Here is a 115,667-nt window from a genome sequence, read left to right as displayed (position 1 = left end):
TCAGTGACCTCGTGATCCGTTAGCTGCAGCTAAATCCAGGATTAGTGATTCAAGAAGATGAGAGTCCTCTCTAAAGAAAAGTTATCAGATTTCCGTTAGCTGCAGCTAAATCCAGGATTAGTGATTCAAGAAGATGAGAGTCCTCTCTAAAGAAAAGTTATCAGATTTCAGAATTAACGATTTGACTTAACTGACAAACTCACAGGATTCTTCTGAAAGCTAAGCATGAAAAGCTTCCTCAGGTAGATGCAGCCCTTGCCATCATTACGGAGGAAAGGGGACCCATTTGGTGGGAAGCTTGACATCATGGGAGGAAAGCAAGGGAATCATCACAGGGTGAAGTGAATGCCAGTCCTTTCATTGCCCGTGCCGTCCTTGAAAGAATCCAGGCATGCGACCCTGTAATATGGGATTGAGATTTTAGGGAAAAAGGAGTCTGTTCTGGCTCTCAGACACAGTCCCCATGAAATGATCTTTTCGATCGTGTTGATGCCTTTAGAGTTTAGACGCACTCCCATCTGCCCTTGTGCTGGCATAGGGTCACGCTCTTGAATAAAAAACTCTCCCATAAGATTTAAGGGAAAAAGAACATTGCTTGGTCACATCTCCTATGTCACACACGAGCATGACAAATTATTTTTCAACCTCTCTTGAAATTAAAATCCCATCTATGTTGCTGCTTTTGTGTATGCTCTCATTAGCTGCCGCGTTAGCGTAAGATTACATAGCCAAGCATCGATCTCCAGCCCAAGATTTTGTTACTTTCAAAAATTTAGGTAAGAAAAGCAGCATTCTTTCTATGTATATATAGGGAAAATTTCTCACTCCCTTATACTTACTCAAGTTTGGATCCTTCCCAACTACGGTTTCTTTATGCCACGTGTGTCTATTCATGGAGAAAAAAACTTCGTTACTTCAATGATTTACTCTTTTTCCAATTTTTTTTTCTTTTTGCCTCTCTCTCTCGCTATTTTATAGGAATATATATATTTTTTGGGTAGAATTATAAGAATACAAATGCAATGAGATTGAAGGGATTTCTATACGGATATGTTTGGAAGCTAAAAAAAGAAAAAATATAATAAGACGAAAAATATGATGATACAATCATTGGTTTATGTGTCTCTCTCCTCAAATTCAATTTTTTTGGGAAAATTTTCTTTGGGAAATTTACACATACCACCCCTGAGGTTTGACGAAAGAATATTTTTACCCCCCAATTTTGGAAAATTCTGCATACCCCCCTGAGGTTTGCAAATAGTAACAAATGAGCTCATTCCGTCAGTTCATGACTAACACTGTTAAAAATTAGACTTGAATTGACAGAACTGCCCTTCTAAGAAGAACCCAAAAAAAAAGAAGGTGAATGGACAAAATTACCCTACAAAGGGAAAAAAAAATAAAAAATCTACAACTCATCTTCCCCAATCGAATTGGGGAAGATGAGTTGCAGGTTTCAAAACCATCAACTTGGATTCATACTTCACACCTTGTCGGGTAGGACAACCCTAATCGATCAATTAATGGCACCAAAATCATAAAACGTTGAAGGTAAAAGCTGGTCTCATCCTCTCTTTTTCTCTCCGTCCGCTCAATTTAGAAAGTGTTTTTGAATTTCAAGTTTTTGAATTGATCCGTCCATGAATATTTCCTTACAAATGCTTTGTTTCCTTGTAAAATTTCAGGTATTGTACTTAATTTTGTAAATGAGGTAATGTTTCTGAATTTTCAGGTTTGTTGGAAAGAAAGAAAGAAAGAGTCGGTCATGAAAACCCTAACCCCAATTCCTCTTCCATCTTCTTCTTCCCCATTAGCCTCTTCTTTCTTCCCAACAAATCCTAACCCCAATACCTAACCACTCTCTTACATCTCGAGGAACTCTGAAAAGGAGACTGGTGACATCCGCTTCTCCATGGAGTTCCAGTATCAAAGACAAACCGGCCTCTTGCGTCTTGTAGGAGCATGCCCAAATCCACCCTACCAGAGTCTGAAACATCCAATACAGAAAGAATCCTCTCATTCATTGCTTTAACAGAAGAAGGTGTGAAGTATGAATCAGGGCTTTCCAGAGGCTCACCACGTTGAATCGTTGTGATGTTGATCTTCTGAAGAAGGAAATGAATGAAATAGAAGTTCCAATGTCCTATTTTGGTAACGGTATTCCTGAGAAATCAATCCGCAAGGCTACCTTGGTGGTATGTGTAAAATCAAAGATGAGTTGGACAGAAGAAGCTCTAATAAGGGTTTCTCCCAAACCGCGTCGATTTGTTCAGGTGGGAAAAAAAATGGAAAAAAGAAAATTAATTCATAGGAGAAATCAAAGCAAGTGAAGAAACAAAAACAAAATTAATGTTTTCCGGTTTCTTCTTATAATTTTAAAGTTTTGTTGCAATCTATTCTGTATATGACCTTTTATCAACTGAGATTGCAAATTTGTTCTTTTTTTGCCCTCTTTGTTTGTTTGGTTTTGTTTACGAGATTGCAATCTATTTTGAAAATTGATAAGTCTCTAATGAGGAAACGATGGCTTAATTATGACCATTTCTCTGCTGAGATTGCAGGTTTTTCATTTTCCTTTTTGGAAACGATGGCTTAAGCGGCTCTTGGGATCTTCAAGGTCACAGAAACAGACAACCCTCATCTTTCCCAATTTCCCCAAAACTTGAAACCCTAAACCCTAAACCCCTTTCGTTTTTTTTTTCCTTCCTTTGTAAGGGTCATTTTGTCCATTCATCTCTTTTTTTTTCTGGGTTCTTCTTAGAAGGGCAATTCTGTCAATTCAAGTCTAATTTTTAACAGTGTTAGTCATGAACTAACGGAATGGGCTTATTTGTTACCATTTGCAACCTCAGGGGGGGTACGCAGAATTTTCCAAAGTTGGGGGGTGAATATCTTTTCGTCAAACCTCAAGGGTGGTATGTGTAAATTTCCCATTTTCTTTTCTTTTCTTTTCTTGGCTTCCAAACATAACTAAGAGAGAGAGAGATGGGTCAGAATATCGATAAGGTATAAGATCTTTTGGATCAACTTGGTTGGGGAGCAAAACAAAATCTCGAAGCCTGGGAGAGAAAATCAAATATGTTGATTATGCCTGTAGACCAAACTAGGCAAAAGAAATGCATCATGAGGGTGTTTTAGTCTGTTACTTGGTGAAAGGATGTTTTAGTTACAAGCACTACTAAATAAACTAAAGTTTTTCTTCAAGCAGCCATGAGTGGGATTGTTGATGTCCTCATCCCACTCATGTTTTCGGTTTTCCTGTCTTCACATTCTAGACACAAAAGAAAATGTTCATTGCCATTTGCTTAGGCTCTCATTTCTAGCTCAACAGCACTAGTGTTGGGGTAAATGAACAAAACAAAAAAAAACATACACACAAAGAGACATGAGAGGACTTGGCTCTCCTCCAACCATGGCGGGAGATGGAGGATCCAGCCCAGTAAAAACAAGGGGTTTGGTCATTTCACAGGGAGACCCACTTATTAAATGATCCAAACACCCCTTAATTTTCCACCACTGCTGCAGGAGAGCCAGATTGGATTTACGTGGTTTGATAATATCAGCTACATTCATCGAGTGAAATCCCATTTTTCATTAAGATAAAGAGAAGAAATATAGTACAATCTTTGGGATTTAATTTTCAGATTGGAACACTCTCTTTTACACTATTCTCTTTCCTCTCATTCTCTCTCTTTTTGTTTCAGACTACTTAATCCTTGGAAGATTCCACTTTTGAAAAACTCCACCATCTTGGAAGATTCCACTCAATCACTATTAGAAAACCCTAATAGACAATCCATTGAGAGCATTGACTCAAATCCATCCAACATTAAAGATAAAAGACACAAACCCAACAAGTAGAACACTTTGAATACACAAATGAAAGATTGACTGATTAGCCTAGAGGCTGAATGCCTCAAAATCTTATTGCACAATTGGTAGTATGGACAGTCGTTAAGAAGAATAGCTTCCTCTGCCCTTTCTCTCAAGCAGCCTGGTTCGGCTGCCCCCTCTCTGTTAGATTGCCAAATAGCTCTTCTCTAAAGCTTTCGGACTGGATCCAACATTGGGCTTCTCTCTACAAGAACAACAAATCTGATGGTCGCAACCGAGAGTGCCTAGCGAGCTTTATGGTTCTTACATTTGAGGAAGGAGAAGCAATTGCCATCAGGGATGGGCTTTTGGAGGGTATTGGTCTAGCTGTGGACCAACTGATGGTGGAATCTGATAGCAGCACTGTTATATCCTATCTCCAAGCCAAACCGAAGCTGCCTCCTTTATCTTTGGAGCCTATCATTGAGGATATCAAATATCTGAGCACTTGTGTCTTAGATTGTAGATTCTCTTTTATTCCTAGGAAAGTCAATTTAGTGGTTGACACCTTAGCACGGAAGGCTCTGTCAATGCCGTGTACGACAATATGACCAAATTCCACGCCGTAGTTGATTGAAAACTACAGTTCCTCCAACACGTGTACTGCCCAAACTTATCAATAGATGTCCTTTTACCCCAAAAAAAAAATGAAAAAGAAGAATAGCTTCCCCGGTCATCAATCCAAGCTTAGCAACCCATGGGTATGAGAGAAACTTGGACATCAGACCATAAGCTAAAAACATCAGAGAGCAATCCTGGTTCACAACATTAATTGTCTTAAAATGAGCACACATAGATTTAATTTCCAACAAAAAGGAAAATGGTTCGCATGGCCATTGTTCCAAGTCATGATGTAGAAGCTTTACCATCTCCATACTTGTCAGTCCAAATGGTGAGGTTAGTGAGATTTAACTACCAAGCTTTTTGCAAACCTTTGAGTATACCTCTTGCTTTTGGTAGTTCCTCGTTCTCTGAAAAACCAAAGTTTAAAGTTACACATTGAAAAGTTCTATTAACAACGCATATGAACACTCACTCAACCTCACCAGAATTAAGATCTACATTTCCAGCACACATGAGAATACAAGTATTAGGTGGGAAAAGACCTCGGTGCTTAGTCCAGCTAAAATGCCCTAGATCCAAAACAATCGAAGAAGTTTTTTTTTTTTCAAATATTTTAACCAACCGTTAATATTCTTTACGATGTTTTGTGAGTTAGGAGAGGACACAAACCATATACTTCGGTTTCTTTCAATCCACAAAAAGTAGCAAGTAATGGCAAATATGGTAAGGAAATTAAAACAACGAGTTTTAGATATTAAGAGTGATTTTATAAAATTCCTTACAACATCAAGGATGGAAGATCCATGGAGGTACTCAATTTTTAATTCCAGCCACACAGCTACCCAAATACGTTTTAGAGAAGTCATATGAAAGAAAGATATAAAGTTTTATGTGTTAATCCCAGATGTCATCCTTTATTTGTTTGGTCAATTTCAGCTTAATGCTATTTTCTCATTTGTAGATATGACGTTATATATTATTTTGTTGTAAATTCAACTTTGACAACTTTATATTTGACAGTTAAATTCAATTGAGATAAATCGCTCTTTTATATAGAGGATACTTATTTTGGAATCGAATAAAATTTGTTGAAACCCTATTTCACAAAATTTGGGAGTACCTCGGGGATTTTACTACAAGAGGTAAGTTTCATTAATTTTTTGCTATTTTAATTAAAAAAGAAAATTAATGAACAAATATTAAAATCAAGGGAGAATGTTCTTTGTGCCGCAACGGGGAGCAGACTACGCTGCAGCACAGAAAACATCGCCCCTAAAATCAAACATGATTTGCCGTCAATTCAAAAGATTTGTTAAAAAAAAATCAATCTAGATTCGAAATCAAGCACAGCTGATTCTAATTTGAATTGGAAGATTCACCAAAGCATATGAAGAACAAAACCGTCCAAAAAAATTGGAAAAAAGAGAGATGTAAGAAAATTCAAAAAAGGAGGGAGGGTAATGTGGAGGGGATTGGTAATGCCGTTTTGAATTCTAAAGCAAAAAACCCAAATACCCATTGGCCATAAAGTAGTGACTAGTTAGAGTGAGTTGGTCCATTCCCAAGAATCTAACAAATAATAAATCGAGGAAGCGAAGGAAATCAATCTCTCACATTTTCTATTTTCTATTTCCGCTGTTTCCAACTTTTTTTGTTTCAACAGGGGTTGAAGTTTCGTTTTTTTTTTCTTTCCCTCTTTCAGATCTAGGGCCAAATCCGCTTCCCTCGACTAGCCGTTAAACCCAACCTCCCATTACCTTCCCTGCTCTTCACCTCCTTCTTGGTTCCAGTAGTTAGTTTATCGGATTGATTCCTTTTTTTTTGTGGGTTTTCTTAGTTCTCACTGACCAGAGATGTCGGCTGTGGAAACGGATAAAAAGCCGGAGGAGGAAAAAACGACGGTGAAGGTGGGTGGAGAGTTGTTGTTCTGTGGAGCAACCAACTGGGATTCTATCGGCCGTCGAGGAGCTCCGGTTGAATCAAACTTGGTCTCCCCAACTCGCTTGCGTCCACTCGTTGGCATCGACATTTGTTTCGTTGCTTCGGGTTGCAGTAAGTTCATTCATTTGCTTGAACTACTACTGGTTTGATCAGTTGGATAGTTGCTTATGCCACTAAACTGTTCTAGTCATTAGCTTACACGGCTACTAATGATCATCGAAATGTATTGAGGTTCAATAGTGCTTTTCCATGTATTTTGTCTACGTTCATTTCCTTGCAAGAGGTCCTAATAGAGTTCTTGTGTATGGTTTTCTCTGTCAATGCCCATGTAGCTTCTTGTCATTGTGTGGCGTTAGATGTTGAAGGTCGCTGCTATACTTGGGGTCGGAATGAGGTATAACAATACGTACACTTTTTTTGTTTTGTTTTTAAAGTGATATAATCTTGTACTAATGACTTAAGGGTTTGCAGAAGGGACAGCTGGGACATGGAGATTACCTTCAGCGCGATAGGCCTACAGTCGTGTCGGACCTATTGAAGTAATTTGCATTTCTCTTGGTTCAAGCATTGTATTTTAAACATAAATTAACGAACTTGAACTATTATTCCCAAGCTCTAGTAAGCCAGATCATATGCAATGCCCATGTAGTTGTGTTGGATGCATTTATTCACAATTGCATCATTTTGTGTTGGACTATTATGCCAGACAAACTTGAACTAGTATTCCCAAGCTCTAATAACCCAGCATCATTTTGTGTTGGATGCAATTTATTAACAATTTTATATCTGATTAGGAATAAGTTGTTGAACATTTTGTCTCTTAAGAATCATATGTCAAGTTAGATAGGGAACTTGCATTTACTTTATATTAAGCTGCAACTTGATCATTTTTGTTTCCTAGTTGGCTTCTTCTGATTCCATGTGAAGGTATACAGTTAACTAATTGCCTGGTTGATTTATGCTAGTGAAAATCTGAATTATATGATGCTGTTCGGTGTAGACACAAAATCATTAGAGCAGGTGCTGGTAGGGGCCATGTCGTGGTTGTAACTGAAGATGGCAACTCCTTCTCTTTTGGATGGAACAAGCATGGGCAGTTGGGTTCTGGTTCAGTAAAGAATGGTAAGTCATCTTTTGGAGTTTTCATCAGTGTTTCCTTATATGACCATTGACTCCTGCAATTTCTTAGGCATGCATTCTGGATGAGAGCATTGGTGATCGTGGCTAGGTAGGACAAAATGTCTGTTATTTGCTAATGTTATGTCTATGTTTGCTTGTTATTGTCTTTCTCTGCTTGGAAGAAACATGCATGAGACCTGTGATGTAGATATGCAGGTGGCAAATAACCCTTCTTTCTCTATTTATTTTGAATAAATGAGGGCAAGTTTGATTTTGGACCTGCTTCCATTCATTGGTTCTCTTAAAGAATTCATCTTAAATCAACAAGTGACAATTAAATTGTAGGACAGTAGATTAAATTTTTGGGGACTGAGGTTGTGAGGTTGCAGATGTTACAGTTTCTATTTTGGTTTTGAGGTTGTAGATCAAATTGTATTTGCATATCTATGTTCACTGTTTTCATTTCTGTATTTGATGTAACCTTTTTCGTTACAAGGACATTGTATTCAACATCATTCCTATTTTGTGCAAGCTTGCTATCAATTGCCTTTGAGTCTCCTCTCTGGAAGCATTATGCTTGAGGTTCATTTTGTCGGACCACTATTGTCTTGAATGTTCTTCGTTTACTTGTCACTTCATACTCGTTGTAACCTTTTTCATCACATGTACATTATATGTGGCTAAGAATTCCTTGTGTTTTGCATTTACCTGAGGAATTGGTCTGTTCTAGTGTCTTTTTACAATTTTTTCTTAAATCTCTAATTTATAATTTACATCTCCATTTCAAGGACTTCAACATTTCTCATCTTTCTATCATTTCTATGATTTTAAAGTGAACTGGTTTATGCCAGATCCTAACCCTGAGAAGATGTAAACCTGTCATCTCAGTTTAAGTGGATTCTGACAATTCTTTAAACAAATATTGCGAAGTGACTGGAGGATGCGTTTTTTATTGTTTCAGTTGTTCTTGCTGAACATCTATTTCTGTAGAATTTCGTAACCATGGTAAATTTATTTGCATGGGAACATTCTTCGGGTAATTTAATAACATCTTCATTCAAATTTCTGTAGAATTTGAGCTATCCCCAGTCCGCTGTCTGGTTTCTGATGTCACAAATGCTGTTTGTGGGGCTGACTTTACTGTGTGGCTATCTTCTGTTGAAGGATCGTCGATATTGTATGGTTTGCAGATTTGCTATTTTCATATTTCCTTAATTCTGAATGTGTTGATTACTTTGCATCTTTGTGGTGGCCTAGATGGCTGCCTTATGCCTCTTCATATTGTCTGTCTCTTGCTGATGTATCTGCTATTCTGCTTGTTGGTTATCAGAACTGCTGGTCTTCCACAATATGGTCAACTTGGACATGGAACAGACAATGAGGTATTTTCTAGAAAGGTTTGATCCTTTTTACTTGAATGCTGGATTTTGCCTAGAATCTTGAAAGAATGTTGGATACCTTGCAGTACAATACTAAAGAAAGTTCAGTGAGACTTGCTTATGAGCCCCAGCCTCGCCCGAAAGCTATAGCTTCGCTTGCTGGAGACACTATTGTAAAAGTTGCATGTGGCACAAATCATACAGGTTAACTGGAACATCTTCCCTTCCTATGTTCTGTTATGGCTTCTTGCTGTACATGGTTTGTTTTTTTCATACTGTTATAGTATTGATACCTATAATTTGCCATTTCCAGTTGCTGTGGACTCAAAAGGCTTCGTTTATACGTATGTACTTCTTCTGTTGCTGTAATATTATTTCATCTTTTTTCTAGTGAAAGGTTTCCCAGAAGATATATTTTGTATTATTGTATGACGTAAGCCTCTTTCTTGTTCTGATGCATATTCAGGTGGGGATTTGGTGGCTATGGAAGGTTGGAATGTCAGCAACTGCTGTTTTGTATGTCACTTTTTATGCATGTTATTTTGGCCCCCCTCCTACCCCTCAAGAAGAAAATGCCAGATAAAGGAGGGAAGTTAAAAAATATGGTTTCCTTCCAATTAACTGTTTGAATTTGTTCATGGTTGTGCTGATGTTCTGTTTGCAACTGCTTGCGTTGGCCATATAGGCTTGGACATAGAGAGCAGAAGGATGAATGGGTTCCTCGTCGCGTTGAAGTCTTTTCAAGAAACAATGTTCTACCTCCTAATGCCTTGGTTTCAGCTGGTTCTGTTAATTCTGCATGCACTGCTGGTATTTGTTGGTCCACTATATTGCATTCAATGCGAAGGCTTTATGATGAAAATTTCTTGATATATGTTTCTTTTATTTTGTTTGGGTTTGGTCTTTAGGGATCTTTTTCTTTGCTACTTCTGACCAACTTCTTGTTTTCTTTGACTCTTCTGAAATAATGGGGAAAGAGGGGAAGGAGAACAATCTGTCCTCGTTTTCTTTAAGTGCCAGTTCAGATGTTTTTAAAATCTGGGGACTAGGGACAAGCCTAAAGATAGTGGGAAAGAAACCCTAAACTTACTTTTAGACTTTTAGCGGATTAGCGGGCAGTACAGCCTCTTGTATGGTTTATTGAAGTTAAAAAAAATCTGGCTTATCAAGCATTGTAAATTTGATGACATTACTTGCTATCCACTTCTTCTATCTCCCCCCTCCCACACACGCAAAAAATAAAAGAAAAGTCTTAGTTTCCATGTCTTCCTATCTTTGAAATTACTTCTATTTCAATCCTGTGGGTTTGCTGGCATTTTAGTCAGTTGAAGCATCTAATGTTTTTCTTTAAAACAAGAACTTACTGAGTTAAGATATAAAATATCCTCCCTTTTAAAATTCGAACTAGAGGTTAGGAATAAAGATAGAAGGGTAACCTCATAGTTTTTCTTGCGTCTGCTGAGGAACGTATAATTTATATACAAGCTGTTGCCTTATCCATAAATGGGTTTGTTATCAGTAATATGTATCATGTCCTAAGTAATCGCGAAGAACCATAATGGTAAGAAATATCACTGGAAATTATAACTAGGTTTTTTAAGCTTTGGGTGAAGGACATTTTAGTTAAATGATCTATGGCAGGAACTTAATAAGCGTTGGAGTTCTTATAAGGGGTTATGAATCCTATTGTAATGATCAGTGAAACTCATTGAAATCTTTTTTATGATCTGAATGATCTGTAGTGCTTCATTTGAAATTTTAAATATTGGTAAACTGATGAAAGTAATGAAATTATCATTTTGTATCAAGAGTGTCTCGGCTGTTTTATTGTAACTAGATGTTATGGAGTTGTGTCACACAATTGTGGGAACAAAATATAACATTCAAAATGCCAAGAGGTTTACGGATATTTCTTGTTTTGTGGAATGTCCGGGCTTGGAGATTTTTGCACATGATCAGACAAGTTCATGCTGTTGCCTCTTCCTTACATCTCATTGGAATGGAAATGCAAATTGCTTACACCCTTGAAAGACTTGGAATGTAAAGCATGATGATTTTTTGCATTTGGGTTGAGTCTTCCATTTTAGGGAGGGGCAATTTTTCATATTTTTTTGCTTCTGGCTTTTTATCTGCTTTTCCTTTACTGCGTTTAAACTCTTGTGTTTTGTTTTGGTGTTCCGTTTTAACAAATTGATTGTTATCCTTTTGAAAAGGTGTTTATATTTAGGGAGAGGGATAGGCACACCGCCCGTGTGTGGTAAACTAGCGGGCAGTACCAATTGGGTGCGGGATGGGGTATCATACAGGAGGGGTAAGGGAGCCATTTTAAAGGCCGGAAGAGAGAGATAGACACAGTGGGTGCTAGCTTACAGTACACCAGCGGTTTGCCTAGCCTTTTCCCTTATGTTATAAATGAAAAGGAAAATAATTAAGTCTCCATTTATGTGTGTGTGTGTGTATGTGTGAAAGAGTAGGTTTCCAGCCTGACTGGTGATGTTTCTTATTTTTGTTTTCTTTTCCAGGTGGAGGGCAGTTGTATATGTGGGGCAAGATAAAGACTACAGGCGATGATTGGATGTATCCAAAGCCTCTAATGGATTTAAGGTTGTGCCTTACAGACATACTTTACCTTCTTGCTAATGATTGCCGTCTTCTATCCTTGATTAGTTATTCTTTTTGTTGGTTACAAATGAACACAAACTGGTAAACAGGCATGTTAGTTGCAGATTTAGTGCATTTTCTGAGGATTGACATTGCAGTTAAACAGTACCAACCTCCCCCCCCCCCCCCCCAACAAATAAAAAAAACCCAAAAAAAGGGAAAAACATTGCAGTTAAATGAAAACAAAAACATATTAAGTGCAGGAAAACCAGTAATGTTTTGACATACTCTTGAAGATTCTGTTCGACTTAATCCCTCTTTCATGGCTGCGTATCTTTCTGGCTGAGGAATGGGAAATCTTTCTCCTGTTACATGAATCAAATGTTTGCAGCTAAATGAAAACAAAGACATAATAAGTGGAAGATAACCAGTAATATTTGATAAACTCCTGAAAAAATTTATCTTTAAAAAAAAATCTCAGGAGAAAGAGAGAGTTTCTGATAGCCACCTATATTTCCAGTACTTATAAAAGACTGGTTGATGCCAAGTCCTGTGTTCCATTTGTCAGATACTATATAAAGTTGAACACTTGTAATAATGTTCAAAGAAAAGATAACTGTATTCATATTGTTGCTCACTTATTTTCTGAATAATTTGTCACCAGTGGCTGGAATATACGTTGCATTGATTCAGGCTCCATGCACCATTTCTGTGGTGCTGACGATTCATGTATAAGTTGGGGACATGCTGTGTATGGTGAGCTTGGATATGGCCCTGATGGACAAAAGTACGTGTCCCCCCTCTTTTGATGTCAACAATGATTCCTTGCTCCTTTTTACTAAGAAGTATCTGTCCTTTTCCTTCTAGTATTTTTTTTAACCATCACTGATGTGAGTCATCTTCCATGATAGGTCTTCTTCGATTCCCAAAAAGGTTGATATATTAGAGGGTATGCATGTTATCAGGTGTGTAATTGAGTGGCTTATTCTCCCTGGAGGTATTCAATGCTTGCTGTGGTGACACTGATTTAGTTATTTAATTTCCTGTAGTGTCGCTTGTGGTTTGGGCCTTTCTATGATTGTTGTTGATAGGACAAATGTTGGTGACCGACTTGACCAGGTAAAATCTGAGTGTATGTTGGTTTTTTACTTCAAACAATTTTCCCTTTTTTTCTACAGTTCACTTTTTGAACGGGTATGAAATCTATGGTTGGTGGTAATGCAGTACCTACTTGGGTAAAACAAGACTGGCATATCTAGTCATGGAGGAGGCAGGGGGGTTGCCACCTTCATTGATGCTTTTCGTAAAGGGCTTTTAAGAGGCTTTTGTGAAGTTCTCTTATATGAAAAGGTGAAGCTATGGTTGTCAAGGCCTCCCTAGGCTTCACCTAGGCCCCAAGGCCCTTCAAAATGGGATAGTTTCACCTGGTTTTTTACAAGTTGGCCATCACCTAAGAGTCTCCTTGGCCTGGTTTTGACCTAGTCGAGCATCATTTTAGGGTTTTTCCCCCTTTAACTCATGTGTATGGTTGTATGCTTTTATGATGCACCTTGTTGCATTATCATTTCTTTAAGGGTTTAAATTGGAAAAATGATTATAACTTAGCGTAAAATTAATTTAATTGGAAAATAAATATTTAACTGATCATTTTTGCTTGTTTTAGTGAATGTTGAATGATCCTTGATTCATTGGTGAATGCTTCATTCCCCTCTTTAGTTTATAGTTTATATCACTTCTAAGTGGACTAAATATTGACATTTTGTTCTGGATATTAGTAAACAGTAAGTCCTAACATAGCCTGGAAGGTCCTAAACTAAACCTGTTTTATGCACGTCTTGACAAATAAAGCCTCACTTAGACCTCAAGGCTCCTAGCCAGCGCATTGCCTCACCTTGCGCCTCAACAACTATGGGGGGAAGCTCAGGAATGCCAAAGTCCACTCAACCCAAAGCCTATCCCAACCAGCAGCTTAGGCAAAGGTTTTTTGTTTGCATGATGGGTTCTAGTCTGGTCCAACAAGTAGCCTTTATCTGGGCTTGGGATTGCCACTGGAAAGTTCCATGTTTCAGTAATTTTATGTTTCTGAAATACGTTAACCGTTGTTACTGTCTGCATTCAGCCGTTCATGGTCTTTCACTCAGAAGATGAGAAATGGAGTCCTTTTTGAATACTGAATACACGATATTTTTTTATTAGGGACATGTGGTCAGGGTGTTTTTTTTTTTAAATCTTTTTCTCCTATTATCTTTTTAGCTTTTCCAGTGCCTTGTGCCTGTGGATATCCCCAATGATGTCTTGGCAAGTAGGCATGCAATGGTCTCCTTCTGTCATTTAGAGCAAGAAACATTCATTTCTCGAATATACTCTTGGATCGGACATTGTGTTTACATACATACCTTGCTGAGCCAGTCTATTCCAATACTTTGCATGGAAACTGGAAGCAAGTTTTTAAAACCTAGATTAGGCATTAGATCTGTTCATCTGTATCCATCTATTCTGATTCGAATCCAGCCTTAATTGGTCAAGACTCGGTCAGACTTGGTACAAACACCATTTTCAGAATTGGGTGAAATCAAGATCAGGTTTGGCCGATTGCAAATCAAATTGGTGGTTTGCCCGATCTGAATTTGATTTTTGAAACTGGAAGTGCCATTACAATTGTTCATTTGAAAAAATTCAATGATTTATCATGTTAAAAAAGAAAAATGTAGGGATGGTTTTTATGTAATTCCCATACTTGCCTATTTCAATATCACTGTATTTTATCTATTTCTTTGTTGCTGCTAGCTTAATTTCTGCTAATAATATGCATCTGATTCTCCCTGTTTTTGGCAGCTCAATATTTATGATGGCAAAGCTTCTGCTGAAGGTACGCTAAAATTTTTAAATTGCTATACAAATTTTCTAGAATGGCATGGAAGTTATATATGTCTGCATAAGATTAGATTGACCTGGACAAATCAATTCTAATAATATGAAGTTACCTTAGTACTTTTACCTTGGTAATAATTGCCAAATTTTAACCCATATCACATGACAAACATTGGTTCATGCAATAATTCATCAAATTCCAATTAATTTGAGCATAATAAGAGGGCTAAAAATGCATCCAAATTTGTGGAAAATTATGAAGATGCCAATAACCTCCAATATTACATATTAAAGTTCAGTGGCATTTCCACGATCTGGTAAAACTTGAGTGATGAGAGATGGGTGTCAGATCCTCCATAAGAAGGACCCCCCACCTGTCCACCAAAATACTCATCACATAGCAGCTGTGAACTTCAGTAACCTTTCGTATGTTCATCTCCCGGGATGGTGGTGGTGAGGGAAGAAGAACCTTGTCTAATGTTCAAAATATCTTAGTTATTTGTTGCAATTGGTTGGTACTTTTAATGGTCATATTATTTGCAACAATAGCAAAGAACATTATAATAGATCAAGATCTGTCGAAAGGTTGGTCAACATTGTTGAAGAAATCCAGCAGAAACACTAATTTGCTCCATGATTGCAAGAGACTGGCCAGCTTGATTAAGAATGCGAAGAATTCTCAAAATAACAGTGAAGAACTTGTCACAGATGAATAAAATTAACTCTATGTTCCCTTGCAGAATAGAGGAACAAAATTAGGCAAAACCATCAAATGCTTGTGTGTATTGGTATGTTTCCTTTGTTACCCAGCCATTCATGGCATTGCTTTTGGAATCTATGATACTGAACTGGACTCCAGCAATTTTTAAGTGTAGGATCAATATGGTCCTACACCACTGATCTGGAAACTGAAGTAGGAAAGTTAACAGATATGTATCTACAGTTGATACCCAGCAATATTCTGAAATTTTCATCATTCCATTGTATCTTTTTATTACCTTGGATAGATCCAATATCAATATGCATTGTGCTGTGGGCTTATACTTTGAATTATGCGCCTAGTCGATTGGCTATATATATATATATATTTGGGGGGGGGGGGGGGGGAGGGGTCATGTGGCCAAATCAGTTCTTGAGAATTGTGGGTTTGCATTCGCAAGTTCAGTAATGAGGCTTAGCAATTTAAGATGCGACATGTTCTTGACTCGACACGTTGTGTCATTTCCAGATGTTATATAATTCAGATCTTGGATTTCTTCGTAGTAAAATTAAATTTCTCCTTTAACAGTTGGTGAAGAACCTGAGAGCAAAAATTCTGCAGTCAAGAGAACTGGGGTAAGGAATGCTGCTAAGGAGTCTGCTAACTCAAAGAAAAAGAAGAAGCCTTTGGAATCTGACTCCGAAGACGAAGAGAAACATGGTGATGAAGATGAAGATGAAGATGATGATGATGATGATGATAGTGAAGAGGATGCTAATGGCCAGCAAGAAGACAAGAAGCAACGCGGTGGTAAATCATCTGGTAGAGGTCGAGGTAGGGGTGCAAAAAAACTTCCAATAGAGGAGAAGAAAAAGTCAGGGCGTGGTCGGGGGAGGGGAAAAGCAGGAAAGAGAGGAAGACCCAGCAAGTGATAGGTTTCTTCTAATATCCCAACCAGAATTTTGTTCAGAAAACTGTATTATTTTTCATTGCTACTATTTGATTGCTGGTTTCCTTTCAATGAGTCTAATTTTATTGTGTTTGTCATTGACAATACTATTGAACTAACAATTGGGATTTAACCCAATTCCGATGGAAGAATGGATGGAGCAAAAGCTCTCACAGATGTAACCTTATACCTATTTCTCAATATCATTGGCCATTTTTCTCATTCTATCTTTCTGTCTTTCTGTCTGTGGTTTTCGCCTTAATGAGTTGTCCTTGATTTTCAATGCAGTCAGGTTCAACTTGAAGAGAATTTTAACATCAAATTTGGCCAAAATTCCCGAGTTTTTGCTGTGGCTGTGTCATACTGACTCTTCCTCCAGAATCAAGGGTGATCTGTGGAGGGGCCTAGTTATGAACCTCCAAATCCAATTAATGGATCCTAACTTGGAGAGGTGTGTGCCCTAAACCTTGTCTGGAGTGACCTCTGGCCTGGGAAGTCATTCTGCTTGAAAATTGTGGACACTGATAGTTTCAGGTTCTTTGTTTCAATATATTTTGTTTGTCTTTTCAGCAAAACAATTTCAAGTAGCCTGTTAACAACCATGTGGTCTAGAGATGAGAATCTTGGTAACCCAGATCCGTTTTGTATTGTTGTGTGACATAGACAACTTGCATTGCACGTTGAGGTCCTCCATAAACAGTTAAATAATAACCTTAACATGCTTGCCTGTTAAGGAGAAGGTGAGGAGGTCCCATCACCCATGGGGTCAGTAATGTACTCATACTACGTGCCCCCTACTAAGGAATAAGGAGAGAGAGTTGCCCGATCTAACTCTTGCCAAGGAGGATGGAATGTCTCACAATCTCTGGTAGTCTGTGTTGATGATAACAAATCTTGCACAATTGCACACTCTCTGTCATTCCACCAGATGGTGTGGCAGACCATTACCATCATATGCTGTTCTCTAAGGAAGAATTGGTTATTGCTGATGAGAGATCATTGCCATGAACTTTGAAAAGTAACCAAGGTTCTACCCTTGCTAGCTTTCCCTTTGTATGTGGTCCCTAGACCTAGAATTCATCTTTACTAGGGCAAAAGGATCAAGTTGTCCTTCACCAGTGGAGAAGGAAGAAGAAAATCAATAAGAAAGGAATGTATTTCTAGGTAACTTAGGAGGGTGGGCTTTGGTGCAATGGTTAAGATTGTTCCATTGTGATCAAGAGATCACAGGTTTGAGTCTGGAAACAGTCTCTTTGCTGAAAGCAGGGGTAAGATTGCGTATATTATGACCCTCTCTAGACCCCGTGTGGCGGGAGCCTCATGCAGTGGATACACCCTTTTTATGCACGTAGATTCCGTTTGGTTGCAAGGGAAATTGAAGGGAACGGAAGTGAAAATTTCAAAACTAATAAAGGAACTTTACACCACATGGTTATGTCTCTTACTCTTAATCATTCCATTTTTTATAATTATTTTGCATCTAAATTCTTTGGATTTGGAAAGTAAAATAAAAAAGGGAGGTGGTTCTCTGTCCGAGCTCCTTGTGTCTATATCTTTCTCCCCAAAACAAGAGGTAGAGATGTCTTTTTACAAGGGGAGGAGAGAGATAGACACATGGGAGCATTGATGAAGCCTATGCTCTCGGACAGAGTTCTTTTTTCCAACAAAAAATTACATCTAAAAAATATTATTACTAAATATGATAAGAAATTAAATAATTTATACAATCATGTTAGTTAATAATTACAAGAATTTCCTTTTTAGGTTTGAAAATTTTCACTTCTTTTTCCTTCAATTTCCGTTGCAATCAAACGGAACATAAGAAAGAATGATGTTAAATGGAGAAATGGACTTAGAGAGCTTGAAGATCAAGGACTAGATTAAAAATTAATCTACAAAGAATTGGTAGGAAAAAACATTGATGGCAGGGTTAAGAATAAGTATGATTTTAAATAGAGTTAAATGAATAAAATATGATTTTAAAAGATTCTCAACTCGGAATCCAACAGTGCTCTACATAGACATACACATGTTAGAGAGAAAATTTAGGGTTGACTCTTCTTTTAAAAAAAATGGTGCAAGGAATGACCTGGTTTACATTAGATATATCACTGTTCTAGCATTACCATCTTCAAACCAACATTACAAAATCCAATTTGAACTCTCTCCCCTTTCCCACCAAGAAAAGAAAAAGGAAAAAAAAAAATCTAACATTTTAATATGCTCATATGATAGTTACCCATTTTCTAGTTTTCTAGACTTCGCATGGTATCGGAACGGTTATTGGTAATACGAAAAACCAATACGATATTGATACGGTATCGATCTGGATCGGTCAAAATTATCCATTGATTTCCTTAAAAATGAGTTTTCGGATCATTTTACCCCTTATCCGTATCACACTATCGATACGGTATCGGCACAGTATCGATATCGATGACTAACAAAACCGATACATATCACCCGATATAGGTGATACGATACCGATACTTAGAACCATGATCTGTACCATGATAGATTTCACCAAGAAAATTTTCCCCTTCTCCTGAAAGGGCACTTTGCTTGGGTTATACTTGTAAATAAATTGAGAAACAAGAAAATGGACAGTAAAACCTAAAAATCAAACCATACCCAATACAGTTTGATTTGCTCCCTTATAGCATTTTGAACAGTATACGGAGGAATTTTTATCCTATGCTGTAACTGCACGGTGTTGTACTACATCGTGCGGCGACTGCAGAGGCCATATGCATCATGTGGGATCCACTGTGTCACATGGCCTCTGCTGCATCGCACGATGCAATACAGCACCATGCTGTAACAGGAGAGGATAACGATTCGTATAAGGAATGATAGGGATTGAAAAACTATTCTTTTGGGTAGAAAGTTAAGAAGCATAAAAAAGGGGGGAGGAAAAAAGTCTAATATTGTGGTTTCCAAAACCTGGCCATGGAGTCTGTTCAAGGCTTTCTCCTTTGTCCATGGGCAGTTGCTTTTAGGAAAAAATTTTAGTACATGGCATTTAATAACTCAACCACATTTTTTAAGATAAACAAAAAGGTTTCTTTGTTTGATAAAACTAGTGAGTAATAAATTTTGCCACGTGGAAAGGTCATACGACAATTTTAATCATATGGATGTTATGAAATGGTCTAGATTGATTACATGTTAAATTTTTTATCCAAACTCGAAATATGAGATGTGTGATGGAGAGAGAGAGAGAGAGGGTGAACTTACTATTTTAGCCATCATATTCAAAGTCCATTAAAAGCTATTGGAAGAGGTGATTGACACATAGGATATCTGAATCCCAGATTAACCATAAGTAGGTTTTATACTTACAAATTTTAAATCCCAAAGCAGTCCATAAAATCGGTTTTAATTACCAACAGCATCATTGAGTTGACTCGGCCATCTCAATGCAAGTCAAGTAATAAATGATTTCAACTAATGAAGACCAATTCTTAATAGAAACAAACCAGATACAGTTACATCCAAATCTACTCTAATTAAGTTGAATTTCAATTGGTTTGGTATCATGATCAAATCCATTGAAATCTCATATGTGGAAGCAAGCATCTGTGATTACCTTCTAATTTAACTTTTAGCATGTGAGATGGGTTCCACAGGAACAGGAGTAAGAGAAAGTAGTAAAAAAGGAAGAAGACACATCACAAAGCAAGTTTTTATGGATTTTTCCTTGTGATACTGACCTCTCCTATCACTCCCACTCAAGCTTCAATTCCCATAATGAGAGCTTTATACTGAGAAAGAAAGTTTTGTTCTACTGAAAATGATTTCCAAGTCTTCAGTTGGTAATGGTGGGTAGCATCTGTTTTTATACACTCCACCTTGGGAACAAAAAAAAAAAGAAAAGATGAAAAGGAAAAGCTCAAAGGAAGAGGAAGCCAATGAAGTTGTTGAGCATCTTGACCCATTAATGAAGGTTAAAGAATGTAAACTTTAAGATCCTATAACTTTGGTCATGACTCAGTGATTTGCCGGGTCAAATTGAGTTGATGACTCATTTCTCTCCCCCATACGGCCCACCTCCACATGGCCCACATCCCTCAAAGAATCCCACTTGCCGGTGATATCACAATACACATATAATATCATCAAATGCGAATCTTTATCCCTTGCAATTCCCTGTCTGGTATAGTTTATACGATTTCCTAACAAAGGGGATGCAATGACCATTCCACTCCTTATCGAACACTCTACCCAGATGGGATCCACCCTCTCTTATTAGAGACATTAGGGGAACTATACCGATCAAAATGCAGGAGATATTTTTCCCATCACATGCTGTGCGTGATACGAAAGAAAGGACCATCTATTTATGACAATATGTTGTAACGGTATATAATAAATGTTACTGAAAACAATGGGTATGGCTTGCCTTGGATCCATAGTTTTGTTTGGTACAGAATGCTAACAAAGAAAGAGAGATACTTCTTGTCAAATTAGTGGGGTTTTTTTGGTAATATTGTCAAGAATTAGATTTGGTGACAATGGTATTTGTATTTGTTGGAGGGATCTCATACTCTATTCCTCTCAAATTAGTGGTTAGAGTTAGATTTGGTGACAATGGTATTTGTATTTGTATTTGTTGAAGGGTTCCCATCCCACATCTCTCTCTCTCTCTCTAGATTTGGTGACAATTGTATTTGTATTTGTTGAAGGGAGTTTCCATCCCAGATCTCTCTCTCTCTCTCTCTCTCTTTCTCTCAAGCTTTTTATAATCTTATCTTATCTTATCATCTAATAAATAATTAAACAAGTAACATCATTTGTGAAGACAGCATATTCCTAGTGATAATCTTGATGAGCTTGCTTTGTAGTGGTGCTGACCTCGTAATGTTAAAATTAAATCAGGGTTGAAAGCTAAAAACACCATACTTAAGCCAAAAAGTCAAATCAATATTGATAACAATACCGATATATATGATCTTTATCTACTCAAGTGTGGAGCAATTTCCAATGCACCTCACTTGTGCATCCGACGGTGCACTGGTGTGACGTGAGAAATTTCCCCCACACTGGTGTCATGGGAAACCCTCTCTTTACTGATAATTACAAAATTTTCACAATGTACTTACAAAAATATTATGTTATAAAGGAGTAGGAATCCCAATGCCTTAGAAACAGAGGATATCTAATCTCAAATCTGAATTAGTCAAAGAGTGGCCCATGGTCTGCAAATTATTAGAGAGCACTAGATCTCTCTTGATGTGTGATTTAATTAATTATCTATCACATGACCTTGGCCAATTTTTTTTTTAAGGGAAAGACAGAAAAGGAAAAATAATATATTACAGCACTATAGCCCATCTAACTCTCATTTTTCTGCTAAAGTAGGTTCACCTACCAAATGACCATTCAACATATCCTATAGCCTCTTAATTCACAATGGATCAGGATTTAGAACCTAACTCAATAAAAATTTATCATTTATTACCATAATCCCTCTTGGATTTACAATTGTCTAATATTTTATTAGAATGTTAATTAGTATTAGAATTTAAAAAATTTATGTGGCAGTTTTCTATAGCTCATCCTTCTGTAATGTATAATATCAAAATATTTTCTTAAAAACTAGTTAGTTGGGGATAGTTAGTTAAGTTCCATTATTTAATCAAAATTATGGAGTTAGTTGTTATATTTGGAGTTTTATATCCTATTTTCTGGGAAATATAACAGAGATTCCATGTCATTTTCCATAAAATTATTTGAAGTAGAAGCTGCTAGTTTCTAGATTTTATATTTTCCATAAAATTGATTAATTATTTTCAGTTATATATAAGAACATGAATAGACTTCATAGTATAAAAAATTTCTTTAAAAATGAAATAAGAGGCTTTTTTTGCTAGTGTTTGTACCTCTACCATTGCCAGCTATTTTTATTGCCACCTCTCTATTTTGCCTCTTCTTTTTCTCTTATTAGGATTTTGTAGAGCCATTTTAACCACTAAATTAAGGTCAAGATATTATATTAATTCAATAATATATTTTAGGGAGAATGTTCTCTGTGTCGGGGGCACAGGCTGTGCCCAGACACATGGAGGTGGGTGCAATGACCATCCTGCCCCCTTGAGTGGTAGGCCTATGTGTCTGAGCAGAGCCTGCGCTGTGGCACAGAGAACATGAACCCTATATTTTATAGATTATTATCTTACAGTCTCTTTTAAAATGATTAGGAGTAGGAAAAGAAATGATCTATGTTTAGTAAAAAAAAAATTTTCTCTTTGGTGGGTAAGGGGGAATGTTTCAAGTAAGAAAATATAATTTTTTTGTTGCATTTCAAATGAGACTTTTCTTCACCTCTCTTGCTTCCTTCCCTCACCCTAATCTCTCTTTCAATTATTTATTTGAAGTGGCAGTTCTGTGGTCCAAATATGGGTGTTTGTCTGTAGAATAAGATAGGGAACCATCCACTGCATTGTTTTTCTTATATCAATTAATACATTTACAGTTAGGTTAGGTGATATACAAATATAGAAAAAAGAAGCCCAAGACGCTAGTGTGTAGATTTTTGCACAAACCTTTTCATATTTCACCCATATGACCTGTGGACCCCAAATTCTCTCTCTTCATTAAATGCTTCTCATACTTTATTGGTGGGAAAATGTACTCGGGTGCCGTATCGATCCTTCTCCTTGCAAATATAATGAAACTTTAATTTTTTTTTTTGGGGTAATGAATATAATGAAACTTTATTATGAGTGCTTTATTCCATCCTTGTATGAGGTCTCTCAATAGTCCGGCCTAGATAAGCTTATCAAGGCAGTCCATCTCATTATGCTACATCGTATAATAATGCGATAATAATGATCACCGAGTAGCTAGTATATACTTTGGATAAGCTAATTTTTAAATTTCATATTCTAATTCAATCAAGGAAAAAAGGTTCTCTGAGCTTTTGAGGCAAGGTGTGCTCTTTCATTAGTGCGCTCCTCTATGCCACTTGCTCTAAGAATCCTTGCCTCCAATCATAGCATGCATCCCTATTACCCCATATATGCCACGCATGTTTACGGTACTCTGATCACTACTGTGTACTTTCCCATAGTCCTAATTTTCAATTCTATATTTTGGGTACTTAGTAAATCTTGTTTGGGATGAATTTTACATGTGGATAGAGGATCCTATGGTCTATCTATCCACAAAATTTGGACATCGTTAAATCTACCATGTGGCAAATATGCAGATCATTTTGATAAGCTTATCAAGGTTGATTGCCGTTTTGATAAATTTGGCCATATTCTATGTGACAATTTTTGTTTATTCGTATAAGAAACTTATTATATAATTTCTATTATCAAATTTTCAGAGGTGTAATAGTAAGATTAGATTGTCAATGAGTTGATATTAAACCTAAGTTGAATTAGCCACGTCAGCACTCCATATGACAAAAACACTGGTTATTTACTTGAAGCTTTCGCTCTTTAGTGTTTGGAAGTCCTTATTTATGTTAATTTTTTTTTTGGTAAATTATTTATGTTAATGAAAAACTCATTTAAGCGGTTCAACCTTGGTGGTGAGCTTTGTCAAGATGACTCCTTTCATTGGGTCTTGTGGATCCATTCAATTCCAACCTCATTTTCGAGATGCTCGTGAGATTTTGAATTAGCATGAAACTCCGTGACCTAAATCGACGGTTGACATCACTTGTTTGATATGATAAGATTTTCATGGGGTAAATTCAAGTTGGATGGCCCACCACCTTAGGGTTTTTAATGCTTTAGATTCTTGACCAATGTTTGATTTGATAAGTTGTGATTTCGTTCTCCAAAAAAAAAACAAAGATTTTAAGGGCAGACCTTCGTCACTGCATAATTTCTTGGGACCACTTGCCTGAGATTCATTAGGACTCAGAAGCTCTCGAGTTGTGCATGACGCGGAGATCATGTACAAGCTCAAGGGGGATTTAATCGACCAAAAATCGAATGCCCCTCCTATCTCCCAAAAAAAAATTTTAAGGGCAAAGACTTGAAATTGGAAACGAATCATTTATCAAACGGCTCTAATATCTCAAAGCGAAATGAGTTAATAAACAGCTCTGGCTAAATTATTTGGGTTAAATATTATTATTAGTTTCAGTTTCGATTTGCAAGTCCAATAAAGAAATGTTGATGCTACTGGGCTTGAATCACCGCATCTAGGTCGAAATTATAAGTTTAAGAAATAAAAATATAATTTATAGGGTGTAAATCCATTACAACACATTAGAGAGTGTATCTAATATGTGAGGGCTAACCATTTTTTTTAATTGATGCTCTAATCAGTTTCACGTCTTAAAATCAAAATTCAACTATTCAATAAATTGTTTCAATTATTAAAACCAATGTTGAATTGTTTACTCGATTTCGGTAAACAGTTTATGTTTGAAATACACCTTCTCTTACTCTTGGATTTAAGAGGGATGAAATATTGAATTGGATCACTTGTGGGGTTGATTCGGATCCCGATTATGGGTTTTTAAACCCGGATCGATGAGACCTTGACGACCTGAGTCAGATTCCTCACCCTCACATGCTTAGCCTTTCGATATTTGCCACATGTCCAATTCAAACTAATTTGCCGGACACATCACGAGACCATTGAAATTTCTTGCAAAATCTTGTGAGTAACTTACTGACTGACATCCATGGTTTTAGTAATCAATATCGGATCGGCTGAATTAGCCGATTTGTATCAATATTGAGGCAGACCAATACCGATCTAATACCATTTTTATCATTTTTATTATTATTTTAATCCTTATTGATATCATTAGCCATGTGTCACTATGTTATTGGTTGTATCATAGATCCAGATCGGTATCAGGCTAATGGGCGGCCAGATAAGGTTTATTAATTTTAAAAGGACAAGAGTTCTTTATGGGGGAGCATGGCCCCTATGCATGTGTAGGGGCCAATGGGAGCACACACGATGACATCAATAGGACGGTCATTACCACCTTTCATGGGGACTGGAGTGCACAGGAGCCAATGGGAACACACGCGACGACATCAATAGGATGGTCATTACCACTTTCCATGGGGACGGGGCAGTCTCCCCCCCTCTCTAAATCCTCTCTATGTCTACACAGTGTACACACTGTTGGATTTTCATCCTCTCAAGTGTGGTGGAAATGTGTACTGTCCAATGCACCATACTTAAAGAATACGACTATAAAAACATGGGCAGTGGTGTCTTTCATCTTCTCGAGTGTTGGATGAACTTTTTTTTAACATTTGGGTGGACGGTTGGATTGTTAAGTATGATGCACTAGCAGTGCATTGAGAAGATAAATTTCCGAGCAATTTCCATAGTAAACTTTCTCCCTTTTTTTTTTATTTTTTTTATGAGAACTTTCTCCCATTTTAAAAATACAGTTTGTTACCTTATAAAATAAAATAAAGAGTTTCTAATTTTTTCTTTTAAAAAAAATTAAGAAATAAAAAAGGAAAAACATGTCCGAAGACTCCGAACGGAACCTGAAAACTTTATTTATTGGTATTTTTGTTTCTTCTCTTTTTCTCAACGACAGCGAACGAGATTGCAGTAATGGCTAATGCAGAGAAGAGGGACGGAAAACGAAACTGCTAAATGGCGGACTTCAACTCCATATTAAGCTGTATTTAGGAATGTGTTTAAGGTCCGCCACTCCTAAGACCTGTCAAAGCTCTCTCTCTCTCTCTGATTCCGACTTCCAACATATAGGGGTAAAAGTAAAGTTCTTTGTGAGCTTCTCTGAGCAAGGTTTCTCTGTCTCTCTCTCTCGCTCAGTGTAGTCTTGTGAGATAGAGAAGGAAAAGATGGTGAGATCCTCGAGCTCCTGTTTCAAGGTCCTTGCATGCGGCAGGGATTCTGTTGACATAGATGACTTTGACACAACGGAGGTATTTGTTTTTTCTTTTATGGATTCTGAAGCATTTTAGTTTCAGATATTTCAGTTTCTTTTGGAAATTTGAAAGCTTTGATCCGAACAAGCAAGCTTCATTTTCATCTACTTTCTGCTCTATTTATTTGGTAAATGCACTCTCTTCTCTTCAACTGCTTGTATGGATCGGTGTGACTTTGATGATTGATGAGGGATTACTGTTGCTGTTTACGCTTGATTTGTTTTGTTTATAATCATTCTTTTCCTTGCTAAGTAAGATTTTCAAATCTTTATCGAGTTTCAGACTTAGATATATTGAGCAGTAGAGTGACTTACTCGCTGTTTTGGTCGACTGCAATAGATTTCGCGAGCATTGGTTTTATCGTTTTCGTTTTCCTTCCTGATATGATCAAACCTTTTCCAAACTTGAATTCTGTGGTCGGATTGGAAGTGTACATGCTTAAATTTTTTTGATCTGGAAGTTGCTCTGAGCTACCTTCGAAGGACAAAACATTTGAACTCATTGGGCTTTACCTTCAAAACCGTCCTTGGTAGAATTGAATGTACATTATCTGGATCTCTTTTTCTTTTCACTGTGAATACCATGACACCTATAAGGAAGGTCGGTTTTGTACAAAAAGTCTTAACCGCTGAATCTTCTTGCTGACAAAGTGTTGTTCAAACAGACAGGTGCTGGCCATGGCTTTGATGTTCTGCTTTGACACTGCCATTCATTTCTCGTGTTCTCACATTTTTCAGTTTCGAGTTTTGAGAAAGAAATCATACAGATATAATAATTCTGCTGATGTTTTTCATATTCTACACTATTTTCAGTTTTATCTATAACACTATATTCTGCTTATTTCTCATTGATTATCATGTTTATTAAGTTGCAGATGTCTCTGATCTTTCGATTTATGATGGAGCTCCTTTCTTTTCTTTTCGTTTTCTGTTAACTGCTGTTGATTGATTCAACATGATCTAGATGCACACTATTAATTGGGCAGGTTACTATAGATGCTACTCTTTTATATGGATTGGTTTACTGATTATCCCACATTTCTAATAAAGGGATGGTAGAGGCCTTTTGATCCACTTAATGAATTTGGCATGTGTTGTAAATGATAGGTTTGGGGAAAGAGTTGGCCAGAGTCAATTCTTCCATCCCTAAAAACTATGGTCTTGTTTTATTATAGTTAATTGTTTATTTAATCCTCCTTCCAGAGCAAAGAATCAACAGATAAACGTGGATGGAGTTTCAGAAAGAGATCTGGCAGACATAGAGTGCTAAGCAACACGGTTATCTCAGAAACCCCATCAACTGAGAATAAGGAGAGCTCAGTATCAACTATAATCACCTCCATTCCACAACCTAACTTAACTGTTCCTGAGAAAGTATCTATAAGACCATCGGCAAATGAGAAACCTGAATTGTCAACTGCACTACACTCGAGAGAAACTGATCCATCAATTGCCACAGAGAGTGCATGTAAAATTGATCCCAACCTAGAAGAATCTGTTGCTGTTGTCATCCAGGCTGCTATCAGAGGATACTTGGTAATTTCTCTTCACTGCATTTTGTATTTCTGAAACACATTCCTAGCTACTTTTTATTCACTTCTTTGTGCATGTCTCTGTTGTCCCATCAAATTTTCCATTTTCCAGGCACAGAGAACTCTCTTGAAGCTAAAGAATGTTGTTAAGTTGCAAGCTGCTGTACGCGGGCATTTGGTCCGTAGGCAGGCGGTGGGAACTCTACGTTGTGTTCAAGCAATTGTCAAGATGCAGGCTCTTGTGCGTGCTCGCCGTGCTCGTTTGTTAGTAGGGTCGGTTAATGAGAAAACCGAACAGACTGTGAAGCCCTTGGTAATACTTTTCTTCATCAAACTTTGTTGGAAGTATGTCTCAATCATAACAAGAAAATTGTGATTTACAATCGTTTGTTAAAATTTATAATTTGGCATTGGTAAGTTAAGTTAAATGTTTCACAAGTTTCCAAAACTTTACATAGCCTTTATTGACCAGGTGCATGTCCTTAACCAATTTTCTGTGGGGCAGACTTGCCAAAGGCGTATCTTAATTATGACTAGGTCCAGCTAAGGTCTAGGTTAGGTTTCTGTTCTTGATTAATCTATTTTGTGGCTTGCTGTGTTACAATAATACGTAGATGAGTTTTGGCTGGTACAACCAATCTATTGTCCACTTCTAATAAACGTGATTGACCCAATTCTGGATCATCTTCTGGAATCGTGTAACTGTCAAAATTGTTTTACTCCCGGTATATTGAGTACATATTAATAAATCTGCTTTTCATTTCAAGAATTTCTGCTTTCACTTTTTACTTTTGTAGACAATAACCTCTATGGTTGGTGCAGTAGAAAACCTCATGCTTTTTCTGGGTTCAGGGGAAGGAAGATTTAGGAACCAAGCCAATTCAATCCAACTCTTCCACTAAGAAACTTCTTAGCAATGGTTTTACTCGTCAGGTATTGTCATTTTCTTTGTGTACTTTGACCTGCAACTTCATATTGGATTGTTTATATCTGGAAGCATTTGATCTAACTGAAATCAATAATTTCTTTTTGCATCAAAAGCTTTGGGAATCAGCACCAAAGACAAAACCGATACTCATCAAATGTGATACTTCAAAATCTAATTCAGCTTGGAATTGGTTGGAGAGATGGATGTCTGCATCACCATCAGAACTTCCACACTCGGACAAACCAGAAGGTCCAGAGAGTCAAGAACAAGGAGAGAATATCAAAGCAACTGCTGCTGAAGCAGGAGCTGCACCACCAGCTGAAGTCATCTCTGTGATAGCAGATTTAAAATCTAATAGCACAGAAACAGTGGTGGCAGTTGATAATGAAAAGAGCTTGATCACTTATGATGCAGATGACTTCGATTTTCAAACGGGGCATCCAAACTGTCCATCAAAAAGAGATGATCTTGATCAGCCTCACATAGAGGATGTAGATTTGGGCAAATCTCAAAATGCCGATAACTTGGGCTTTCAGGGTAGTCATTCAAACTGTTCATCAATAAAAGATAACCATGATCAGCCTAGGGTTGAGGATATGGGTTTAGGCAAATTGCAAGAAGCTTCTTCTAGGATAGATTTGCTTCCAAATCAAACAGAGAATCAGTCTTGTGTGACTTCTCAGACGGTGCTCAATTCTGTTTCTGAGAAGGCTGAGTTGAACAGTGAACAACCAAAATGTACTGCTGAAAGAGTAGCATCTGAACAGCTAGAGACTGAGAATAAGAAAATTGTTTTTGGATCAATGAAGGTTTCTAATCCTGCATTTATTGCAGTAAAGTCAAAATTCGAAGAGCTGAGTTCATCGGAAGCATCATGTAGGTCAATCAGTTCAATTAATCAAGACCTTGGAACAGAATCGAAGTTGGACAACCGTCCTTGTCCTGAAGATTCTGTGACAAAGACCAAGGAGTCGAGCCTAACAGAAAATTCAATTTCTCACGATTCGAAGGTTCAGGTTTGGAGCTCAGAATATGGAACCAAACTTTCTTTTTCCTCCACTCTTGACTCCCCCAATATATCTGAAGTTGGAGGTGGAGAACTTGAACATGAAGCCAAGGTTGCAGAAAAAGGGGATGATGATGTAAACAGTGCTGCTGGAAATGTGCATAAACTTGGAACTCCAGGTCTGGAGGCCAAGATTTTTTCGACCATGATCCCGACTTATATGTCCCAGGATGCCTCTGGTCTGCCAGGCAAGGCTGAAGATGTTAATGGAGAATCCAATGATCCAGTTGTAGCTATAGACTCACCTGGGTTAGAGCAGCAACCAGACAGAAGTGTGTCAGATGTACAGGTTCAAATGGACAGCATCATGGATCAGCAAGCCTCCAAGTCATCTCCAGAGGGATCTCCGAGAAGCCATATGACTGCCTCTGAATCACATGGAACCCCTTCGAGTCAGGTGTCAATCAAAGCTAAGAGGGACAAATTGGATAGGAGTGGGTCCAACCATCGGATGTCCCAGAAAACAAGCAAGAGGTCCCCTTCAAATCAGAATGACTCAGGTGTTAGTAGTACAGAGCAATTGTCCAAGGACTCCAAAAATGGGAAGCGGCACAATGCATTTGGTTCAGCAAGATCTGATCCCATTGACCAGGAGAGAAGAGACAGTAGCAGTAGCAACTCCCTCCCCAGTTACATGCAAGCAACGGAATCTGCTAGGGCCAAGGCCCAACAGGCCCACAATTCTCCGAGGTCAAGTCCAGATGTCCAAGACAAGGATATCTACATCAAGAAGCGACATTCCCTACCCAGTTCAAATGGAAAGCAGGGGTCCCCTCGTATGCAGCGATCAACATCACAACAGGGTGTGAAGGGAAATGGAACACAGTCTCCTCATGGTAACTTAGTCTAGACTTCTATATCTTGTTGTCTTGTTCTATTTTCACTTGGTTAATTTAGGTTATAGAAAATGTTACAGGGATATATGTCCATTAACTAACTTGCTTGAACTGGCATTTTCTAATATAATTGTGTTAGTTGCAGAAAATGCCACTGCATATACATCTATGTAAGACCCTTATTCGCTACACCCATTGTTTCTGAGAGATAACCATTGTTTCTTGTACTCGGGTCCACTGCACCGCTTATCTGCTGCAATGGTTCTATATTTAATGCATGAGAGGGGTATTTCTCTTTGTGAATGCTTCTCTCTCTGTGCACTTGACCAAACTGTTTAGGCATTGTGATTGTTTGTCATATAGGATCTATTCTATGTTACTTGCTATGTTGAAGACATTTCAGACTCATTATACTGTGTGACAGATATAGGGGGAATATAGTAGTATCCCTAGACGAATCATCTTTACTATTATTACTGATGATTTTTTCTTCTAACAAATTGAAATTTGCTTGTTTCAGATAGAAAATGGCAAAGATGAGAACATCTCTGAAAGGCCTCGAATACAGGGGTGTTGAAGACATTTGATCAGCCTTTTCTCATGAGCATCTACAGTAGAGACTGATGTTGAGCTTGATTACAGCTTGGTATTTTCAGTATCTTGTTCTGTTTGCACATTAGGTTGCCCGGTTTGAGCCTTTGAGGTGTGTGTGGAATGGGCAGGGGAGGGAGATGGAGGGACACAGGATTGAAGATTTAATATTTTTATGTACAGTAGTTGTGTCTTAAAATTCCTGCCCCGAAGTTTGCTTATATTTGTTGTCTTGTATCACCTTTATATATCCAGAGTTTGGCATTATATGTATGTAAGATGAATCGAGTTTCAGAGGATCTTGGAGTTATTGAAATAAGATGAAATATTCCTTTTGCTTCAGTCTCGCCTTCCATCGAGTGATATTAAATACTAGCATATGCTCTTGCCAGGGTTCACATGGTAATTTAACAATTACAGATTGTAAGAAATATTGCAGAAATGAGATCAGTAATGAGTAATCATTGTCCAACCTCATTTCATCTTCCTTGAATCCACGGCTCTACTGTGTATTAAAAATATAGGAAAGCAGAGATCCTAAGCACAGATGAACAGAACCAATTACACCACAAAGCATAGCAATTCTAGAATTTAATTAATCAGATCAAACAAGATGAGTAAAGGGGAAAAAAAATGAATTACATTATAAATTAAAAAAAAATCAGAAAAAGGGAATACTCATTTCCCTAATTACGAATTTCTGATATCATTCTAAAATAACCTCTAAAGAAGAAATGATAAAGAACAAAATGAAACACACAAGGAAATCAAATCTCATCAGATCCAATTATGGCTGTTGCTGTGCATCCATATAACCAGCATCGACAAGTACTTTCTCCCTCTTGGCCAACTCAATATCCTCATCAACCATCATCTTCACCAATTTCTCAAATCCAACCTTGGGTTTCCATCCAAGTTCCTTCCTCGCCTTACTCGAATCCCCCTTCAAGTTATCGACCTCAGCGGGCCTGAAATATCGTTTATCGATGACCACATGATCTCTCCAATTCAAGCCGACATACCCAAATGCAACCCCCAAGAATTCCTCAACGGAGTGAGACTCTTCGGTAGCGACCACATAATCATCTGGTTTGTCCTGCTGAAGTATCATCCACATGGCCTCTACGTAATCCCCAGCAAAACCCCAGTCCCTCGAAGCCTGCAGATTGCCTAGGAAAAGTTTGTTCTGAAGACCGACCTTGATCCGACCGACGGCACGGGTGATCTTGCGGGTGACAAAATTCTCTCCGCGACGAGGGGATTCGTGGTTGAAGAGGATCCCATTGCAGGCGAAGATGCCGTACGCCTCGCGGTAGTTGACGGTGTACCAATGGGCGGCGCACTTGGAGACGGCGTAGGGGGAACGCGGGTGGAAAGGGGATGATTCAGACTGTGGAGGAGGGCTAGAGCCGTACATCTCAGAGGAACCGGCCTGGTAATATCGGATGTGAGATCGGCCGGTGGCGGCGATATGGGAACGTACGGCCTCGAGGAGGCGGAGAGCACCAGTAGCGACGACGTCGGCGGTGTAGTCAGGGATCTCAAAGGAAACGGCGACGTGGGACTGGGCAGCGAGATTGTAGACCTCGTCGGGGAGTATAATATCGAGCCAGCGGCGGAGGGAGGAGGCGTCAGTGAGATCGGCGTAATGGAGTTTCATGCGTGCCTTCTGGGAGTTGTGAGGGTCGATGTAGATGTGGTTGATCCGCTGCGTGTTGAAGTTGGAAGACCTCCGGATCAGCCCGTGCACCTCGTAACCCTTTTCCAACAAGAACTCCGTAAGGTACGACCCGTCCTGTCCTGTTATTCCCGTTATCAGAGCGATCTTCCGACTCTCTGCTGTCTCCATCGGAGCCGGAGATGGAGACTGAGACTTCTCCCCGTTCGCTTCAGCGATGGTGGATCCAGATCTGGCACCCTCGCTGATCTCAGATGCCATTGTGAATTGTTTTCTACTCTCTTGCTTTCAAGGGCTTGAATCTTCGTGTTTCTCTCTCCCTATGCGCAAGCTAGCGAGCAAGATCTACTCTTGAAGATCGACGAGACCAAAGGGAATAAAAGAAACAGGATCAGAGAGGAAGACGAGGGAGGTGACAGTGGCTCGTTTTAATTGGTGGGGGCCTACTGTACCCTTCCATATATATAGTAGTGTCTGTATCTTCCCATGGTGGGAGATGGGATTACATTCCATGTCTCTCCAATGTGCATGGCACTTTGGTGCATCTGTATTTGACCATTGCGTGTGCAGGGTAGGGCCCATGCCTTGTTAGAGATTGTTTCATTACAAAGTTACAAAGTGTCAGGTACTTGACTGATACGCAAAAAACTTCAAAGAAAGTATTAAATCAAACTCTTTAACTTGTCCCATATTATGTTGGCCCAATCTAATGTCTATACGCTAGAGTGGGCCTCGTTATGCACATAACAGGACCACTATACTTATGCAGTCGACATTCTCGACGGCTCACACTGTAAGCAAATCTCACTCTGATGATAGGTAGTTCTTTTCAAGCAGTTCCACTCCACTCTAGGGTTTTTGTCCGACGACAAAAGCTCTTTCTTGATCGTTTTCACTCTACTCTAAGTATTCTTTCTCTTAAGTAGCTTTTCGAGACTCGAACCCGTGATACTTAACTGATACGCCAAAAATTTTAGAGCTGATAGAACATGTTAAATCAAATTGTTTAATCTATCCCATTACTACGTTGGCCTAATCTAACGCACATACACTAGAATGAACCCTATTAGACAAATAACACAAAAATACTAGTAATAACTATAAAAGAAGAGAAGCAATCAAATTTTACTGTATAGATGTTCATCTCAAACCTAGCATTCTGCATCTAATTCACCTTCTAAAATATTCACACTACCATTTTATATCAAATTTACCTTCAATTACACAAATCATGGCTTTAAAAATGGATCCAATTTGGTGGAACCAACTAACTTTGATCTCTGGCTAATTCTAATTCAGAAACAATTTTTGGAATCGACCATAAATCTATTATATGATTGAGACATTGAGTGATTATCTTGGTTGGACAATTGATAATGGGAAATCTTTTAATTCTTAACCCCATCAAAGGACCTTTTTTTTTTGTTGTAATAGCCCAGAATGACATAGTAACTACATATATCGACTGTGCAAGAATTGAAAACGATTCATATCTCGACTATCTCGGCTACCGTAGATATGGTCACCCAATACGCAATTTGTTGGCTTTCAATATTTACCAAGATTTCATCACAATAGTGCCCCACATAGATTCAAATTTCTGATCTACCACAACAGTATAGGGATTAGTAGGGAGCGAATGAGTACCGGAAATACAAGCAATGCATTGCTCTGAAAAATTATCTCCTCCAATTCTCTACCCGCTCCATTTCCTACAATTCTTCTAATAGTGGGGTGGACACCACCTTGGGCAGGGGACAGGGCGTTCATTTCCGTCCACTATTAGAGGAATTGTAGGAAATGGAGCGGGCAGGGAATTGGAGGGGATAACAATTCTGGCACAGATCATGTTCACAATTAGATCAAACACGAGTAATGCAAGCCATTTGACCATAGTGCCTTGCACATTAACAGACAAGCTTTAGCCATTCAACAGTGCAAACTTGGCTGTTACCGTTAGGTGTTGTTGAATTGATTGCCAACCCGACAGCACTGCCACCAGGCTCATATTCTCTTTCTTTTTCTATATCACAGTTGATGCCACACATTTATAACAAAAAACCTAAAACATACTGAACCTGAAACAGATACGGATGCAGCTTAATCAAAAAAAAATAAAAATAAAAGCCAGTTCTTGCATTGTTACCAAAAATAATGATTCGGGAGAAGTCATTTTTTAACTCTAAAATTAGTTCCTTCTTCAGCCTACAAAATTGAAAAAGTATCTAGTCATAGTATCGCTCAGGGATCTGCAATTGTGACCTCAACCTCAACACCAGGTTCTATTGTGATTGACGTGATCTGCTTCACAACCTCGGATGAACTCACAAGATCAATTACTCTCTTGTGGACACGGAGCTCAAATCGATCCCAAGTGTTTGTCCCTGTAACAAATCAGAGAAGCATTGATAAACCGCTACATATGAAAGAGAAAAAATGGGAAGGATAACATAATGAGCAATTAGTGTTTCATTCAAACCATTCCTTGAGAAAAAAGAATAGCACAAGAAGAAAACATGAACTTATAGATTAAAAAACAAAAGGTGAACCCAATGCATGAGGCTCCTGCCACTGTAGGGTCTGGGGAGGGTCATAATGTATGCAGCCTTACCCCCCACTTCGCAGAGAGGCTGTTTCCCAACTCAAACCAACGACTACTAGATCGCAATGAAGTAACCTTACCGCTGCACCGAGGTCCACCCACACAACATGAACTTATAGATAGCTACGTTTTAAATAATAGAATGCTTCATTAGTCTTCTAATCATCAACTGATCAAAGAATCGAAACAAAGATCATTCTACTTGTTCATTTTGATGTACAAGCATAAAGGCAGTTTTCAGATTTTGACCATAACACCAGTGTCTACTAAGAAGAAAGGACGACACAGCTGAAGCTCAGATCCTTACCCCAGCATGATGTATATATACATATATAAGTGAAAGGAACTACACAATGCCAGTGTCTAATTCCCTCTCTCTCTTCTCACTCCCCTCTCATTAAAGTAGGCAAACAATGAGAGATAAAAATCTTCCCAAGGGCGTGTTTCACAAGAACCAAAAGTGATGATGAGACAGACAAGGCATGACGGCAACAAAGGATTTAGCTACAAATACGTTAAAAGAAGGTCATTGCATGCTCAGATTCCTCTCTTTATCTAATCCATTAGAGGAAGTGTTACATTGACTATGCTGAGATCACAGAGGCTGAGGCAAAGCAACAATGGCACAAGGGTCATCACCTCCTCCCAACCCCCAAAGAAAAAGATTGGAAAAAAAAAAAACCAACTCGAGACTAAAGAAGTGTACAAAAAATTACTTGAGATTAAAAAAAAAAAACAAATGAAAATCTTTTCCAAGCCGGGCTTGTTATTTTGCTTTTCCATTTTTACATATTCAGCTACAAGCAACAAGGAAACTGAATCAATTTGATACATAGTGTTTTCAGGAACTCACAAACCCTAATGACTAAATTACTGATCACGTATTTTCTCCAAACACTCAAAACTGATCCATTCAATCCATAGAATTATAGAAAAACTCCCCATGTGTCAGAAAAGAGATGACTTATAGTAAGTCTACGAAAAAATTACATTAAATGGTACCGATGAAGTGAAAAAAGTGATCAGAATGTCCTCGTCTTACAAAAATAACAAGAGGGAGTACAGAGACTTCAAGAACTCAGCACTAGATACACCACTTTTGGAGAAACCAGATAAGATTGGCTATCCTTTGGCAATCAATGGAAAAGAGGTATCATATCTCTATCGCCTTCATTACTTCAATTAGAATATCCCGAGATTATCCTCAAAAACAGGAAAGTCTCCCTCTATCAAACTCCCTTCAAATGTCCCGTACACCATTAAAAAAATGAAAACCTATGGAATCCAAATATCCAGTTTCCTAGGTAAAGCAATGAAAATCTTCTCTTCCCTCCCCAACCCTCAAAATATAACCAGTACATATAATTGGATGTAACCTAAAATATAAGAAGTACAAAACGTGAAAGAAGTTTTCAGAAAATATAACTCAATTTAATATAAGACAATTTAGAAAGTAGGACATTCTCAATACTTGTAAATATCAAACAGTAATTCCACCTGCACCCAGACACGAGCGGGGAAATGACCGCCGAGCCCTCAGGAAATTCCATCTTTCCATTTAGGCTTGGTGATCATTTCACCCACCCCTGTGTCTGGGCGCAGGGGCAGCGCACCACGCGCGCCCATGTAGCGTTCTTTCTCCCTAAATTTTAATTTTATAACAGTTGTAACATATAACAGAAAGAAGTTTCAAGTTAGATATAGCCATGATAGATATTACCAGAAAAGATAGCGTGTAAAAACCAAGTTAAATACTAGAGTCATGAATGCAATTTTCATGGATGATAAACTTCTCAACTTCTGAAGCTGCAGTTATACCATGTGCTAGTTGTACTAATTCTCTTATCTACACAATTCAGGAAAAGGGTGCTGAGCAGGAAAAGACACTGAATTATACAATGCAAACTTCACAGGAAAATAGAGAACCATCCAAGATCATTCACGGGCTACATTACAGGTGTTTCAGGTAATGACACATTTTATTACCAAGGTACACAGCAAGATAAATAATGTATCCTATAAACATCAAGACTATGTTTCCAGACATTTTGCCTTATATTTCCTGGCAGTTCCAGGTCATTCCCTACAAGTTCCTCCCCTTCTGAAACCAATCTCACACATGTTTCCAGCCAAACAGCTAGGAGGATGTCTTTCTCACAGAGGAAGAAACAATCCGATTATCAGAAATTAGACTGGCGTCACAGTTGTTACTTGTTACCACCTAAACAACAAAACTCACAATAGAACATTGAACAGGAAAATTTGCAACATAAGTTGTCAAACTGCTTGCATTCTTCTTTTCTACAACAATAAATGGAAACTAAAATTACTTTGAAAATATTTAAATTCATAAACCTATACGGGTAAGGGAGTGAAGTAGAAATCCTTTAACTTTCAACACTTCCATGCAAGCCGTTTGATAAAACTGAAAAACAGATAGAAAGGCTTACGAGTTTACCTTCTCCACAAGGAGATTTTCTCGTGGTGATGAGCAAAACTTTTGTTGGCATCCGTACTGGACCCTTGACTTTCAGACTTTTGTTCTTTGCACCATTCACAAGATCAGCACAAACTGTTAATAAACCAATGAGATCCATTTATGGCTCGTCCCAAATATTTGGATAGAAATAACTCAAAATTATAAGAGAGTAGGGACGACCTTTCTCGAGATTTTTTACATTCTTGGATGAAAGAGTAATCCTAATCCTATGGAGTTCCTCATGCGGAGCTTCTAGACCAGGCTTCACAGGTTTCATCATCCCCAGCGCCATTGTATCAGAAGTGTAAAATACCCTGCACCGACAAATGAAGAACCAATAACTACAGGGCTGAAAAGTTTAGAGATGCAGGGGAAATCATGAAACGAAATACACTAACACACTCAGCTGGTTTATGGATACAAAAACCTTAACTATCCACAACTCTACAGATATGAGCTAGAATTAAAAGGCGAAAAAAGACAGATCAAACCATATCATTATTACTACATAAATTATGTGCGACATACGCGAAACTGTTTCACTAGCAGGAGACGCATCAAACAACCTCTGTAATACTACTCTGGATCTAGTTCCAATGACTCCATGAATTATCATTTCAATGACAAAGCTGCTTACAACCTTCAAACTCCATGAAACCGCATTAATCGCAACTCATAATCAGATGGAGTTTACAACAAATGCAATCTCAACCTATTATATCCCAGACAAAAGTCTTTTCCCAACTCATACACCACATAACGTATAAAACAACACAATTAAAACCCTATAATGCAAATAAATCAAAAGAATCAAAACCTGTACAAAGTATTCCACGCATGCACTACGAGGGTTAACAACTAACAGCTACCAGGAAAATTTGGCCAGTAAAACCAAGCAAAAAAAGTGAACAACAATGAAAACTGAGACAGAAATGACGTCGAGATCTTACCTTCTAGTGTTCTTCGCAGTCGGAGATTTCAGAGAGCAGTAACCCTAGAAACAAAAACGGCGCGAGTACAGAAAATCGAAACGAAGGCCGATAACCCCTAAAAAGATGGTTCAGCCAGAACTGGCAACCGAAACTGCCTTGGTTTTGAAAATTAAAATTTCATTCGGTTCGGTTCTAAACTAAAAAGTTGGATTGAGTCGAACCCAAATCACTCAATCTCAAGCCAGTTGATCGCTGTGACGAAAGTTTAGTGCGACAGGAGGCCTGATGGCCGTTCTGTTGTCGGGGGATTAGTCGGGCCAATGTGTGCGAATACGAAATACCCATCGTAATTAAATAAATAAAAAAATAAATAAAACTTAACTCATATAAATCGAACTGAACTGAACTTAAACTCTAAATGTCAAAACATGAGTTCTAAGATTTTAGTTTTTACTTCGTCTCTTATTATTGATTCTTCTCATTTGACTGTGTGGTTAAGTATTTCTGCTCATTTCCTAATTTATGTCATGCTTCTTCAAGGTTTGTACAAGAATTCCAAGTCTCATGTGAATCAAATAAGTGAACTTACCAAAATCATATTAGTTAAATTGAATTACCAAGATCGTAAATGAATCAATGAAACCAAATAAACTTCAGAAAACGCGACTTGTTTGAATAACCGGTAACCGGTGACCTATCAATTGTAGAAAGTAGGATTTTTGGCAAGCAATAAACACTTAAATAATACAATTTGAGTGTACCATCTTCTTTCTCATTTCAAGAAATTTGTTCGAGAGGAAAATGAAACAACAGTACATAAAATTGAATGGGAATCAAATAAAACTAAAGCATTTCAGTTTAATCTCGATTGAGATTATGAAAAGTATTTGATTCGATTTTTGTATATAATGTATCTCAAACTGAAAAATAGAACCAAACCGATTAACAGCCTTAAGCCAACCTAGTAGTTTTTTTAATTTTTATTATTAGGGGTGTTGTTTTTTGGGTGGGACGCAGGGGCCACACCGCGTGCGCCAACCAATGAGAACGCACACAATGGCACAAAAGGGGGCAAGATTTCCTCCATACATGGGGGGCATGGTAGTCATTCCGGCCCCTGCGTCCTGCCACCAAGTATAGACCAGTAATCGATCGGCATAATATAAAAGTGTCCATGCCGTAGGCTACGAGGTCCAATTCCTAACCTTAAACTGAAACCAACTAAGCCTGACTAGGAGACACCCCCACGCTAGTATCTCTATGTCTTTCTCTTCCTCATATGAAATGATTTGTTGCCCTTCTATGTTGAATAACATTTTGTTACACCTCATTGGTGCAGTCTCTTGTAGCAATTGCTTAGAGAATCCTCTCCCTTAATTAGCTAAATTCTTATTTGTTTGAAAAGTCAGTATTATTAATCACATGAATCAAAAGGCTTTGGTCTTACCATTCCACAATCCTAGAAATTGGTTAACCTTTTGGGATTGATGTGTTGTTTTAATGATACCACAAAAAACCAAAAAAAAAAAAGAGAGGCTTAGGCCACATATGTGGTTGGAACCAAAAAGCTTGAAGGAAGACCTACCATTTTACTTATTACATTATGGTCTTTAATGTTTTTGAAAAATCGGTTAAGTTTTGATTTATATATTAAACAAGCAAAAGATTTATGTCTCGTGTAACGCTTGCACTAGTGTGGAGCCAATGAGAATGCATGTAGGGGCATCAACATAGATGTAATTTTTGATTTCATGGTGGGGGGTTGGGGGGTTGGGGTGGAGAGAGCAGTACTTTCACATGCTCCTGTGCCTGGGTGTTGGAGCCAAGTGACCAAGTAGTTATTTTTGAATCCGGATCAAGACCAATGACATGTACCGTCCTTGGGACCTGATCCGAACTCATTTGGAATCTTGAGCAAACCTATGGACCCCAATGATTCCAAATGAGCTCGGATCAAGTCCCAAGGATGGTACATGTAGACCTAATCCGAGCTCTTTATTTTTCCTTTATTAAATAAAAAGAAAGAGAACACTACCTGATTGTGTGTGAAGATCAGGATTGTCTCCAGGGGGCAGGGAACGCCTAGGGTGCTGCCAGCCGTTGAGCTGTGCCGCACACATCCCTAGACATGCACCGAGATGTGTGCGGCACAACTCAACCGTTGGATGTCCCTTGACAGCACCTTGGGCGCACGCCTCCCTGAAGACGAGCTAAATTCTTGTGTGTAATGCACAACCTTTACGCCTAGACATAGGACCGCACAACATGACCGCCGCATCCTGAAGGATTTCGTTCTTTAAATACATGATTCGATTTTGGTATGTACCTTTCACACGGTCATACGATGAACCGAACCTTAATTGGTGGAAGGCTATTTTAAGGTAAACGCTCTAAAAGCAAACCCATCCACATGTGATAGCCAATGTAGCCTCGCAAGTTGACGAGTTTGCATTATCCAACTTTCCACCCTCGCCATCCGATTCCATTGTTTACACGCCAAGAGAGACCGATAGGAAGATAAAGTCGTATATATTCAAAGGAAACACATAAATGAAAATAAAAAGGGAAGAGAGGCCAACGTAGGAGCGAAAACCAGAGAGAGAAATCTAGGGTTTCTTCCTCTAATATCCTCTCCGACGTTGGAGATTACTGTATCTCTGAACGTATTCCTTCCCTAATTAATCGAACCTCTGAAAATTAAGATTTTCGCGGTAAGTTATTAAGAAGGTCTGATTACATTCCTAGTTTAGGGTTTCGATGGGTTTCTAAAGATCAGCGTGACTGATATAATAATCTCTGGTTCTCGTGTCCGATCATAAAATCTCTGGTTCTCCTTATTCTAAATTTTTTGACAACTGAAGCGGGAAGAAGTGCGAGATTTTATCTGTTAATATGCGGGGATTGCAGAAATCAAAAAGGGTTTCATGGGCTCCAGATGTAAACCTTTGTCAGGTAAAACGCGATATCTTCATGGAAGTGCGTTTTTCTTCAGCAATAAAAATCCTTAAATCTGTTTGCGTGTTTGATTTACCTTTGATGTTTATTCGGTTTCAGTTTCCATTACCATTGATGCATTAAGAAGTGTTAAATACGAATCCATCGGACTCTTTCGCCTTAGATTCCGTTTTATTAGAAAACCTATCTAACAATCCGATAGGGAATTCTGTGGTTCTCGAAGTACATAATGTGATCGTCAGAAGCATGTTTTAGTATAATTTCTCAATTTATTTTAATGGGTTTCCTTGACCAAATCAGTTTTATTACGCCTTTCCATCCTTGACCAAATCAGTTTTATTAGGCATTTCCATGCATTTCTTACATCAATTCAGGCATTCTTAGATGCGAATCCCTGATTCATTATCCCTTTGTCTGTAAGCTTCTGTTATAAGTTTTTTTATTCCATTCCTCTACCCAGTATTGGCTCCTTTTCGGTATCCTTCCCCTTCTCCTCAGACTTAAGATCATTATTTTATAAGAACGACTGGAAATAAAAAAGGAACATATTGGGAAGAAATTTGGGGGTGTTCTCAAGTTTTTCTCACATCTCTAACAACAATGTCAGGGAAATTCTAAAGAGTGTTAAAAAAGATGCCTTATCGAAACCAATACATTAAGTTCTGATAATAATGAATTGTTGCCCAACCATAATGGGATGCTTTGGACCAAGGCTATCGTTAAACTCATTATATCTGCAATATAAAAAATACTGGCAACCCCAAAAGTACCGCTGAATACTCCCTTGCCAATTGGTGAACTTTGCTACCTGATTAATTGAATGATTGGACCACATGGTGGAGATGGTATTCATATACTTGAAGAGATTGTCAGCATAAAATTTCAATTGCTAATCTGAAATCACAGTATATAGTAAGTATAAACACTGCACCTCTGACCCATTTGGTAGCCACATGGATTGCTGTTGTACCTCACCGATGAACTTGATTTAAGGGCTTCTGTAAGGTAGGTTCTAAAGAATATGTTGGGAAGAGAATGCATTGGATTGAGAAAGGCTAACTATATTTGCCTTGTACTATTTTTAATTAAGCCAAAACAAAGATTGACTATATTTAAAAGAAAGAAAATAAAAAGAATACAAGAAAAGAAACAAATTAAATAAAGAAGAAAATGACCTATGGATTTACAACTGTTGTATAGCTTCATCATGATATGGCTGAGGGAGGAATTTTATTATAAGTGTGTTAAATGAAGAAAAATGGAGAGGAGATGTGGAAAGGGTATGTAGTGTGATGCATTGTCAATACTAGTTTAAATTTGTGTAGAGGTATTGTGACTTTGCCAACCCCCTCAACCTGGTGAAGCAGGATCCCATGACCTCATGGGAACCCTGCTACCTACTGGCAGGGGTACTACCAACTTCGCCAACACTTAACTTCATGATGATATGAAGTACTAGTGCCAAACTCCTCAACCTTCCAGCATGGTGAATTTGTTAGTCTTGTGGATCTCTCTCTTATGCACTTTCATATGGGGTGTTGGAGTATCAAATATTGATGCTGTTTGTTAAAGTATCAAAAAATGATGTTGTAAAAATGTTTTTATCAATCTAGGTAAATTAAGTACCAAATGTTGGCATCATTTATATTTGATATCCATGGGAATTATCAGTTGTCTCCCATTGTGTGGGTTTTACTCGAGCAAAGTTGGATGTTGTTGTGAACAAAAGGACAGTGGCAACTAATAACAGTAAGCAGAAATGGTTCATAAGACTGAAATACTCATGTACAGAGAATGGGAGGAGTTACAGTTGAACTTGGGGAATATTTATTTCACTTCTTATAACTTGTACAATGAGATGTGGCTAAACGAGGCCAAGAAGTCAGAAGCTTTGAGGCATAAATTGGGAGTCCTTTGGGTATGTTTTTTGGGTGATGATGAGATTGGAGAGTGATATGCAAGTACATCTTTTGCTCCCTTTTTGTAAAATATACGTGAAGGGCTATTTTACGATGAAAAAGGGGAGTATTAACAAGTGATAACTTAGATTTACCAATTTCAATTATCTTTTGGTTCATTTAAAACGATGAAGAGATTGAAGACAAATGATTCCAATAACAACAAAGCATGTTGATGAAGCTGAAAGTGCTTTCGAGGTTCTGTTTGATTGCTATGATTTAAATAAACAATTCATACCTAGGAATGAGTTTTAGCTGACTGGGATATTTTATGCCTTAGCTGACTGAGATCTGACCGAGATGTTGGTGCAGATAACTGGAAAGACAGGAAAAGATAGAATCAGTGCATGATTGCACACACAGGAGAAGGTGAGAATATGAAGGAAAATTGACTAAGCCTGTGCCGTCATGTGTGATGGAGCCCATGGCGATATGGTGTTAGTTGAAATCGTTAGGGGACATGATGGGAAAGCAGAAAATGACTTGGACTGAAGTAGTGAGGTGAAACATGATTGCTCATGATTTGATGGAAGATGGTTTCAGATAGCATGGGATGGCAACACAAGATCTGTGTAGCACCCCAAGTAGTTGGGATGAGTTTTTATTGGGTTTATAGTTCATATACATCAATGAAGATGCACATTTCATGATAGATTTATGAAATTATTATGTATATGGCTTTGTTCTTAGATATTCCAGTAACAAGAGTGATGATGAAGAGGATCTTTGCTTTTGGAGACAAGGGATTATGATGTTCAGGTAGGTATTGGGAATCGATTATAATTTATTCTATCTTGGAGTGAGAGCAAGGGATATTGTCTAGGGTGTGGCTGGAAGTGCAATGGGATAGTGGGAGATAATTTTTTCTTTCCTAGAACAGGCTTGCCCATTTGTTTTTTAATTGCGAAGGTGAGGCTAATTTCCTCACTTGGCAATGTAATGAATTTGCTCTTTGTAAAATTAAAGTGGAGGCATATTAGAATGTTCAACAGTTCAAATTTCCACGGTTTCTGTGGTTAACTATGTTATTCTTTTGAAGTATAAATAATGTTTGGGTGGAAGGATACTGCAATGGACCTTGGAGAGAAGTCTTGAATATGAACTAGATGCTGACTGCCAGGGTAGGTAAAGAGGCATGTTCCATTTTGACAAGGTGTGTGAACATGATGGAGGAAAGTTCCAGCACAAGCGTTGAGTCTTGAAGCAAGGGAATGGATGAACTGAGGGAAACCAATAATTCTCTACCTTGAAGGGGAAACCAATCCTGAAACAGACTTCCTTGTAAGGCTTGGGCTGTTGGTGCATTGATGGAACCAACCCCTATGGGTTTAAAATCTTATTACAATTTCAAAGTTGCCCTGCAAGTGTACAAGATAGAGCATGATTTATATAGTTGTGTCATCTCTTCTTTGCTTCTCATTTTCATTTTTATTTTGCAAGACTACTCTTTTACTTTCCAGTGTTGAAGGAAAAGTGGAGCCTTTTTTTGAGGGGTGGGGGCAGGGTTCGCTCTCTTACCTCATTTTTTCTTATTCTTTGAATCAGTACATTGTATATTTTTTTGTAGTTTGTGGCAATTTTCAATCTGTCTTCAGCTTTCTATTTTATTAACTAATTAGATTCAATTTTTGGTTGCCAAAGAAGACAAGACAATCCACCCTGAATACAAGGGTTCTTCTTGGTCTACAACCCCCCAACTTAGATTTCTGTTTTCTTCCTTGTTTACACACTCCAACCTAGATGCAAGTGTTTCTCTTTTGTAGACAGCCCATGACTGGATAAGTATTATACTATTGGTTGTTGGATCAATTGTTAACAAGGTGTGTGCTTGTCAGCCAAAATCCCCTCAGCTTGCAGGTTTTCAACCTGCACCAGTTTAGCCCTTGAGCAGACCCACCGAAGGATCTGTCTTTTTGGGTCAACTGGTACAATTTGTGTTACTTGTGTAGATATCATCACTCACCCATCTGCCTATTTGCACATTCAGCTTGCTAGGTATAGATAATATAGCATTACAAGATTTGAATGCCATGATGGTTTTTAATTTGTCTTGGAGTTGAGATCCTTTTAACCCATCCCCCCCCCCCCCAGTTGTAACTTGATCCATTTATATATTAGAAACATGCTATACTGCTTTAGGTTATCTTTTTGCTCTAACTTTTGTCAGTTATTTAATAGCAGAAATGAGTTGAATTCTAGGTTAAGAAAGTAAGTAGGAGAGGAGGAAGAAGTTGGAGGAGAAAGAAGATGAGAAAGGAGAAAGAATGAGACAAGAGAGAAGAGAGGAGATTAAATTCGGTTGAATGACTTGTGTTGGAGAGAGACCTCCGCACATCTATATTACTTCAATAATATTAAGGAAAGTATTACATCCACCTCCCTAGGGAGGTAAAAGATAAAAAAGGAAATATACATAATAAGGCAACTAGACATAAGACTAGTTCCTAAACTACGTTTATTACATAACTTCTAACACTCCCTCTCAAGCTGGAGAATAAATGTCATGCATTCCCAGCTTGCATAAGAGGGTACTAAACTGAAGGGAGATAAGCCCCTTGGTGAAGATGTCTGCCAGTTGATCACCAGTCTTCATGAAAGGGGTACAAATGTAGCCGGAGTCAATCTTCTCTTTGATAAAGTGTCGATCTACTTCAATATGTTTTGTTCTGTCATGTTGCACTGGATTGTGAGCAATATTGATGGTTGCCTTGTTATCACAGTAGAGTCTCATAGGCCCTTCAGTGTCAAACCTCAATTCTTGAATTAGTCTTTTTAGCCAAATGAGTTCACACACTCCATGGGCCATAGCTCTAAATTCCGCTTCTGCACTGGATCTAGCTACAACATACTGTTTTTTGCTTCTTTATGTAACCAAAATTGCCTCCCACAAAGGTACAATAGCCGGAGGTAGATCTCCTGTATGTGATGGATCCATCTCAATCAGCATCAGTGAAACCTTCCACTCTCAAGTGATCATGCTTGGCATACAACAATCCTTTCCCTAGGGAAGACTTTAGATATCTGAGAATACGATACACAACATCTTTTATTGGCTAGTCTTGGGGGCATGCATAAATTGGCTCACTACTCCCACTGCATAGGAAATATCTGAGCGTGTCATAGAAAGATAGATAAGCTTTCCCACTAGACTCTGATATTTTCATGCATCAACAAGAGAGGGACCACAAGCTTCTCCTAATTTGTGGTTCTACTCAATAGGAGAGCTTGTTGGTTTGCAGCCTAACATCCCTGTCTCTGTCAACAAATCAAGAACAAACTTCTGTTGACATATGTTGATTACCTTCTTGGACCTTGATACTTCAATCCCTAAGAAGTACTTCAAGGGACCCAGATCTTTGATTTCAAACTGTTGAGCCAAGTAGATCTTCAATTTATCTATTTCAGTGTATCATCTCCAGTGACCACAATATCATCAACATAGACAATAAAAGCTGTAATGGTACCATTGCCCTGCTTGGTAAAGAGAGTGTGATCAGCTTGACTCTGAGAATACCCATTCTTTAGAATGGCTTGTTGGAAGCGCTCAAACTATGCCTTTGGTGATTGTTTGAGACCATATAGTGCCTTCTTGAGAAGACACACTGTCCCTTTAGCTGAGGGTATGTTGAAACCTAGTGGAGTTTGCATGTACACTTCCTCTTCCAAGTCACCATGAAGGAAGGCATTCTTAACATCTAACTGATATAATGACCAATCTTTATTGGCAGCCACTGATAAAAGAACTCTTTATAGAGTTGTGCTTAGCCACAGGAGCAAATGTCTCCTAATAGTCAATTCCATAGACTTGACTGTACCCCTTGGCCACTAACCTTGCTTTGTATCTCTCAACAGTGCCATCAGATTTATATTTGATGGTGTAGACCCATCTACATCCAACTGGGACACGTCCCTTAGGAAGATCCACCAATTGCCAAGTACCATTCTTCTCAAGAGCCATCATCTCCTCAGCCATAGTTCGTCTCCACTTTGGGTCAGACATAGCATCAGTAACATTTCTGGGAATAGAAGCAGTAGAGAGAACAACAATAAAGGTAAGACCTGTAGGAGAAAGAGTATCATAGGAAACAAATTGGGCTATAGGATTAGTACAAGCTCTTTTCTCTTTTCTAAGAGCAATAGGAAGGTCTAAATCAGATGGAGGAGAAGGGATGTCACCTGATTGAGGAGAATGAATCTCAGGATGTGGATCTAGATCCAAAGAGGACTCTTGGCAGGTCTTCTTTCCTTTACTCTGCAAGCTTTGACCTTTTTTATACTTAATGTGGTAATCCTTCTCCTTCTCATTACCAGAACCACTTTCAACAACCAATTCTGTATTCACACCTGATTGATCATCAGTATCAACCACATCCACAGTCCTGTGTTTTCCAATGTCAAGCATAAAAGGAGAGATAGAGTGATGAGAATGAAGGAAATCAGCAGCCTGGTCACTTCCACAATTCTTCCCTTGAAGAGGATGCTGAAAAGGGGCAAAGAAAGGGACAGATTCAAGAAAGGTGACATCCTTGGAGAGAAGGCACCGACGAGAAGAAGGATGATAGCACTTGTAGCCTTTGGAAGTAGAAGAGTACCTCAGAAAGAGACACTTGAGAGCTTTGGGATCAAGTTTAGTGCGATGAGGTTTGTTAATATGCACATAACAAACACAACCAAAGACTTTGTTAGAAGTTATGTAATAAGGGTAGTTTAGGGACATGAAGAACTGAAGTAAGAGAGATAGATGATGTAACAGGGATACTGCCCTTACCAAAGATGGAGGAAAGGGAGCCATCAGCCATCCGAACCTTATCCTTACCAGAACAAATGGTATAGGAATCATAATAATGGGACGTACCAGCCATGTGGTCAGTGGCACCAGAGTCAATGACCCAAGACTGGGCTGCAGTAGAAGCTAAGGTGGAGACCTGTAAAGCTGAGGATGAAGAAGAGCTAGCCACTGAGGGTGTAGAAGATGTGCTCACCTGTGACATGACCCTGTGAAACACTGCATTTGCCAGAGTGGAGTTATCTTGGGTAGCATCTGCCTCAGTTATAACAGAGTATGCTCCTCGAGCTCCCCTCTACGGCCACCACGAGCACCACCCCGTGTACCAGGAGGACGGCCGTGAAGAGTTTAACACCTATCCTTGGTATGTCCAGATCTCCCACAATGATCACATTTAAACCTATCTCTGCCACCTCCACTAGTACCACCGGTCTCAACTGCTCTGTCTTCCCCAAGGTTAGGTCCATGGCCTCTATTACCTCCACGGGTGTCCCAGAAAGAACTAGAATTGAGGGCTGACTTCTCAAGAGAAGATACTGGAGCTGATTCCATAGCAACACGCCGAGTCTCCTCACTTTGTAAGTAACTACAAACCTCATCAAGAGATGGAAGAGGGGACCGACCTAAAATCTGGAGCTTGATTGGTTCATAATCAGGGTTCAAACCACCAACCTTTGCTTCATCCTCTGAATTGCTCAATTGAAGATCTTTGTAGTGATCATACTCCTCTAAGAGACTAATATAAGTATTGTAGTACTCAGAAATGGTCCTGTCACCTTGCCTCATTGAATTAATTTTTTGGTGGAGTTGATAGACCTTGGCGGAGTCACCTACCCTGTCAAATGTCTGGAGATGCTGTCCCAAATTGCCTTGGCAGTTTCTTTTCTCATAAACCTTCTCCCAATCTCAGGCTTCATGGAGATGATTAACCATGTCACGACTGTGGAATTTTCTGTCTCCCATTTCTCATAAGTAGGAGAACCAGCCTCTGGGGCTTTAATAGCGCCAGTAATATATCGAAGTTTCCCTTTACTCCTAAGAGATAGCTTCATAGAATGTGACCAATCCAAGAAATTGGTGTTATCAAGCTTCGCAATGGAGATCTGTGGATGAGAGTTCTCATAAACAAATTGAGGGGCTGTTGGAGTGGGCTGTGAATCAGCCGAACTAAGCCCAGAAGTCTCTGAATCAACCATCTTGTAGGGAAAATGGCACTTGAGACCATATACTAGGATACCAATCCAAGTGGGGATTACACACTCAACCCCAAAAGGAACCAAATACAAGAAAAGAACAGAAACAGCCTTGAGAATACTTCACTCTAATACTCTCCAAGGGGTACCATCAACCTTAAACAAGTTCAAAAGCTTCACAAAAGCTGTGCACAAGTATTACTCAACAAAGGAGGCATCATATTGCAGTCCAAATGCAATAAAAAAGGGAATCAGACATTCTCGGCTTAACCTGAGCAGAAAAAACGATTCTACGAAAAGGGGTTGTGCTCAGATTGAGCCTTCAAGCAGCAAGAGGAAGCACATGGCCCTTAAACATCACCCTTGGGCAATTCTAGTGACTCATTCCAATCCTCAAACCAATGCCGAGAGAGAGAGATAAAGGAACTGCAATGTAGAGCTGGCGGTAACTCTAGCAGTGGCTAAAAGACCTTCAAATCATCAAGAGAGCTTCATCCAAGCTCAAACAGCAGTAGCAAACACTAGAATAGGTTATTTTGAACCTATTTCATAGTCCTTTCAACAGATTCTTTACATAGGAAGCTTCTCCTTGAAATCTTTTGTGCCCTAGGATTTCAAAAAGAAGAAAAAAATGGGGATAAGAGGTTGGATTCGACTCTCAAACCCTAAAGCTCTGATACCAAGTTGGATTCTAGGTTAAGAAAGTAATTAGGAGAGGAGGAAGAAGTTGGAGGAGGAAGAAGATGAGAAAGGAGAAAGAATGAGACAAGAGAGAAGAGAGGAGGATAATTTCGGTTGAATGACTTGTGTTGGAGATAGACCTCCACACATCTATATTACTTCAATAATATTAAGGAAAGTATTACATCCACCTCCCTAGGGAGGTAAAAGTTAAAAAAGGATAAAAAAGGAAAAATACATAATAAGGCAACTAGACATAAGACTTGTTCCTAAACTACCCTTATTACATAACTTCTAACAAAATGACAATAACTACATTATTTTTTTTCCTTTGAGATTTCTTTCTGTTTTTGCATACTTTTTGTAGTTCCTCCCTTGTTCCCCTGGTATCATTCCCAACACAGAAATATGAGTTTGGTGTTTGGTCCTGTCCTCTCCCCCCCCCCCCCCCTAATATTTTTTCTCTTAATAAGTTTGTTGGTTATGAAAGAAGAATACTCGTGGACATTCTGATGTTTTTTTTCTATCTTAACATCTACCTCCAAGGCAGTACTGTTCGTTCACTGCATCAAAGACTTGTGACTCTTCATATCGGAATTTGTCTGAACAAAATTAGGCATTATATATTTTAAAATAGTTTGTGTATGTTTTACCCAGTTTGTTCATCTAGTGGTGGGATCAGTTTGATGGATGACCAGAAATCTCTCCCCCTTCTCACAAATGCACAAAAACAGGCATGCTTGCTGTTTTCTCGATCTGTCTGTGTATGTGTGTATGCTCACTGGATATAACCAAGTTGTCATCAGAATGACTGAGTTGAGTAATTGATATTAGGACGTAGTCTAATAAACTGAATCAAATAGAAATACCTCATATGGTTGAACAATCATGTAAGGGCAGAACTTTCATTATTTTAAACTGATACTACAGGATATATTATATCAAGGGTTGAGTTATGAGATTTATCGTTTTTATTGTGAAATTCTAAGCCATAATAAATCTGTACACATTGTGAATAGGAGGCTAATGTGATGAGCTAATGGCCGTACCAGTTCAGAACCAACTCTTATGGGCTCAACAAACCAAATTAATTTGGACTGCAGATATGAACTTTCCACAGTAGGAAGGACTAATCTTGATAAATGCATTTGGTTCCCTGTAAACTGAAAACCTTGAACTCATAATAACTATCAAAGATACCAAAATGATCAATTAACACTATGCACCCTTAATAAAGTCCTGGTTCAGTCCTTGCAACAAAATCAGAATCCTCAATAGACAGGATCATAGGGAGGTGATAACACAACCAGAATTGAGCAATTTTTATGAAGAAGTAAGAAAGATAAGAAGATATGACTTGAAGAGTCTCACCCCAAGCCTAGGCTAGGATCTCACTAACCACCCAGGCTCTCACCAGGAACAACTTCTCACTGCAGCTCTGTCTCTCACAAAAAATGATATGAACCAAATTTCATTCAAATGCTTACAGGCAATTTTTTTTTTTAATTTTATAGAGAGGCTAGGAGGTTCTAGGCCCTCATTAGAACTGTTTTCTAAACTTAATGCCCGGTACATTTCCAAGGACTTAGGACTCTTTTCAGATGTATGGTGACTTTACATTTTCAAGGTCGTTTATAACTAACAATGAAAGTAACCTATTGACATTCCCAAGAATAGGCCACTTGTCCCTCATATATGGGCTTTCAAAATAGGCCAATTACAATAGATAACATAAAAATTCCCAGCCCAAGACTCATATAACATATTAGGCTACAGTTCACAGGAGGGGTAGGTTATTAGATAAGGCTATCATTTAAGTGTGTTCCAACTTAGCCTAAAGGCTTCATTTTCCCTTGTTATCCTTTAATGTGGATTTTAGGGAATCTACTTGGAGTTTTGTGACCTGTTGGATTATGGCTTCTTTGGTGTTTTAGGAATTTAAGTATCCAGTGATGCTGATATGCTCTTGGAAATATCAGGAGATTTTTTGGTTCCTTGTCTGGAAAATAATATCAACTGATACTTGCTTAATAATCTTTTGATCCTTGTGTGTAGGCCTTGGCCTTTTTTGTTGTTGCGTTATGCTACCTTTTAACCTTTTCTATGTTTGCATATATGTATGTAAATGATCTTTTGGATGGTGGTGCCTGTACACAATTACTTGTATTGAATCTTATTGTTTTTTCCATAGTTCTCTAGGTTTTTCAAGGACCAAAAAATTATGAATACTACAAATTTATAGAAAAATAGGGGTACTCAATGATCACAACTAATCTTCCGTTGAGCAGGTAAAGCTGTTCCTTTCAGAGGATTCACCCTCACAAGTTGGTCTTGGAGCTCAAGATCACCTCCAAGCAAAGAAATCATGGCTATTACATTCAACTGGAATGGGCTCTGATGACCATCTTCCACCGGGATTCGAGGGAGCTCAACCTGCTAACCAGTTGAAGAAGGAATTGGCCCAGATCCCTCTGATCAAATGGAAATGTCCTCCCCGGGTAAGCTCGTGTTATTTGTTGAATGCTTGATCAATTGATCCCTAGTCTACACATCATACTTAGTGCCAAGTTTAGGCTCTGATGAAAGTCCAACATGAAGACGGCAGTCTCATTTCATTTCTTGAGTTTGCAGTTTGTTCCGAGTCCCAGCTGGCAAGTGGTGGCTGGGGAAGAGAGCAAAGAGGCAGAGGTTCAAAACCAGAGAGAGATGAGAGTACTGGAAGCAGTTTATCCTCGTCCTTCTGCCATTCCTCCTAGGTGATATTCCTCACCTACCTACTTATAAAATGGATCTCTTAATGGTTCTCATGTGCTTCTTATGCTAACTTTCTTTGTCCTCTGCAGCCCTTCTGTTTCACATGAGGTAGAAGACTATCATCACGATGATTCTCATGCTCTGATCATTCCTGTCACTCCCATTGAAGATGATGACGCCACAGGTCCATCATGCAATTCGGTAGCGGCAAGTAACCCCATGGACTTGCCGCCTCTTGTAGTGCCCCAGGGCTTGTTGGCTTCTGGGACAACACCTCAATCACAGTACGGCCTTCATTCTGCTCTGAAGGCACCAAACAGTGAAAAAATTGCATTTGGTGCTGTCCCTTGTGCACAACCTGACATCGGTGCTGCTGCATCTGCTGCCTTCACAGCAATCATGCGAAGCAGTGAGCAGGGAAGCTTGATTGACCGTGACCTGCTTATTAAGATCCTCAACAACCCAAAGCTGATTGAGAAATTGGTTGCAGATCATGGAAAACCCACCAATTCACAAACCACACCCAAGCCAAAGTCACCACCGATGACCTCATTGGTCCCTCAGTCGGTCCTTCCTCCCATCCATATCAATAGGACAGAACCAGATGCACCCTTTTCAGCAGCCCCTGCAACTGGCTCCTTCTTCCCTGCGACAAATGCTGTGGTGCCTACTTTAAATCCACGGCTTCCTCTGCCCGAAATTGTTCCAACTGTGAAGGTACCTCCTGTGAAGGATATCAACTATTATAAAAGCTTGATTCAACAACATGGAGGGGAGAGACAAGAAACCCAGGATCGCATCTTCACACAATTTAGTAATCATCATAACCAGCTGATGCTAGAAACCAGCTCTGAACCTGTACAAAGCTCAAAACCCAGAGATTCAAAACCCAAAATCATGAAGCCTTGCATATACTTCAATAGTTCAAGGGGATGCCGAAATGGAGCCAACTGTGCATACCAACATGATGGATCATATCAGCGGAGGGCGGGCAGCATGCAGGAAGCTCAGAGTGCAAAGAGAATGAGACTAGACAGGGAAATAACGGGAAGGACGTGAGATGATGCTTAGGTCCTTTGTGTAACCCCCAGCTTCCATACACAGAATTCATTTTATCGGTAAATAGAAATTCTCTCGCTTCTCACTCTTATTCATTTCCTTGGTCATTCCTACAGAGAAATTACCCCAATTTCTTATCGAAGAGCGGTCATCCTGTAGTTGTCATGATTTAACACACAACGATCCGTTCTGTTTACATGCTTGTATTGTTGATAAATGGAATTCTTCCATTTATGTTTCTTTTGAAATTTACATTTCCAGCTCTTCATGAGAGTCTTTCAAAATGTTCCTCTCTATTTCCAACTTTGTGATTGTAGGATACATGGATGGGGGCTTCAACTCCAAGAAGGTTTTAAAATGTAGAATAGGGCAATGGGATGAGGTTTTGATCTGAGACTGGCCAAAAATCCGACGGAATCATCCAGACTTGGCCATTTGGGATGAAAATGGAATCTCAAAGGGTGATGCAGATATTCTTGGATCTCGGATTTTAAGAATTCTTCACTTGAGAATCTTGTAGATTTACCAAACTCATAAGCGTCCTCGATTTATTCATGGTATGAAGCTCGCTACTTGGTCACATGGTCTCTACACTAGCGTTTGGGCTAATGGAGGAGGGTGCCTAGGTATCCAGTGAGGGGACAGAGGTGCCATTTCACGGTGTCATGTGTATGGCCTAATGACGTCCATACACTAGAGTGGGTCCCATTAGGCACATAACAGATAACCATGCTTCCGTAGTTACTCTAAGCAGTTTTCACTCTGACAGTAGGTAGTTCTTTCAAAGCGGCTCCACACTGCTTTTTTTCTTGATGGCTTTTAGCCTCTCACTCTATTCCAGATAGCTCTCTCCTAGGTAGCCCTTTCTGTGACTCGAACCTAAGACGTGATACGCGGTTCTGATACCAAATATTAGGTACTTGATCGATACACCAAAAGCTCCAGAGTTGATGGAACATGTTCAATCAAATCTTTTAACCTATCCCATACTAGGTTGACCCAATTTAACGCTCATACACTAGAGTGGGCCTATTAAGCACATAACATCATGTGAGAGGGTGTAGGGGGTGAACCAAGCAGGGATCTTTTTCCCTTTGTTTATTTGTTGGTGACCAAAGGAAAGAGATAATGGCAAAAAAAATGCATTTTTCTATTGATTCAGCTTTCACCATGAACATGAAACATGAGATTTGCCTATCATTAGTGGAATTTAAGCAGTCAACTAAAACTGCATCTGATGGTAATCTAAGTCCATAAGACCATGAGAGTTAAAACTCAACAACTGAAACAGATGGCAATAGCAAGGGCTGCCTTAATATCTCCTGTGAAAATCTTATTATTACCAATTTATTACAGTTAATTTGCATAGGATTCCAACTGCTTAATGACAAAATTCGAATATCTTCGTCTCCCCGAGACTGATATGACCGATTTTACAAACTTCAGTTGCTTGCGAACTCAGTTTTTTTTTAAAGAAACTTGAAGGGTAAAATATGTTCTTACGCATTGAGAGAATAAACAAGAAAAACTATCCCAGTTCGGGGAGAACTTACCATCTTAATGTAAGCATATGGTCAAGTATAGGTCAAAATAAATACCCAATAGTACTATAGAAGTTTTTGGTTCTTACAAGTCATTGGGAGTTTTCAGTTGGAGTAACTTGAAAAATCAAAGCTACCATTTAAGTGGTTTCTTACTCTTAGGTTGCAGCACAAGAGATCTTCCCAGATAATTTGAAAAACAAAGCAGCCATCTGAATTCTGAAGTGGGTTCCCCCACCTCTTGGGTTGCATCATGACATCACATTATCTGCAGAATTGGGGCTACAGTTGGGCAAACAGACCCTTCAAAATTTAGGACATGTTTCTGTCCATTTCTTATGATATTTGATTCAATTAGTTTCATTCCAATTTTCACTAATGAATCACCTTTACCAGTTTCTTTTAGATGAGTGTAATTCACTTGAAAGCAAAATACATGCTCATCCAAAAAAAGGGAGGGGGGGGGGAGGGGAATAAAAGACAATATAGGACATTCACATTACAAAACATAAGAATTTCATGCTATTAGTGAAATTGAAATGGGATGTTGAGATGGATGAGCGGTAAAATTAGAAAAGAATGAACAAGTTAAAACTAATTTAAGAGTGGTTTCGATGCATGATAAGTTGCGAGAAAGCCATTTAAAGTGGCATGAATATTCCAGTACGGAGGGGTGATTTAATTTAGATTGAAGGAGGTAAAAGAGCTGAATGCAAGCCTAATGACTGTTAGAGAAATGAGGACAGACGTGCATAGACTAGTAACAAGTATGACTTTAATTGGAGAAAAATGACCCATATAACGGACCCCATTTAGTTGGGATAAGGCTGAGTTGAGTAGCCGACATTATTATTCTGCTATCCCAGCGCCATTAAGTAACACAGAATTGGGTATAAGGCAATCCCTTGTGCTAAATTGAAGTTTCTTTGGTCTTACTAAAGGTGGTACTCACAAAAAATGTAATTCAATGCTTCTTATAACCAAAGCAGTCACATTTCTCAAAATTATGGATTGAAACAAGAGAGATTTTTAATTAAGAAATACTTCAATTACAGTTACAGAGTTAAAAAGTTTAATCCAAACCAGAAGCTGCTGTAGCCATTACAATCCTTTTTTCTCTTACATTTGTACTTCGCTATTTCTTATTTATCATCTACATGAATCTCATTAACTGAATAGCTTTGCTTAGAAGCACAACACACCCTTGGATGCTGTTCATCTTTCTAACCACACTACCGATTTTCTCGTCTAGCTTGGTTTGGATCAGTGACCATGTCCATCATCATTTTCTCTGGTGAATCCTCCCAACTGCCAAAAGTTTTCAAGTCCACCTACAAAATGGGTAAACAAGAAATTGAGGTCACTTCATCTCCATTCACCATTTAAGTAAAAAATGTGAAGATTAATAGTGTCCAATCTAAATTACCTTGCGCCTCTGCTCGGTAAATAGTTGCTGTCTCTTCATATAGGCATTTTGCTCTTCCTTTGCCTTTCCTCCAGCTAATCCCCATACTTCAACCCCTACAATCGAAGCTTCCAGAGGTAGAAACCCCTGAAGTATATGCAGGAAATCAATAAACCAATAGGTAGACAGTTTTCATTCCAAGTCTTATTTCTAATGGACTAGAAGATCATGCCAATTATGGTAATTTCTAATTTTTTTTCCGGGTGGGTGTAATTTCTAATTCTTAACACGATAGGAACGGCATTGTACAAAAGAGAATCTATGCAGTAAGCATTTAGGAACCGTTAAAGATGCACAAGGCTAAATTCAAATTAAGAAACCAAAGAATGCAGTAATAAAGACAACAATAATATCGCCAAGGATATTGTTTGTACTGAATAATAATAATATCATTTTAACTATCCAATCCATACACTTAACATCTACAGTTTTAAAAACCAGCTGAACTACTCGCTGAACAGGATAAAATTGGAACCACCGTATCCTCAGTCTGGTCTTGTACAGACTGCCTTGTCAGCAACCAGAATCAAACTGGACGGTTTCCTGAACCAGGCATCTTGTAAAACTGGCTGGTTGTGATCACTGGTTTCCTCTGGTAAAAATATATTATAAGGGCAACCTTTTGAGGAATTGAACCCAAGATCGTTTATTCAAATGGTGAAACACCAACCAGCCAGTGGTTGCCTTTGATGCATATTGCTGCATTTCCTATTTGATAGCATCTCATTTTAACTCAATTTTTTGTTTGTTTCTTTTGAGCGGACAAAACTGGACAGAACCGGAACCAAGCCCCTTTCGGTTTGAAGCAGGTCCGGTTTTAAAAACTATGCTATCATCTGCTTCTCCATTTGGATGGTTCACTATGTTTTCCCTGATACTCCAATAGAATAACATAAATCAATAAATTTTGCACTAAATTTTGCATGATGGAGGTCTTCTAATTTTGTGATGATGAGATTAAAGAAGAGAAGCAAATGAAGTTTGGTCTAAACTTCCATATTGCATCTAAGACTAAACCACCATTTTAGTGCACAGCTATACCTGATTTGGGACAAGGGGACCAGGTTGATAAGACTTGTCCACTGCATGATGACGAATTGTTAGTCTGGCAAAATCTTCATCGACAAATATCCTTTCATTCCCAATGGTTCCTCCAAAAGCAATGCCCACAGGTTTGGGATGTGGATCATAAACTCTGCTAGCAGGGTGTAAGTGGCTGTAGACAAAGTTCTTCTCCTTCCCTGTTGGAGGTTCGGGTCTTAGATCAGCCACTTTCAGTACAGAAATGCAAATAAAATATACTTTTTTTTTCTCCACATACCAGAAGATGAGAAGACATGGAAAAATGGGCTTATAGAATAGAGGCAACCGGAGCTTCCATAGAATACATCTCTATTTTCAAAACCTTGCTCTGTAAGTATCCCAATCACCCATCTCATGACATTGCCATCACCTCCATGGACATCTCCTGAGCTAGCAGAAACCAGAATTAGCAACGGCCCATGGTAACCTTCAATGTTTGACCAGAATCTGTTCAATCCCTTCCCATGGATAGCTGACCTGCATGTAAGTGTTGGCCAGAAAATAGGTTGAGAATACTAGTATGTAAGAATTGTTTTTCTCTTCTTAACTTGATGAATAAATGTAACAAATTGTTACAACTCAACAACAATTGGCAACAATGTTCAATTTTATTGGTTGTTTAGGTTGGTCAGGACACCACAGCTACTCATTTTTAACCCCATGAAAGTATGAGAGAATCCTAGCAAACATCAGCAGAATGATCTAGTCCATTACCATAGAGTTCTAATAGACCAGGTAGTTGGCATTATTAAATCTATAATGAGAAGAGAGGACTAAAAGCAAGCAAAGTTTGAAACTCTAATGTTCTTGGTGCTAAAACTGAACTGCGTAACGCAACCAGATAAAGTCAAAAGAGTACATTAATATGCACTTGTAATACACACATAATCAGATGACAAGATTTAATCGATAACCCACTTTTGTACAAAATCATTTTTGGATCATACATTCGTCTATCCTTGAGAATTCTGTCACGGGGAATAGAAAGATGGCAACTTTCCAATCAGAAGCTTTGTATTGAGGGTGACTAACCTGTAGAGAAGGTTTTCAAATACTCCATTTCCATCTCTATGAAATGGTGCCTTCAAGATCTCTTCACTTAATTTGCTTTTCTGAGTAAGTGAGATGGCCCAGGCCCTTCCACATGTCAGAAGATATGTATCATTTGCCTCTGTCAAAGAAATTTCACCAATTGATAAATTGGAAGATCCCAACTCATCCTGTTCATATTCAAGAAAGAAGCCACATCTAAAAATTGCATCCAAGGATCTCTCGATGTTATTATGGCCCAATTAAATCCCAAGCATAAGGATTAGTTTGAATTTAAGGAGAAGAGTGAACAGCAACAAACAGGTTTCCCAAAACTATAAACAAGTAAATTAATTAATTGACAGGAGGACAGGGAAGCAAAAGGAAACTAGAACGTGAGAGGCAAGTATGGAGACATTAATTAAGACTAAAAGATGTTTGTATCCCACATAGATGGTACAAAATTTTTAGCAAAATTATGACAGTAAATCACTCACACCCTGGTCTTCATTAAAATTCACCATGGGACCTTCAATTGATGTTTTCCCACTAAAACCATATACTATCCCAATATGGAGTTGTAGCCTAAATCCCCAAAGGTTGGAACAGGCTATGATAGTAAAATGAATCAGAATCAAATAGTATCACATATTAGTGTGATCACTGTTGTAGAAGAAGAATAAATATGGTACCTCCACAGCTGCACATCTTTGGAGTCTATCATGGAGATACTGTGTCAAACAATGTACAAGACCCGGGACTGTTGTCAAAGCCCACATATGAAGCTTTCCAGCAGGAAGTCGATGTTCCAAGCTCGAAATGCTACAGTCCGACGTATTTAAGTCATTTCCAACTTCAGCACAAGTTACAACAGCTGACAATACTAAATGCTTTATATCCGGAATATCTAATTTAGTCTTCCCTTCAGAAACTCTCAAAATTTTCGAGCTCTGTGACATGACCCAGCACACCCACAGAAGCATTAGAGCATCACTGGGCACTAAAAAGCCACTAATTTTACTATCGGCGTCATCAGATTCGAATTCCAAGTTTGAAGGATTTCCAGCTTTTGCACTGGTCACAGCATAAAGCCGGTATAAATTGTTAAGAGACGTCGATGTAGTCTTCCTTCCACAGCAACTAATATAACCCCTCAAGAACTCAATCCAAGTAATTCCTCCTTTATCCACCCTGAAAAAGATATCGACAATAGCTTCGCCCAGATGATCTAGCAGCCTTGGAAAGCATTCAGGTGTTGAGGTTGTTTCATTCGTTGGGTTATTGTTGGTGAAAGAGAAGATTTCCTGTGATACATGAAACATTGGGAATGAGTTGGGACAAAAGCTAAACACGAAGAACAAACTATGAGTTTCATAAATGATCAAAAGTAGAAAATGTGTTGTTCTATAAAGAAGAAAGCCAACAAAATAAAGGGGAAAGAAAATTGAAGTCCAAATAGCGATGGAAATTTTTGGATTAAGCAGCATACAGAGAGATTCAAACGACTAAATATATGTACACGTTTCCCCCTTCCCTGATCGATGCCAAACAAAATTCAGTAGCAGATCATACCAAATATTAAAAAAAAAAAAAAAAAAAAAAAAAGTCAATGTGAATTGTTTGAGTTGAAGCACAAAATTCTGATTAAGAAATGAAGAGAATGAGGGGGAAATGATCAAGAATTAGAGAGTTAGGTTATTAGTCGTAACCTGCAGACAGACGAAGGGGATGGCGTTTGTTTGAGGATCGGAGAGCTTAGAGAAAGCATTGTGGAGTATGGGGAGAGCTCCTGTGGAAGCGGCCTCGGATTCAATCTCTCGTTGCTCCTGCGAGATATGGTTCTGCTGTGTCGACGACGAAGCTCCCATTTTTCGTTGCTTTTCTTACTGTCACTGCGACGGTGAATTGGTGGCGGTGGTGGTGGTGGTGGTTTTTTGTGATCATCGTGACTCGTAAGGGAGAAAGGAATCCAAAATCGGGAAGGGGGGTGGGGACGTGGGGCCAGGGGTCACACTTCTCTTCCTCATGAAACCACATGTCTCCCATCCACCGCCAAACCTTTCAACCCAACCAAATCGTTAAGCCAAAGGTCGGTTTCGATCTTGTTCGTTTGGTTTTTATGAATTTTTATCCGCTGATGTAACTGGAGCGTTGCTGTGCATATCGTGTGGTGTAGCAGCTAAGGGTATCAAACGGTTTGATTTCGAGTATTTGATTTGATTACGGTTCTAATTCGATTTTCAGATACGGTTCCAATTTCGGTTTAATTCGATTTCGGATTACAGTTCTAATTCGGTTGCACACTTGACGAGTTGAAGTTGAAGAATTGAAAAAGGAAATTGAGAAAGGGAAATAGATAAAACCTAGAAAATGGAATATGAAAAATCATTAGGTTAGATGGTTACCAAAACTACAAAGAAAATTCATAGAGTTTTTTATTTTCCCCTGTGAAAAGTGGCATATAAATTTCATTCCGTTGGATAATTACCAAAAAAAACAATAAAAACATAGAAAAATAGAATATTTAAAGTCATTTGGTTAGATATGGTTACCAAAAAATTTAAAAGATATATGGTTTTGGATTAAGTGGTTTATTCGGTTCGGTTTCAGTTCAAATCGATGGGTCTTAGCATGAAACCGAAACCGAATTAGAATACCATATACTAGAACCGAAACCAAACCGAATTAATTCGATTCGGTGAATTCGGCTCGATTTCGGGTTCGATTTGGTTTGGACACCCTTAGCAGCAGCGGCCATGTGTACACAATGGCAGCAGGGTCCGATTTTTATTGGATTGGCCTTCTTTTTGAAGATCCAAGAATTTTGACTTTGTAATGCTTTTTAACCCTTTAATTGACATAAACCCAAGAAGTTAATAGAAAGACAATGATGATGCGTTAGTTAGGGGTGTCGGTTGGTTCGGTTTTGGGTTATCGGTTCGGATCTTTATCGGTTCTGACTCTAAGGTATCAAGCCCATAACTGGACCAATAAGTTTACTGGATCCAAATCTGAGACCCAGGACCGTTAACTAATGGGTGGTCCGATTCTGGTTCTTAATCGATTCCAAATATTATTTAACCCAAAACAAGGACAATAAAAGTTTTTTTAAGAAAACGAGAGCTTCATCATACATAGATGTAGTTGTGTGAGCTCAAAATAAAGACATTGATGCATATATATAAATAAGGAGACAACTTTAAGAGTTCATGATTTCCATTTCAAACTCAACTCATACAATGATGACTTAAAGAGCAATAAAAGAATGACACTTAAAACCTTTCAGGGTTCAGATTTCTAATTTCTCATTCAATTTGTTTACATATCATCCGATTCCAATGGTTTCAACACTACCGGGTCCTTAATGGGCTATCGATTCTAGAACCGTTGGGAGCCCAGAACAATAGTATATCACTAGGACCAAGTCCGTCCCAATAAGCTATTGGGTAGTCAGATTTCGATTCCTGTTGGTTCGGATCGGTTCCTGTTTCGAGTTCTGGTCCTAAATTGACACCGCCGTTAGTAATGAATCCTTCAATTAATGAAATTCTAAAGAATGAAGTAAAGAATGGCTTGCTTATGGTGAACAAGCAACTGAAGAAAACCCGTGAAACACAGGTTTTGCTTCTGCATAAGAAAGGTCTGGGTGTCCCAAATCATTTAGAATGTAGTTAGCTCAGATTGAGCCTAGTTGGGATGTGTGTTTACTATATTTTGAGATCATTGATGTTTGTTGTAATGTTCAGCATGAGGGATGAATTATTCCAATGAGCTCTTTTGCTGGTGGGTTGGAGAAGCCCTTGCACTACACTCTGCACTGTTTAACTTCACATCTGAAAGCATGGACAACATTCAAGTGGAATCTGACAGTCAAGAGCCCATTATTCTCATTAACAACCCTTCCAAGTCTGCCCAGCTGGGGGCCTCCCCTATCATTCATGAGATTAGACATTTGGCAACTTATTTTGTCTCTATTTCATTCACTCATGTTAATAGGGAGTTTATATGCATTGCTGATTCGCATTCAGATCGTCTACGGCGTCCTGCTCAGAGCGACCTGAGCGACGCATAAACAGGGTGCCCTGCAATGACCACCTTACCCCTGCCAGGGTCCTGCTGATTCTCTGGATTGGAATACCTTCAAATTCGTGTAAGACAGTTTGACCACATTCCTATCTTTGGCTATCAGATTTATGTATCTTAAACACCTCGTCTATGACACGTTCTAATCTTCGATTAATATGTACCATACCCACAAAAAAAATCATGAGAAGTAAGATATTCTAGATGAGTTTTATTGGGTAACTGAAACCTAATTTCCATTGTCTCCCTATTCTTCTTTTGTTTCTTGTGGGTTCAATTCGACCGATATTCCCTTCACTTGTGGTAACGAGTCCAGTCTCATGGCTACATTACCAGTGCAAAAGTTCTTCTTCCATCTCTTGTGGGCCAAAGAAAATTCCTGTCTTTTATTGTGAGATCTTCTTGTACCCATATCTTCCATTGCTAACGGAACTAGAAGGGGTAATCCGTCACCTTGGTTTTAGGAGTTGAGATTGGCTCAACCATATCGATATTGATTGACATTGATCCTAATACTTAACTGATCCCAAAGCGGTAGAATGGTACGGATCAAGGGTAAAATAGTAAAAGAAACCCAATTTTTAAGAAAAATCAAGGGCAAAACTGTCCGATACAGCTCCACCTATAACAATGTCATATCGATTTTTTAGATGGCCGATACGATGCATCAAATCCATGCTCATGGCCACTCTTTTTTAGTGTAAGATCATATTTTTCAATTTATTCCTACATTACTATTGTTGGATCCGGCTCCTTAGAACGCCCGCCCAGGGAGGTATCCGGCCCCTATGAAATGACCAAACCTCCCTGTTATTGCTGGGTTGGATCCTCCAACTCCCGCCACAGCTGAAGGACAGCCAGGTCCCCAGGGAGTTCCCAAGGGTATCCAGTAGCTGGGTTGTGCCGTACACATCCCAACACATATCAGTCAACCATTGGAATGTGTACAGCACAATCCAACAGTTGGATACCCCCGTGGGTGTAGAGGAGCTCGATGCGTTATTGTTAGGGACTATATCTCAATTAGAGGTCCATTGACCTCCTTCGCCTTCATACCGTGGGGTTTTATCTATTATTACATAATAAAAAGCCTTATTCAGTACACAAGGCTCCCGCGCTTAGCAGGGTCTGGGGTTTTATCTATGACATACTCATCATAAAAAGGCTCAACTAATAAAAGAGGTTTCATTGATTTTTGCTATTTTATGCACTTAAAGATCGAAAAATGGCCAAAAAAATGAAGATCCTAATGCATTCGACCTCTATTCAGAAGAGGGCCGCAAGAATCGACCAGATTCTGGATTGGTATTGACCCATTTTGACCCGAATTGGCTGATTCCCCTGATTCAATTCCAAGTTTTAAATCCATGAGAAACAGGTGTCGAAGAACATATGCAAAAACAGCTATTGTTGATCATGAATCGTTTCCAGATAAGAAGAACGAAATAAAGTCTCAAAATATAATTAAGCATTTATGAGAGTGGATTTCAATAGAAAGAAGCAATCTGAATGGCCATAATAAGCATTGTAAAAGCATGGCCCAATTTACAGCTCTTGCTGATCATGAATCGTTTCCACATAAAGTATATCCAAATACAGTCTCAACAATAATAATATTAAGCATTTTATGAGAGAGTGGATTCCAAATAATAGACAGCTATCTGAATGGCCATGGAGCATTTAATAACTAATAACATTGGCTCAATTGCCTCAAATGGATGCGCGGAAAGAAAATTAGTTCTGTTAAAACAAATAGACAGTAGCCGTGCTTGGATCAACAATCAACCAGTTCTCATTATTATATGGACACCACTATCGGTATCCACAATGTCACTTATATCTCCGACTTTCAGAGCATATGTTGCTTCTTCGAAAGGCTTCTGCATCTGCCCTTTGCCAAAAGGACCTGCAACAACCATCAAAGGCAAACTTGTATCAAGGCTAGTAGTGCATGTCGTGATGATAGCTTGTATAATGAAAACTAGTTATTCCATAACGTTTACAGATAAGCAGATGGATGGTGGAGCTTTCCTCTTCACCCCCTTTTCTTTTGGGAAGGGGGGGGGGGGTAAGTGATGGATGGGGGGGAACTGATAAAATAGAAATTAAAAAAATAAAATAAATAAACAATACCACTATTTTATGATAACATTCACAATACATATGCCACAAGAAAAGAACTTTGTAATTTCTAATACATGGGAAGTTTTGTTGATAAACTTTTAGAGGTCATCTGGTTTGCAAAATAAACATGTTCAAGGAATTTCTTTAAAAGATTAAAGAGGCCAAGTCACATCCCTTGGGTCGCATAAGAATGTAGGCATTCCCAGAATTCACATATCAAGTATCATTTATTGATAGCTTAGCTTTTGTATATACGAAAGAATGCATCGGGCATATTTAGCTTTCAAAATCCATCACATATCAATGGATCGGAATTTGGAATTGAGAAGCTATTCTACCAGCATCTCTAACTCATAACCTAGTCTTTGTTTATCTTTTTTTTTGGGTAAAACCTAGTCTTTGTTTATTACCTGAACATAAAATTTTACTTGGTATCTAAAAATTCGTGCTGGAACTGATACATGTTATTAGCCCAAATCTTGGGGGATCCACAAGGCTGAAATGGTAATGATAATTACACAAAAATACAAAAATATAATATGGACTTGAATCTTCTTTCTTCTTGGTAAGGTTTCAACAGGTACTAAGCACATCTTCAAGACTTCACGGAAAAACTCTTGACTTTTATGTATGCTATAAAAACAACCTAGTACACTGCAAAATTTCATACAAGTCAATTATTAGAAACAAGGGAAGAAAGAGGTAGCCTCACACCTCAATAAAGCCCTAATTGAGGAATACCCAAATAGGGGAAACGTATGAATTCCACATAAATGGAAGAAATTGTGATCAAGGAAATATGCACATCTATCTTTAAAACATGGCTGTCACTACTCATGGTATTGGGCCTTTTGCCTTCTAAGGAGATGGCATAACGCCTCAACCATCTCTATAAGCTCTGCCAGTTACTCCACAGGCTTTGAATAACAAATCATTAATCACTGAATACGTGACAGAGACTTGCATATGTATATTTACCAAAAACATGGCTGTCACTACCCAACATTTCCCCTCCCCCCCCACCCGAAAAAAAAAAACACCCAAAAACCAAAAGAAACGGAGGCTGTCAAACTCCTTCAGAATGGAAATATTATCTTTCAAGCATTTCAAATGATCCATAGAAAGTTTCTTAGACATGAATTTATTGCATGTGGTTGATCAAAGATATAAAGATTCTCTCCCCCAACTTTAGTCCTTACCACTAGACAAAACATTGGCAAACTCATTACTTGGGAAGGCTAATTTTTAAGAAATAGCTCTCTTATCAGAGTTTGTACAGTATAGTCAGCCTTTAATTTTATTATCAATAAAATCATTCTTATCAAAAAAACAGAAGCCAGATCCTATAAGTGTTTAGGGACTGCAAAGTTCAGTTCTCCAGTTTGCCTAATTTTTCAGATTAAAATATTAGACCCAAGAGTTCCTCTTAGGGTAAAGCTGGAGTTGTCACCTGGAGTTCTGAGATTGGTGACAGGTAGATTCAAGCTATCACCACTAGATGGTAACGAGGTTCATGGAGGATACACCTACTCTGATTAGATCTTGTGTTCATTAGCCCATAAGAGTATTTGTAGGCATGTGATTATTTTTTATTGTCATTGGCCCATAGAGTATCTGTATGCATGTAATTATTTTTCATTGTCATCAGCCCATAAAGGTCCGTGGATGCATATTTCCTTCAATCGCATTTAATAAAAGAGAAATGAGCAATTAAGACATCTTTTTTAGAACCTCCTTATGACTGTGGATGGCATCATCATAAAGCACAGACAGGGTCCCATCACCTCAACTCATCCGTCCAGAAAGTCAAAGAACAGTTCGATTCAAGCCATAGTTATGCATCCATTCCCAAAGTGGGTGGTTGACAATCTATAACATTGCAAAAAAAATCTTAGGAAGCAGATCTAAGCCATAAAATTAGATATAGAAAACTAATCATAATGCTCATCTATAAAATTTGGGGATAGCTATACCAATCTTATTCCCATATCCCAATATTCCGAATTTTGATCCTATTGTAAATTTCAGCAGACTACTCCTTTGCAGTGGTTTCTTCACTGGTCTTTGTTGCAAATAGATGAACCATCTCAATTGACCTCCCCTTGTCTTGTCACCTAATTGCGCTTCTTCAAATGCTTTCAATGAATTTCTGAATATATTGTTTCTAGTCCTGCCACTGAACTGAGGACAGGCCTTGGTGCAACAGTAAGGTTGCTCCATTGTGACCAAGTGGTCACGGGTTTGAATCTGGAAACAGCCTCTCTGTGAAAACAGGGGTAAGGTTGCATACATTATGACCTTCCCCAGACCCTACAGTGGCGGGAGCCTCGTGCACTGGGTAACCATCTCAACTACACTCAAGCAATTAAAGTGTCTAATTTTTTCTCTATTACCCAACATCCAAACCCTAAAGAATTGCTGGTATTAAGCCTTTAGTTTTAATGAAACTTGCTAATAATAAGTCAATCATGCAACACACACACAAGTTCCTCTCCACTTATCCACCCAGCCCATGATACCCTGAACCTTCATTCCACCCAAAGTACCCGAGGCAGATACAATATGAAATAGTACTGGTTACTTGCTCAGGCATACAACAAAGAACTGTCAGCTTGTAATACTAAAATTCTTACCCTTTTAACTCTACCAACTCAACTTAACAAAGCCTCTCCCAACTAAATGATGGATACATGAATCCTGTTTCACCACCAATACAACAACTCAGAGTTATCCAACTAAATGGGGTCGGCTACATGGATCCTTGCAAAGACAAAAACTAAAAGGAAAAGAGTACAACAACATTGACAGAATCTCAGGAAAATCCATCTATTTCAACAACTCATGAATCCTGTTTCACCATTCAACTCTATTTAAACATAACTTCTTACAAGGCCTTTTTAACTTTACAGACTGTATCTTAATACACTATGACATTTAGTGTATATTTGAATATCCAAGGATCCAAACTACTGTGGAAGACCTGATCTATGTTTGGAAGAAGAGCAGACAATTGGGCAGTATGGGAGAAAGGTTTATCACCTTTATGACCTAATTCTCGTGACCAATAGGGATTCAGGTCTCCACTGAGACAGTTGACTTTGAAATGACTCAAAGTGGATCCTTGTAATAGTGGAAATCCAATCTAAGAGAGCATGTTAAACATCAGCTGGCACTGTTAAGAAGCATCCATAACTGACAGGAGTATGAACTCCCAAAATCCAAACACAAGAGGGTGAGATGATATAGTGCATCAGTAACACCAGAGAAGAGGATAAAGGGTAATGCACTCTTTGTTCTAGTTCCTACTCCCTTTTTACTTATCATCTATGTAAAAACAGTCAGTCAAAATAATTAGTTAGAATGACACTTACCCAAAGAACTACCAATATAAGCCACAAAATTCCCACAATTAAAGTCAAAATAATCATTTGCACGAATTCTATCAATCTATCCTCTTAAATAGAGGTTCATAAGAATTGAATTAGTTTGGTCAATAAAACATAAATTGAATATGAATCACAGCATTATGGGCATCAATGTCCATCATTCGGATTGAATTGATCCTGATAGGGCCTCTGAGAGAGAGAGATGATATGCAGACAGTTGCTCAAAATGAAAGCTTTCTTCTTCAAACACCCCACCCCCAAAGAAATAGATTAACATGATGCAGAACTGACATAAGTATATAAAAAAAAGGCTAATATTATAAGAAAGAGAAAGAACAGAAAACTGTGAAATCAAAACTAAGTACGATAAAAGCTTAAATATATCCAGAGTCAAGAATAAGCACACTCAGCAGGAGAACACATAAGCTGACAATATTGACAAAAAAAGGAGGATAACTAACAATAAAATCTAGGAAGCAGAAATAACTTTTGCCTTGAAAGAATTCCCAAAGTAATTTGTTCCCCTATTAATTAATGCTATTAAATAAAACCCCCCAAGATATTCAGCATATTTAACAAAGCCATGGCAAAGAGCATCACAAAAAATGATCCAACTTTAGGCAGGCACCAGAGGGCTTCATCAATAAGTCGTAAGATTACCGCTGACAAAGTCATCACTCAATTAAGGGGAAAAAAATAATGGAGAGAAAAGAAAGTTGTTTAATTACGAAAGATCCTATTCACCAAGTTAAACATACAAAATAAAGAACATAAGAAATTACAGATACATATATTGAAACCATATTAATTGGTCCATATCGATTGACCACATGCATAGATCCTAATTTGCAATTTTCACAGAAAGAAGACAAAAGGAAAATGTTTAAAGCAAACTCTAACACTCGTAACCCTATTCTCCCCATTCTCAGTGCAAAAGACTTGATTAAGACTCATCACGCAAAACACTCTAATTTAAAGAAATCAATACAATTGCTACAAACTAAGCTGTTCAATTCAATTCATGGAAACTATAGGAATCTGTGGCCAGAGAAAGGACAGAAGTGCAGAGATCGAATTCCCCAGTGCGATTTAAGCACTGAGAAGAAACCCAAACTCTCTGGTACCCAAGAAACAGTAAACCGGAAAAAGAATCTAGAATCTATACAAAGCAAAAATAAAGGAGAAGGGATGTAAGAATGGATGAAGGAAAAGGAAGGAGAGGAAGACCTAAATCGCCGCCGCGTTTGGCGGAAGAGCAATCGGAGTAGCGAGAGGCGATGTCATCGAACTTGGCCTTTCCGGTGACGATCTCTTCACGGAGGGCCTTGAGCTGAGAGACGGCACTGTCCCTGGTGGTGTTCATGATGATGCTACCTTCTGGATCCTTCCAGGAAGCTTTCCTTCTTGAACCCTGGTGCTTGATGAGGATATGGGACGCCCTCACTTGATTGGATTTCGACATCTGGATCTTCTTTTTGTGCTGCTGCTTCTGCTTCTCTGGTCGATCCGATGAATCCGAATCTTTTTTCCTCTTTCGATCGTTCCCTATCTTTTTTTCCAGTTTCCACATACACCAAACAATTCTTCTTCTTCTTCTTCTTAAAGAGATAGATCGATCGATTCCTTCCGCCGCCTCGGATGTCTATCGTTAGAAGAAAGATTTAATGCAACTAGTCACTGGGGGACTTCGAAGAACTTCGCACTTGGCGTAATAACGTGAAGGGATACTATATAAGACTTGAAAAAAGGATAACCAGACAAGACACGCATGAGTAAACACGTGCGACAGGTGTAAACCTGTGAGAAGCATTCTCTCTAGGGCTCTAAACGGATCGGATTCGGCTCGGATAGTGCTATATCCGCATCCACATCCGATTAGCTATCAGACGGATTCTGATAGTGCTAAACGGATACAGACACAGATACTGATCGGATATTTTATCCGTTTACATGTCAATATAGCTTTTCGGATAGCTATAGCATATCCATATCTGCATTTGTTTAGCTTTCGGACGGATTTGGATAGTGCTAAATGAATATGGACACGGATACGAAAACCGGCTATTCATTTATACCCCTAAATTTCTCTCTACATCTCTAGGGTTGCATTCATGGTTTTAGTTCATGATATCGGTTCGTGTTTCGGTCATCTTCAAAACTAATACTTATACCGTAAAGGTATCGGCATGGATCGTCCCAATTTTTTTCTTAAAAATGGGATTTTTCATTGTTTTACCCCTTGTCTGTACCGTTTCACCAATACGATATCGGCATGGTATCAAGATTAGTAACTAGCAATAGGGATATTGATATGTATCGCCCATATCCAACGATCCAATACCAATACCTCTAACCATGGTTGCATTGCTATCAGGCCAATCATACACTATATTAAGGGTGATAATTTGGGATCGAAATCAAAAACCATTTTGGAATTAACACAGTTTGGGATCGATTGTTGGTGTTTTCTACGCACTCTCACAAGGCACCATGAGATGACATCGTTGTCCCCTGGGTACCTTGGGTAGGTACCCAGGCGTTCTCACACATTGGCCCAGACGTTTGTGTAGAGACCATGCGACCAAGTTGAGATCTCTTGCCCACTTACTTATAAGGTTAATTAATACTTATGGTATTAATGTTTAGGGGAAAAGATCCCAACGGCGCCACTTAAATCAGAAACTCCACATGGGCACCCCCTCCCCACCTAGATTACTGTAGCACCCATCCTAAAATGTGATAAATACCTTACTATTTACTGGTTTCCTGTAATAACCCCTCCAATGCCTGAAACTGCATACAAGCGTTAGAGGGAACCCTCTACCTAATGTTTACTACGTATGAGGAATTAATTCTCGGTATCAGATTGTGTTTTAGCCAGTTCCAAAACTGGTACTGATATTAATATTGATACATATTCGGTCCGTATCAATCGTATCAGACGTTTTACCCTCAAAGATAGCGATATTAAAATCAATTTTGACTATTTTACCCTCCATCCATACTATATCACTGATCTGGTATCAACTAGATATCGATATTAATGTCAGCCAATATCAATACAGATCGACACACAGCTGATCCAATATCGATTTCTAAAACCCCGATTCTAGGGCTTTTTCAGACTGATTCAAGCCAATTCCAATCTAAACCAAATCGTCATTGACAACCAATTACTACGTGTTTTAAAACCCTACATAAATTGCGTCATTTTACTTTGCTTTCACTTGTAGCTCGAAATGAGCACCACCATGACCAAATGATCAAACAAAAGATTATAGGGGAGATTTTATAATAATAGATGTCCTTTAGAGGAAATTACAAAGGGCAAGAGATTGTTGCTTGGTCACGTATTTCCTATACCAGTACGGGGACCAATGAGAGCATGCATAAGAGGCTGACCTTTATCCGCTCCGATATTGGAGGCGCCGTTGTGCGCATTGTGCGGTGCAACAACGGCCATGTGTTCATAATGGGGCTCACTGTGCACACATGTCCGCTGTTGCACCACACGATGGCACAGCAGCACTGCAGTGCATAGCAACGGATAAAAATTCATAAGAGGCAAGGTGGTAATTTGATCGAAAATGTGAGTATCCCAATAATATTATCCAGCCACAATAAAAAGGGTGGGTGAAGAAATGTGGATGAAGAGTAATTCGTCTATGATGATCCCTTTCTGCATCCACTGTATTTGAATGTGATAACTGTCACGCTGATCTGGCTTCTCTCCATGCCAACACAACACATTAAGAAGTCTAAATGGGTCTAGATTTTGTGTACAGGTAAACTCCTAAGTTCCCCATTCCAATATCAAATTTGGGATCAAAGAGCTTGTAAAGTGGCAAAATAGAACTTTGAAAAGCTTTAGGGTTATGAGAGAGTGCAAGAAAAAAAAAAAAATTAAGGGAAAATTATGTGATTAACCACACGTGAGTGACCGTTTGCAAAACTGTCTACGCTCTGCGACTACAGCAACGACAACCCACAGACAACAGCAACTACCTGTGTATTTGGGTTTAAATCAAGGTTTAAGCGACCAAAACCGATGGAGAAATCAATCTACGGCGATTTCGATGGCACATCTCTCTCTGTGATAGATCTCTCTCTGCGATAGAGCTCAATACCGGCCCTTTGATCTTTACCTTGACCCTAATTTCTCCAATCTTCGACCACTCCTCTTTCTCTCAACAATGATTCTCTCTCTTACCCCCAACAACGATTCTCCCCAGCCCCATTAACGTCTGCAACTTCTCAGGGCTGAAAGATAAGCAAAAGTGAACTCAGCCCTTAATTAGATTACCATTAGCTTAATTGAAACTAAGAATTCCTCCATGGGAAGTCCTTGTGCCTGTCCCCTGTTTTTGTGTTTTTTGGTGTAGAGCGATGACATTGCTGAGCTTAGAATGGCTCTCCAAGTTCTTGGATGGCTCCTGACATCAAGCTTCCTTCGTTTGAACATTGAAAGGTGTTGGGAGATTGATGACAAAGAGAGAAATAGAGAAAGACGGATGGGTGCTGGGTGAGGTGCGGAACCCCTGTTTTTCATCACTGAAGAGAGAAGGGTGTCCATTCATGGTAGGACTAGAGTGCAGAGTGCTTGGCTTTTAACATTGGAAAGAGAGAGCGAGAGGACGAGGGAAGGTATGGTTGGGAAGGACATGACCAACGCTTGCAGAGAAGAAGATAATGGTGGCCTCCCATTAGAAGTTAATTTAGGGAAAAGGGAGCTCTGTACTCCATAGTTCGGTACCTTTTTGTCCGATAAAATATGCATAGTGCCCCCAATTTGGATCCTCTACTGTCAAGCTGCCCAGTAGGACCGTACTGTCTAGGCACAGTGCTATACGCAATGTTCACCTTACCCCTACTCAAACACCTTGCCAGAGTGGGGGTATGACGAACATTGTGCGCCGTGCCTCGGTAGCATGGTCCTACCAGGCAGCTCAACAGTAGAGGATCTGGATCCGCCCAATTCGTCTTGTCCTCTATCGGAGTCCGTTGCCGCTATTGTAATTGCATGATGAAGAGAACAATCGGATTTAAAAGGGTCGATTATGGAGACTTACAGTATCGGCATGTAGGGATGCCTTTAAAGCAAGCCATGGAATGAAATAACCCCACAATAATCAAAGCTAAGAGTTCCAATCGATCTTTGGGTTCCAAAACAAACCCTAGATCGAATCTCCCATTTCCCAAACCCCAAAATCCAAAATAGAAAGGAGATAGAATTTAATGGCTTACCTAACCTCCAAGATAGGAGAACTCCACGTTTATGGCTCCAAGAGATGGGGTCTCAAGCCTCCAACTAAGCTTCTCCACCTTCTTCCTCCTTTTCTCCTTCCTGTTTCTCTCCTCTTTCTCCCCTCCACGATTTAAGTTAGATGGGAGAAATAATGAGGAATGAATGCTTTCTCCCCCTTTAGACTTATTTGTAGAAAGTGAGTCTTGGGTCTTTTAAGTCAAATGGATCAAGAGATAAATAGGTTGACCCATGGTTTTATTTGGGAATTAGGAATGGAATAACCCATCCTAAGGTCACATAGAGTTAAATGGGTCACCTAAGTTGAATGGATCATTAAACCAAATGGTTTATTTTAAGTTAAATGGATCAACCCATTAGTTCTAAATAGGAAATAAGATTATTAAAAAATGGAATCCACATGATATAAGGACACAAATCTTTCACTCGCTTCTCAAGACAAGCGGGACCCACAGACAAAATATCTTCTACTCAACTAAAATAACCCGAGAGGTCCAAACCTTGACCTGCACTTCGAAGACATCAAGAGAACGGATAAATAAATAAAATTAAGAGCTAGAACTTACTTCTTAGCCGTTATGGTTTATCCCCCATGACCCCGATAGTTTTCTCTACAGGCAAACCCGTACTGTGGTCAATAATTTTGTAGCTAAATTTGACCACCAGTGAGAACAACTCACCAGCATATATGACAACGGTAACCACACGTCACGAAAAAAAAATAATAATTAATTATACTCCTGAGATGCGGGTATAACATCTTCTGATTGAGATAAGGTCCATCCAAAAAGTTCCTCATCTATCAAATGTTTAAAATGTGAAATCATCTTATCAATGTTGCAGAAAAGCAATGAGCACATAGAAACGAATACCTACAATGGGTGTAGAAACTGATTGAAGAAAAGGGAGGGTGCTCACACCTAATCAACCAAACCAAAATGCTCGACTCACAATTGTAAGCATTAGAGTCCAATCAGATGAAACGAAAATATTTTTTTCATATATTATCCCCCCTTTTTTAATGGGCATGTTGTAGTAGAACCGTAGAACCCTTGGCAATGTTTTGAGAGATGAGTGTTTTCACCATACCAATACTTGATCCTTGGTTTCCAAGGTAGAACCCTTGGCAATGTTGATCCAAGCTCAATCTATTAATTGACCATATATTGATTTCACATATCACATCTTGACCATGGGTGAGCCACATCTCTTCACATATGCAAGCTTATTTCCTTCTTTTAATTATAAGCTTGGGGTAATGGCCCTTATACAAAAATTTTATATTCTGAATCACTGCTGGAGAATAGTTCAGTAGCAACTTAATTCCTCCACTGTCGGGCCATCCAAGCTTTCACTATTTTAGGTCAACATTATATATACTGTGGCCACTCAACACCACCACATCTTGTAAATCATGTCAACTTCCTGCAATGATGTTAACACACTATACACATTCAACAGGGAAAACAACAATTGATGAATAATTATTTTGAATTAAGGGTTTGTAAACATCCTTCTTAACAGCATCTCTTTCATCACTCATCAACCACTAGAAGATGTAAAGTTCAATCATAATCCATAGGCAGGGCAACCAACTTGAAAAATTGCAGAATTTTCAATGGAGTATCATGGTATACCAAAACTACAGTGTCTATCATTATGCATTATTGGAAATCAATAATGGGAGTACTGTACTTCAATGATGCCCCTTAGCCTCAGCCTTCATTTGTGATTTTGCCTTAGCCTGAGAGAGAAAATACATTGGTAAATAATGGGCAAATATCTATCTTACAGTAGTACAATAATGATTAATAAAAAATACATTCAATAATAAGGAAAAGAGAGGTTAAACGAATACCCAAAAAAAAAAAAGAATGGAGGAGGTTCTCTAATATCTAATATCCCTCTAGAATTAGACCACTTTTTTCAAGTACGGTATCTACGTAGGAAACATGTTCAGCATCTGAAGCTTTTTTGCAGGTCAATTAAGCTTCGCTTACCAGGGTAGATATGCTTAGAATGAGAAACATTATGGGCTTAGCATGATATACCTCATAAGCAGTCACAGCCTGATAGATGACATTTTAGAACACCCATCATGTGAATGTCCCAGTAAACCAACTAAGTCGCAAGGAACTGAGAAATAAGGAACTTTGCATTGTTAAACAGGACTCAATGTACCACTTAACACATGAAATGGAGGAGGTTTCTCTAATATCAAATGTCCCTCTAGAATTAGACCACTTCATTTCAAGTAGGTATCTACCTAGAAAACAGGTTCAGCATCTGAAGCTGTTTTGCAGGTCAATTAAGCTTCGATTACCTGACAGAGATGCTTAGAACGAGATACAGTATGTGCTTAGCATGATATGCCTAATAAGCAGTCACAGCCTGATAGATGATATTTTAGAAACACACATCATGTGAATGTTCCACTTAACCAACTAAGTCACAAGGAACTGAGAAATAAGGAACTTTGCATTGTTCGATTGAAGGTTAAACAAGAATGAATGTCCAGTTAACACATGACATGCTAGAATGGTCTATTGAAATTGCAAATTAAAAGAAAGAAATTGTTATATGAGCAAGAACATCCCCAGAGGATGACAGCTGCTTCATGGAAACCATTTGACAGATTATTAAGAGTATCTGCAAAACTGTCAGCTTTCCCATTTATTATTTTCTATATGTAGCTTATAGGCCCGGAAGGATTAAATCCTATCTATCCACTGGTCACAATATCACAGCCTGTGAAAAAATTCCTTCTTCCTTTTTCCTGCGCCATTCCTCTAATTATTCATACCAAAGAGCACATCTTAAAATGATAAATAAAGCAAACAGATTTCATCTGCTTAAGTTTTTCAGTAGAAATAGATGGTGGGTTACAATGATGACTCTATCCGAATAGACTTATTCGGGCACAAAGGTGAGAAAGGGCTTACTGAAGAAGATTATACTGCACCTAAAATGGCATAAATTTGCAGTAAAAGGTATACTATTTCCCCCAATTTTATAAGGGATCCCAAACACATTATCTAGAATATTCCATACTACCAACCTAATTACCAAGGAAAAAGTAATGTCTCTGCAGAGAATGTATCAGATGCCATTTCCGTTCCAAGTAGCAGTCGAAGCATTACGACAATAATATGATAATAAGTTATTTTGCTTCAAATCAGATCCACCATGAACCCTCTACAAAACATCATAATAGCCTACATTTCCAACAATTATCTAATGAAACAGAATTTCATTGATCGGAATCAAGGTCCGCCAAGAGAGTGACAATATAACAATCGATTAGATAACGAAAGAATAAGATGGGTTAAACAAATCCAGAATTAGAATTTGAAGAGATTGAGCAGGGAACGATGGAAAAACCTTGAGATACTTGAGTTTGACGCTTCCGTAGACGACACCGAAAGTGAGGGCCGATGCACGAGCCACCTGCAACAAAGACGATCAGACGGAGAAAAATAAGAAATTTGTTTGATAAATGCAACCGTAGCGAAATGGATTTTCCAGCGGAGGGGTGAGGGGATACCAGAGCGAGAGTGCTGGTGCCAGAGTAAGGCCCTGGAAGCGGCGCCATGGAAGCTTTGGGAGGGCTAGAGAGAGAGAGAGAGAGAAGCCAACAAAACCCTCGGAGAGCTCAGCACTTAGACCTGGAAAAGGGTGATTGAGTTTGAAGTGAGACTAATTCACCAATTTAATTCTTTAGAGTGCTCTAACCCAAAAAAAAAAATAAAAAAATCTCTAGAGTAAAATACCAAAATGCCTCCAGATATCTGTCTATAATGACGGTTGTACCATTGACAAGTAGAAATACTCTTTTGGTCATCAGGGGCATGATCAAGTAAACTATCGTTCATGCTCCTCCGACCTCAGATCAGGTTTTTTGTTTTTTCAAGCTCTTTGTGCTAACATGTGAGCATCCATAGCTACTGAACTATTGTCTTCGAGTCTGTCCAGATTTCATCTTCGATTCTCCCAGTTTTTCCGTTCGTAAGATGCTTTGTCGAATCAGTGTCTTAAATGTAGGTCTTCATCCACTAAGCTTTAAAAATCAGGACTGGTACATGCCTACATGGGATCTGCCTTCATCGATTCAAATTTGAACGGAATTGGTGCAAAATCGGCTGAGAATCGATTGGCATTGGCCAAAAACCTAGAAAATGAAATTGGGAAGAAACAACAAAGATTTCCCTAATTGTTATTTTTGAGCTTGAGTCTTATAGATCTAGCTATAAAAGGTAATTTCCTTTGATTTTCTGCTATTTTAATAACAAAAACAAGGAAAAAATGATTAAAAAAAAACAGGGTCTGCATGGACTAATTGCTGATTCAAAAAAGGTTTTGAGAATTGGACAATCTGGAAGGAAGCCAATATGCTGCCAAGAAAATATTTCTGTTACCATTCAATCTGGAAGGTTTATGCTTGTTATGGATGTTCTTGTATGGGTGCTCTGTTATAGGTCTTCCAATTGGATCAGATCATAATATGAAATCCAACTTGTTTATTTAATTATTTCAGTTTGGCTGAGAACAAATCTGCCATTGAGTCATTTATAGTTAGATTCTCCCCATTGGATTTGCACTTATTTTTGTCCATTACAGTCTGGTCCAAGTATCAGCTATACTCACCTGTATTTAAACTTTTCCTGGCAGATGATTTCCCAAGCACGGCAACAATGGATGGCAGGTATCTCTCTATTGTGTTCCAAGTAGGAATCATGACTGGAATTCAAGCCACAACACTACTCTGGCTGTTTGAAATTTAACATTTCCCACACAAGTGCCTTTATGTGTATAGGTGTAGGCATGTGGCTTCATTAAGCTTACACAAGAGAGATGACATTATCCTATATTTGTGGAGTCCATAAGGACCCCAAACTTAGGTTTTATTTCGGGCTTCTTAGGGTTTGATGGAAAACCCAGCTAAGGCATCAACTACAGATAGATCATAAATACTCTCCTATTAAGGTCCTCTGCCCTCTGTAAAACAAATTGCTATACTAGCCCGCCCGATCAACTATAAATTTTTTCCCCCTGAACTGCTGAAACAACAATAATAGCAGCTTGCATACATTTCATTATATTCTAATTCTGTAATAAAAAAAAGATGACACATCTGATACAGTTGAATTCAGAACTCCCCACAATCCCATCTCATAGCCCATCAACTGGGAAACTTGCTCATGCTGTTCAGAAAGGACAGGGAGGCAAGGGAAGGGAAAAAAAAAGGGGGGGGTGGGGGTGGGGGTGGGGGGTGGGGTGGGAGGGAGGGATTCACTACAAGTAATCTGGCTGGCTCATGCCGTTAAGGGTGATGAGAAAATATTCTCTTCCCACACCATCAGTTCAACACATCCAATTCCTAATATACCGGATATGAACAATTGACCTGATCAGATGAAGACAAACTACAGGAGAGGATTGACTTCCACCAGATATCTGAAGGTTTCCGGGTGTCACAAAGTATGCTTGGTGTCTGTACAAGAATCAGGCAGAGCCATTCCACGCATGGCCAGCATCTGATATCAGATCCTTTGTTCCCTCCACTAAAGTGTTGCTGATAATCCGCATCCCCTCTTCACTCATCTGCTGAACTTCAGATGGCGACAGAATTCTGATGCAACGAACACAACTCACAAATTCCCTGCACACGTTAAAATCGTTATATTGGCTCAAGTTTATGGCAGACCAAAACTGAATGCAAGAATATAGGTCAGTTTGCCCCATTCAGAATTTTTTTTCTTTTTATCATCAGTTTGCCCATCCAGAGTTCAACTGCTATTGTTCTCCACTACAATAGTGCCATCTGAATTATAGGACTGCCGTAACAGAACAAGGAAAAGAAGCAGATCAGATAATTCTAACCATCCAAGCAACACATTCTTCCCAAATGGAAGGAATATAAATATGAATATTCAGGTCCAAGGTCTAGGATGGATTGTTTTCTTATCTTCATACTGCTGCCCATCTAGCAGCTGTCTCTAAACATAGGCACCTATACATTAGCAGACGAAAGAGATGACTTACTCCCATGGATCATCGCCTACTAGAAGAACATCATTCTCATAGTCAACATAAACAAGTTTCCACCCTGAACCTCTTGGATCATCAATCAGCCCCTCAAGTCCAAACATACATGCAATCGCGTTACGTAGTTCCTCGTAGTTATTAAACCTTGTAACATCAATAGACCTTCCCACGGAACCTAGTTTCTGAACCTGTAAAATCAAAATTGATTCAAATGCCAAAGGGCATCGATGAAAATTAACTTTTTGATGAAGAAGCCAGAATTAATTAAACAGGCAACTGTGCTGCACAGGTGGCAGACATGCATGGCAATTGATCCTAACAGTCTTGGAGACCGCTACATAAAAGAACCAATTGGATTATCCTTCAAGTACGTTATAATCCTCCCATAAACAAAGGGGAAAAAAGAATGGCACCTTTTGTTAAAATTTATTGGGCCGAGTTTTCCTCAAGCCACAGTGAAGGAGGAATTCCTTCACCCGATGGGCCTTGGATGGGTGCCAGGTAACCGGGGAGGGTACTTTTGACCTCCAAGGAATAAGGGGCAGGGAAATAAAAATGACCCTAGATGGCTGGGTGTCTCCTTCAACACGGGTGAAGGAAAACTTTCTCCAAATTTATTTATTTATACTTTTATCAGCACACCAAATCTTGATAAATGTTATTCCCCACCAAATGAGTCATGCTCTGTCTCCTAAGTTCATCAAACACTATCGAAGCCTTCTGTATGATTGAGACAGGCATGGCACAAGCCCTAATGAAGCTCCAACATGGTGGAATCTGACAAAAATATTCCCCTTGAAGTACTCACACCCAAGGAATTTCCTCTGGAGATGGTTTGAACTTTTTACCTTTGTATATGTTCGCAGGGGTTGAGATACTTGTTGCCATGAGCCTTTCTGCAAGAGACTACTCTCGTCAAAATCCATGTTGCTTGAAGATGTTCCTCCTGAATTGTCTGGGAACTCTTGGAAAGAGAAGCCTTGAGAGTCTGCCAGGCTTGCCGACGTTATCTGAGACTGAACATCTTGACTTGAAGTGAGGTTACCAAGCAAGCAGTCAGAAGGATTCTGGAAAGCAGCATCACTCAAGGTACCAAACCCCTCCAAGACTGTGCTGGTCACAGAAGAAGGATCAACCACAGTGCTTTCATCATTGCTCAACTCCAAATGAAAACCACTGTATATATCACTCTGGTTATTACTTTCTTCAGAAGAATATCTCAATCCACATGAATTGGATACACTATGAAGGGCAGTTGAATCTTGTTGCTGACATGGAGTAAGTTGAACTTCTTGAGGTAGAAACCTTAGGTCATTCAATTGAGGGCTCCACATCTCTTGACTCAATGGAGGCAAGCTTGGATTAACTGCTTCTGGGTAGAGTAATGAAGTATCTTGCTTATCAAACCCTGAAAAGGATCGCGTTTTCAGATTTTCAGCAAGTGATTGAAAATTACAAGATTGCAACACCCAATCATCAGCATCCAAGTACTGAGATGAGAGGTTACTAGGGTAGGGAAGTAAGCCATTTTGATTGTTTGCGTCCAATTGCAACGCATCGATTTGAAGTGGGAAGCCAGTATTTGATCCCTGCTGCTGAGAAAAGCGCAGACCTGTCTGCAAATGCAAACCCCCCTGATTCAAGAATAATAGTCCATTTCCAAGGTTTGGAGGATTCTTGGAGCCCTCACTCAATTTGTCTTCACTGCAGTTTCCCAAGGAAGGCAATTGGCTCAGCTGGTCTGTTGCAACCATAGGTGCTGTTTCCAGTTTCTCAACATGTGTTTGGATTGGCAATTGCTTTTGAAATTTATTTAGAGGCTGCACATTTTCACATAAATATGCTTGTAATGCCAAATTTGCATCTATGGTCGATTGCAGATTGGGGCAGTGCTCAGGAGGATTCTGATTTTGCAGCAAAGTGTTGTCTGAATGTTGTTGAGGTTTCTGTTGGACTGAAGTCTGTTTCAGCAATTCTGCCTCAGGTATTGGAGTTGCTTTAGTTACACTAGCTGGTAGGGCAGCAGACAAGGAGCCAACTGGATTAACGGTTTGGGATCTGAGAAGCAACTTCATCAGCTGTTCTGAACCCGTCATGGAACATGGAAGATCAGTTACATTTCCCGGTAAACTTGCAAATGACCTTTTCATGAGATTTCCCCATTGCATTTCTGCCCCTGATACCATAGAAACTCAGTTATCTTAGAATCCCATCAACTCCCAAACAGAATATAATGATGGACTTACCCACATATCCAGGATGTAAAGGTCGTTTGAGACCAGAAGTCAATGAAGGAAAAATGAAGAGACTTTCAGGGGTCTCTATCTCCCATAAACTAACCCTATTCTGCATTTCTCCACATCCAGTTTCATCCCATTCGACCTAAACATAGGACAAGAATGCACTAGTCAAGCAACCAATACAACCAAGATGTTTTTCCGATTTACTGATCTCAAACCTGAACTTCATTTGAATAGAATATAACTAGGCTTAATTACCTGAAGATTTCTCCATTTTGAACCAGGCCACCCCAAGGGGTCCAAGACACTGATACCCACAACTGTGCCCATGTATCTGAGTAAAGGAGAGAAACTGTTAAACTCTTGTAATCATGGATAAAAATAAATAGGTATCCACCCCGCATCAAAGAATTAAAAATCTCAACATTGACCGGAAACAAGAGACTGCAGCTCCCTCAGAATTATATTAACGGTTCTATATGAAAGCAATTGGCAGCTGCTTTATGGTTTGGTATGACTCAATTTAGAACAAAACTAACAATCAATAGCAATCTTCTAAAACTGGTGATTAAGAACGTTACCTGCGCTTGCCCGAATCTTCTGTCTCAAACATCATTCCGAATCTCCTACCGACTGAAACCTGGCTACCATATACAGCTTTTTGGTATTTGGCCAAAGGAATGACAAACTCTGAAGGGCATGCCCTAAGCAGACACATGAAAAAGAATATATGATCTAAAAATAAAAGGGGCTTAAATATTTTCTTTTGATAAGGAGATCAGATGCTTTGTAAGGTATATAGTGAAAGAAGAAACATCAAGCATACCTAGGGTTGTAGAAAACGGTAAAGGGGCTTTGATTAGCAACAGCATGGGCTGCAGCTGCGAGGACCCCAATGTGCATGCTATCAGCTGAAATAACTGATGATGGCAGTGCATTTTGCTGACGGTTTGCACGCCTCACACCCAGCAATAACTGTGATTTCTCATCCCTTTTTTCAACAATAAAGATTATGCTTTAGTGAGACAGTGGAGGATACTTACCATATGATTCTAGGTTATTAACGTACTCGAGTGAATTTTATCAAATATATCCATGTCGAACTAGTGAGGCTTACTGATATGAAACATCAATCAGGGTATCAAGCTCCAAATATATAATATTCACTGAAAGGAGGGCAACTTTTCATTTTCCAAATCTAAGTCATGGATGCAGATAAAGGATTTTAATGCTATATGTAACTACTAAATTTAACTTCTTATGATTTTCATAGAGAATTAAAATGGGATGGATGAAGTGGAGAGGCACATCCGGATTGTTGTGTGACCGATGCATTCCTTCAAAGGTTAAAGGAAAGTTCTATAGGACTGTTGCACGCCCGCCTATGATGTATAGGGCAGAGTGTTGGGTAGTTAAGACTTAAGAAGTGTCATATTGAGAAGCTATGTGTGGCAGAGATGAAGATGTTAAGATGGATGTGCAGAAAAACTAGAAGGATAAAGTAAGCATAGTTGTCACGGCGTCACGGCGATCCAAGTCGGTGGAAGGGTGTCACGTCGATATATGTCCTATAACATCAAAAATCAACATGAAAGTGTACTACACTACTACTAATATACTATGCCACTATGGTTTAATTCATGAAAGTGTAACTAATATCCATTAGTGTATATGAAAGTATGAAAAATTGAAAATATAGATTAACCTGTCAAATAATTGAAAGCAATAGTAAAAATCAAATGATAGGCTAACCTGTTTACTGAAGCTTGATAGCAATAGTCTTTCTTCAGTGTGTGTGATTTGGAGCAAAGCATCTAAGCTATTAAATGGTTTTAAAAAAAATAATTTAAATCTAACTTTTATATGTACAAATATCGACCGATATGCCAACATATCGTGGTATGGCGTCCATGGCGTCGCCATGGAAGCCATATCGAACGATATATTTACATCCACCATGGCGTAGCTCGATATGCCACCTCTCCCAGCGCCAGAACGCCATGGCGACGCCATGACAACTATGCGAGCTGACTTGGGAGTTGACCCGATTAATGACAAGCTCCGAGAAAGTCGTTTGAGGTGGTATGGTCATGTCCAACGGAGGACTATGGATGCCCCAGTAAGGTGGAGCGATATGATCCCAATTAAAGGAGCTAAAAGAGCTAGAAGCAGGCCTAAAATGACCATAGGAGAAGTTGTGAGGAAGGACATGCATAGTCTAGGCCTTGTACCAAGTATGACCTCGAACAGAGCCTATTGGAGGGCAAGGATCCATGTAGTAGACCCCATTTAGATGAGATTCTCCTGACTTGCTGGGCTGTGCTTCTTTCCTCTTACTTTCATCTTTCATTTGTCGTTTTCCATTTTTCTTCCCTCACCTCATTCCCTATCCCTCTTTCCTCTAATCTCTTCATTCCCCCTTTTTTTTTGTTTAGTACTCAGTTTTCCCTACTTTGTTTTGTTTGGATCCATGCAGCCAACCCCATTAAGTTGGGATAAGGCTGAGTTTGTTGTTGTTTGTTGTTGTATGATTTTCAATTTTTTTCCATAGCCCTCCACCCCCAACACTAAAGAAATAAAAGAAAACAAACTCTTTGATATCACATATGGGTAGGCCACAAAATATATTAATTGACCTACCAAGGGGTAGCTCAGTTGGCAAGAACCAACAAATCACAATTAAGAGGTCATTAGTCGTGTCCTGGGTTACATAAAGCTTAGTCAGTTGAGTTAGCTTCAAGTCCCAAAATTCTTTTGAATGTCTGAATTCCTGTATTCTTGTCACTTAGTCCAAGAATCTTGCTTTAGCATTCCAGTGTACAGCACCTAAATATAAATTAGGAAAACTAAGAAAATGGGAGCGGAAAACAAGAAATTTCAATCTCGCACTTTGGAAATACTTCTGCCACCGTGCAGAACACAATAATTTTCCTTATAAACTATTAAATAAATCATAACTACCACTTAAAATGTGCATTTTACAAAAAAATTATTTACTTGAAACATAACTTCTAACAACTCTTTGTCAATACCTATCTTTCATATCCCAAAAACCATTGGTATTGGTTATAAATTTCACGAGTAGTATATTCAATATTTCATACATTTAAACTAAAAAAAAACTAAATATTTACCAATTGCTAACTTATCACTCGTTAATTCTGTTCATTTTATTTCTAAGATTCATAGGTTAATTTAGGAGCAAGGTTTCTACACAATTTCTCTTTAATACAAAGTTTTAATGCAAGAATGAATAAATACATAAATAAAAGGAAACACTAGGTGACATGCATAAAAACAACAAACACAACAGTGGGGTGCAAGAAAACGTTTCTAAATCCTAAACATGGCCAAGTGAAACAAGACACCACAGTTTGACTGCAATTGAAAGAGAAATTTTCACACACATGACTAGAAACATAAAAATTCAACTGTAAGGCTATAAATGATGTCTAGCAAACCATGAAATCAAGTGCTCAGAATACACATCAAAGCATCAAAAGGTGTTTCCACTAAATGTTTTGACCTCAAAGCCAGGATCCTCTATCCTATGGAATACGGAAACTAGACGGTTGTTTTTTTGCAGAAACCATACAACAACTTACCTTATAAATAGAACAGCATCACCTGCTCTAAGCCTTTTAGCACCCACAAACACACTCCAACCAGTTGTAAGAAGATGACGCTTCGGCTGCCCTACATTATAAAAGGGAAAAATAACAGGAGAAGAAGCAGAAAGCATAAAAAGGTTGAATAAAAAAATGAACAAATTTGGAATGTAAATTGACAAGTACACAGTTGTGGTTTAGTGACGGAAGACGAAGGAAACTATGCACTTAATTACTTAATGAATATCCCCAAGTATCCTTACCGCGGTATATGTGACGAAACGTCCATGTATTATCATGCAAATCTCGAACTACAAGCTCCTGAATTGGAGGTTGCATTGAATAGTCCTGAAATAAGTAAAAATAAGAAGAGAATTAGTTTGATCCAACTCAATCTTAACGAGATTTATAAAAGTTTCTCATCAACATAGTAAAGCCCTCACCAATGGCGGGAAGAGCTTTTCTGCTGCTCTGCGGGGAACTGAGAAGCCACCATGTGTGCTTGTATCACTGGCAGTCAGAGTCTTGCAGAAGAACTCAGTTGGATGCTTACTTGGCTTTGATCCAAAATCAGGAACAGGGAATATATCTTTTTCCTGATCAAATAAATCAAAAAATTTAACCATTTCTATGGCCCTCACATTTGAGGATCATTTTCTTGATTCATCGAGTTGTAAACAATAAAAATTGCAGCTTCTCAGGAAATAAAATTTCTATTCTAATTCAAAAGTCAGCTGACTTACAGAGTCCAATGGCTGAAGACTCAGTTGTGCATATATCTCATCAGTGTCTTTGTCTGCCTAGAAATCAGATGATTAAAAGCAGGCTATAAACCAGGTATCTTCAGAAACATATGATAAGGACAACAAATGAAATTAAAAAATAAATACAATTCAATAAAAGAAGGGGGGAAACATATGGCAAAACACATACATGTAGTGTGACATCGTGAATTTGGCACAGCAACTGGGATTGAAGATTTGGGTAGTTTGGGATATGTGATCTAACTGTTCTTTTAGTTGATACAGCCACCTGTTGAGAACATGAAAAACTCAAGTTAATGGGATGAAGAAAGATGAAGCCAGGACGTTGTCAAATATTAATGAAGTAAATGTATTCAAAAAAAATTAAAAGCACAAAGAACAGTGAACACAAGATAACATATTTCATAAACAGAAGATGAGATATATATTGTCATCAATTGTACCCACCGTTCCTTATGTATTATTTTACCCAGTGGGATCATGAAATTAGACAATCCACCTCCAACATGCTTCAGTTCAGAAGAGTCATAGCAATCAATCACAATGCCAAGAAACCAGAAAGAAACAGGAATGAAACTTGAATGGGTAGTTTTTTAATCCTACTTCAACTTTTATGACGAGGACATGACTGTTTGTCATTTTCTAGATACATCCACGTGTTAGAAGGATTGAAAATGAGAAATTAGCTACAAAAAAAAAGCATAATTCTATGCACTTGCATGCAGAATACACATAGCTATAGTAGTACTAGGTAATTAATTACAGGAAAAATATAAATTTTATAGAGACAAATGGGCATCCCCTCAAACACCTGACATCCTTGTTGAACACTGGCATGTATGTTTTTGTCATTGTCAAGTAGATTCTAACCAATGGTCCAACAGAATTCTTCCACTTCTTGTTAATCCAGAAAACAGCTCCCTCATAGGGAGAAAGGGAGAGAAGTACTCAAGTTCTTAGTTAACATTTCCTCGATGACTCAATTATTGTTTACCCATAAACCCAGATTTATCAAGCATATCTTCCTTTCAAAATTAGATCTACATATCAATTTAGTGATGCAATTTTGAGATAAATATCCTAAAATAGACCACATTGATTGTCTAACTCTTCTTCTTGAATCTCTTTAGTGGGGAATAACCTCCTTCATATATGTTTTTAGACTCTTGTTCCACGCATAGTCATCTCCAACTATCATTTTCTCCATTTACTTCTTTTGAACCTCCATTCAAACTTAATACGTGCATCTTTGATCTTCTCTTTTGTTGACTCTTCGATAGAAATGGCAAATTCTCCCCTATCATATGTTGTTTCCAGTTATCTTGCCATCCATTAATCAACCATTGACTGACGATCCAAATTCTACATGAATTATTCACAGAGACCACTCTCATTGAGGGCATCAAACAGCTGGATCTAGTTATTGACAAACCCAAACTGATCTTCTAAATGAGCTCTCAAGGGCAAGTCCTGGGGAAAATTACCTAAGCAATCAACTGTGTGATGTCACATGTTCATGAACTACATATCTTACTGAAATCTTCTAGGTTACAATTAAATGAAGCTATGCCTGATTAGCATCAGTCAAGTTTGAGTACAATCAGTTAGGGATGGTCTCAGTGTAATCAGTTGTCAACCAGCAGATTGGAATCCAACATCCTTTCCATTTGCTATATAAGCTATTCAAGCAGAGGAAGATGATAAGTGGAAGCAAACCTGTTCGCTGTGTCCTTGGGGGAAGTAGTAAACGAGGCTGCCGACCTGCGGCAAGGAAACAAGTGGTCCAGCACAAGCGTGCCAAAGCTCAGAGTTTATGATCTTCCGTACCCCTAAAACCAACCAAATGTGAAACTTTCGTCAATAATTTAAGAAAACTCAAATGCAGAAAAGGATTAAAAAAAAAAAAACTATATTTTGGGACGAAAAACAGACATTTCATCTCATTTCAAAATTTATCCACAAAAAGAAGGTTGCAAAGACAGCGACCAAAGAATGCCGAATCACCATTAAATTTGTCAAATTTAGGTTTTTGATTGAAGATTTGAAAGTCATATCCGTCGTTGTTGCATTGAACACTAAAACGAGGTAACAGACGACAACTGAGACAGTAAAAGAAGAATTCTTCTTTTTATGGAAGGTAACTAACCAGACTGATCTTGAAACTCCTTCAACATTTTCATCTCTTGAAGCAGAGTCGTAGTTCCATTCACCAACCCTCCTGTTTTGATCTTCTCATTAACGGAGGCCATTCTTAAAATCCCTTAGCTTTTGCGAAATTAGAATAATGGATGAGAAGAACTCATCTTCTCCTTAACCTTCCCCAGCCAAAACTCCAGTTGCAGAAACCTTCTCACCACAGCTGAAAACCCAACGAAGACATCTCAAAATCTGACCTTCCCTCCAGAAAACCACAGGACAAACGATAATCACGTCACAAAATCTCATCTTCCCCACAAACTTACAAACCTCAGCCACAGAATATCATTTACTCCGAGGAAAGGAAGAAAATTTCCAATATCGACAAAAGTGAAGCGCCAATGCTCAAAATCCAAAACCGAGGAACAAAACCTGAAAAAAGCAATTTCTTATCAAAGCACGCGGACCGAAGCATGAGTGGTCTTGATGATGGAGTGTTTCTTCTTTTCCTTTATCATCTTTTGCACAATTGCACCAGAGGGGAAAGAAATCGACCTTTCAATGAGAGAGTGTGATTGATATAATACATTAAAATCTGAGTATCTATCGATTCCTTCCTTCGAATCCCTCAAAAGACAGCTTTGTGCCTTTGTCCTTCCTTCCTGCTGTTTTCAAACCTTTGCTTTTTGATTTCTTCTGTTCAGCACGGGAACGTATGCCATTGGCTAAGCGGAATCTCTTAGCCTACGCACTCTTTCTGATAACAGTAAATCCATTGCAGGCTTCCTTTAGACTGGTAGATAGAAAAAGAGGAGACGAAGAAAACACGAAAACAGTACTGGTCCTACTGGAACCTCAGCTCAGAGAAAGCTCGGTGTCTGTGCGTGAAAAGAAGAGAGAAAGAGAGAGAGAGAGAGAAGGCAGAGAATGTCAAGATGGCGCACTTTAGCACGTGTTTTACGAGGCTCTGGTCAGTCGTCTCTGCTTCGTTCCGATCTTCTTCTGTTCACACAAACTCAGTAATGGCAGCTCTCTCTCTCTGTCTGCTCTGTTTTTGGGTCCGCTGGCTGGCTTTGTGTCTGGAATTTGACCGTTCGTCACGCGTATGGATCACGGCAAAAAGTGAGAGATGCATGCTAACATTATTATAAAAAAAATTTAAAAAAAAAAAAAAGGAGGACACGTGTCGGAATCTTGGAAACCCTGACCCCTCTTGATGACATTAAGATATTAGTAAGATATGATGCGTGTTTATCTTAATCTCCACTTGCGTACCGTTATTGCATACTCCCCCTACTTCGCATGGATACAAGTTCATGCTGGTAATGATGAAACCGGACTGTTTCACGGCCTATCACATTATGGTATTGGATTCCATTGCATCATTCATTCGTGGTTGATGGAATTAAAAACAATAAAAACCGTGAGATTAAAATACTAATTTTACGAGTAGGTTGAATCGTGCGGTCATAGTAACCAACTCCCGATGTGTTGGGAATCAAAACCCTCCTGGGCCCATAGTGGCAGTCATCTATCTATCTATCTATATCTAAAGTTTTGAATGGAGAGTATTATTTAACTTTGGTCTTCCAGTTTCCCAAAACCGTTCATGCTGTCCACGTGGCGCACATGCAGATACGTTGCAAACTTTTTTTTTGTTTTTGAGATATGACGATATGTTGACCCAACAACTGTCATGAAGTGATGGGTGGGTTTTATTGCTGTCTTATTTTCTTTCTTTTTGACGTAGTAACAATGGATAACTTCGAAGTGGGTCCTACTTACACTTTACTATGATTTTTTTTATTTTTTTTTTATTTTTTTGGATTGATGATATAAATAAGATTAATAAAGAGTTTCTGAGTATCTTTATTATCATCAATATCATTATTTTATGATAAAGAAAATTATTAGTAGGAGGGAGAGGATAAACCTTATTTACAAAGCGAGGAATAGCCGGCCATTCTGAAGAGGTGTGTTTTTTTGGTGAAAAGCCATTCTGAAGAGTCAGCGTTCAAAACATGGGATAAGAAGGTGAAGAGGATAAAGACCAAAAAAATAACAAATTAAATTGATGCTGACCCCCCAAAAACTTGTGAGAGCATCAGCCGCACCTGAAAATTATCTATTTTTCAGCCATCTCCTTTACGCATATTTAGAAATGATACAATATTGACAAGGTCCGTCCCCCAAACCCCCTAAAAAAAAAAAAAAGAAAAAAAAAGAAAAAGAAAAATAAAAAATGATGTGGAAGATCCTTTAAAGGATGTTGGAAAAATAACCATTGATAACGGGTTCACACACTGCAAGGGTCCTGCAAAGTTGAGAGTATGGCCATGACCTCCAAAGGCTCCACCGTGTTGATGCTGATGAGTGGTCGGCTAGCTCTGTATTTGATTAGAGTCTTTTGCCATCGTCGGCTACAAATTACTTTTTTTGTACTCCAAGGTTATACTATAATGCCCGGGCTCTATGTGGGAGGTTTTTCTTTTTTCTTTTTTTTGTGTGTATCCAGGTGATGCCGCTCTGCGTGCTTGTGGTACCGAGCTTATCGTTGGTCCTGATGCTCTAGCAACCGTCCAATCTTCACCGACCCTCTCTGATCGCCAGACGATACTCCACTCGTCGATCCAGTATGTCTTTGCAGATCTGTTCGAATGTAGGTTGTGGTAACGTTTCTAGTGGTCTTCTTGCCGTCAATCGAAGCTCTACTCATCGATCCAGCAGACCTTTGCAGATCCAACAAGTTTGTTTGAAAGTATACTATGGTAGCATGTCAACATGTGTGGGCAATGTGGAGTTAGATTGTTCGGCACATATAGGGCCCTTTCTATTGGCACGTATGTGCATGTGCTCAACTTTAATAGTGGCTACTGCTTGTTACCTAGGGAAGTGGTTGTGATCCAACCCCTAGTTTAGATGCCCCCAGTCAATGGTATCTACGATCAGGTCACTTTTCACTTCTTGGTTTTGGATATCGTATATTCATACCTTGTGTTTATCAGGTTCTATATTTGTTGTATGTATTTCATTTTCCTTTGCTTGGTGCTGACGAGCATGAATGAATAGCCTTTTTTCTACCCAAAAAAAAAAAAAACACCCACACTGCAAAGATCCAATTTTTAATTTCTTTAGACCCATCAAATAAAAGGTGGTAGCCAAGGTCTGAACTGAATGTAAATATTGTATTGAATTGAAATTGATCGAAATCAATCCCAAAAATCTTAGAATCAACCCTAAAATCTGAAAATACAACAATTGAATCAACCATTTTAAAAAATTAAAAAACAAGATCAATCACAGCCAATTCAATGGATGTTGGGAAATTTAGTGATCATGGGAGATTGGGGGACAAGCACAGAGAGAGGTGTTGGGATGTAGGGAGACATTCATCAAAGCTTCGTCTCACGTTTTGTCCCATGCACTCAGAATCTCAGATTCTCTATTTTGTTTCCAGCGATAGTAGAGACTAGAGAATAACCGCTCTCTGTCTTCACTCTTACGACCTTTTCTTTTGTTTTTTTCGGTTTGTATCCCTCTTGTGTTTTGTCCAGCTCTTCTATTTATTTATTAGGAGGGGAAAAAAAAAAAGTTGTCAAATGGTATGGTACCCGCTTCAACATGGGACCCTTGGGAGCGTGTCCATAAGCATCAAATAGAAGTCGCTTATGGGATGAAGTCGTCATTTAAAATTTTTTTTTAGACTATTTAAATGACACTTTAGAATTTGAAAATTTAATGTTAAGGTAAAAAAAAAAAAAAAAGGTTTTTTACAACTATCATCCTAAAAGTTTTCATATCCACTATTATTCTCTCCTAAAAACTTTCAAACAAGTGCTATTCTCTCCTGTTGCATATTAATAACTAAGTGATCCCTTAGACCCATAATGGAGGGGGTTAGTAGTGATACTGTGCTATTGTCACGGAATTTATAGGATGAAAATGCCCTTTGTCCAAAATGAAATTTTTTATAATTACCACCCCAAAAACTTTCATATCTATTATTACCCCTCAAAACTTTCAAACAATTGCTACCCTCCCTTGTTGCATACTAATAACTAAGTGACCCCCACCGTTACAGACCCGTAACGGAGGGGGTTAGTAATGATACTGTGCCGTTGTCACGGAATTTGTAGGATGAAAATGCCCTTCATCCAAAGTGAAATAAAATATTCTTCCAAGGGTTATTTTTTGTTTTCTTCGTCTCAACGACCTGTCCTTTATAGGAATTAGGATGATTTACTACTATAGCTACTCTCTTTCACAGAAACTGCGTTCCTTGAAGGAGAACTAGAACCCTTTATTACCTCATCTTCTTCATCTTCTTGTCTCCCTATCCATATCCAACACTTCGCCACATATACCTTTTCTTCTCTTGATTACTATTTTCGAAGCCAAATCTGTATAGAAAACCTTATCCCTCTTTCATTCTCAATCTCGGTGATGTGATTATTGCCTTAGGTGAGAGAGAGTTTGGATTGAATTGTATAGGTTCAGACATTAATGGCTGAAGATGGTGAAGACAAACTTATCGCTGTGGCTCGCCACATTGCTAAGACTCTTGGCCGGACCGAGACCATGGCTGATGACATTCTTCAGTTCTTCTCCTCCTTCAACGGCCGCTTCTCCAAAGAGAAGTTGTCTGAGAAGATCAACAGCGACGATCCTCGAAGTTATACTGCCTTGGAGCAGACTCTGAAATCTCTTGATCGTCAGATCTCTCAGTATGTCTCGGCTGATAAGCCCATTTAGTCTGTTTCCGCCAATGCCTCAGCCTTCCTCGACACCATTGATGAATTACTCTCCACATCCAGGGATTGGAATTCCTTAGCTGGCGAGAAATCAATTGCTGCTTGTTTGGATCGCGTTGATGAACTTCTTCAGCAGGCGATGTTTCGGCCGTCGACGAAGTTCTTCTTCTTCCGGTTTGCTGCAATAGGTGAAGTGAAGAGGAAGTGAAGGTATAACCCTTTGAAGATTGTTTTATTTCACTTTGGACGAAGGGCATTTTCGTTCTACAAATTCCGTGACAACAGTACGGTATCACTAGTAACCCCCTCCGTTACGGGTCTGTAACGGTGGGGGTCACTTAGTCATTAGTATGCAACAGGGGAGGGTAGCAATTGTTTGAAAGTTTTTGGAGGGGTAATAGTAGATATGAAAGTTTTTGGGGTGGTAATTGTAAAAAAATTCACTTTAGATGAAGGGCATTTTTGTCCTAAAAATTTCGTGACAACGGCACAGTATCACTACTAACCCCCTCCGTTATGGGTCTGTAACGGTGGGGTCACTTAGTTATTAGTATGCAACAAGGGAGGGTAACAGTTGTTTGAAAGTTTTTGGAGGAGTAATGGTAGATATGAAAGTTTTTTGAGTGGTAATTGTAAAAAACCCAAAAAAAAAAGATAAAGTTTTCCTCCATCCATAAAGGACCGTTCACCCACCATTCTAGGGTTCACAAATCCCTCCTAGGATTTTAATATGTTCCAAAAATACCCTCCTAATACTCATTCCCACCCTCTCACATCCCTTAGTGAATGGGATCCCATTCGTCGTGGGTGGAGGAAAACTCGATCAAAAAGAATCTTAAAAAAAAAAAAAAACCCTTTTCATTGTCTTGCACAATTTTTTAAGTATATATGTGAAATGACAAGATTTAATAACAATGAAAAAAAATTATATACTAGAAAGATATAAAAAAGTAAAATTATAAATTATTTGACAACTTAAGGGTGCCAATAAGAAAATCCCTTTTTTAAATGACCTCTTTTAAATCACATTCACTGTGCAAATTATAAATCATCCACTAAGTTGTACAATGTGGCATATTGGATGAACCCAAAATTTTGTGAATCAATACATCTCAAGTTTCCAATGCAAATGGAGTTGACAAAGTGACAGAAGAGAGACATTTAACAATTCCAAGACCACCCAGAAGGTTCATGTCAATACTTGGACTACCGAACTAATGTATATACCAATACAATGGAGGGTATTTGATTGAACTGAGCCTAAAATTTGACACGTGACCAATCTAAATCATTTATTATATATTCAATAATCGAAATTACTATTTCACCCTTCTACATCAGGCTAGCGGGTGTGTATTCTATAAATTATGACACACGAGTCCAACAAATATCTCTAGTTTATTTAATTCTTTTTGCTGTTTGTGCAAATCAATTTCTTCACTAGACTGTGACTTATTATCAGTTTCAAATTAAAATAGGGCCTTTGTTGTGTATTTGAAAAGATAAAAAAAAAAAGGGTTCTCACTTCTCCTTCTACAGCTCTATTATTTGTCATGTGTCAAATAGGAGGGGCCAAATTTTGTGAGTCACTTGCTCACATATCAAGTTTCAAGTAAAAGAAATTATAATGGACATTAAGACTTTCTAAAAAATAATAAGTAAATAAATAAAATGGAGAATCCCAATTCATGAAAGAGTATATGATTGATTTGGCTAGTCTATTTTTTTTTGCGTAAAAACCCCTGAAGGGGAAAATTCATAAGACCCCGGGGGCAGGGGGCAACAAAGGAGATACAATGCTAGGAAAGTCATCAGGAGTGACTCCACATACCCAAACGAGGGTAGAGCAGGGCCCATTTAGAAATATTATGGGCAAAATGGGCAATTCAAACCAAAGTCAATATATTTAACTGCCAGAATTATCACACCAATCTTCCACGCGGCATTATTAAGTGGTTAAGTATTTCCATAAAGGGATTTTCTTAAGGACACCTCTTAATATGGGTGTAAGTTTGACCTTGTGAACCTAAACTTGGATAGGACCGGGGATGAACTTTTCTTTGTTTGTCAAGCTCGAGGTCAGGGCAGGCCTGGGCTGAGCACGGCCAGCCCAGTTCGACCCCAAATTTATATAATTATATAGGGAAAAAGATCTCTACTTGATAGTCTTTCCTACGCCCTCTCATAGGAGCACCGTCAAATGATACCTCTACCCCTTGGGTAGATACCCAAACATGCTTCCCCATTGGCCAAGACGCTTGTGTAGAGAGCATACGACCAAATAGAGATCTCTTGCCCAATTATAAATTAATTATTACATATTATGTTAATGCTTATGGATGTTGATAATGATCTCTCTTTTTTTTTTTTATGTGCATGATACAAATGGCCAAAAAAGGGGGGTGGCGACAACCAACCCTGGCAAAATCAGTCTAACCCGAACTAACCCGACCTTATCAGGGTCAATCAGGTCTAGGCTGGGCTGGGGTCGGCAGTTTCCACTAATATTATCAATCAAAAATACCAACATAGATTTTAAAGTTACTTGAACATCATCATAATTGGTGTTCCATGAAAAAATTAATTGAATATGTATGCAACACAACACATAACAACTATCTGAAGCTTAGCAAACTCTCACTAACAAAACTTCCAAGTATTCATTGAAAGGAAGAGATGGGGAGGCAAGTATCCTGAAGAGGTTCCTAGAATATCTGACAAGGAAAATGTTGAAGAACATAATTAACTCACTAAGCAGTCTTATCAGCTTTAGAAGCCGTGGCAGCAGCTTGTCCACGAAGCCGACCAGTCCTCCTTGCAGCAATGAGACCCACCTTCTGTCCAGGAGGTGCGTCGCGGCGGACAGTACTTGCATGCCCAATGTGTTGGTGGTTTCCTCCTCCATGAGGATGCTCAACTGGATTCATGGCAACACCACGAACCTTTGGCCAGCAGTTCCTCTTCACCCTGTATTTGTGGTATGCATTACCGGCCTTGAGCATGGGTTTCTCAGTCCTACCCCCACCTGCAACTTGCCCAATCATGGCTCTGCACCCACTTGGTACAATCTTTTTGGCACCGGAGGGAAGCTTGATCCTGCCAATAAAACATACATGCAAACCCAGTCAATCAGCGACAACCATTTCACTATAGTTATTTTAGTGGATACATCTTAGGGAATTATGTGAAGTGCAAGAACACAATTTTCCAATCACATTAGAAAAACCATTGGCGATCTCTAACACATGAAGATATGTTCACTAAGGACCATGTCTCTGTGAAATCATCCAAAGAAAAAAATAAATAAAAAGGTAACCATGCACAGACACTTAAATCACTGAGATGTTTTTGTTGAACTTAGAACCAATTTTCACAGCACAGGAGATACATAAACTTGCTGAACTTGCAATAAAGTAGATTAAGACAGAAAAACCCCATGAGTAAACGAGACTTTGCTGCAGAATGAGGCAACGAAGAAAGAATAGTAAGAACTCAGATGATTGAAGATTACAATACACGTATGTGCAAGGTTTGCAACTTGGATTCCATGTAGATTTTCAACTGTGCATCATAATAGTGCACAGATATATATAAAAATTGTAATTGTATCAATCAAAAAATATAGAAATTGTTGTATGGGATAGGGTTCCCTACTAGAGAAGAAATCTGCACACTACACCAATGGCTGTCCTAAAAAAGGGTATCATCTACATGGGGCCCACATATTAAGAGCAGTAGAAAAAAAATATTAAAAAATCCATGTGAAAGGGAAATTGCACTCTGGTTTAGTGGGGAAGTTTTTCCCTTGTTTTATTGAGATATAATACAAAATTTTGGAAATGTCTCTCATTTTAAATTTCTGGTGGTGGAATCTGGACCCATGATACAACTCCTACCCATGGAGGAAACAAACCCCACCATATAAACTCTTTTCCTCACTCAATATGCCTAAATACACATCCTCGTCATGTACCAAAAAAGAAAAAGGTAAAGGAACAAAATAAATTTTACAATAGAAAGTCAAGTTTCTGGAAAATTTTCTCACTGATACTAATGAAACCTCAAAAAAATGGATCCATTGTTCCAATGAAAAACATTTACAGGGTTTGACTAAAAGCAAAAGGAAAATAGTGTTAGTCTATGAAAGCATATATGATTCTACAGATAGTCTGTTTTGATACCTCAAGAGTCAAGAGTTTCTTATTGATTAAAATTGCTCAATTAGGTTACATGTACATATAGTACTGCCATTAGAGTCCTCCTCTACCACTACTTCTATACATAGAATAGTCTGTTTTGATACCTCAAGAGTTTCTTATTGATTAAAATTGCTCAATTAGGTTACATGTATATATAGTACTGCCATTAGAGTCCTCCTCTACCACTACTTCTATACATAGAAACATAGAATCATAACAAAATAGAAAGTCTTGATGCCCAAGTTGAGTCCTATATGGAAAGAGTTCTAAATACAAGTTGAGTCCTATATGGAAAGGGTTCTTGAAGAGCTAACCAGATATATTTTCAGCTGCTATGTTTATAAAAATTTGGGAAGGAATTCCAATTTAAATTTCTGGATGTTTTCCAGAAAAGTGTCAGCATCTTGGCCCATGATATAATTGCCACCCATGGAGGACACCAACCCTAACATGACAAGGATGTATGATTCCATGTAATATACAGTAAAATAGATAACAACTGGCAAGCAAATACAAAATAAATCTTATAAATTATTGCCAAATTTCCAGAATTTTTCCCTAATCGAAACACATGGAGCAATAGGGTATACAGAAGATTGATCCAAAAGGGGAAGTGATGATAATACATGGCCAATGTGATTGATTTCTTCAAGGAAATGCTTGTTAGTTACAATTTTAATGGGACAAGAAATCCTGTGAAAATTTATACGAAATAGATGCCGAAACCCACTAAAGTAAAACCCAGAAGATTGCAGAGACAGTATGGTGATTTAAGCTATAGTCTTAAATACCGATAAAATGAGTTCAACGAATCAAGAGATCTATCATGTCGAATTTCTAAACCAGAAAAAAAGGTGAAGGAGAGAGATATAAAGAAACCTGGTCGTATCGTTATCAGGGTTATGACTGATGACGATGGCATAATCGCCAGAACACCTAGCTATGACACCTCGATCACCAACGTGGTGCTCGACGTTGCAAACTACAGCACCTTCGGGAATGGATCGGACAGGCAAGACGTTCCCAACCATTAGAGTGGCCTTCTTGCCACAGTAGACGAACTGACCAGTGTACATACCCTCAGCGGCAACGAACAGCTCCTTCTGGTGCTTATACCGAAAGGGATGACGAAAGGTGACTCGAGCAAGTGGGGCGCCTCGGCCTGGATCATGGATGATGTCCGTCACGACCCCCTTCAGATACCCATTTCTCTCTCCGAAGTCGAGGCTGCGAAAGCGAGCAGGGCCCTTGCGGTGGTGTGTGTGAGATTTGAAGACGGACCCTGCTCCCTTCCTCTGTGCACGGATCACTCGCCCCATCGCTTACCTCACCTCACCTCACCTCACTTCACTCTCGATCTGAGAAGCAAGGAAGGCCATTAGCAGGGACGAAAATAAATACGCAGGGAAATAAGCGGTATTTTTTCATTTGTTGGGGATATTTTAGTCAATCCGTAGAATATTATGTAAACCCTACTTGTTCATTCCTAGAGCAGAGAAAACAGGTCTTTTCAACCAAAAAAAAAAAGAAGAAGAGAAAACAGGTCCAAGAGTAACCCGGTTTTGGGCAAGAGGTCACTGCGTGGGCTGCACCAGTGCTGGGCCAACGAGAGTGCATACAGTGACATCAGCATAAATAGGATATTTTTATTTCATTGGGGATGGGATGGTAACTACGCACGCTCCTACACTAGAGAGCGGGACAATGAGGGACTCAGCTCAGAACATTCTCGTAGGCCTGGAAACCATCCAGATGGAATCCACGGGGCATTCAATTAGGGATGAAAATTTTCATTTCATAAGGTAGCAGTGTAATTTCGCCCTTCCCTTTTCTAGCCGCGCGCCACACAAATTGGTATCTTTTTTCTTTATTATTTTTAGTCTTTTGAGAAAAGGAAGAGAATGGCACATGGATTGGGGTCTCTTGCTGCACGAGGCTGCCCTAACTGTCCTGTTGCACAAACATAGCAAGGCACACAATGACCGCCTTACCTCTGCCTGAGCGCCTTGCCGAGTGGGGGTAAGGCGTTCATTTCATGCCTTGTTGTGTCCGCGCAAAAAGGCAATTGGGGCAGCCACACAATAGATGATCCGGATCCATGCCACATAGATTTAAATCCATTCATAAATGATTCAAAAGAGAATTTGGAAATGGGAAGCCATTCTCTGTGGAATGGTCATTTCAACCCCCCTTATAAGAGAAACCACGCAACCGTACCAGTCAACGAACCTCAAGGGAAAAAGATTCCAATAATAGGAGGGAAAAGAGAATGCAATAGTGGCAGGTTCCAATGGAATGTGGATCAGTTCAACTTCTAGTTTCTTTGTTTGATTTTATTATTTTTTGTTTTATCCGTTTCTCATGTAATAGGGAAGCTCATTTTCTTGCAACAGGCTCACCTGTTCTAAGTTTTTCTTTTGTTTGATGGGGTCATAATATATTTCTAAAATTCCACCGCCCATTGTGCATGAAGAAATAACCGCCATGCCCCCAATGCATGAAGAAAATTCCACCGCCCATTGTGCTGCTGCATGCCATGTAGCCCCTACATCCCACGCAAAGAACGGCTTCCCATTTCAGAGCTTTATCCCTTGAGGTTCGTTGACCGGTACGATTGTGTGGTTCCTCTCATAGGAGGGGCTGAAATAACCATTCCACCCCCTGTGAACAAACACACTGCCCGGATGGTATCCACCCCCTTTTTATTAGAGGCACTAGAAAACTGTATCGGGCAGGGGAACCGCAGGTGATAAAAATGTCCATCTTATTGAACAATCCGAATTCCTCTTTGTGAGTTTCAAGATCATTTTTTTTTCCTCCACAGTCTCTCTCTCTCCAAGTATCCATTTTCCGAAAAAGGCGCCCCCCCTGAAAGCGCCGCAAGCCGTTCTCCCTCTCCAGTTGAGCAGTCTCTTTGACGACCCTTCCAGAGCTACACACACACTGTGATCAGCCCAAAACTTGGCACCCGCTGTATTGAACATAGATTTGATCAATTACTGCCTGAAATATAATTCGATGCTACAAATGGGAGACTAGCGAGCAACCAAAAGCAATATCGAATGCAGGGTTATCACTCGTAGTGCCAAGGTGAGTTCGCCATTCCCATGAATTGGCCACCCCCTGCCAAATTATTTTTCATCATGTAAGTGTTGTAGCTTGGGAAGTGGGATGGCAAGGAGTTCTGTGTGATTCTAATTCACCCTCTTATTTCAGATTCATCCTGTTGAAAATTCATCTCGCTTGAGGGACTCAATGATAAACAATCACATAAAAACACAGACATTCAGATGATTGAAAAAATTGCAGAAATATTGAGGGTCACTTCCTGTTGGAGAGGTAGTGAGAATCAAATAAAAATGTGGTAAATTAAAGATACAATGTTGGCTCAAGTTCTTGTAATTGAGATACAGTATGGCCGTTGAAAACTCCATTAACGTGGATGTATTCTATCCAAGCATAAACCTGAAAGCTCCATCCTGCACAAATAATACAAACCAGTGCATTGGCAACAATAAATAATAAACAAAGAAAGAAGATTCATTACCAAGATTCCAGCTTTCTGATGCTTGAGTTGTTCTTTCCTCCTTCTGCTACATCTACTATTTTCTATTTTTAAAACTACTATAGTAGCAAATTAATAGTTTTCCGACCTTATTTTTTAGTTCAGCTTGATATCAGAAACTGGACAGCAAGATCATTGAATGGTACAGACGCTGATTGAGGCTGCTAATTTCTTCAGGATAAGTTTATGATATAACTAACCTGTGAAGCAGCGGATGGTTCACTTGCAAGGTTTGCACACACAGGCATAGTATCAAGCACCGAGGAGAGCATCTACTTGATGTACACAATGCCTTCATCTGGGTCATCCACATCCCAGTCCCTGTCATCTTCAGAAGGATAAGACGATTCTGATTGTCCTTCATCCTGATCTTCTACAGACTTTTTCTCATTCTTTAACTTATCCAATATCGCAATCACCTACCAGATATTATAATGAACTGTTAAGTGCTCTGGCAAGCCATAAATCATGCATACAGTTGCAGTCATTATACAAAAAAGGATATTGATCCATTATCAAGGACTATCCTGCTCATGCTACGAAAGGCCAAACCGTATACAACAAAGACAGAAGTATAGGTGTAACAAATAGAACATGTTTGATGAATGACATTTCTTTCAGCATAAATTATTCTAGTCACCAGAACAATCTTAGAGCAATTGAAAGGTCCAATGTAACATGAAACTCGGAAAGCCAGCTGGAAACACCCAGGCAGCTGTTGTATGGAATGACAACGAACTTTCGCAAAGACCAGATGAATCATGCAGTGCAAGGTCGCAAGAAAGGCCTTTCAGAACCAGTAGGTGCAGATATTCTTCAAGCAGGTAATGCTTTCAGAGCTCAGCTGTCCAATATAAATTTCTCCTGATTTGCTCTTTTTTAGTGAGATGCTTCCAGAGCCCAGCTGTCCCATATAAATTTCTCCTGATTTGCTCTTTTTTAGTGAGGACTTGAATTTGATGGGTAAGTAGTGCTCATTTTTCTCTCAAAGTGATTAGCAAAGATGGCCTGAGTTGCCTAACTAATGAAGATACTCAAGTGTCCCAGAAGCAGATCAAATTTTAAAGCATTGGATGTTGCAGGTTAGGTTAGCAGAAGCTTGGGGTTACGCAAAACTGGTGTTATGATTGCTGATTTTGCTGTTAGAATCCTAAAAGATGGAGTAAATAGGGAGTACCCAATGCACGAGGCTCCCGCCGCTACGGGGTCTGGGGAGGGTCATAATGTACACAGCCTTAACCCTGGCTTTCGTAGAGAGGCTGTTTCCAGACTTGAATCTGTGACCACTTTGTCACAATGGAGCAACCTTACCATTGCACCATGGCTCGCCCTCCCTAAAGGTGCAGTATAACAACCCAAAATAAGTAGAGCAACACGTAACAAGAGCAAGTACAGATTTAAATAGAGTTGTTCAGTTAGAATCAAGGTTTGTGAAGGTCTGGTAATATCATCCAAGCACAAGGCTTCTAACAGGATTCTATCACAAAACGAAGTTCACTATTCCTAATCTAAGATTTAAAAAACGAAAATCAAGGCAGATGTACATCAGTACATGTTTACTTGGGCCTTAACTGGAATTTAACAAAAAAACAAAAAAGAATACAGATAGACATCAAAATAGAACCAAAAGAACACTTAGCAGGAACGAAAAAGGGAATATAGGATCGTTGGGGAACAAGGCCTGCAAGGTGATGCCCTGACTAGCAATATAGGGTTTGCCTACCTAGAATCCAGCACGATCACTGACAAAATCTTTCAAAACACTGTTTTGCTCAATAATTCAAATAAAATATTTTCTGGCAGAATTTCATCATCTCAATCCAGATGGTACAGAAGTACTTATATCTTTTTTTGAGGTAGTTATCAATGAAACAATGGAAGGTGTTGTTTCCGGAAATTACAAGGCAAATCTGAGCCATCCATTTTTATATTTCTTTTAATCTAAACCACTTGTTCCCACTAAGAGTTGGGATAGTATACAGCAATGTGTAGAGTACTGGTACACATGCATGAACATACACAAGATGTGTGTCAATACAAATATGTGGTATTTGATTGAATTAGACTGTGAAATTTGACACATGGCTAATCTAGTCCATGTTCTCTCTATCCAACGGTCAGAATGGACATATCATCTGTCCATGTGGCAGAATATTTGTTTTTTTATATTTGGAAAAGTTAAAGACCTTTGTGACAATAATAATTAGCCTTTCTTTTTTTGTTTTTTTTTTGGAGAAGATGTTTCACATTTATCTATAGATAAGAGAAACCAAACTTCTATTCCTACATTAAACTAAATTACCCACATAAAATTTCTAGACAAACAAAGAATCTAATCCATATCTCTGACTGAAGTTTTGGTAATAATTGATGTTGGGCCCATTAAAACAGTAAATGAATGATATTTTCAATATCAAATCAACCTAAACAGGAAGTTGCAACCCTAGAGAGTTCTAGCCAAAAGAATAGACCTCTGAAAGAAAATTCTTGAATTCAGATGATTACAATCAACCAACTGCATCAATTTTTGGCTCAGGTAATCCTTTAGCTAAGAACATAGAAATTAATGTTACCTTCAAAACCGTCCATTCTTCTTCATACAGAAACTGCACTTTCCAACTGACAGAATCATGGACTACTTTGATCTCCCAACTTGCATTCAAGCAAAATATCTCTACTTGCCAACAACTAGACCCTGATGAAGTCAATCAATAACTTCTAGTGTGCGACCTTGTGGAATTTGATATGGTCGACAATGAGGTTATTGATGGAAAGAATAGTAAGAACAGTGGTGTTGACAGTGGAGATGCTGAAAATGAAAATGATACGGACGCTTTTGCCATTCATGTCCTATGTGTGGCCCCAACCCTTGAGGAGGCTGTGAACAACAAAAAGGAAGAACCTAAGGAGCTTGAGTTTGAAGTGGAGAATGTCAAAGACATAATTGTAGGCGAACAACCCATGGACACGATTGATGATTTCGAAGTCAAACACATAGAGTTTGTCATCCCACCATTCGTATCTTCAAGGAGCTGCCAGAATTCTGCTATGGGTTGAAGATGGACATGCACAAGACCAAGATTAGCCCTATACTTACTCACACTCGTGGAGAAGTTTTTTGAAGTGTGTGTGTGGGGGGGAGTTGATGCAGTATCAAACCCTCAGTTTAACTCCTAGGAAGGTCCATGTTTGAACCCATGTGATGGGTATCTTGAGGCCGATAGGTCCTGCCAGTTTCTGTCCACATAACCATCGAGCAGCAGTTTAAAATTAAAGGAAAATATTTTCTTCTGATTCAGTGAGCCCCATGGCCAGTTGTTGCATGGAGGAAGAACTGTAGTAGATACTTCCATATTTGTGGGCCCCACCCTGAACTTGTGTTGAATTTTTCATTATTGACTTGCATGGAGAAGGAAGATTTTGTGTGCTGGATTAGTTGCTATTATATTAAGTTACTATTTCTAAGTTAGAAGTTTCTATTTAGTAGTTATGAGTTAGATTTTATTTTTGCCATTAGTTTCTATTTTAGTCACAAAACAATAATTGGTTTTCAGTTACCATTTGTGATGTACTCTTAGAATAGGATATTTCAAATTTCATTGTAATCAGTACTCCCCACACAAGAGGAGAACTTTGCTGTTATAAATAAACAGGGGCTGTATTCAGACCCCAACGATATGAGTTTGAGAAAAAAGAAGCTTTGCTTTAACCTGTGAAATGCAGAACCCTAGTGGGTAACTAGGTTAAGTTAGGTGAGACCTGCTCTGCAGTTCAAGTGGGAGGCTTGAACATATCCTTTCCCAACAGAACCTCCCTTTAACTGAAAAATCAGCCCCATCTAATGGTTTGATTTACAGTTATTAATTTGGTTAGATTCTGTCTCTATGTTCTGTGTGTTAGTTCACTGCAATCCTGATTTTCTGTAGGAGTGTTAGTGTTGTCCCGTTTTAGCCTAGCCTCCCTACATTACCTGACTTGTCTGACTCAAAGCATTCCGTTAGGCTTTGGGCTTTCACCCTTTGGTGACTGCCTTCCAGCTTGTCTAAAAGCTTTTCTTTCTTCTGAAGTCTAGAATCCACTACAGTTTGATTATCTATAGGCCTGTAGCCGAACCCACACCCTTTCTTTATAATGCTGAGGACCTGCAGCAACAAACTACCTAAATTTTCCTCGATATAAGAGCTACTGGCCACTGGCCCCCAACCCCAACTGCTTCTTCAAAGAATAGTTTACAGAACAAGATAATGCATCATTGAAGGGCCAAAACCCCTTTTAATGGTTGGAACCTTTGGAAGCTCCAAATTGGAGCTACCCTGCTCATAAATGTAACATGTTTGGTTCTGTTCTGTAGATCATAACTACAGTTCACATTAATTTCTACATAGAACAGTCAATAACCACCTCAAATTTAAGAGCACAAAATATAGATCCACTTTACAATAATTAACTAATGGACAGGAAATTAAGTAGAAAAGTGTTCTGACCATAACTAGTCACCATAAACTAGTTGACAAAAGTGAACAGAGGAAAAGCCTATCCTCTGAATAAGATACCGAAGCATAAGGAAGAAAAAAGAGAACTGTAAGTTTACCCTGCTTCCTCGCTCCAGCGACTCGTCTTCAATAAAACGTATCTCAGGAGTCAGCCGTAACTTCATACGCCTTCCCAACTCACTACGAACATATTTGGCCTTTGACTTCAGTCCAGCAATAGCTACCTCTCTACCTCTTTCATCACCAAAGACAGAAACATATACTTTAACCACCTAAAAATGACAGAATAAAAAGTAACGTTCAGAACCATGAAATATATAGTTTGCTTCATCATAACCAGTATCTTCACAACAACTGAAACACATGTACCACTACCCCAACTTTAAAAATAAATAAATAAGAAGTAAAGTGCTAGTATCATGCACATGACATATTTCAAAAATCAGAAGGAAAGCTGATTCTGAAGTCAATACAATAGACATAAGGCAGCATGAAGATAAACAATCTGAGGGAACCAGAGCTTGTTCAGAGTAAAACAAAATTTTGCCCGAAGTTTGGGAAATGGAAGATGATACAGCCACAAGGATGAGTGAGATTGTCAACCATTCAGTCAAAGGAAGATCTTGGGCATTATCCCTATAAGTGGTGAACAACGTACTCGAGAGTTTTTCACAAGATCCATAGAAAGTTAATCTATGAGAAATGACTTAAATCAGGCAAAGAGATAATGAGGGATGTTGCTGCTGAGAAACAAGTACAGACGAAGGTGGAACTTCTGCCTTTCTAGTGAAAAGCAAATAAGTAAATAAACATATTGATTAAATTTTAAGTAGGGAGAAAATTTAGCTCAGTCTTTTTTAATCCTTGATCAATAAGTTTACTGGACACAGGCCCACAAAGTTGGAGAAGGCTTTGCAGTCAATGGTTTAAAATTAAGTTAATTTCTTTTGGAAATGTTCTTAGTTATTTAGGAACAACATGACTGCCAATCTTATCTGGATCTGATGTTCCTTAGAATCGCATAAAATACAAAAAACAAACATCTTCTTCTTAAAACGGTACATGTAATTGAACCCATTCACGCAATACAAGTGTTACGAATGCATGTCGATAAGGCAGTCTTTGCCCTGCTATTTTATTGGTAACATAGTTGTTCCTACCATTTTATACACTAAATCATGCAAATAAAATCTACTGAGGTTTACCAAATATATCCTGCTATCACCTATTCAGAACGAACATCACTTTTGGTTCATATAGAAACAGGCAGCCTACGAAAAGATAAATTGTAATAAGAGAAAACAAAATGTTCTGCATTCGAAATCACTATGGGTCAGGACAAGTAAATGATATTGAAATGGGTGTTAATGTCACACTTGGAATGTCAATCCTCGGAAAGCCCCTTCCCAGTGAAAACCCTTTTCAGAAAGTACATTAATGATTAACCATACAAAGTTCTGTTCACAATTGCGAAGAGAATTAAACCCTCGACCAAAAATTTGGGGAATTTCTAGGGCTGCAGAGTGGGAAATTAACACAGCAATAAAAACAACTCATAATCTGAACTTCAAGAATTGAGGTTACCATAAGTATACCTGCAAATCAGAGGAGACTTCGACGTCAGAGATGGTGGTGAGGGAGGACAAGTAACGGTCTGCACCAAGAGCGACCTCCGGGAGGACGGCGTACTGGAGAACTTTGTCGGTGAGAAGCATGTCAGATAGTTCCCTCCTTATCTGTTTTGCTACCATCTTCACCCTTCGAGGATTTGCCATGCACCTTATGCTTGTAGTAGAATTCAATGCGGAGGGGCGAAGGACACGAACGTTCTTCAACGGCGTCATTAAATGTTGAGATATTCCGGTTGTTATTGAACATGAGTCGCAGAGATTGTTGGCGAAGCTTGTTCTCCGGTGAAGGTGTGTGAGGGATAATGATAATGATGATGGAGAGAGTGGTTGTTGGTGTAGATATAGCTGATGATGAACAAGAAGATGAGGCATTTCTTTTTCCTCCTCTCTGATTTAAAAGGGGAACAGAGAGAAAATCTGTAACTAAAAACAATAATAATAGAAGTTCTCCACGATTCTTCTTCTTCTTCTTCTTCTTCTTCTTCTTCCCTTATAACTCTCCGGCTTTCTGAGCCGTGCAAGTTTGAGCTTTCGAATACAGATCAGAAACTGTATTCGAGTTATTAGACTTCGTGAATTTTAGTGATTCATAAGTTGTAGATCACCGAAACGCGAACAAAGTTTAGGAAATATTAGAAGGGTTTTCTTCCCGTCACAATGCCTAGTGAAGTATATCGCTTCCTTCATTATTTGTTAAATGACAGGCTCAGTCCATGTGATAGACAAGAGAACCCCACATGTGGAGATTCATCTTTTGTAATTTTAGCTATTTCTTCTATTTATTTTAGATTGAAATTATATAAATGACATGCGTCTTTGACATGGTTTTAGTACACGGTATCAGATCAGTTTCGGTCACTTTCAAAATCAATGCGATATTAATATGGTATCGGTACGGATCGACTGTATCAGGCAAATTTATCCCTAACTTTTCATTAAAAAAAACAGGTTTTATTGACTATTTTAACCCTTGTCTATACCGATATGGTATCGGCCAAGTATTGGTATTAGTCACCTTTAAAGGCGTACAATATCAACCATATGGAGTGATTTGATACCGATACCTCAAACCATGTTGTCCAGTTCTCTATTACATAAACTAACCCATGTTGAAATACATAAAATATCTCTTCATTTGTGTGTATTTTTTCATAAAGTAAAAGATGTACGTTGTATTTTAATTTTTAATGATTAAACTTTAAATTTGAACAATCAACTCTAAGTTTCCTATGCCCTATTATAGAGAATTTTGAGTTTATTTATAGGGATAAAGAACGCCACCTCGTCGTGGGTCTGGCATGTACCTACGCCCAGACACAACAGGACTTGAAATGATCACCCCGCTCCCATGAAAAGACAGGGATATGTTGATCATTTAGCACCCAGCTGTGTATGGGCACAGGCACACGCGCCCAAATGCATGACCGGGTGACATTCCTTTTCCCTTATTTATATTTTCTTTCTGTAAAAATAATGTAATATTCTGCATGAAATGGTGTTGGATTCCCTGGTGGCTATGAAAACCCTTGGCCCCTATTTTTATTGTGGTGTATGTATAACAAATTTGGGCTTTAATGTATCATCTAATAGCCCAACCCCTTAGTCTTATGACATGACCCATTTCTATTTTTGTTGGTCAATAAGAGTTTCTGGTTTAATTGTTTAGTATGGTTTTAGCATGTAAAAAATGGAAAAGAGAACGCCACTCGGTCACACCAGACACGCCGCTTCTACACCTTGACACAGGGGTGCAAGTGCGGTGGTCATTTCGTGTGCCCCTGTGTTAGGATGCACGGGCAGTGTGTTTGGTGCGCTCGGGTGGTGTAAACTTTCTCCCATAAAAAATATAGTTGAATGGATTATTATGCCATTATTTTTTATTTAATTACGTTTATTAGGTAAAGGTCGACGTTTATTGTGTAATAAGTTAAAGGGAGGGGATCACTGTCACGCTACGTGGCCCTACACCAACGTGAGGGCCAATGAGAGCCCGTATAGTGGCATCCAACAGGGATAGAAATTTTCATTTCCCAGGGGTGGGGCGGTCATTTCGTCCTTCGCAGACGCCACATAGCCTGACAGCCTTGTTTTTCTCAATGTTAAATGAGAAGAATCTTTCAATATTATATCAGGTAAGGGGTGGGCATGCCGGTGTTGTGCCCAATCTGAGTCTGTCTATCTCCCCCCTATGAAAATGACTCCCTGCCCTTCCCATCCCACCCTTTCCATTGGGCACAGCTGCTAGCTCTAGGAAAGCTAGCACCGTGCCCAACCCTCTTCCTATTATTTTAGATATTATGTGAAAACTATACACTTGTATTCCTTACCCAAATTTATTATTTTTATTATTATATTTGATGACAAAAAAGACAAAGGTAAAATTAAGAAAAGAGAGAAATTACATTTATCAGAGTTACCCAATTATCCGATTACTTGTAATGAGTCAATTTACCTGTACCATATAGGCTAAGGATAAGGGATCTTTATCGTCTCCATTTATCTGCCCCTCCATTTCCTCCAGGGGGGAATGGACCTCACCCGAGCAGTGTGTTCAGATAGGGGATAGGGTGGTCATTTCCGTCCCCCCAATTAGATGTAATGGAGGAAATGGAGGGACAGATAAATGGAGACGATAATTTTCCTAAGGATAAGACCCCTAACCTTGGCGAGGAGGGTATGGGAAAAACTTATACCGTAGTACCGGATCTTTATCCTCTCAGGTTCCCTGTCCGATACAGTTCGTCCGGTTCCTCTCATAGGAGGCGGAAATGATCACCTTACTCCCTACCAGAACACACTGCCCAGGTGGAGTCCACCCCTCTCTTATTAGGGGTACTAGGGAACTGTACCAGACAAAGAACGTGAGAGGATAATTTTCCCATAGCAACATAAATATATCCAAGGCCCAGTCCATATATATCCTATTTAATCCACCCACAATTTCCCTTTAACCCATATACCATTGACAATTATAGGTTGAAATACCTTACCCACCTTATTCATTGGGTAGTGAAAAATTGTGCTAATGCCCTCTAGGTTAAAGGTAAGGGCAAATAATTACCCTACCCGCAAGAACAAGGGTAAAAATCACATACATTCTTTTAAAGGTAAGGCTAAGACCACTACTCAACCCTAAGATACCCAATTTCACATACTTGCAAATCTTGCACCATTCAAGCAAAAACAAGCATGTAACTAGTGGTGAGGGGATTCTTCCTCTTGCATAGGTGAAACCATGAAAGAAAAATTTCGCCTTTGGACCAAGTTTCCCTCCACCCACGATAAATGGGGATTCCATTCATCAAGGGCCAAGAGAGGGCGGGAATGGATATTGGGAGGGTATTTTGGAACATTCTAAAACCTTAGGATTGTGAGTGAACCATCCTCTATTGGTGGAGGAAAACTTTATCCTTATTTTTTTAGCGTTCTAATAAAACATATTTTTCCCAATGAAAGTAAATCCTGTCATTTCACATTTGTACTCAAAAAATATGAAAACAACAGCAAATTTAATAATGACATAATGATAAATCATTTTCACCATATTTTATAAACCCTTTTTTACCCCTGACAGTCATTTTCTTAATCCTTTCCGAAATCAGATCCAATCAAAGGCTTGAAGGCCCAGCCCAACAATGGGTCCTTTCCCAGGCTGGAGTTGGACTGGGTCGTGTTTGTGGGCCTGGGCCGTCCTTAGTATTTGGTCCAAATGTTAGAAGTTGGGTGTCTGATTATGTGCTGTAGAAGTTGAGTTTCAGGGTCTGCGGTCAAGAGGAGAAGTATAATTGTCTGATCGTTTCCGTAGCAACCTTTTCCGTACACGTAATCACACTCGTTTACAGATGAGATTGGTGGGACCAACTTGATAAAATTAAAGAAGATGGATACAGCACCAGACAATCCTGGTCATCCATTTGGATGCTAGATAAGAATAAGTCAACACTGGTGAGTTTGCAAGTTGGTGCATGCACCCCTCAGGAGGTCATGGGATCGATTCTCCTGGATTGCATATTGTGCCAAAAAAAAAGGCACCTTTCACCCCTTCCCCCCTCCCCCCTTAGTTGTAGATTGTGGGCTTGTCTTAGCCTTCCCCTTAGCTTGTAGTTGGCCTATGGGCCCTTGAGTAGAATAGTCCAAGAAACAAAAAAAAAAAAAAACACTGGTGAGTTGGGGATCAATCAACCAGCTTGGCAACTGGGCTCACGCGGTTGTTTGTGTTTGTGTGGGTCATGGACACCTTCGGTAGTGGTGTCAAAAACTGGCCCAAACCGGTATGTTCAACCAGAACCAATTGGTTAAAGCTTGTAATTGGATTGATCGGTTAGTAACTGGCGACAATATATAAATGTGTTCATGCTTGACCTATAAGGCCCGACTAATCAAATAGCGTGGTGCCTTAAATTGTTGGAGACCGACTAGGCCTGATCAAAACCGACCTAGATCAACCAATTGACACCCCTAACTTCAGGGATGAATTGATCTCAAGTCTTAAGTGTCATCAACATAATTCAAGCAATTAAACTCAGATCGTTCGAATTGGCCGAGACTATTCCCGATTCCAGATTTCGGTTGATTCATATCAACCGATTTGTAATGTATTAATTTCTAGGGTTCAAGTCAATTCCAAACCAATTTCGACTGGATTTGAATTGGAATAGTCATCAGAGTGTCTAAACCCTTGGACAGAACACCAAAATGGACACCAAAAAGACTGTTTATATTCCTTAACAAGAACTTCCTATATTATATTTGCAAATTGGAGAGAAAATGGGGTGTTGTTCCCTGTGCCGCAGCACAGGTTGCGTTCAGGTACATGGGCGCGCAATGATCATTCTACCGCTTGAGTGGCAGGCCCATGTGCCTGGGCGTAACCTGCGCTGCGGCACAGAGAATATTCTCCCGAATAAAATTGGATTCCAATTTGGTTATTGGTGAGATCAATCATTTTGTTGGGCAAATTATGGGTTAGTACATAATTCTGTTTGAATTGACAACATGTACTACTTATGATTGGTATAGCAACTATAACACCAACAATCATATTCATATATTTATAAGCAAATGCCACCAAAGCCATTAATGGGTTTGAAAGCTTTTAATTGATTTGAAGGTCATAGAGTAATAGGTTAGGGGAAGGCGGATTCCATTATATATATATATATATTCTATAATAATATAAAAACAGAAGCTTCAAATGTGGTGGAAATCGTAGTCAGGTACATTGTTTCTTTCAAGAACACCAACTTTCATGGCCTCTTTTAAATGTACTTAAAGAAAGCCAAAAGGATAGAATAAGAAAAGGTGAGAGAGACAGTGTTGGAATGGGAGACATTGTGGGAATTGAAAGAAGTTTAACGGGGAGTGTTCTTATTAAGAGTAGTGATCATCAATGCTCTCTAGTCTCTAATTCCAACTCTCCATGTGCAACTTTATTAGTTTATTCAGAAGAACACATATAATTACAGTGAAGACTGAAACGAAAACTTCTCCTCTAATCCCGTAATCCTGTGGGGTAAAGTAAGAACATGCTCAGTAGCTAGCTTCTTCTTTATATCCAAAGCTTATAGTTCTGTGAATTCTCATATATTTTTGTTGGTCATTAACACTCCAAGCCCTGGTTTTCCTCTTGAAATTATAATTAATTCCTTAACCTACACATGCTCAGTAGCTAGCTTCTTATTTATATCCAAAGCTTATAGTTCTGTGAATTCTCATATATTTCTGTTGGTCATTAACACTCCAAGCCCTGGTTTTCCTCTCGAAATTATAATTAATTCCTTATTTTGGAATACCCATTAAAATTGAGAAATATCTCACTGCTGTGAATGGTTTTCTGTACATACATGATTGGGGTTTGGTTGCCAAGTAGTAGTAGTAGTTACTGACATTGAACACAAGGGGCGGTTCTATTATTATATATATATATATATGCTGCAGAAGAAAGCTAAGGTTGGAGGCATGGAAGGGAGAGATCAGAGATAGGAGCATGTACCTCGGGAAGGAGCAATCCAGATCAGACCTCAACTGCTACTACCACCCTTCCTTCTTATCTCTCTTTTCTCTTATATCTATATATAAAATAGGGGTACTGTTCTCTGTGCCGCAATGCAGGCACAATGACCACTCTACCCCTGAGAGGCAGATCCATATATCTGGTCACAGCCTGTACTGCGGCACAGAGAACATTCTCCCTATATAATATTAAAGGTGTTAAGGTTCAGCCTGACCGGTTTAGTCCTCACCGAACTGAACCCTTATTGGGTTGAAGTTTTTTTGGAACCAGTAAGAATTGAATGAATCGAACACACTGAGTGAAGCAAAAACCGAAACAAACCCGATAATCGGATCAAACCAATTAAAATCAAAACTTTAACAGTTTTGTTTTGGATTGGCCCAGTAACAAACCGAAACCAATTCAAACCAATAGAAACCGGATCGGACCGGATCCCACTCTCTCTATCTCTGTGGGCTTGTGGTTGGGATATAAGTTAGGGGTGTCAATACCCAATCCGAACAGATAAAACTGTCCCGAACGAGCCCGGACCACACCGGACTGATCTCTTATTGGTTCGGGTTCAGTTTGTGGATCTAGAGAGCAATCGGTTTCGGTTCGATTTGGGCTAGCCCGACGGTGCACCAATGACCGGAACCCAAATCGAACCGACCCAACCCGATAAAATACTGAGATCAAATAACTTTTATGGATTTATGTACCTATATATATATATCAGTTTTAAAAGCGTTTAGACCTGTTGAGATCAAATAAATTTAAAGGATGTTCTCTCATCCTATATGCGATCATGGTTTAATACTTTAATGCCAGGAAACTTGCTTCTGTAATAATTACTATAGAGCATCCATTGCACTAGTTTCCTATATTCGTTTATGGTTTAATATTGAACCAATTACCAACCCCAGTAAGAACTTGTGTTTAAATTCATTTACTAGTTAGATATTAATTGGGAATCTCTATACCTACTTGTTGCATTTGAAATACAATAATACTAACCGGACCTTACTAGTTAATTAGTTATATAAAATTGGTACCGAATAGAATCCAAACTGATATCAATCCGTTATTATAAATCGAAATTGACACGAAATCAAACCGCATTGAAATCGAAATCGAACATTTCTTAATGGTTTGGATTCGATTTCTATAAAAATCACACCAAAATCGAAAAACCCGAACCGATCCATTGACACCCCTAATATAAGTTCATGAGACTGGCTGTTGGGTTGGCCTTGACTGCCAGAAGAAAGTGGATGCAGAGATCTTAAAGAAGATTTATATTATAATAATCATCATCAATCATGATGTTAGGTATATGATAATATGATATTCCAGTCTCCACTCACCATTACTTTCCACCTTCCAAAAAACGTATCTATGGGCTTACAGATCAGATAAACCAAGTTTCTTCAGCTTTATTAGGTTTCTCTACATGAGTGTATATAGTCTGGTTTGGTCTGGTCTCTGATAAGTGGACCCAGGAGTCACTCACTTATTATAGGATAGGTAATGGTTTGATCGTGCGTTGACATGGAAGCAATAAACTTGTACGTGTTCTATTCGTCTTATACGTACTTGACAGTGCATTATATCCTTGTCTGTACCTTCTCAAGGTTCATGGCCTCCGTATCATTAGCAAGTAACACAATTGGGTCTCTCATCCAGTGCACATTACACGATACTAGATGTGGACAGTCGTTTTTGATTGATTATGTTTTTGTACATGAACAACCGCTGGTTCTTGATGTTAAGGTTTTACGGTTTAAGCACGAGCTAGCTTGCAATATATTTTGAATATTAAGTTTGAAATAATTAGGTTGTTGTTTCCAGTTAGTATTTATAAGAAAAACTATGGTTTTAAGTTAGATGAACTTTATCCAGTGGAAACCACCACAGCTTGATTTCTTATTCTAGTCGACTTATATTAGAACATATATTATTAGGATTATACAACATACCCAACAGTTGACTCCATGGCTTTGTTTGATATATATTTTTGGAATGCATTTTAGGTCGAGTAAATGATTTGAACCATCCTCCCATGGATGTTAGTCATTCTTGCCGAGAATAGTCCATTTCAAACGGCATTTTCATCCTAAATTAGGAATGCATACAAAACACAGCCTACAACAAATGACTTTAGTTTTACCACAAAGAGGTTGAGATGAGTCTCAAAATGGGTGGAAGGGGATACACAGATCACCTACTTGTGTTGGTATGCTTTACGTACAGTTAGGTGATGCATATTGTTGTCATCAAGTAGGTGAACTAAGTGGTTGTAACCTTATGTTTTTGTCCATTGTGTTATTCTCAAAAGTTATTTAAATCAAAA

The 115,667-nt window shown here is 38.8% G+C and overlaps 11 protein-coding genes across 15 annotated transcripts; 3 read left to right on the top strand and 8 right to left on the bottom strand.

Annotated features, from left to right (window-relative positions):
* The first annotated feature begins 6,050 nt into the window (after positions 1-6,050).
* LOC122662469 (protein RCC2 homolog) lies at positions 6,051-16,219 on the top strand. The gene is made up of 16 exons (XM_043858100.1): positions 6,051-6,489; positions 6,711-6,772; positions 6,850-6,917; positions 7,379-7,500; positions 8,569-8,674; positions 8,828-8,879; positions 8,963-9,080; positions 9,190-9,220; positions 9,343-9,366; positions 9,562-9,686; positions 11,399-11,480; positions 12,142-12,264; positions 12,389-12,442; positions 12,527-12,596; positions 14,313-14,346; positions 15,637-16,219. Exons 1-16 carry the CDS (start codon positions 6,291-6,293, stop codon positions 15,978-15,980), a joined length of 1,614 nt encoding a protein of 537 aa, XP_043714035.1. The 5' UTR covers positions 6,051-6,290; the 3' UTR covers positions 15,981-16,219.
* Positions 16,220-20,696: 4,477 nt separating this feature from the next.
* LOC122661962 (protein IQ-DOMAIN 32-like) lies at positions 20,697-31,181 on the top strand. The gene is made up of 7 exons (XM_043857487.1): positions 20,697-20,721; positions 25,754-25,884; positions 27,090-27,422; positions 27,531-27,731; positions 28,271-28,351; positions 28,460-30,248; positions 30,769-31,181. The coding sequence occupies exons 2-7, from the start codon at positions 25,801-25,803 to the stop codon at positions 30,786-30,788; spliced, it is 2,508 nt and encodes an 835-aa protein (XP_043713422.1). The 5' UTR covers positions 20,697-20,721; positions 25,754-25,800; the 3' UTR covers positions 30,789-31,181.
* Positions 31,182-31,520: 339 nt separating this feature from the next.
* Positions 31,521-32,809, bottom strand: LOC122660795 (GDP-mannose 4,6 dehydratase 1-like). Its single transcript, XM_043856025.1, has one exon. It carries the CDS (start codon positions 32,776-32,778, stop codon positions 31,627-31,629), a length of 1,152 nt encoding a protein of 383 aa, XP_043711960.1. The 5' UTR covers positions 32,779-32,809; the 3' UTR covers positions 31,521-31,626.
* A 1,825-nt stretch (positions 32,810-34,634) lies between these two features.
* Positions 34,635-38,662, bottom strand: LOC122663389 (40S ribosomal protein S20-2-like). Of its 2 annotated transcripts, none has more exons than XM_043859066.1 (4): positions 38,549-38,662; positions 37,779-37,912; positions 37,578-37,691; positions 34,635-34,901 (listed from the first exon to the last, which is right to left on the bottom strand). In XM_043859066.1, exons 2-4 carry the CDS (start codon positions 37,888-37,890, stop codon positions 34,759-34,761), a joined length of 369 nt encoding a protein of 122 aa, XP_043715001.1. In that variant the 5' UTR covers positions 37,891-37,912; positions 38,549-38,662; the 3' UTR covers positions 34,635-34,758. The 2 variants fall into 2 exon arrangements, with proteins under 2 accessions (XP_043715001.1, XP_043715000.1); XM_043859065.1 differs by lacking the exon at positions 38,549-38,662 and adding an exon at positions 38,416-38,438.
* A 789-nt stretch (positions 38,663-39,451) lies between these two features.
* LOC122663388 (peptidyl-prolyl cis-trans isomerase Pin1-like) lies at positions 39,452-70,206 on the bottom strand. 2 transcript variants are annotated; one of them, XM_043859064.1, is made up of 4 exons: positions 69,855-70,206; positions 64,883-65,023; positions 49,217-49,227; positions 39,452-39,462 (listed from the first exon to the last, which is right to left on the bottom strand). In XM_043859064.1, the coding sequence occupies exons 1-2, from the start codon at positions 70,195-70,197 to the stop codon at positions 64,899-64,901; spliced, it is 468 nt and encodes a 155-aa protein (XP_043714999.1). In that variant the 5' UTR covers positions 70,198-70,206; the 3' UTR covers positions 39,452-39,462; positions 49,217-49,227; positions 64,883-64,898. The 2 variants fall into 2 exon arrangements, with proteins under 2 accessions (XP_043714999.1, XP_043714998.1); XM_043859063.1 differs by lacking the exons at positions 39,452-39,462; positions 49,217-49,227 and having other exon boundaries at positions 64,866-65,023.
* Positions 41,227-54,155, top strand: LOC122663387 (zinc finger CCCH domain-containing protein 6-like). The gene is made up of 4 exons (XM_043859062.1): positions 41,227-41,482; positions 52,392-52,601; positions 52,735-52,859; positions 52,947-54,155. The coding sequence occupies exons 1-4, from the start codon at positions 41,423-41,425 to the stop codon at positions 53,914-53,916; spliced, it is 1,365 nt and encodes a 454-aa protein (XP_043714997.1). The 5' UTR covers positions 41,227-41,422; the 3' UTR covers positions 53,917-54,155.
* Positions 56,580-60,960, bottom strand: LOC122663386. Of its 2 annotated transcripts, none has more exons than XR_006333105.1 (7): positions 60,744-60,960; positions 59,727-60,338; positions 59,038-59,225; positions 58,244-58,482; positions 57,964-58,163; positions 56,884-56,978; positions 56,580-56,788 (listed from the first exon to the last, which is right to left on the bottom strand). XR_006333105.1 is itself a non-coding variant. In XM_043859061.1 (7 exons), exons 1-7 carry the CDS (start codon positions 60,900-60,902, stop codon positions 56,690-56,692), a joined length of 1,623 nt encoding a protein of 540 aa, XP_043714996.1. In that variant the 5' UTR covers positions 60,903-60,960; the 3' UTR covers positions 56,580-56,689. The 2 variants fall into 2 exon arrangements, 1 of the variants encoding a protein (XP_043714996.1); XM_043859061.1 differs by having other exon boundaries at positions 56,884-57,009.
* Positions 70,207-75,365: 5,159 nt separating the features above from the next.
* On the bottom strand, positions 75,366-77,586 carry LOC122661032. The gene is made up of 3 exons (XM_043856332.1): positions 77,435-77,586; positions 77,272-77,337; positions 75,366-75,634 (listed from the first exon to the last, which is right to left on the bottom strand). Exons 1-3 carry the CDS (start codon positions 77,480-77,482, stop codon positions 75,587-75,589), a joined length of 162 nt encoding a protein of 53 aa, XP_043712267.1. The 5' UTR covers positions 77,483-77,586; the 3' UTR covers positions 75,366-75,586.
* Positions 77,587-79,384: 1,798 nt separating this feature from the next.
* On the bottom strand, positions 79,385-89,117 carry LOC122662519 (auxin response factor 5-like). Of its 2 annotated transcripts, none has more exons than XM_043858171.1 (14): positions 88,694-89,117; positions 88,264-88,376; positions 86,717-86,815; positions 86,527-86,583; positions 86,227-86,379; positions 86,047-86,131; positions 85,781-85,871; positions 83,002-83,166; positions 82,757-82,879; positions 82,434-82,509; positions 82,182-82,317; positions 80,784-82,111; positions 79,933-80,123; positions 79,385-79,549 (listed from the first exon to the last, which is right to left on the bottom strand). In XM_043858171.1, the coding sequence occupies exons 1-14, from the start codon at positions 88,794-88,796 to the stop codon at positions 79,393-79,395; spliced, it is 2,877 nt and encodes a 958-aa protein (XP_043714106.1). In that variant the 5' UTR covers positions 88,797-89,117; the 3' UTR covers positions 79,385-79,392. The 2 variants fall into 2 exon arrangements, with proteins under 2 accessions (XP_043714106.1, XP_043714107.1); XM_043858172.1 differs by having other exon boundaries at positions 80,784-82,024.
* A 7,062-nt stretch (positions 89,118-96,179) lies between these two features.
* Positions 96,180-99,016, bottom strand: LOC122662034 (60S ribosomal protein L8). The gene is made up of 2 exons (XM_043857583.1): positions 98,513-99,016; positions 96,180-96,530 (listed from the first exon to the last, which is right to left on the bottom strand). Exons 1-2 carry the CDS (start codon positions 98,950-98,952, stop codon positions 96,185-96,187), a joined length of 786 nt encoding a protein of 261 aa, XP_043713518.1. The 5' UTR covers positions 98,953-99,016; the 3' UTR covers positions 96,180-96,184.
* A 1,926-nt stretch (positions 99,017-100,942) lies between these two features.
* Positions 100,943-107,750, bottom strand: LOC122663399 (probable ribosome-binding factor A, chloroplastic). The gene is made up of 4 exons (XM_043859074.1): positions 107,287-107,750; positions 105,790-105,963; positions 101,399-101,617; positions 100,943-101,112 (listed from the first exon to the last, which is right to left on the bottom strand). Exons 1-3 carry the CDS (start codon positions 107,692-107,694, stop codon positions 101,471-101,473), a joined length of 729 nt encoding a protein of 242 aa, XP_043715009.1. The 5' UTR covers positions 107,695-107,750; the 3' UTR covers positions 100,943-101,112; positions 101,399-101,470.
* Positions 107,751-115,667: the final 7,917 nt, after the last annotated feature.

This window comes from Telopea speciosissima, chromosome 5 (assembly GCF_018873765.1).
Source record: "Telopea speciosissima isolate NSW1024214 ecotype Mountain lineage chromosome 5, Tspe_v1, whole genome shotgun sequence".
Taxonomy (NCBI): domain Eukaryota; kingdom Viridiplantae; phylum Streptophyta; class Magnoliopsida; order Proteales; family Proteaceae; genus Telopea; species Telopea speciosissima.
Note: the sequence above shows the minus strand (reverse complement) of the source record. Positions and strands in the feature narration are given on the sequence as shown.

What these genes read in the sequence shown, in the direction of transcription:
- LOC122662469 (XM_043858100.1), top strand. Translation starts at nt 6,291, where the DNA reads ATGTCGGCTGTGGAAACGGATAAAAAGCCGGAGGAGGAAAAAACGACG. An exon ending in TAATTCTGCATGCACTGCTG is followed by an intron (nt 9,687 to 11,398) that starts GTATTTGTTGGT and finishes TTTCTTTTCCAG; the next exon opens with GTGGAGGGCAGTTGTATATG. An exon ending in TTGGTGACCGACTTGACCAG is followed by an intron (nt 12,597 to 14,312) that starts GTAAAATCTGAG and finishes TGTTTTTGGCAG; the next exon opens with CTCAATATTTATGATGGCAA.
- LOC122661962 (XM_043857487.1), top strand. Translation starts at nt 25,801, where the DNA reads ATGGTGAGATCCTCGAGCTCCTGTTTCAAGGTCCTTGCATGCGGCAGG. An exon ending in ATGACTTTGACACAACGGAG is followed by an intron (nt 25,885 to 27,089) that starts GTATTTGTTTTT and finishes TCCTCCTTCCAG; the next exon opens with AGCAAAGAATCAACAGATAA. An exon ending in GCAATGGTTTTACTCGTCAG is followed by an intron (nt 28,352 to 28,459) that starts GTATTGTCATTT and finishes TTGCATCAAAAG; the next exon opens with CTTTGGGAATCAGCACCAAA.
- LOC122660795 (XM_043856025.1), bottom strand. Translation starts at nt 32,778, where the DNA reads ATGGCATCTGAGATCAGCGAGGGTGCCAGATCTGGATCCACCATCGCT.
- LOC122663389 (XM_043859066.1), bottom strand. Translation starts at nt 37,890, where the DNA reads ATGGCGCTGGGGATGATGAAACCTGTGAAGCCTGGTCTAGAAGCTCCG. An exon ending in TGTAAAAAATCTCGAGAAAG is followed by an intron (nt 37,692 to 37,778) that starts GTCGTCCCTACT and finishes GTTTATTAACAG; the next exon opens with TTTGTGCTGATCTTGTGAAT. An exon ending in AAAATCTCCTTGTGGAGAAG is followed by an intron (nt 34,902 to 37,577) that starts GTAAACTCGTAA and finishes GATTTGTTACAG; the next exon opens with GGACAAACACTTGGGATCGA.
- LOC122663387 (XM_043859062.1), top strand. Translation starts at nt 41,423, where the DNA reads ATGCGGGGATTGCAGAAATCAAAAAGGGTTTCATGGGCTCCAGATGTA. An exon ending in CAGATGTAAACCTTTGTCAG is followed by an intron (nt 41,483 to 52,391) that starts GTAAAACGCGAT and finishes TCCGTTGAGCAG; the next exon opens with GTAAAGCTGTTCCTTTCAGA. An exon ending in CCTTCTGCCATTCCTCCTAG is followed by an intron (nt 52,860 to 52,946) that starts GTGATATTCCTC and finishes TGTCCTCTGCAG; the next exon opens with CCCTTCTGTTTCACATGAGG.
- LOC122663386 (XM_043859061.1), bottom strand. Translation starts at nt 60,902, where the DNA reads ATGGGAGCTTCGTCGTCGACACAGCAGAACCATATCTCGCAGGAGCAA. An exon ending in TTTGAAAACCTTCTCTACAG is followed by an intron (nt 58,483 to 59,037) that starts GTTAGTCACCCT and finishes ACTTACATGCAG; the next exon opens with GTCAGCTATCCATGGGAAGG. An exon ending in GTCCCCTTGTCCCAAATCAG is followed by an intron (nt 57,010 to 57,963) that starts GTATAGCTGTGC and finishes CATATACTTCAG; the next exon opens with GGGTTTCTACCTCTGGAAGC.
- LOC122663388 (XM_043859064.1), bottom strand. Translation starts at nt 70,197, where the DNA reads ATGTGGAAACTGGAAAAAAAGATAGGGAACGATCGAAAGAGGAAAAAA. An exon ending in CAAACGCGGCGGCGATTTAG is followed by an intron (nt 65,024 to 69,854) that starts GTCTTCCTCTCC and finishes TGGTTGTTGCAG; the next exon opens with GTCCTTTTGGCAAAGGGCAG.
- LOC122661032 (XM_043856332.1), bottom strand. Translation starts at nt 77,482, where the DNA reads ATGGCGCCGCTTCCAGGGCCTTACTCTGGCACCAGCACTCTCGCTCTG. An exon ending in GCACCAGCACTCTCGCTCTG is followed by an intron (nt 77,338 to 77,434) that starts GTATCCCCTCAC and finishes TCTTTGTTGCAG; the next exon opens with GTGGCTCGTGCATCGGCCCT. An exon ending in TCAAACTCAAGTATCTCAAG is followed by an intron (nt 75,635 to 77,271) that starts GTTTTTCCATCG and finishes TTTCTCTCTCAG; the next exon opens with GCTAAGGCAAAATCACAAAT.
- LOC122662519 (XM_043858171.1), bottom strand. Translation starts at nt 88,796, where the DNA reads ATGGCCTCCGTTAATGAGAAGATCAAAACAGGAGGGTTGGTGAATGGA. An exon ending in CCCAAGGACACAGCGAACAG is followed by an intron (nt 86,816 to 88,263) that starts GTTTGCTTCCAC and finishes TGTTCTCAACAG; the next exon opens with GTGGCTGTATCAACTAAAAG. An exon ending in CCCTGCGAACATATACAAAG is followed by an intron (nt 80,124 to 80,783) that starts GTAAAAAGTTCA and finishes TTGATTTTACAG; the next exon opens with GTTCAGAAACTAGGTTCCGT.
- LOC122662034 (XM_043857583.1), bottom strand. Translation starts at nt 98,952, where the DNA reads ATGGGGCGAGTGATCCGTGCACAGAGGAAGGGAGCAGGGTCCGTCTTC. An exon ending in CCTGATAACGATACGACCAG is followed by an intron (nt 96,531 to 98,512) that starts GTTTCTTTATAT and finishes TTTTATTGGCAG; the next exon opens with GATCAAGCTTCCCTCCGGTG.
- LOC122663399 (XM_043859074.1), bottom strand. Translation starts at nt 107,694, where the DNA reads ATGCCTCATCTTCTTGTTCATCATCAGCTATATCTACACCAACAACCA. An exon ending in AAGTCTCCTCTGATTTGCAG is followed by an intron (nt 105,964 to 107,286) that starts GTATACTTATGG and finishes TGTCATTTTTAG; the next exon opens with GTGGTTAAAGTATATGTTTC. An exon ending in CGCTGGAGCGAGGAAGCAGG is followed by an intron (nt 101,618 to 105,789) that starts GTAAACTTACAG and finishes AATATCTGGTAG; the next exon opens with GTGATTGCGATATTGGATAA.